The sequence below is a fragment of the Xiphophorus hellerii genome, chromosome 19 (assembly GCF_003331165.1).
Source record: "Xiphophorus hellerii strain 12219 chromosome 19, Xiphophorus_hellerii-4.1, whole genome shotgun sequence".
In the NCBI taxonomy this organism is placed as follows: Eukaryota; Metazoa; Chordata; class Actinopteri; order Cyprinodontiformes; family Poeciliidae; genus Xiphophorus; species Xiphophorus hellerii.
The window spans coordinates 1561215-1669909 of NC_045690.1; the positions used below are offsets into that span (position 1 = coordinate 1561215).

At 42.2% G+C, this 108695-nt stretch overlaps 1 protein-coding gene across 2 annotated transcripts; it reads right to left on the reverse strand.

Annotated features, from left to right (window-relative positions):
* Nucleotides 1-13168: 13168 nt before the first annotated feature.
* On the reverse strand, nucleotides 13169-97787 carry LOC116709303 (leucine-rich repeat and fibronectin type-III domain-containing protein 5-like). Of its 2 annotated transcripts, XM_032547739.1 has the most exons (10): nucleotides 96991-97787; nucleotides 56043-56139; nucleotides 34980-35203; nucleotides 33871-33999; nucleotides 33607-33787; nucleotides 33200-33355; nucleotides 32711-32970; nucleotides 31804-32271; nucleotides 15999-16272; nucleotides 13169-14987 (listed from the first exon to the last, which is right to left on the reverse strand). In XM_032547739.1, exons 3-10 carry the CDS (start codon nucleotides 35183-35185, stop codon nucleotides 14112-14114), a joined length of 2550 nt encoding a protein of 849 aa, XP_032403630.1. In that variant the 5' UTR covers nucleotides 35186-35203; nucleotides 56043-56139; nucleotides 96991-97787; the 3' UTR covers nucleotides 13169-14111. The 2 variants fall into 2 exon arrangements, with proteins under 2 accessions (XP_032403630.1, XP_032403631.1); XM_032547740.1 differs by lacking the exon at nucleotides 56043-56139.
* Nucleotides 97788-108695: the final 10908 nt, after the last annotated feature.

Below are 108695 nucleotides of genomic sequence, written 5' to 3' on the forward strand. Positions count from 1 at the left end.
CAGCTTCCAGCTACACCTTCAGCTCACAGCTACACCTTCAGCTTCCAGCTACACCTTCAGCTCACAGCTACACCTTTAGCTCACAGCTACACCTTCAGCTTCCAGCTACACCTTCAGCTCCCAGCTACACCTTCAGCTCAGAGCTACACCCTGAGCTTCATCCATCATCCTCAGCTGCTTTCTTCTGTCCCACAGTGGCTTAACTCTCATCCTGCTGCAACTAATTTCACATCTGCTCCAAAAGGTTGATTTGCTGCCAATGAGGTTATGAGACAGCAAGAACACACAAACAATCATTACTTTAAACATAATGAGAAGTTATTGTTGTTGGGAAAATGTAAATTAGCTGCATTTCCTGAGACACAGCAGCTGTGTGGGTTAGCAAGGCGCTGAAATCATGTAAGCAGAATTTAGTCAGCACAAATGAATAGAGCGCCGTAAAACACAGACATGCTGACTGCTTTAACGGGCCTTCGTCTTGTTTGAACATCACTGTCACCACGGATTATTTTGATGAGATGGAGTCATGGAAGAAATAAATGTTCAGCCAGTAATGCAGACGCTGCAGGGCTCAGTTAGCATGTAGGATGTTAAAGTTTATGAAGCACATAGAAATGATCTTTATGAAAGATGCAGACTTCTTACTGAACCACTTTCTGAGTTCAGTGTCTTGATTCTGAGCCAATCTTTGACCCAGAAAGGTCCAACCAGCTCCTCTTTAACCTCACCAGTCCATACCGGTCCATACCGGTCCATACTGGTCCATACTGGTCCATACTGGTCCATACCGGTCCATACCTCCACCTTGCTGACTGAAGTGGAGCTCTGTGTCTGTTACTGACTCACCCGTCATCCTCACTGTTAAGAGTCATTCTCATTTCATCCATTAAACTTCTGGAAATTCTGTTTTCAGATATTTCCTGGTCCGGTCTTGTTCAGATTTCTCCGAGTTCTGAACATCTGGTTCTTCTAGTAACCCCAGTTTGGTTGCAGAACTGGAAGACAATAGATTCCCTTAGCTTCACTCTTTACTCGTCTTAAATTCCTCTTCTCTTTTTTTCTCCGCATGTTTCTTTGCAGCAAAGCGTCTGCAGTGACAGAGCAGTGGAGGTCTTGTTTTCCTGACTCCTTGGATCCTGGGTCATGTGACTGTCCTCTGTTTACCAAGTACTTTAGAGCTAAATGTGAGGCATCTGATGCTGAAGCTTTACTCAAACTGGGCCATCAACAAGATGATGCCAAACAATCTGCAGCACAATGATTACAAGAACAAACAAGGAAATCTAGTTGCTCCAATGGCCTAGTCAAAGTCCAGACTAAGAATCTGATGTAAATGCTGTAAGCTGAAACTTTTGGGGGGACATATTTCTGCAATTGAGCCAAAAAGTCACTGAGTTGCTGTGTTCCAGGATGAATCCATGGTGTCAATATAACATGTTTTATTGTAAGAAGCTGGAGCTGCAGCTGCTGCTGCTGCTGCTGCTGCAGCTGGAGCTGCTGCTGCAGCTGCTGCTGCTGCAGCTGGAGCAGCTGCTGCTGCTGCTGCAGCTGGAGCTGCTGCTGCAGCGGCTGCTGCAGCTGGAGCTGCTGCTGCAGCGGCTGCTGCTGCTGCTGCTGCTGCTGCAGCTGCTGCTGCTGCTGCAGCTGGAGCTGCTGCTGCAGCTGCTGCTGCTGCAGCTGGAGCTGCTGCTGCTGCTGCTGCAGCTGGAACTGCTGCTGCTGCTGCTGCTGCTGCGGCTGCTGCAGCTGGAGCTGCTGCTGCAGCGGCGCTGAGTGCAGAGGCCATGAAGTCAAAGTCCTTGTTGCTGTTTTTCTGGGTTCAGTTCCTTTATCTTTACTCTTCATTAAAAGCTAACACTAACACTACAAACAGTAAATATATGAATGGCAAAATCTCACACTGGAATAATTTACTATAGAAATAAATAAAGTGTAAATAAATCTTTCTAGTTGGATGGAAGCTGAAGTTTGTCTTTTTCTTTCTGCCAGCTATCGATTGCTTTTCTTTCCGTCCCACTTGGGGAATCTTCTTCTGCGGTCCAGATAAAACCAGGCCGTGTATCGGCTCTGCTTTGAAAAGCAGCTTCCTCCATTTACCAGAATTAATCAGTTTTAGATCCACTGCATTCAAAAGTGTTATATATAAATGCTTCAGCATCTGAGGTGCAAGAGGAGAAACTGGGTGAGTTTTCATGTGGATTTTTCATCTTTGGTAATAAATACTAAAACTTTCCTGCTTCTGTTTTCTATATTCACCTGTAACTGCAGGGTTGCTGGTTGTCTGCCTCTACTTTTACTTATTGTTACATAAATATAAAAATACTTTTATTTCACATTTTAAATATGCTCTACATAACATAGCATGGATTTAGCTCCACCAGTACAAAACAAAATAGTCAAACTCAAAAACCTCAGTAGCAGAAAACCGTTCTGGTCTTCACATCCAGACCCGTTAAGGAATTGTTGAAACTTTGATCTCTTACTTAATGTCACTTTTTTTTAATCACACATTGATTTATTTTCTCCTGTAATGTTTCTTCTGCATAAACTAATTAATGAAACATAAGAATGGAAATCAAATGAAAAATGGTATCAGTGATGATATTAATGTTGATGTTACACTGAGTCACTAAAGTAGTTAATTACTTTGTTTTTTTGGATTAAGTTTATTTTTAAGCGTAAATGTAAAAAGTTTTTGATCCTTTAATGAACCGTTCTTATCTCCAAACGTTTCCACAGGATTCAGTCCCGGAGCAAACCTTCAAATCTGCACAGCGAGTCGTTACATGGACCTGCACTCTAATTCTCCAACCATTTACTTTGACTGGACGCTCAGCTCCAGGGAGGCGGGGCTCTTAGCGACAGCAGCGGTTTCTGAAATGTGAGCAGGTGGAAAGTTGCTTCATTTCATGGAAACTGTCGGAAAAGTCCTGCTGTGGAATTAGAGATGAAACAGTTTCTGTTTTTAAAAAGAGGCAAAACCACAAACACACACACACACACACACACACACACACACACACACTGGACCTCTGCATCATTTATGGTCTGTGTGTGAGTCGTCATCAACAGCCACCATACTTTGAAGCGATCAAACTAGTTATTACAAATCCTCCCAGTGTGGAATATGTAGGTTTGAGCTGAAAATCAGGGAACAGTCAAAGCCCACTGCTGTGGCAATCATGGGATATTTTTAGACGCAGCCGCTTTGCTCAGCATCAGCAGCTTTACCTGGTGAGCCAAAAAGCAGCAGGATTTAAAAATAATGAGCTCATAATGGGACATGAAATGAAGTGAACTGGTGGAGGAAACAGCTGATCGACTGCTGGCTCGTCCAGGAATCCAGAAAAATCATTTAAAAGTTCAAATTCTAGAAGAAACAGCCGAAGACGTTGCCAAGATGTAAACGGTTTGTGTGATTTGTGGATCTCCTGTCCTCATCAGAACATGACAGTCAGACCGAAGAGGAGCCAGCAGAGCGGACCGGGTCACCAGAACCATGAAACGTTGATCAGGCTGTTTCCAGTCAAAAGTTTTCACCCGAAGTGGTGAAGGTCCAAATGTGCCTCTGAAAACACACACGTCTCCTCTGAGGCTGATTTGTTATGGCTGCCTCTCCAGGGTCACTGCTCCCGTTTGATTGGTTGCCACACTGTAATTTAGAGGAAGTGCAATGTTGCTATGCCGACACCAGTCAAGGCCGAAGACGGAGAGGAGGAAGAAGAGAGTGATGTGTGGCAGATATTGATCCCCTTCCAGTAAGTTTGAGCCAGTCAGGGCTTTGGTGGAATTAAAAGGTGATAAACGGCAAACGAAACGCTTCGTTCCTCTGACCTTCACCAGACTCTGAGCTTCCTGCTGCAGCACCTGCACTAGACCACTCCTCTGACAACTGGTCCGGAGATGGTTCATCTCAAACTGTGCAAAAGAAACAAACCAGCTGGAGAAAACACATTCAGAGATTCCTGAAACTTTAAATAGGCCAATCAAGGTCAGATTTTTTACTAAACAAACTGTTGCAACTAAAATAGAAGAATTCAATCCACGAGCTCACGAAACTTAAATCTACGAAACTATAAAAGAAAACTTGACACCAAAAACTTTAGCTTTTTAAAAATAAAATGATTTAAGGCCATAAACAACTTGAGCTTTATTTTATTTTATTCACTTTGAACAGGATAGCAGTATAAAATAGAATGAAATTTATGTTTAATATTAAGAAGCATTAAATGGTAAGAAAAAGCAGGAAGAATTCATAAACCAGTTTTTCATCAATTCTTAGCATTTTGAACATATTTGGAAGTGAATTTATTTATTACAAAAACTCTTCAGGAAAAATGATCTGCTTTTCTAGGAACAGGAGAAACGATTTATTCCTAGAGATGGATTTGTTCTTGCTTTGACACAAAAAACATCATCTTTGCAAAATAAAGAAGGCATAAAAATGCATTCATGTATTATTTCTCTCCAGGCTGGAATATTGTTTGTCTTTATTATCAGAAAGCCTAAAAATCCAAACTCTGCATTCAGAGTTGTGATGAAAACTGAAAGACCGTCATGATCTGCTGAGGCGTAACATGAAATACTTCAGCAAAGAAAATCACAATTCTTCAGTATTTTCATCTAATTTCAATGTTTCTGTTTAATCCACTCAATAATCAACATTAGTGATATTTTGCTTTTACTCCTCCAGCTGCTCTCTCTCACGCTGCCTGAAACGCCGGAGCTCTGGGTTTACAGGACAAACATTTTATTCACACCTTCAGAACAAATGGAGGCCAACAGCGAGGCAATAAGAAATGTCAAACACTCTCACATGTGCAGGCGAGCGTGTGCACATCCTCACATCCACCCTGAGGTCCCTGAGGCTTTGCTAACAGAAATGACACAAACACAAAATATGAAGACATGAGCATGAATGAACTGGGAGTTGGCCCACTCAGATTCCTGCTCCGCTTTTCTGCCTTTCAGAAGGAAAAGTGAGATGTGTCATCGTCACACCGATAAGCTGTGGAAACGCCTCAAACCCCAGGAATCATCATGTGTGGGTTTCATGGATTTTAAGGAGTGATGGGACCAGTTCACAGCGTAGACAGGACAAACACACAGCTCTGTCTTCCTCCGTTTGTCTGTGATGCCTGAAAATGTCTTTGGACATTTAACCAAACTCAGGACTGAATCACAACCCGACCTGTAAAACTCGCTGATCCGTTTCTCCCAAAAGCCAGAGACTCTCCTCCTGCATGTTGGCGTCAGCTCTCTGCTCAGACTTTGACTAAGCCGTCCTGCTGGGACTCCAAGTGTTTCTTCAGATTTGATGTTGTGCTTTTGAAGCTAGATAGTTTGATAGATTGAAAGACTCGATGCAGTACTAAAAGACTCTGCAGCTTAAGTTGATTTTATACAAGACAGTAAAAAGGTTTGACAGTAAATATTAATTCATATTTCATTGACATAAGCCCCAAAATAATGTAAGTGTAGTCAGAAAATAGCTGAAAAGTTATTTTTCATGTTTTGATATTTGTCATTTCATTGAAGGAAATTGTGATTTGCACATCGCTATCAGCTAGTTAGTCTGTTCTGGGATCAACTGGTCATGGCTTCATTCTCCACTTCCTCTCGTTTTTCTGTCTCCTGTATTTTCTAGGATGTAACAGCAGCTCTGTGTCTCCAGCACTGCAGGAACAACAAATCTAGATATCGCCATCTTTAATCACATAAATGATAAATCATGAGAATATTTCCAGTTAGACAAACATATTGCTTTCCTCTGTTGGGTTATGAGACACCAATCCCCAGAGACGCAGAGCAAAGCAGCAATAAATCATTTTACTTAAAAAAATCACAAAAATAGTAATGCATGATGGATAAGAAACTTTATTCTGATTACTGGATTGAAAATCTTAATGAAAAATCTGTTACTGACATCACTGTTATTCTTTATCCATCTCACCACTTAGAGGACAAACTGGTCCAATTCACATCCAGTCAATAGAATCCAGTTCAAATTCAGATCTGTTCAATGAATTAAAAACAATATTTGTCATGAGTTGAAGGACTTTGTGTTCCTGTTAGAGGAGACAAAAGATCCGTCCAAGATCCAAGGAACACCGAGATGCTCAAAAACTGGCAGTAAGTTTTCCCAGAAAATAATTCACTGCAATACTGCACAAAACTCCACTGCTGAAGGAAAAGCTGTCTGAACATTTCTGTAGATTTGGACAAGCTGGCGATGCAGTCCGGTCAGATGAGTCAAAGCTGAACTCTCTGGGTGTCATTGAACACACCGTGTGGAGGTAGGCAGGTTCACCAGCTGGAGGTCAGGGAGCAAAGACAGAAACATCAACATATGAAGACAGTTGGTTTGGATCAAAATGAAACTCCATGTGAACAGACAAAGCAAACTGTAGAGGCTCCAATCAGAGAATAAAATACAGAATATATTGTTTGTCGTGTAAAATTCAAACTAATTTGACTTTTTGAGCGACACCATGTGGATCCTGTTGCTACTAAGTTAAAGTCATTTCCAGAGAGCTGATGTGCAGTGATGGTAGACTCATGCTGCATTTACCTCAGGAACATCATCTCAGGTTTATGGCGAAACCCTTCAGGTCCAGATTGTTCCTGTTGGTCAGCAGGGTTTTGAACCGACTACTCAGTCTGGCAGACTGCTGCTGACCGGCTCGCCCGCCACTCCGGTTCAGGTCAGGAAGTCCAGATCTGCTGTAAACATGTAAAGCACCGCTCTGTTCTGAAGCCAGGCAGCCGTTCCTCTGTCAGCCTGATTTGCAGGAGCTTCAATAATTAGAGTTCAGTCACATTTTTCTTTCTTTACCTAATTGACCCTGTTAAGAGATGCTTTAAGTCAAACAGCTTGTTGTAAAAGGACTACAGATTAATTCTGCAGTTCAATTTACTTATTCAAGGCACACAAACCAAACTGCCTCAGAAACAAACAGTCCTGCTTCCGTTCTCTGAATTTATGTGCTAAAACGCCTGGTTTTACTGTGCAGCTGGGTTCAGGTTATTCTGTGATCCTGAGCGGCTCTGTCGGTTTTCTCCTGCCTTAAATCTCTTAATTTTCCTCTTCTTGCCTCGTCACATTGCGTCCTCTCAGCAGGCTCCTTGTTTTTCTTCCATCAAACTGAAACTTGTTTGCATTTTTCCACCACAAGTCCTGGAGAAGTGATTCAGTTCTGGCCGAACTTCATCTCTACTGGGCTGAGAGTGAAATATCACCGTCTCCACATTTTGCTTGGATTGTTTCCTGTAACTGCAGCTTTGCTTTAAAGATACTTGTTTTTATAAATGATTGTTTTGTTAAAAAGTTTAAATCAAATCAGACCAAATGAAGAAAGTTCAGGAAATGCTGCCATGTTTAAAGTGACACAGCAATAATCTGAGCTATTTAGCCTTAACTAAACATTTAGTTTAGTCAAACATTTATTTCCCAGCTCTCTGTTTTTATCTCCATCTTTGGCCTTAAAGCATCAACAGCTTGTAGGAAATAAACAGTCTGTCATTTATACTTTGTAAAGTAAAAGAAAAAAGTATTTTTTTGAGTCATAAGGAGAACAGAGCAGAACATGTGAGTGTTTCTAAACCCTGGTTGTCTTTAGTTCTGAGTCAAACTGCAGCTCCTGGTTTAGTTCATCAAAAGCTGCACAGATTGTCCCAAACACTCGTATGTCTCCTCAGACACCACCAATGTTTTCACCCCACATTTATGTTTGGTGCTTTAGTTCTATCCAAAGTTTTGCTGCCTGTGTGAGAGCCAGGCAGATCTTCTCTTCTCAGCTTGAAGCCACTAGCAGGTGTTTGTTCTCTTACTCTGTTCGTTCTCAGCTCAGACTTCAGCTGTGTGACTAATTAGTTGGCAAGTCAAAAAATAGCAGAACAGAAATAAATCTTAAGTTTTTAGGGACAGAGCAGTTCAACGGGAACATAATCTGCCACCTGCTCCATTTCTTTTCCTCGCCGTCGTGTGTGAAGCTTTTAATAACATTTTAGTAGCAAAATAAATCACATGTAACAAAGTCGGCTGATCTGAACACGTTTACCCTGAAAAAGAATAAATCTGTTTGAATTTGTTCTAAATCCAACATGGACAGGGTAGGATTCAGTGTTTGACTTATATAACTATTAATAATTATGATTAATAATTCATTACTAATGTAATAATCAAGAGTAAAAGTTAAAAAAACATCCAGAGAATCTGGAATAATTAGCCAAACACACAAGACTCTGATCACCAACAAATTCAACGTCACTGGAACCAAAAGCTGCAAACATTCAGCAGATTAACCAAAACTCTGCAGAATACCAGGATTTATGATTTATAACCAAAACTCTGCAGAATACCAGGATTTATGATTTATAACCAAAACTCTGCAGAATACCAGGATTTATGATTTATAACCAAAACTCTGCAGAATACCAGGATTTATGATTTATAACCAAAACTCTGCAGAATACCAGGATTTATGATTTATAACCAAAACTCTGCAGAATACCAGGATTTATGATTTATAACCAAAACTCTGCAGAATACCAGGATTTATGATTTATAACCAAAACTCTGCAGAATACCAGGATTTATGATTTATAACCAAAACTCTGCAGAATACCAGGATTTATGATTTATTGAAGACATTAACCTTCCAGTCAGAAGATTCAGCCAATAACTGCCATCCCACAACTAATTATGCTTCTACAGATGATAGATAATCAAGAACAAATCAATCAACTAACTAACTAAAGTAAAGGAGATGAACTGCTGACATAAACGTAAAGATTAATTAATAACATAAATGTTCTGTAGTATAAACTTCAATAGTCAGAAGCTTTAAAAACATCATTTTGTGGACTTTCACAAATTATTCAGTCATTTGTATGTAAATTTCTGAATTTAAAAAGAAAATAATTCCTCTCATATAAAAAAGTCATTTAGCAAATGGAAATGATTTTGATAATCCTGATGATTTAAAACAGGGTGAGTTAAAAGATTTAATGATTTAATGTGAGAGATTTTATGCAGCCTGTGTAAATATCTAAAGCTTCACCTTTAGTTGTTGTCTTTGTGTTCTAGTTGTTGGATCCAGTTGATTGAAACGGTGGGTGTGGATCCTTGGTTCTGTCTCATGCTGTGTGTGTAAGACGCTGCTGGATCCGTCCGTTTTCTGCTGGAAGCTGCAGAAACTCAGCAGATGTTGTTTTTGTTTTCTTTGCCAAGAGAGCAACGGTCAATCTGAAACTTTAACTGGTTAGACGGAGAAACAGGTTCTGTTCAGGAAGAGTTCTGCCTCACATCCGTCTTCATTCCTCCCAGTCACTGGAACTGAATCTGGGACTGAACCGGGTTTTAAGAAGAAGCATTTAGTAACATTAATGTCTGTTTTGTCACAGCTTTTTACTGGAAATATGTCAAATCCAGTGTTGCATCAGACAAACTAAAAAACATTTTAATAGAAATATTTGTACTTGCTGAATATTGCGTCCAGTTTTTGCTCCATTGTTGCTCTTTGTGCATGAATTACTGCATCAATGCGGCGTAGCACGGAGCAGATTCCTGGATCAAAGGCGGCTCTGACTCCAGACTTTATAAAACCCAGTGGACCAGCACCACCAGATGGTGGCCGAGTTCCTCACATCGTCCCGTTTCTGCTCCTGGTCCAGATTCTGGGACTTTGGCTCAAACTAAATGAAACTTCCTGTCCAGTTTTTCCTCCTGAGCTCAGGCTGGAGGAACGGGTTCAACATGACGAATGTTCTGGATAAAACATTCTGTGTGTGGACGATGATGAAGCTCAGACTCCTGTTTACACTTATCTCTGTTGCTTTACACCTTTTTCTCTTACAATTCTTCCTTCCACTCGACTTTCTTATGTTTACAGAGTCAGCCATATTAATCACAAGACAAAAATGAATTTTGCTGCTATGTCGTCACTATATTTTTATAAATTCAAATGATAAAAATGTTTATTTTGCACATTATTTGCATGATTTTTAAACTGATCACATAAAATCCAAATGAATCTGAAAACCTGTTCAGTGTTTTTATCTTTTCATCATGAATGTTTCTGTGTGACGGCTTCACAGTGAAGCTGAACTCGTCCTCAGACGAGGCGAGAAGCTTTATGATGGAGATAAAGAAAATGTTCTGATTTAAAAACTCAAGGTTACACGATTCTTAGTTTCTCCAGTTCACATCTTAGCTCCGTCTTCATCCTGGTTTCTCTGGACAGTTATGGAAATATGAAGGTTTTTTGCTGTAGCCCTTCATGATAGATGATCTTGTGTTTTCCATGTAGACTCCGGGATGTTTGGTTTATTCATAACATGATGAAGTTGTCTCTCCTCTGTTTCTCAGAATGTTTCTGAAAGAATTTCAACCGGAGAAAAAGACGAGTTCGACACGCTGCTCCTGTTTATTAACACTCCATTAGAAAACGTCATTATTTCCTCGTTTGGTGATGTGACCTGTGACCTTTGCTCTCTGCCTGCAACCTGCTTTCCATCAAAGTTACACTTCATTAATCGCATGCCGGCTTTTTTCTTTTCTCTTTCCCTGGTCAGAAAATGCTGACGAGCTCGTTGTGTTTGTCGGAGCTCGAAGGTGAAAACGTGGCAGCATAAAAGCTGAGAGCTCAACGTGAACACAAATCATAACGAGTGCAGACGAGAACGTCGGCTGCTGTGATTGAAATGCTCGTCTACAAAACACCCAGTGGCCGAAGCAGTCGTCCAGGATCGGGAATGATTAAGCTGCTAATGAGGAAACCTCCTCATGATGCGCTGGAAGAAACGTTTGCCTCAAGGTCCGTTTACCTGAAGATCCGGTCCGTTTGGGACGGCTTGAACGGGTAATTGAACTTTGATGTGGACCAAAAAGTGAACTCTGGTTCGTCTACAAACTTCGGTTTGTGTATGGTTGAGATGAATTCTGGTTCAGTTTGACTGCAGATATGAACACCAACTGCTCCAAAAGCAGGAAGTGGACTACAGCGCAAGGCATTCTGGGTAAATTCAACCAAACCAAACGCATATCAGGCATTAGTTTGAGAAATGGCTCATGGTCAGAAAAATAAAACTTCATGTTTGTTTGCACAGATTAGAGCTGCAGAGATCAGGCAGTGAAAATGTGAAGCACATTAAAAACTCTGAAGTTCTTAATCTACTGAGTACAGAAATATGTAAATTAACGGTGGATTTCAGATGACTGCTGAAACTGTTTGATTATTCCCAGTTTGTCACCAGCAGCTGACATTTTTTCTTTACATTAAGACTCTTTTATAGAAGCGTTCATAATGAAAACCTGACAACCATTTGACTGTTTGTTCATAAGCAGCATCAGGACTTTTCATTCTGACTGAATGAATGATCCATTTTGAGCAAATCACTGCTTTTGCAGGTTATCAGCTGGGTTTTGTAGTTTGCAGACTGCTAAGTGAAATGCACCAGATGTTGTGAAAATGTTAATATTGATGTGAGAAGCAGCTGAGAATAACTGTGACCTTCAGTCACACCTCAGCTTCTGTTTCAGGCTTAAAAAAGAAACATTTTATAACGAATCGTGTTTCTTCCAGTCAGATTCTGATTTATTTCAACTCTGTTTTGTCAGGATGTTACTGTTAGTCTGTATTAACATAAATTCAGTGCAAATACACCAGATAATTATTTTTAAGCTGCTTTTATTGCTACAAAGTCTCTGTGTACTAAAGTTTCTAAATCCCCAATTGTGAAAGAAATTGAGAAATGCAGGGAGGCAGGAGGATGAAGAAAGGATGTAATGAGAGGAGAAACGAGGGAGGATGTGTGGAGGGATATTCTGCCATAAAGCTTCTTACTATGAAGCATTTACGGCTTAAGAAAGGCACTGGAAGGTCGGAGAGTAGCTGTCAGCGTGGCGGCGCAGCGAGGAGGGGCGCTGGCGGCAGTTTGCTGTCTCGCTGAGTCTGGAGCTTTTACACAAATTAAACAAGGAGCATTGTGGGAGGGTGTTGTGTTTCCACTCTAATCTTCTCGCATGCCGCTGCAGCGACTCAGGTTCCTGTTTTCACATTCACAGAACATCTGCTAGCATCATCGGCTAGTGAAACGGAAAACCCGGGTGTGACAGCGATTCTGGGTGTTGGTTCGGTTCTGACTCATTTTACTTTACACACAAACTAACCAAAGATACTTCACTGAAAATCAATAATTATTAGAAAAAATAAACTTTAATGTGCTCAGAAGTCAGTTATTGTCCACCTTCATTTCTGTCAACTTCATTTACTTCATTAGAAGTAAATGAAACTCTGGGCTGAGAATCAACGTGAGGGCGGCCATTTGCAATCGGCTGTCAGAAGAGTTTCATGTCAAACCATTTGCAAAGATTTAATTGCACACTGAATCCATTTTCTGTGCTGAAGTTAAATGATAGTGACTTCCCCCGGACCGGGCCGGGCCGGGCCGGGCCCAACCCCGCCTGCTAACAGAACCATCTGGACCAACATGACAGACGCTTCAGCATATGAGCTGCAGACTGGAAGATTCAGGATGAACTGATTCAGATTGTCTGTTTTAAATAATATGAAAAGAATTTTATTCCACTGAAATGATTCGAATTAGAAAAATAAATGTTAATATCAGCCAAAAATAAACTGAGAAATTAGAAAAAGCTGTTTTCTTTAATAAGGGAAAAATGTTACACAATCCACTGAAACAAGAACCTGAATCTTTTCTGTTTCTGTGGAGGAATTTGGTTGCTGCATAACTTCAGCTGAATGAATTTGGTTTCCTCTCCGTTCATTTCAGAGATAATTTTCACAGTTAAAGACACAGAAGGTTCCTCCTTTCAGGAAAGGAGGAATTTTGTTTGACAGTTGAATTGAGGACCAGTCGCCTGTTTGTACGATTCCATGACGACGAGCCGCTCAGGTTACATGACCACCAGTAATCAGAAAAACGATAAAGCTGCGTCATGGTAACGGCTCAAATCAGAGCATTTTACCATCAATCTTCACAGTAAGAAGCTTGATGGTAAAATGTTTTGTGTCTGTCTGCCCAGATTCTGCTGTCTTTGTTTCTTCCTGCTGAATGAGTTGTTCCTTTCCACTGCTGCCATGTGCTTGCTCTGTATTAGGGATTATAAAGTAAAAAAGCCAAATAACAGATGAAAAACCTTACATTTAGTTTTAACCGGTTTTATTTTACACAACATAACAACACGGTACATGTTGTCTTTTTCTGTACAGAAGCTTTCTGGGAGCTTGTGACCAACACAGGCTAAAGTATACCAATGTCAGTGAAAAGCTCACAAGATAATCATGTTTCTTTTTCTTCTCAAGTTTAAAAATAACAATTTCATAAGAGGTCCATTAAAATGTTCTTCTGTTTGTTACTTTTTGTCTTTATATGTCAAGAAAATGTGAGTACTCCCCATTAGGTAAGAAAGGCTGTGTGTGAAATCCGTCTCTTCCTTAGTTGGATCCGGTTCCTCCGGAGCTCTCGTTAGTGGAGCTGCGGTGAAGTCATAAATCCAGATCTAGTTACTGCCAGGGAGGGTCTGTTAGTGCAAAAGAAGGCACCGACTGCTGTTCTCTTGCCACAAAATGAGTGCATACTGTATGCAAGTGTGCAGCTCTTAAAAATGATGTGCTTTTCTTCTTGCTGCAGGGTTCTTCCTCCTCTTCTTTCCCTTTATTAATTTCCCTTTTGTGGTGCTTTCAGATACGGTGAATGTGAATTCAGAAATAACGTGGCAAGCTCATTGTCTTGTTTTTTTTTCTTTTTCTTTTGTGCTATAAAGTGGATCCAGTAAGACGACTCCAACGCTACGAGACAAGGCATGTTATCCATTTACCAAAGGATAATGTCAAGGTGGAGAACAAAACTGTAAACAGAATACAAAAAACAAGATGAAAAGAAAGAGGTAAAAAACTTTCATCCAGAAAACATGTCCAATCAAATCAAACACATAAAAACAAAATTCAAACATGAAAACAAATTGAGGATTGATTCCGAGGCTGACCGGCTCTTCAGGTGGAAAAACAAACCCAGACACACCGCAAACACACACACAGCTCAATGAGGGAACCAAAGTTCCTGTCCGGTCGCCGCCTGGCTTCACTTCAAACTGTGCTTTCTAAGATCCAGTCCGACTCGCTGCGCCCTTTCTCCGAGTCGCCGTCCTCTTCTTTAGACAGCAGCATCCCGCTCATGGACTGGCTCCGTTTGTTCCGCATCACGCGGCCCAGCTTCGCCCCTCCGGCCCTCTGATGGGGCGACTGAGTTTTTGCGCCTTCTTCGCTGAGCGAGTACCTCCTCCTCGCCCTGCTCCGGCCTCCCTCCTCCGTAGGGAGAGTCTGGTATTTTGCAGAGGAGGAGACGGCGCGAGGAGCCCGGCGCAGGACGGGCGTTTCTCTGAACCGCATGGAAGGAACCGGGCTGGGGGCCAACAGGGGCCCGGAGAACGGTGAGGGCACAAAGGGAGGCGGTGGGGTTTTGTTCAGACTGGTGGAGTTGTTGCGGTTGGTGTTGAGGTTCTCCAGCGGGGCGGAGGACGGGGTGGAAGAGGGCGGAGGGCGAGGAGAGGAGGGCGGCGGACGGTTCTCGGGCTGAACGGGAGCCGGCTTCCTCTTGGACTTGTGCAGGGACCCGGAGGCGGCGGTGGGCGACCCGACGCCAGTCAGAGGTCTCTGCTCGGCCACTTTGTCCCGGTCTTCACCGCCAGCCACCCAGCTCTGGCTCAGAACAGACGTGGCCGTGGAGCAGTCGGGCAGGGAGCATTCAGATGACTGAGTGAGCGTGTCCTTCTCCCCGGGTCCCGCCGCCGCAGCGCCGCTCTTTTTCTTTGAGCCGGCAGACAAGTCATCCAATCCAACTGATCCGTGTTTAGAGGAGCTGGGAGTGACGGTGCAGCCATGTGACTGCTGCCCGTTGGTCTGCGAGTGAACATTGGTCATCGACAGGGAGACGCCTTTGCCACCTTCACCAGGGTTACAAACCTGAGGGATAAAATGGAAGAAAAAAAGGTTTTATCCAACAAAAAGAAGAGCTTTGGTAACACTTTTATTAAATTAAGGTCAGTTAAAACAATCTGCACGTTATTTTTCATCGTAATATTTTGCCTTCCAACATCAGGATTAATCTGTTCTCAAAATGCGACCAAAGCAGCTGCAGCTGCAGAGCCTTTCTGGATACAAATGATTCATTTAGTGGATTTTATTTTCATCTAGGACTGAAACCATTAATGGGATTAATCCTCATGAATCAACCACTGAAATAATCTTCATCTAATTTACTTTATTAATCATTTAGTGGAGAAGACAAATTAAAAAGACCATTTGCTGAATGAACAACACTAATCTGTATAAAAGTGTGTAGATTTCAGATTTGAAGTAAAATCCCTTTTCATCTGTAAATATGTTCTACCCAGAACATTTTGTCTCCTGGTTGAAGACAATACAAGTAAACAAAACAAAACTTTTATTTGTGTTTATGAAGGGAGAATAAAAAATCTAAAATATGTTTTCCTCTTGAAAACTTTTGAAAACCGATTCTGAGGACCGATGAGATGAAGAGCTGCGGTCTTTGGAAGTTGTGCACCTCGTTACTTCTGCCCCAAAAGCAACAGTAAGGCATGGTGGTGGCAGTGTGGTGATCTGGGCCTGGAAGACTTGCTGTGATAAATGGAACCGTGAGTTCTGTTGTCGACCCAACCGGGCCTCAACAGCAGGTTCCCCTCTGGGTGGCCGAAGAAAACCAAGACTTAAGAGTGGCCTAGTCAAAGTCCATGCTGTGGCATGACCTTAAAAAGGCCGTTGCTGTTGGAAAACTCTCCATTGTGGCTGAAGTGGACCAACATTCCTCCACAGCTGGAAAAGATTCACTGCAAGTTTTCACAAACGCCTGATTGTGAAACAGCCAGTTTTTATTTTATGGAATAATCAGCTTTTCACAGCAAAACATTAATTCATCTCAGCTCATGTGAGACGAAGGTTTCCTGTCTCACCCACCTTGTAGCGTATCATCAGGATGATGATGAAGACGAGCACCGAGGCGACGATTATCCCTCCGATGATGATGATCATCGTCCCGCCGAGGAACTGGGACTGCATGAAGTGGCAGCGCATGTACTCGGACTCGGTGGTGAACTGAACGCAGCCCACCACTCGCGTGGCTGTCAGCGACGTGATGACATCATCATAGATGGCCAGGACACACAGGTCGTACTGAGTCCCGGCGGCCAGGTTGTTGACCAGGAAGTTCTCGCTCGATGGAGGAATCATCCTGGAGGAGAGACGAGAGGAAAACCGTTCAGTTCAACACAAAGGTTTCTGTGATTCATAAAACCAGTGAATCCAGTAAATCGCAGTGACTTTCACTGGGTGGGTCGTAGAACTTTAGTGGCTCAGTCACCAAAAACCATTTCTGATGCTGGTCGTCTGTTAAAGATCGATCCATTCAGCACAAATGGAAGAACTTTTATGAGAATCAACAAAGATTCATTTAATCATACAAGTTAAAATGAATACAGGAAGTTTAGTGTTGGGACTCGATTAATAAATTAATCCCAGTTTAATTAAACCTGATTTCAACCCAATTCAAAAACCAATTTCGATAAATTAATTAAACATACATTTGAGGTCAACAAGACATTTTATTTTCCTTTGTAATCTAATTAATGAATTTATGTTACATCAGTTTTGAAATTTAATTTCACTTTATAATTATTGTTTTTATATCAGCAAGCCCATTTATTATTCTCTCTTGTTTTCAATCAATATTTGAAATACATTTAGGCAAAAAACTGTTATTCACTACTAGCAAAATACTTTAAAAATGGATTCTTGTAAAAATATGAACTTTATCTTAATCATTTCAAGCAAAAATATGAAATTTTCTGATCATTTTAAAAATGTAGCTCTTAATTATTTGCACATAGCTTGTAGGAGAACTAAGAGCTTTGCTGAGTTTCTCTCTCAGTCTCAGTTGAGTCGGTTTCTCTTAGTGTCACATTGACTGCAGTTCTCACTCTGAACGTCTGAACTGGCCTGTCAGCTTTCTGGAACGTCCTCATGAAATTGCTAATCAAATTCCTCATTAAAAGCAGCAGGGCTGCAGGTTGGCGGCTGGTTGGCAGCAGGTTGGCGGCTGGTTGGCGGCTGGTTGGCGGCGCCGCGCGGCGTCGGGCGTCCGGAGAGGAGCGGCGCCGCCCACAGCCGGGTTAAAGCTTCTGGTTTACAGGCTGAGCAAAGTGAAGGTTAGGAGACATGTTAGGGTTTAATGGTCAGTATTAAGAGCTCCAGGATAAATGTAGCAGTAGGTCACCGTGCCCTCAGCTGAACAGCATAATCCTGTAAGGTGTGTGGGTGTGTGTGTGTGTGTGTGTGTGTGTGTGTGTGTTGGTGAAACCCCATGAATGCTAATAGGAGTATCTAAATGTTAGATGACTGCTGTCTTCCTGCTCGATGTTTTAATCACCATAACGAGGAACCTGAGCTAAACACGGATTTAACTCGACACATTTAAAGTGACATTGAAGCCTGCAGGTTAATGGCAGGAGCCAATGTCACTAAATCCTACAAGCTCACACACAAGTGGCCACATTTATATACAACACACACACACAGACAGAGATTAATCTGCCTAATATTGCTGTGGCTGCGGGCTTCATTTGGCTGTAATAATGAGCGCGCTTCTGTCACATTAGTCAGCATTAAGTAATGGGAAGCATTTTTCTCTCTGGTTTTTACCTCTGTAAGGCCAGCTCTCTGTTTACTGACTCATTAAAACTTTAAATCCCTGAATATGCATTAAAAAGTGTATCAACAAAACACTGTGAATATTATGTTGGTGGACATATTTACTTTATTAGGCACTGAGAAAAAAGTGCAGGGAAACAAGGAGCTGCAGGATCATGATGTGAAATCAAACCTGAAATGTTTTTTTCCTAACAGTTCATTTATTTTATCTATTTATTTCTCCCCTCCAGGGGTCTTTAGTGGCTCTAGTGTCCCTTACATGACAGTAGGCTGACAGGAAACGGGGGAAGACATGCAGTAAATGTTATCGGGTCCGGGAATCGAACCCCTGACGGCCGCGTTGAGGACTCAAGGCCTCCAAACGTGGGTCGCGCTGTCCGCTACGCCACCACGGCACGCCCTGCTTTTGTTTTATTTTGAGCTTCAACTCGTATTCAGCTTCGGTTCATGGAAAAACCCACAAACTGGACAGAACTGGTCCGGTTCTGAGCTTCACTGGGTTTTCCAGAAAAACTTTAGGGATGGGATTTAATTCTGGTTTCTGAATTATGGCTCTTTGCCCAGGGCTCCACTGTGTCAGGGGGCAACACAAGCTGGAAGAAAACCAAACACCCAATCTGAACACTTTTCTATTTTATGACACATTTTGTAAGAACATTGTGTCTTTACACCACAGCTGGTTAATTAGAATTAATATCTGATTCAAGCAAAGTACAGGAACTTTGTACTGTCTCTTTAAGACTCTGGACTGAATTTGATAATCTACGTGTCATAAGTGGAGTCTGAGTGAAACTCGACCTTTGACCTCAGCCTAGCTTCTCCATCTGAGTTTTGGGACGGCTGCTGTGGGTCATCCTGCAGATTTTCCCGTTCAGAACGCTGGAGCAGCTTTTGGACAAAAAGGTTGAAGGTTTTGTGGTTTTATTGTGATTCAAATAAAACTCAGAATCAGCCGTCGCCTCAGCCGCTCTGACCATCTGCTGACCCGAACTGACCCTGACTCATCAGCAGCGCTGTTGGCACATTTCACAATATCTGTCATAAAGCTTTCTGTTTGGAGTAATAATTCAGTCTGGCCACAGTTTTGGCTGTTTCATTGCAAAATTCAATGTTTGGAAATACAGAGAGAGAGAAAAGACTTTAAATTCGATTTTTGCATCAATCCGCGTTTTAATCTCTGGCTCCGTTTATCCCTCATTCATAACTTCTGATTGTTTCAATCACTGTTTGTGAAACTTATGCAGAAATGTAATTTTCTCCAAAATGAAAATAAGATTAATATTTAAATGTTTTGCATTCTCAGCAGCACAACAGAACAGGAGTCACCAGAACCGCCAACCAAGAGTTATGAGCTGGAGTTTCCATTTTATCCAGAATTAAACTTTGATTTCCAACTGCAGGCGAATGCATCATATAATCCAGTTAATCAGAGGATTAACATACGGTATATCTCAGGCTGGATTTAAAAAAGATAAATGAAAATTAAAATGAGAACCTGGTTCTGTTCAGCTGCTAAAGTATCATCATTTTGTAAAGTGAAGACTTAAGATATTGTAGCTGAAAAATGATACATGAAATGTATTTATTGTAGCAGTTAGCTGGAGATTATGGCAGCAGCCCAACAAACAGGTTCATCCCCTCTCAGAGCCACACAGATTAAAATCAACAGGAAGTGAAAGCAGGAGGAAACCAGAGTACCCAGAGAAAACCTCCACAGGCCGACGGAGACCAGGAACACCTTCATTCACTAAACTAGATCTGTTGCAGCTGCAGCACAACACATAAAAATGATTAATTGTTTCCCTGTTGTTTCTACAACCAACCTCAGTCACCATGGAAACCAGACGTTAAAGCACGTTTCCTGGTGCCGAATCCCCAACAGCCCAGTGACCATAGCAGCATGTTGCTTCATGAAAAAACAAAGGAGCTGCAGCCTGAAGCGGTGGCACTGAGGTTGCTACGGTTACGGACCCGCAGGCGGAGCTGGAAGTCTAATTACGCATAATGCTTCCTGGTTCGCTTGGCCTGTTTTTCCAATATATTCACATGAATGAAAACCGTTCTTTCAGAAACGTCTTCCTCCAACAAACCATTAGCTGCATGAGTCTGGCTGTCACACACAGACACTTTCCAGTCTGACCAGTCTGACCAGTAAAGCTGTTGGTAAAGGCTGTCAGCGTCGCTGTGTGACCTGAGCATCATCATCACAACCTTACAGGAAACCCACAAGAAATCTGCTTGATGATCTCACAAAATACTTTTTCACGTCAAAACATTTCATTTCCTCTGTGAGATTCTTTTCTGTCCTTCTCTCTCTTCTCTGCTTGATGTCAAAACATTTCTTTCTTTCTTTCCTTCCTTCTCTCTCTCTCTCTCTCTTCTCGTTGATGGTGTGAGCCCGGAGCTTTGTGATCTCATCCAAACTGACTCATTCATTGTTCCTAATTTCTTTGTGTCTGGACCGGATCTTGCTGCCAGTATTTCAAACCCTACAGTGGGCAGATGATTGCCTTGGCCGAGACTATTACACTAATCTATCTGCTGTGCTCTGCCAAGCCCTCAGCCCAGAGCAGTCGTGTGTGTGTGGGTGTGGGTGTGTGTGTGTGTGTGTGAGACACAACAGAGACGATGCCTGCCTGCATGTTGAGGTAAACACAACCAGTTCTGTTTTCCATCTGAAGCAGACGTTGTGTTAGTTTGCATCTAGATGTGGTTTAGAGCGACCAGCAGCTGTCATGGCCGCCGCGTCCTCCAACAGGCTGCGTCGGCGTTCTACCGGCGTTCATCACTGATGCTGCGCCACACGGTGATGAACTCAAGCCTTCACTCGTCCCTGGATGCCAGGCTTGCATCGGCGTCTTCCAGCATGCGGTAATCAAGTCCAGAGCCAGACTCTCTGTTAGTCGCTCAGCTGTTTGTCTCAAGACAAATGAAGGCCTCATTCAGTGAACAGTGAACTTCAATACAGGATTGTTCTATTTGGGGCCATTTCACTTGATTAAACATTGAGCAAAGCCTGAAGGAAACAAACACATTACTCCAGGAAAGGAATAAAAAAAAGCATCCAAGTCAGCGAATCGACAAAAAAACGTTTTCTGGTTGAACTGCAGTCATGTGATAAGGAGTCAGAGGTTCTAATAACTGAGCTGCTCTCTCACCCACAGCAGCAGAGCTGGGAGGAAACTCTGAGATTCCCCAGCAGATATTTCACTGGCTTCAGGGAGGCTGGAAATGGATTTATATATACAATATATATATATAAATATAGATATATCTTCCTTTGTCCTTTTAATGTATCATGTCACGCCCACTACTACACACACACACACACACACACACACACAGGTCAGGTTTACAGATACATTCCTTATTGTACTGAGGTCTAAAATACATCTTGTATTAATTAGTGTTGTGAACTTTTCAGTTTTGTCTTTACTGTTAGATAAACACACCAGAATATTGAGCAAGATCTGAATGACTTTGAAAAATAACAAAAATTGGCAACACTGCACCGGACAGAGTTTTCATAAGACTGACATTCATTCTTTATGAATGTCACTTTAATGCAAAGTTGTTCTAAAAGTTGGATTAAAAGTTCATTAAAAGTGATAGGTATTTTCCTTTCGAACCTAAATAAAAGAAAGAACCACAGACAACGTATATGAATTTTATGTAGAGCTTTTGCAAAAGGAGAACGCTCTATCAAACCTCTCCTCCGATCAGTTCTACAGAGCGTTCTGGGCTGCCCTCACAACGGCTCCTGTTTTTATTGTCAAAGAAGAACAGGCAAGGGGGCAGTCAGGAAAACAACAGAGGTCGTAAAGCTTCTAACCCAAACATCTAACAACCCAGGTCCAGATGTGATATCTGATCAAAGGTCTGAGCCCGGTTCAAATCTCGGTCAATACTGTCAAGAAAACAAAATACGACTGTTCACAGGTAGTTACTAAATTAGGAGGTGTTCTTGTAAAAGGATTTAAGGCCTGAGAAACTTAGTGTTATCTATTTCTCATATAGTTGAACCGACAGTAGTAACCTCCAGGTCATTTAAAGAAGAGAACACTTTAAACAGAAAATCACAAAGATCTATAGACTTAATGTGAACTAAAGTAAGAATAAAATGATAATACCAAAAAATCTCTAACAAAAAGTGCCAACTTGGCATTATTTTTATAAATAATGAGACTTTAATGCAGAGTTGGCACTTTTAATGGACTTTTAATCCAACTTTTAGAACAACTTTGCATTAAAGTGTCATTATTTACACTTCATGACAACAGTTATAGACATTCATAAAGACTCATTCATGTTTATGACAGTGTCATGTCAGTCTTATGCACAACCCGTCAAATAAAGTGTTACCCAATAATTACATATACAATTGTCTACAAATCTCAGAGTTTCTTAAAAAATGTTTTGTGTTTCCATCATTATTAACAAAATTGAACAAACATTAAAGAAAACATTAACAGATTAGTTCACGTTTGTTCATTTTCCATAAGCTACATGTGACTGCTCGGTGAAGCTAATGAAAAACAGTCAGCAGACTTTTAAACGGCCAACGCTCGCTGAAACGTTTTCCAACAAGGGTAGAAATGAAGCAAACCTTCTGACATCCAGAGGAGGAGAGTTCACCTCCAACAGGTCGGCTTGGCTTTTCTGTTCTACTGTTTAGTGGAATCTGTAACAAACTGGCCAGTTCAGATTAGCAACATAAGCACATTTTCATATTACATCAAATTGTATTGCTGTAATAACTGTAACTGTCTTTAAAACAAGCCCAGATCATCACACCTTCACCTCTTTGCTTTACAGTTAGGAGGAGGTGTTGGTTCTGGTACGCTGTGTTTGTGTTATGACCAAACATCTGTACTTTGTTTTCTGCTCTAAGGACTTTATTTAGGCCGTCTGTAAACATCAACAGGAAGATCAGACTCAGCAGGACTTTGGTCAACAGGTTGCTGGTTGTTGTGCAGTGGAGCAGCGATGGCAGCCAGACAGGAATGTATTTATGGAGCCATGCTGTGTGTTTCTTGGTGCTGATCCGATGTGTGATGCCCTCTGCCATCTTGGTTTTAGCTGTAGAAGAGTAGAATCCTTCCCAATAAACCCAACTGGTTGAAGCTTCCTGTCCATGTTGTGTTGCTCATAACTCAGTCAGTATATATACTGTATATAAAATATAATTTTAATTTTTAGGAATATTTCTGTTCTCTTCCTTTCTTGGCTTTGTCCACCTCCATGTGTCAGAGAAGAAAACTGATATTTTATTTGCCTAATTTCAGGTAAATAAAATGATTTCCTGTAAAATCCACAGGAAGTTGTATTAGTAGAATTAGACCACAAGCTTTTTTCAGAAGTCTAATTTTCTAATTGCAGCAGTTCCATCTTAGCATTACTGCTTATTCTCTACTTTTATGAACTGAGATAAAAAATGCAAATCATTCCCCAGTATTCCTCCACTGGAGGAGAAACCAAAATATGGGCCACAGATTTCTGAAAGTAGGTTGTCCAATTATTGGTGAAAAACTATTCAGTGCTTCTGGCGAGCGCTTCTGCTACGGAGCAAACTGCTCTAAATTAAACAGCCTCAAACATGAAGAAGCTTCCCCAGATAAATAACTTTAACAATCTGTTATTGGTTTTAAAAACTTGGCTTTGCGCTGTACCTCTTAGAGATGCTAACTTTACCTTCTGCCTTTCTAGTGAATTTTACTGCAGTAATCCCATAAATCATTTCCCTCAGCAGCTTTTGAATCTAATTTTCTTCTCTTTAATCTTTCTAAACATGTAAGTAATTAAACAATTACACATGACATTCAAGCTAGGAGCAAATCCAATCAGCCTGGTTGGGAATAGCTGATTTCCAAGCACAAAGTGAGGAGGATTAATGCTTCCTCATCGCTCGCCCCATTACTGCTGACCTCATAGCTAATGTGGCTAACCCGGCGCAGCGCCGCGCTACGGGCTAACCCGGCGCAGCGCCGCGCTACGGGCTCAGAGCCTCCAGACCGGCTGGAAACATCCAGCCGTCACTTTCAGGCCGAAAACTCAGAGTTTCTGTGTTTATTTTCTATATTAATATCTACTTCACAACACAGTTTAGGAGGGTTTTTAAAAATGTCTTTTCTTTAGATGGTTATGATATTATTTATGTCAAACATGTATAATTATGAAAATAAAAATCTTTGAATTTTAAACCCTAGAATGTAACTGTACTTTTTACTGTAACTGTAATGTTTATGTCCAACCAATGCAAACATCCTTCAAAACACAGATTTAAAACAAACTATTTTAATAGTTAAAGTCTGATGTGTTTTGATCACATGACTGTGGAGTGTAATGGCTGCTCTCTAAACCAGGTGTGGCGAAGCATAAATGAGTTATGGTTAATATGAATTCAGAAAAAGCAGCAGAGACCTTTTAATGTCTGGGCGTTTTAAATGAAGAGGGAGCGGCGTCTGAACTTGGGCTGGTCTCCTTAAAGCAGCAGCAGATGTCAGAGTTAAACCTGTGGCAGATATTAGCAGGTGTTTCAGCTGCAGGCCTCCATCTGCCCCTTACAGCTAACTCATCTCTGCTTCCATATATTATCTCTGAAAACTCTCGCACCTTTATTGCATCTACATTTTCTAACTTCTGCACATTCATCTTCTGCTGGAAATGATTCTGAAAACCATATAACAAAATATATTTCCTGTCTACTTATATATTGTCATGTTTTATCAAACTTTAACGAGGCATATGAATCTTTTTGTTCTCTCCATTCCTCACCCCTGTTTGGCTCCTAGTCTTCCTGGCTAGCAGTAAAAATAATGCTGGGTTTTCTGCATGTTTATTGTACTATAAAATCAGAATTGGAACATTGCAGCAGAATAAATGGGCCTGATTTTTCATGCTCTGAGCACAGCTGAGCTGAGTGTTGTCCCGGCCCCAGGGAGCGCTGCAGCATGAACTACGTCCTGCTAGTTAAAGGAAGGGAACGTGGGCCCTTCTCTTAAAGCTTGGCGCCATTCCTCAGGCCCCTGTTGAGCAGCATTATTTTAAAAAAATGGTCACACAATTCGCCTGATGTGTAACGTTTTTTTCCTGACTTAGGAAATGGCAACCGGCCCCTGTGGCTTGATGGATCTGCTGGAGCAGAAAACAGGCGCTGGAGGAAGATTTGGGAAAAAAGAGAGCCGACGACAATCAGAGCAGAATGAAAGAGGAAGGATCATTTCTGTCTGGACGTATTTGATTGTTCTGATTGTGGACCAGGGAAACATTCGATCCTTTTTCTTAATATTGTGTTTCTGCTCCTCGCTGAAATGGAAACGGCTTCGTTTGCAGCTGCAGTGATGCTGCCATGAAGGCCATGAAGCTGATCCATTATTCATACGAAGCCTTTAACATCCCGTCTGATTAACCCGTCTGTCACCTGAATGTAAAGAACGGCGGTGAAACTTCTGCCACTGATTCCCTGATGATGAATAAAAGTCAGCAGCTTCCAGCCTGTAAAGCTGGAAATGAGCTGGCAGGTGCTGAACCAAAACCTGGTTGAGATGGAAAACAGCCGTACGCCATCTTTAGTTTGTATCTTTGATTGGCACTAGCTTTTAGGTCAACACTCCTTGTTTGTTTGTGCGGTAAAGATTGACGTGTTCTGGACTGTTAACTGGAGCTTCTGTGTAGATTGGCTCTTTTTAAATGGAAGTTTAATGAGGCAAAGTTCTGCGTTTTACTTTTGTATTGACCTGCTTGCTGTTCTGTGTGACCGACTGGGCAGCCGGCCCAGCTCTGGGTTGAAACACAATCCTTAAGACGAGTGTTAAAACAGCGGCGCTGCATCCGTACCCTGCCGCCGCTCTCCCATGTGTCTGAGTCAAACCCAGCGTCCCGGTGAGCCGCTGCTCTGCAGCCGACCTCTGACCCTGCCGAGGAAGGAGGCCGCTCGGGTTTCTCATCAGGCTTCACTGCAAAGCCAACCATCACAACCAACACAGCTCAGCCGCGGCTCACAGGTCTGCATGACGGCTTCTCCGAAGGCTTTGAGCAAACGGATCAAATTCATAGTTAGTTGGAAACATATTGAACTCCTCCCACTCTCACAGAATAATGCTGAGGAGGGAGAGAATGTCAATGTGTGGCAGATCAATAAACTCTCACTGAACCTGAAAAATAAGTGTCTTGTTGGCAACAACAGGGCCAGATTTCCCCCGTCTATTAGTCTCCTTCCCTCCATGTTCCAGCACTTTGCCTCGCTGTCGTCCTGCTTATATTCCAGTTTACTGTTTTTCTCTCTGCTCCAGTTTTCCTGCTCTGTCCCTGCTCTCTGTTTGTGTAGTGATCTATAAGATGCTTCTTTGTGCTGACAGAGGAGTGGAATGGCAATCAATCTGCTATCTAAAGACAAGAGAAATGCAAAATACACACAAATGATTTCTTATTGAGGAAAAAGACGAGAAAGCTGCAGAGAGACGGAGCAGTGAGGGATTAACGCAGGGAGGAGAGAAATGCAGACGTTTCTCTGCACCACTGAGCAGCAGCTGGGAGATATTATAGAAATATTACAGGATATAGACAGATTATAGAAATATTATAGAAATATTACAGGATATAGACAGATTATAGATGTATTATAGAGATATTATAGAAATATACTAATACTTCAATCAAAACTTCGGTTTCACTCATTAAGTTGCTTATTTATAGCATCAGTAAATAAACTGTTAGCAATCCTGCTGATATTTGCCAGATTATTTAGCTAAAGCAGAGTTTCCCCTGCCTTTGGTTCTGGTCGGGTCGGGTTCTGGTCGGGGTCCTTCCGACCAGAACCAAAGGCATCTGATGAGATGTTAGGCTACATGTCATCAGATAGCTGTCAACAAATAGATTCTTTAGTTGTTTCCAACACAAATGATAAAATAACTAACTGACAAGTTTTCAGCAAGTAATTCATAGATTAGTAAATGTCAAACTAAATAGTCACGTAGCAAGCAAAACATTTAGCTTCAAGCTAAATAACACACTAAATATTTAGTTTGAAGCTAAATATTTAACCAACTAAAATGTCAGCTTCAAGCTAAATATGTAGTTAGTAATCTTTAGCTACTATATGCTAAGATTGGATCCCAAGACCCCGAGGAAGTGGATCAAGCAGATTTATCCCTGAAAAGAAATTCTTCAAGTGAGCTAAAATAAGTTCTAATATAAGTTCTTATATCAGCTTTATTAGCAACTAAAATGATATTTATAAATGAACTAATAACATGTTCAAATTGACTTTCAAATTAACCGTTTTTTTCTGACAGTAAATAAGTGAAATTATTGCTGTTAATTATTTTTGACTGTAATTTTACTCCATAAATTCCCTAAACATTCATTCACAAGGATTCCAGCTGAGTTTTCATCAAAATAATTTAGGAAAGCCATAAAAGGATTAGTTATTTTCCATAACCAAAAACAAAAATCCAAAACATTTGCTGAAAATTTTGAGGTTTGAGACGTCAGCAAGAGGAAGAAGAGGAAGAGGAGGAAAAAGAGGAAGAGGAGAGAGAGGAGGAAGAGGAAGAGGAGAGAGAAGAGGAAGAGGAGAGAGAGGAGGAAGAAGAGAAAGAGGAGGAAGAGGAAGAGGAGGAAAAAGAGGAAGAGGAAGAGGAGAGAGAGGAGGAAGAGGAGAGAGAGAGGAAAGAGAGGAGGAAGAGAAAGAGGAGGGAGAAGAGGAAGAGGAGAGAGAAGAGGAAGAGGAGAGAGAGGAGGAAGAGGGAGAGGAGGAAGAGGAGGAGGAAGAGGGAGAGGAGGAAGAGGAGAGAGAGGAGGAAGAGGGAGAGGAGGAAGAGGAGAGAGAGGAGGAAGAGGAAGAGGAGGCTCTCCTAATGTAAGAGACTGAATCTTTACAAGATGGAGGATAAATAATCCCTGTGTCGCCATCGTCTCCATGAAAGTTTCACTGAAAGTTGTGTCTGGTAAAAAGAAATCTCCATGGAGAAATGCACAAACAGTTAGATCTGCAAGACAACTCTGCCGTAGGGCAGAACGAAAATGGCGTAAAACTCAACTCCACGTTCATTGTGACATCTATAAAGAAAGACTACGTAACTATCATTTAACACTAAAACATGCAAGAGAGGCTTTCTTTGCAGATGTCATAAACAAAAACATTAACAATGCTCCAGCTTTATTTGCAACAGTTGACAGAATCACAAACCCTCCTGTGACGTTACGCCTGAATTCCAATGTATTGCCGCCTGCAACCAGTTTTCCAGCTTCTTTTCAGAGAAAATTAATAAAATCAGAGGATTAATCTGAACATCCACTATAAAGTCAGAACCAATGCTGAGCCCAAACAAAACAAATACAGGAAAAATGACCCAATTTCAACTACTTAATTATAAAACCTTAGAGGAAATTATAAGTCAACTAAGCTCCAGTTCCTGCTGTCTGGATGTCCTAGATCTATAACTCTAGAACATTTCTTTAAGAAAGTCCTGCCTGTTATTGCTGCTGATCTGATCCAGATAGTAAACTCATCGCTCTCATCAGGTGTTTTCCCCCAGGCTCTGAAAACAGCAGTAATCAAACCACTGATAAAAAAGAACAATCTGGACAAATCACTACTGCAGAATTACAGGCCGACCTCTGACCTCTGACCTCTGACCTCTGATTCATCAGCAAAGTTATTGAAAAAGCTGTTTAAACAATTAACTAGCTTCCTAACGATAACCAACCGCTTTGACTCCTTCCAGTCTGGTTTTCGTGCTCACCACAGCACAGAGACTGGCCTAGTCAAAGTGTTCAATGACATCCATATAAATACAGACTGTGGCAGAACCACAGTGCTGGTTCTGTTGGACCTCAGTGCAGCTTTTGACACTGTTGACCATGATATATTACTGAATCGACTGGAGAGTTGGGTCGGACTCTCCGGTCCAGTGCTTAACTGGTTTGAATCCTACATAAAGAACAGGGATTTCTTTGTTTCAATTGAAAACTTTTCATCAAAGAGGTCAAAGGTCACATGTGGGGTACCCCAAGGTTCAATCCTAGGACCCCTTTTATTCAATATTTATATGCTCCCACTAGCTCAGGTTATAACAGGAAATAATATTAGCTACCATAACTATGCAGATGACACACAGCTCTACATTACGATGTCACCAGGTGACCTTTGACCCCATCCAATCACTGAACAGAAGCTTGGAACAGATAAATGTGTGGATGTGCCAAAACTTTCTCCAGTTGAACAGAAACAAAACTGAAGTTATTATTTTTGGACCTAAAGAGGAACGATCTAGAGTTATAGATCTAGAGTTATAGATCTAGAGTCAATGCACAGCTTCAGTTATTACAACTGAAAACTAGCGATCAGGCCCGAAACCAGGGAGTAGTGATGGACTCTGACCTGAACCTCCAGAGCCACATAAAGACAGTTACAAAGTCGGCCTTCTATCACCTGAAGAACATTTCCAGGATTAAAGGACTAATGTCTCAGCCAGATCTAGAGAAACTCATCCATGCGTTCATCTTCAGTCGTATTGATTATTGCAACAGCGTCTTCACAGGTCTGTCCAACAAATCAATCAAACAGCTGCAGCTGATCCAGAATGCTGCTGCTGGCGTTCTGACTAAAACCAGGAAGATAGAGCACATAACACCAGTTTTAAAGTCCCTCCACTGGCTCCCTGTAGCTCAAAGAATAGACTTTAAAATCCTGTTGTTAGTTTATAAATCACTGAACAGCTTAGCACCACAATACATTAAAGATCTGCTGTTGTTGTATCAACCTTCCAGACCTCTCAGGTTCTGGTTCTGGTTCTGCTCTGCATCCCCAGAACCAGAACCAAACGAGGAGAAGCAGCTTTCAGCATCTATGCACCACAAATTTGGAACAAACTTCCAGAAAACTGTAAAACAGCTGAAACACTGACTTCTTTTAAATCTCAACTAAAAACCCACCTGTTTAGAATTGTATTTGAAATGTAATCAATTACAAATTTATTGATGGAACTTGACTTAATGATTGATTCTATATTGCATTGTGATTCTGTGTTTGTAATGATGTAAAGCACTTTGAAATGTCTTGCTGCTGAAATGTGCTATACAAATAAAATTTGATTGATTGATTGATTGATTGATTGAAAGGGTTAATAGCTGATGAATTATGAACACAGATTAAAAATAACATGCATGGCAGATAATCGCTGTGGATTCGTCTCTAAATGTTTCCTGCTCGTTAACTGGATGCTGCTCAGGATCTGCTGGTCTTTGGTTTGGATCTCTCGTTACGGCGACCCGGACGGTTCTTATGAAGACGCGTAGCGATAAGTCGTGTTGCTGCAGCCTTGATGGGAAGCAGATCATTTCTGGCGCTTTTCCCTGCAGAGGCTCTTTGTGTTTGTTAATCTCCTCATTTCACCTGAACAAATATTTAGCTGCAGCATCATTTTCCCTGCAGACGGATTTGATCTGCGTGATTCTGAGCGTATGGAAAGTGTCGAGTCCGTCCTGGTTGAGCCGTCCAGCTGGAGACCAAAGTTAAAATCAGAATTTTTATAATAGGCCTGATAATCAATAAGTCAATTAATTCCATGACAGATGAAAATGATCAACCTTATTTTAATTTATTGACTTTATGGTTTCTTCTGCCTTTTTCTCCTCCTATTGATGACTGGATGGAAAAAGGCTGAACTCGGGTTTAGTGAACTATTGCATCAGCTGGTCGGATGTGTTCATCTTTTTATCTAAATCTAATGATTATTGAAGATAATATAGCAGACAGACTCCATAATCTGTCCTCTTTTGGTTGAATGTAGTTTTTATTTCCACTTTGGTTTTATGTTGTTTAGTTTTTATTATGTGGATTTTTGTTAACGGACTGAGAGTCCATTTTCTTTTAGTTTTTGGTTGTTGTGTTTATTTTCCAGTGTTAAATGTCCTTTTGAAAATAAAGTGTATTTATTTTTGGCAGCATTATTATGTCATTACCATAACATCAGTTTAAAAAGGTCTTCAAACAATTTTATTGTTTATTGCAATAATTTGTGAGACAATTAATTGCTGAGCAACAGTTGTTATGGTGACAGATCTACTCATCAACTCACTTCTCAGCTGGATGCAGACTTTGCAAAGCATGTTCTTCCTTACTGCTTGTTTTTAAAATTTCAGATTTCTCATCTAAATATTTTTCTTCTCTTTTTCATTTTTTGGGCCTTTTATTTATTCAGTGTTTGTGTCTTTGAACTTCCACTCAGTGCTACCCTGCAGGAGCCATTTTTAAAAACGTGTCTTCATTTTTTTGTCCACATGTAGAGAGATATCTGGGGAACAAATATAATAATGTAATTTTTATGCGTTTCGTTCTGTCATCCACACAAAAACTCTGGATATTATCAAAAACAATTATTCATAAAAAAATGACCAAAGAGATTTGAGAAAACTCCATATTTGTGTTTGTGTGTACTTTGGAAAATGCAGATTTAATAAGAGATAATGCACCAATATTTCCACATACTGACTTTGATCATCATTGTCTTTTGTTTTAATAACTTTATATTTTAATACGCTGTTTTAAAATGTATCTGTCAAACCGCCTGGCTCCAACCTGACAGGTTGTTTTGAAGCACTCTGATTGGTTGACAGGTTTTAGCAGTGTGCACTACACTGCCCCCTAGGGGTTTGGCTGTTTAAAGCAACACACATTTCTGTAGTTGTACGTGTTCATGTGGATGGAAACTTTCCGAAAAGAGAAATATTTTGTAATTGCCGTGGCAGATATTTGTTTTTATGAATACCAGACCATGTGTGAGGTTCTCACGCCACTTTCTGTGTTTCTATGTTTATTATAGAAGGTCATTTGTTTTCAGTGGATCATTCCTTTGCTGTAACAATGCTTCTTGAAATTAAAAGTACGTCCAGGAAGCCTGATTATCTCAGTACATTTAAAATCCAACTTTCTTCATGTTTTCCAGTGATAACATTAAAGTTACATCCAATCTAGTGTAACCTGAGAGCCTCAGACTGGTTGGGTTTCCAGAGAGTAAAGCTTCCCGCCCTCCTGACGGCGCCGTCGTCTCACCTGTAAACCAGCGAGTCATCCTGGCTGCCGTTGTACTGGATCTGGAACATCCTGATGCCGGGAATGTTCCTCTGGAAGTTGAACTTGATGAGCGCGGTGGACGACCTGGCCTCGGCCGTCACCACCCGCTTGTCCACGCCGCCCTTCACGTCTCCCGTCACGTTGCTGCCGTTGGCGCCGCCTCGGGCCGATGTGGAAATGTCTGACGAACCCGGATCGGGTTCTTGGATGTTGTTGGTGTTGTTGGAGATGTGAGGCAGTTTGATTATGACCAGCTCCACGGTCTGGTGGGCTTCGCCGGCCGGGTTGGACGAGATGCAGGTGAAGGAGCCCGTGTCTTTCACAGTGCTGATGAGGATGTCCAGAGTCCCGTTGCTGTAAACCAAGGTTCTGGAGGAGTTGGACACCAGTTTGCCTTCAGGAGAGATCCAGTGAATGGCTGGTTCTGGATCGCCTCTTGCCTTACACCTTTAATGACACAGAACCAGAGCAAATGGGCTCATTAGAGAGGAAGCAGAATGAGGCTGAGGTGGATCAAACATGAGCAATAAAAGCAAAACGGTGTCGGATGAATCGCATTCCCTCTGGGACTTGATGGGACTGAACATCAAGAAAATGTTTTCTCCAACTTCTTGATGGAGAAAACAGGAAACGTCTTTCAATAATAATCTATAAATCATTTCTAGTTGCATGGAGATCATTTAGTAAATATTTCCCTTCAATTTGAACGTGAAAATTGCAAATAGACCAGTTTTAAAGGAACCAAATCTGGAGTCAGTACAGGCTACAATCCAAGCCAACATTTCTGACAGAAGATTGTTGAAACTGCAGTTTTTGGACAAAGTTTCTGATGTGCAATTCAGTCACTCTGACAGCAGGACCCTCTTCACGGGTCCAGAGCTGGTACCTGAGAGCGACTCTCTGTCCTTCCAGGACTCTCATCTCATGGGAGAATCTGGTGATGAGCGGCGGCTCACAGAGGAACTCTTCCTCAGAGATGGACCAGAAGTACCGGCCGGCCAGGTGCTCAGGTGTGGCGCAGGTCTCCAGGTCGTCCTCCCTCTTTAGTCTCCTCAGCCACAGTAACTCACAGTTACAGTGGAGAGGATTTCCTCCAAACGACAGCGCGAACGACGAGGGAGTCATCTCCCCTGATGTGGCTAGAACCTGGAAGATCAACGACCAGAAACATTTAAATGTCAGAAAACAAAACCAAAGAAATCTGTAAGAAGGAAATGTTTCTAAGAAACTGGAGACAATGTTCTGACAACGTTGAGCCTCTTCTGCTCCTGCAAATGTTAAACTGAACATTTTAAACAGATTCTGTTTTAGAAATCAACACAAACTGGTTTCTGGCTGCTGGTGATTTTGGGTAGAAGCTGTTTCTGTGACGTACCTGCGCCCGCTGAAACAGGGGGTCTGGTGGGAGCTTCTGCAGTTTATTGGAGGTGACGTCCAGCCGGTTGAGTTTCTGCAGAAGGGAAAAAGTTCCTTCTGGAATGTATTCCAGCATATTGTGGTCTAAGCTCAGCGTATGAAGGCTCGTCATTCTCTGCATAAAGAAGAGAAAAATACATATTTTTAAATTTCCTTAGCTTTCACTAGAGATGTTTCATTGTTGCTTAGCATGACAAGGTTAGCGATGGAGGGAGGTGGAGAAATGAAACCACATTTTTATACGTTATTCCCAATTTTCATAGTAAAAGTACCATCTTTTAAAAATAGAATATGAAAGATTAAAAAGGAGTGTTTCATTTCTCCATAATTGACTTTAATCTTTTAGCCTGATTGTTCAGCGCCGACCTGAATGGCCTCCCAGGGAATAGAGTCCAGGTTATTGTAGCTGAGGTCCAGCTCCTCCAGCGCCAGCAGGTCGTTGAACGCTCCCTGATGGATCAGAACCAGCTGGTTGTTGTTGAGGATCAGGTGGTGAAGCTTTGACATCCCGCTGAACGTGTCGTTGCCTATCCTCGTCAGACGGTTACTGCAACACAAACAATATGGACGGAATAATCCAAGCCTTTTCACCACCAGCGCACTCTCCACTGCTCGTTGTTGACGTCTTACCTGTTGAGGTGAAGCGCTCGGAGATTTTCTAAATCTGTAAAGGCATGAGGTGTGATGTATGAGATGGTGTTTCTGGATAATGTCAGGTCCACCAGCCGCGTCATGTTTGCAAAGTCTTTCCTTTTCACGCTGTTGACACAAACCAGTTGAGAGTCATTAAACATCAAACCTCATGCAGCGTTTTGGATAACATCAACCCAGCAGAGCTGTTGACCAAACTTCCCCATTAAACCATCTGTCTGCTGAATGTTTAACTCCTACAATGAGGTTCAAATGCACAGAAAACTTAAAGGAGGGAAGAGTGGAAACCTCTTTCATACAGAAGAGGTTTCACACGTGTTATCCTTCAGAAATCTGCAGGCACGACGTTTTCTCTGTCATTCTCTGCCATCTGGAGACGCTTTGAGCTGCTCCAGTGACTCTGAACCAACCATGAGTTCCTCCAGGGCCTGGAAGACCCTCTTCTACCCAAACGGGTTGGTTTGCATCCTGTGGACGCTGAGTTTGTTCCCACAATCAAGCCATCTCTGCCTTCTACTCCAAAATTGATTTATATTCACCAGAAGATTCTGGCGCCTCGTGATGCTGTAGATTAATGTCTCTGCACCCAGTTTTGTTTCTCTTCACACTAAAGGACTCAATTTATCTTCCACTTGTCTTACAGGGATTACTCATATTACTGCTGTTCACTGAATATATGATCAGAGGACAGAAAACTCTCTCTGGCCTGATTGGCAGACATGCAGTGGGCAAAGTGAATGAGCCACTTTCATATGTGGGATGAATAATGGACTGGTTTGGATCCATGTGTTAGAATGGTCCAGTCAAAGTCCAGACATAAAATCCAAGCCTTAAAAGCTGATATTCACAGACGGACTTCAGCCAGTCAGACTGTAGTTGTAAGAAGCAACATGGTGACGTGTGTGAGGGTTGAAGATGAAGGTTTCTGTCTTAGAAAACTTCCACCAGGAGAAGTTTTTGTGTTTCTGTCTGGTTGTTACAGTATCTCAGAGCAGTGCAGGTCCATGGTTCCTGACCGAAGTAACTGGACCGCCTGGCACCGCACAGACCTCGCGGACTGATCTTGCCGTCTCTCATGCAGTCATCACCTTGTGACGAAGTTGTCGGCCAGCCGCAGCTCCACCGTGTGCCTGTCGATGTTTGGCGGCACAAACAGCAGACCCTTCTTGGCGCAGAGCGTCGCCAGGTTCGGTGACAGGATCTGGCAGACGCAGCGCTTCGGACAGATCTGTGCCCGCACCGCCATGGAAACCGCCAGGATCACGCAGAGCAACAGCCTCTCCATGGTTAGCATCCTCACCTGGTCGGACACCTGGACAGGTAGACAGAACAGAAGACTTCACTGAAGTTGGTGTGATTTTGATTCTTTTGGTTAATTAATAGAATTTCACCAAAGTGAGCATCTTGCAGCCATTAACCATCTCTGACATCGGATTTAGGGTTAAAGTTTGTGCCACTCTCAACCTCACCAAGATCTGGGCTTTGACTAGGCCCAGGAATGATGAACCAGTGGAATGTTTTTAGCGTCTTGTGAAATCCTTCCAGCGTGATAAAACCAGACCTGGGCATGTTGGGAGTTGCTTCTCTGAATCCTGAGCTGCTGCAGGTTTGTTTCTGGTGACATCAGAGCTTTTCTGATCTCACTCAGCCAGACGATGTGCATCAGGGAACAAACTGCTGCTTTTATTTCCACATAAAGAACTTTTCTGAGCATTTCTAAGAACTAACGAGTTGACTTAGATCATAAATCCCACATCAGCATAAAGTCATTGAAATTCTTTGATTGGTGGAAATACTTGTAGCTAATTAGTGAACAGGGTTAGTGTATAAATAAAAACATTGAAGGACACGAGAAAATAAAGGCTGAATAAATCCAAGGTCCCACTGATGCAGTGAAGAACATCGAGAAACAAAATGAGAGCAGAACTCTGTCTGATTGAACTTTAGTCAAACCTCCTTTAAAAATGAGGCAGAATAATAAATATAGTGTGAAGCAAAAAGGCAAATTGAAAACACACAATAATGTCCCGGTAAAAGTTTTTTTTAGCATTGTGTTTAGAACCAAGAGGAGTTAATAACCTCTGAAAAACTGAATTTATTTACCGTAGAGCTGAAGATTAATGTTAAATATAAAACTTCCAGAAAATAGTTTGTTCCAAACTGGAGATTAAAAATGTGAGCCTGTAATAAAATGATCAGCATTAATTAGGCCTAACATTAGACGGAGAATAATCTCTCAGTTGATTCATCGCCGATGATCCAACCATCGGCCGGCTAGAGCTGATCGTTTTTATCTCTGCACCTGCTGCTGGTCACATTAATTATTTAATCAAGATGGAAGCAAATAAAAAGATGAACTGTTTAACTGAAGCTCTCATCACTGAGCTCCAGCTCCCCTATTAAACCTGAATTTGTGATTCTTCTTTTGTCTGAAAGATTTATAATATCTCATTATTAAATTAATACCTCTTACTGCACCATCTTTCTGTGCTTTTCCTTTCTTTATGTAATTACTGGACTAAAAGCGGCTGCCCTGTTGGAGGTCGTACCACTCCCGTTTCTCTGTGAGCAGAGACAGAATGAGTCATGGGGCCGTCCTCACAGTGACCCCTGCCTCTCCCAAGCAGATATCGGCTCATTAATTACTGACAAATGACTCTGATGTGCGTCAACGAGAGTGAGAAGAAACGGGAAGGAAATGAGAGAGAGAGTTATCAGAGAGCGAGAGAAAAGAGAGATCAGAGAGAGGCTAATTAAAATGAGTGCTGAGGTGTGAAAGGAAAACAGGGGTGGGAGGGGCGGGGTCGGGTTCGCTACTTCCTGTTTCACGCAAACCGTGAACGGATCCAGAACACAGGATGCTGGGAAAGTTAGCATCCTGGCAGAACCGAGCTCAGTGACAGTAACTCAGGTTACTCTGAGAGAGACTTGACTTTCTGCCCTGCTGGGATCAAATGCGACGGTGAATTAACCAAAGGGATTATGGGTAAGAAGACAAATTAAGCTCTGTTTGTAGTGGTGTGAAAAATGTGATTCTGTTTCACACGAGAGGAGCCGGATTTATACGTTTCTTTGAAAGCTGTCCACTGAGTTCCCCAGAAAGCCCAACCCTACACACACACCACACACCACACACACACACACACACACACACCACACACAGAAAGCTGTTTCACCCCTGGCTTGCACACTGATGAAGGACTCATGTCCCCGGACAGCTCTGATGGATTCGCCACACAGGCTGTATTGAAACTGATCTGAGCTGCGTTCAGGTCTCCGGGGAAACCGGCGGGACGAGTTGGTGGTTCAACGCTTGGAGCAAGTCGCTCTGTCACTCTTTTGAAGCTGCAGCCACCACTGAAGCACTTTGTTCACTTTTCCTGCTCCTGATGGCTCTTAACTAGACACAGGGCTTCCAGTGAGACGCTTTGTTTTTGGGATTTATTAAATGACTAAATGGAGGATTTTCCTGCTGCAGTCGTGGATTTTCCCCTCAAGGGTTTGAACTTTATGTTCAGATTTGAGTTTAATTTTGGATAAATAAGTTTTGTCCAATACAGTTAAGGAGTGATGGACTGAAGGGCATACAAATATTTTCTTTTTTGATTTTAGGTGCAGCTTCTCTGCAAAGGAGGAGTCAGTTTGAAATAACCAGGTGCTCTGCATTCTAATTGGCTGATGTTTGATGAGCAGCCAATCCTGGAGCAGCATTCATTTTCCTCAACAGATTAGATTAGTTATTAGATATGAGTTTCTAAAATGGTTTCCAGTGAGAATATCTTCTGTTTCAGATTTTCACACATGAGCCTTGGAGCATCTAATGCAGACTGGAGATGCTCTGATGCTCCGATGCTCTGATGCTCCGATGCTGCAGCTTCTCTCTGTCCATCGCAGAGAACCTCAAGCAACAGCTAATGGGTTCATCCACTCAAACAACAGGGGTCATCAGCTGCCTAAATACACCAGAATTAGTGCACTAATTAAATAAAGACTATGAGGCTGCTGCACTGAGCAACGCTAAACACACACACACACCAACCCCCCCCCACACACACCCACACACCCCAGTAAATGAAAGTCGATGAGAGTCTCCAGACTCATGGCTCTGCAGTCGAAACATCCAGACATTTAAAAATCAGTTTAACCAAATCAAAACATTTTAAATTTACATGACATCTACTGCCAACATCCTTCCATCTTAAAAATGTTTAGTTAATTTAAATCAAAATATGGATATTAAAGGAATGAGACATAATTAAGACATAAAACCATCAGAAGATCAAAGGTTACGGTTAGTTAACTGGCTGCTTGTTGGATCTTTGTCCAGGATTCCTGGGAAAAAGTCTTGGGGCAAAACTTGTCAGCTATTAATCTTCTATTTTACTCTGTCTTTGTATTTTGTTGTATTGTTTTTATGTAGAGAACTGCTAGCTTGAAGCTTCTCTTGCTTTAAATCTTTTCATGCTATAAATGTTTGTTTCCTGTCTGACAGTTTGCCAAGTTAAAGCCCAGCAGTTTGACTTTTCAAGCATTACGGCTTTTGCCTCAATGTGCAAACATAAACTAAACTTTAGCCCAAAACATGAACTAACTTTGTTAAATCTAACAGTAATCTAATGACTGATGCACATGAACACATTCAGTTAAATAAAACTTTGCCACATTAATGCTCATTCTCCCATCATGCTGATGTTCTCTAGCAGCTCATCTTCCATCATGACTCCTGCTGGATTTAACCAGATTGGACTGAATCCATTCGCAGCCACATGATTTACAGCAGAGCCTGACCTGCAGGAACCTGAGCTGACTATGAAGGTCGGCCCGATTGGAGCGGAGCGCTGATGCCCGTAAAGCCTCCTCCCACTCTGAGACGGCAGTTTGGTCCAAACTCATTAAGCATGCAGCATATGGAGACACATGTACACCACTCCAGTATCGATTTCAGACCAGGTTATGAATGCGCTCATCAGGATTATGAGTCTGACTGCAAAGGGAGGAGAAACAGAAACCGGAGAAGGCCGGGGGGTAAGTGCCTGATTCATGGTTCTGGTCCAGCATCACATCACAGCACCGTTCTCCAAAACACAACAGAGTGCATCCATCAGCGGCTATCAGGTTATAGAATCTTCAACAAACAATTTCTCTGCCGTAACGTTACTTTCAGAGTGTTTACATGAGAGACGCTGAAGATTCTTGACTGAAGTGGTTCCTCTGCTTGTTTTAAAAGCATCAAGGACATCTGAGGTGCAGCTGGAGAGCAGCTTCATTCAAAATGGAGCCAATTCACGAGATTTACGCTGTAAATGTAACCTGGAAGCTCACAGATGAGTTTTTAGACCGAATACGTTTCATGTTTCTCAGTATTTCCTCCTGGTTTATAAATCTGCATACAGCTACATTCACTCCTCCGTCTTCCTTCTGAAATAATAGTTTGATCTATCTATCGATCTATAGATCTGTAGAGATCTACTGGACATAGATCTCTACAGATCTCCATCACTTCCTGCTTGGTTTTTTTTAATGTAAGGAAACCATTTTATGACCATTTACTGGTGCATCATTTTCTTTTCATTTTTAATACAGAAATATTGGCTTAGGAAGCTTTTAGAATGTTATTTTCAAAAGCTACTTTTAATCTGAACTCATTGTAATTTACTGAATATTACAGTAAATATTACTGTAATCAGGATGTGACCTCATAAAAAACTAAGTTCCTTACAGACATCAAAGGATAAGAAATAAAATATTATTTTATGGTTGGTGTGAAGCCATTTTGATCCAACATGGTGGATCTCACTACATCACCAAAATAGGACAGAGTTCACATGTGCTTCATTAACCCAAACAGAAAAGCAGAACTTTTCATTTCAAGTCGTTTCCAAAGAGCCACAACCGCAGCCTGACGCTGACCCCGTGACCCCCAGAGATCCTCCTGCTGATCTGCAGATAAATCCAGACAGAAAGCAGCATGGCTGATCCTCACTCAGACCCTCGGTGGGTCAAAGGTCGCACTCTCCAAATGGTCCACAGGGGCAGAGGTCAAGATGCTTCTAGCCTCATGAGGCTTTGATGTCAAGTTCTGTACACTGAGTGTAGATGGAAATGAGTAAAGATTACAGTCAGTGAAAACATAAAGAGACAAACTTGGACGTGTTCAGATAAAAAACATATTTAGGAAACTGCCTGATTAATCTTTTAGTCTGTAATCAATCACATCGAAAACCGTGTAGCTAAAAAACATTTTCAGTTCAGGAACTCATTTAGTGGCTAAATTATAGAATAAATACTTTTATGAGCTGAACAACAAAGATATTTATATTATTAATCTGTTAATCTGAGCAAAGCTTCAGGAGCTTCGCTAGAAATCTGGACTGTAGAGGCTAACGTTAGCGTTAGCTGAAGCATAATGTGAGCTAGAAATTATTATTATTGATCAAACTGATGCAGAAAACAATGAAAACAAATGAGAGAATAAAATGACAGAAAATGTTGTGGTTGTTGTAATGAGCTCTCCTGGGTTTCACAGAGCTTTTAATTAAGCTCCACCAAGAGGCAATAATAATTTATTTAAACAACCTAACTGGGTCAGGCTCCTCCACTCAAACAGTCCTGGATGAAATACAACAGAAGTGGAAAGTTAAAGCAAGAAAAATGACAATAAAGAGAATAAATGAAGGTTTTTAGTCCCATGATGAGGAATTTATCTTTTCTTCTCCTTCACCATCAGAAGAGCAGCTGAGGGTCTCAGTTTTAAACGTTTTATTTGTCGCCATGTTTCAGCCACTGGGCAAATAGACAGAATATTATTTTTACTTTTTACTATAAATTTGTGCAGAAACTGCGGGACTCTTTACAAATCTGACAGCATGAAAAACAAAAAGTTCGCTTAACTTTTTATATACAATCTGTGAGAAACTTCATAAGTTAATGAGACAAACAAAAAGATGGAATAATCCGCCTTCAGTCACATCCACACCAGTTACAGATCATTTTTATTCTAGCAGCAAAAATTATGTTTAGAAAAATGAAGTTTAAGTTTCAGGATGGAAAAAAGCTGCATGTTAGAAAAACATGAAAAAATATGATGGCATATTCAGGTTCATCTAATAATGTTTTACATTATTATTGAAAATGAATGAAGTTGTGATTTATCATTTGAAGTGAAATCCACGTTTCAAAGCTGTCAAGAGGAAGCTAAAGAGCAACAACATGACATTTTGGTATTAAAAATGATTTCCAGGTTTCTGATGTCATTTTGTATTTTAGATTTTTCAGCTGTAAAACATAATGATTGAAATCATCAAATAAACATGTTTATTATATGTGAATAAATGAAAAAAAAACTTCTTTGTGAAGAAGCTGCATAAAGTGTAACAGAGTTGAACTGGTTTCATAACTAAAACAAGATTGCCAGTCTGTCCAGAACACACACACACACACACACACACACACACACACGCTCTAGTTCATCGATCCGCTCACTCACTCTCAGCTTTCCTCTGCTCTCCTGCATTGTTGTTATGCTTTTCCAATTCATAATTAATTAGCTCTCTGCGTGTCGGCAGCGTTCTGCCGCTGAAGTGCGTTTGATGTGGATGGATGAAGAAAGAGCAGAACGGTGGGAGGAAAGGCAGAAACGCGTTTCCATCACGCTGGAAGCCGGAGGAGGCAGGAAACGCTCACATGCTTCTAAACACAAAGACGCCGTTTTGGTTTGTTTATGTGCAGATCAGGGAAATGGGATTGGCCTACAGAGTGAAGCATTGTGGGAGGGCATGGCGAACACATTATGACATCAGCTTGTAATGACACATTGTTCGTCTGCTTGTGTGGGAAACGTGGAGGATCCTCATCGCATCCCACTCTACAAATGAGAGACAGCAGGAAGAGAGCCAGTCAGGAAATCTGGAGCTAAAATAACTCCAGAGTGGCACATTATTCTCTGAATAATAAATAAAAATCTGCTCCCTAGAAAATCCCATCCAGCCGAACGGAGGGAGGAGCAGGAGCGTTTTCTGCGGCTCTGCTGGGAGGTCACTTCCTGTACGTTCCTGCGCTGCTGCAGACAAAATCCCAGCAGCCACTGCAGCTCCTGCTTTATTTCTCTCTAACTGAACTCAGACTGAACTCTCATAAACAAGTCAATTAATTATGGAACTGAAAAGATATGAACTCGATGAGTTTATTCAAAGGTCATTAAAATGAAAAACGGTCTGGTTATTGCTGTGTACACACTTTATTATAAGCTGGTCTGAGTGTAATGTTGTTCATCAATCATTATGAAATATTGACAAGTGAAGAGAACGAATGTGAGGAGAGTCAGTCCTCCAGAGCTGGATTATCTAGAAGTTACAGGAGGGAGTTTGGCACTGCTGATCTAAAAACAAAGTCCAGCCCAGCAGCAGGACGAAGTTTCCATCTTATGTGATCATTTTGCAGCTTAATGTCTAAATGCAAATGTTTCCTATAGCTTTATGGCAGATATGCAGCGGTCAGCCATCACTGGGTTGGTATCGGCTGCCGTTTGTAAAGTGGAAACATAGCAACAATTTGGGTTGTTTACCTAGTCATGATTTTTACCATGTTATTAATTCATTTCTTAATGTGCCAGTCTATAAATATTTAGTCTCAAACTAAAGACAGATTCACATGGATTATTAATCCATGTGAATCCTTTCTGTGTCGGACCCTCGGTCCCGCCGGCGAACCAATCCCCAGCAAGACAACATTCTTCACTCCTCCACCGTTACATCACAGGATTCATGTCATCGATTTGAATCGTCCATAAAAAGATGCTGCTGTTTCAGCAGACAGGGAGCCTGAGACGTTTCCACTGGGAATAATGAATGCTTGTAGAAATGCAGAAGATGCAGGAGATTAAATGCATCTCAGCTCTGGATGATCCTGAACTCTGTGGTACTGTAACATGTTCTCTCTTTGATTTAAGATGACTGTTAGAGTTTCTGTTTCAAGATGCTCACAACCTGCTGGGAGGAAACATTCGGGGCTAAATTGAGCTAATACTGAATATCAGCAGCAAAAATGAGACTAACCCTCCATGGGAATGACTTCTATCTTTGTTCATCAATGTTACCTAATAAGGACGTTCAGTCGCCCTGTGAGTCCAGCTGAAGGACGCAACACATCATATCTGCAGGCCTGAAGGCCGACTGACTACTGATGCTTATCTCTGGAGGAAAACAAAAGTCGTCTTGACATCATCTTCATCTGAGGTTTTCAATAAGACATGAGACACAGAGACAGATGGACACTGAGACACAGGCAGGACTGTGGCGTGCAGACAATCTGACAGAGTGTGTGTGTGTGTGTGTGTGAGGCAGAGGAAAGGGTTGAATAATTTACATGCATCCAAACATGAGCACACTCTTTCATTATTTACACAGCAGCACATTCACCCAACATTCACATAAAAATGCCAGAAAGAAGCTATTCAAGTTCAGAGGAGGAACATTCAGGAGGAGAGTCTGATAATGGACCGAAGGAAGGAGGAAAGGTGAATCACAGCATGAGAGAGAGAGAGCCAGAGCACATTAAACATGCAGAAACCTTTCTCCAGTGTTTACTTTCCTTCTCCTGTCTTATCGTGTCTCAGCAATAAAAATAGTACAAGCCTTCCTCAAAGAGAACCGCCGCGGTGGAACCGAGCGCTGGGCTCCATCAGCGTTTGTCCCCTAAGCCGACAGAAACCATGTTAAAGTCTTTTAAACATCAACACTGCGTCCAAGGTGCCCTTGAGCAAAAACTGTGGCGCTGGCGCGTCTGCTCCAGTGGAGCTGCAGAACGCGGCTGAAGCAAACGGCTCCCAGGTGTTTCTGAGTGCTGAGCAGGAGGAACCGGTTCTGCTGGGCAGCTGAACTCCAGAGTCCAAGCTGAGGAAACGGACGTTCCTGAGAATCTGTTTGGGTCGGAAACACAGTCAGTAGTGAACTGACTGTGTTTCTTATTACTATAGAAAAACTGGAAATGTTTTAACTCCTCGTTCTGAACTGTAGTGAGGTTCTGCATATGATCATAAACCAGAAAATATTTAAAGGACAGAAATATGTGTAACAGTTGCTGTTAGTGTTACGATGCCATAAAGATTTCAACTACAATATGAGGCTCATTTGTCAAACTAATAGAAAATTACCTTTAAGCAGATGTTAGATATTAACATCTGCTTAAACATCAGCAGATGTAAAATTTCTGCATTCAAAATATTTTTTGTTCTAATATTAAATGTTGTATTTTCATCAACTGCAAGCGGAAAATCATCATTACCAGAAAAAGGCTTTCAAACATTAGTCTGTGTGAAACGAATCCATATGATGGAGTTTCTGAAATAAATGAACATTTCACTAATTTACTCATTTATTGATATAACTCATTATAAACATATTTACTGTCCTGTTATGTGCATGTGAGTCGCTTTGCAGACAACAGAGTTTCAGACCAAACATTCATAAGAACAAACAAAAGAATTAAATCTGATCAAATCTGAGCAAAATTATTCAACCTGCAAATTCCTAATGATGGATTATAACATCAGAGTGTTTCTTTGGCACAACTGAAACATTTTAGTAAAGTTGACTGAGTTGTGAATTTAGCAATTTAGACGTTTGGTTTAGATTTTAAACATAATTTGGTTAGAAAAAATCTCATTAGCTGATGTCTGTAATCTGCTTCTTTCCCTCCGTCTGCAGCTGCCTGGACATTTCTGTTCAAAATCAACTATTCCTGGATAAACGTGAGGAGTGATGCTGAACTGTTGATCCTCATTATGTCAGACGGATAAGAAGTGTGTGAGCATCTGATGACAACACGTCGTCATCAGAGTGAGTCTTATCAATATCTGCTGGCTAATCTCCAGAGAATCTGGGTTAAACACAGATCAGCTGCTCACCTCACGCATACACACACACACACACACACACACCCCCACACACCCACACGCATACACACACACCCACACCCGTACACACACACACCCGTATTTGGGTGGCTATCTTTGTGGGGACTTTCCATTACCTTCCATTCATTTCTACAGCCTAACCCTAAACCTTTATCCTAATCGTAACCAAAACTCAATTCACACCTTAGTCCTAAATCTGACCCCTGACCCAAACCCAGCGTTTCTCCCTGTGGGGCCCCGGCTTCGGTCCGGCTTCGGTCCGGCTTCGGTCCGGCTTCGGTCCCCACAGCGTAGTGTGTGTCGGGAAAATGGTCCCGAAAAGATATTAAAAACAAACACACACAGATGCAAATACAAACTAGACGTATAATGACCGGGCTCACACCAGTTCGTTTTGGTTTGGCTGCAAACATATTTAATGTTTGAGGTGATTAATAATTCCCAGTAACTGGAGGTCAGGAAGGTCAGGATGATCTGAAATCTTCTGCCTCAGTAACTCTTCATGTTTCAGGCTCTGAATAAGAAACTCCAAATAACTAAAATAAAATAAAATAAAATAAAAATAGATCGGTTCAGTCTGTTTACATGTTTGTCTCATGTTACGCTGAATTATTAATGGCTGTAAATGGATTTACCAGCTCAACAAAACACAATAAATATTAACGTTGACTCATAACCTACAGTGTGTCTGGAGGTGAAAGTAGGTTGGAGTATAAAAGCTTTTCCTGCTCGATGGAACTGAACTGTTAAAGATGTTAAAATAGTTTCAACTTATCAGTGAAACAAAATTAAATAAAACTTCCAAATATAACAAGGATCGCATTTAAACCCATCAGAGCAAAAACTCAGAGTTTGATCTGCATTGAATAAAATATTTGATGAGAAAGTTAAAATAGAACAGCAGTAAAAAATGTGAACTGTCCCTTTAAAATGCGATGGATCCAGAGCTGTCCATGGTGCTGAAGGTCCAGTCGGCACAGAGCTGAGGGGAAAGAACAGCTGTCACCTCTCTACAGGAAACACCTGCTGTTTAACCTGATAGTTATTTATAAGCAGGTGAATAAAGATCAACACTGATATGATTTAACTGGTTCAGTGTGAAGGAGAAAAACTGAGGTAAAGAGGAGAATGTGTTTTAAAACAGAGAAATGATTATTAAGGTTTAACTTCTGTAAAAACTTCATGGACCCAAAACGTTCTGATGAAGATGAAAACAGGAGATCAGAGCTTCATCGCCTCTCTGTCGAATCCAGAACAGGAATTAATATGCTTCTTCTCATAAATACTGTTTAATAATCAGCTTCATCATGCAGAGACCTGATTGGTCCAGATGGTCCCAACAGAACCTTTCGGTACCAGACTGCAGGTTCTCCAGGTGAGCCAGCTCCCAGTTTCCCTCTGAGGCAGAAACTCTTTTAAAATTAGGCTTAAACTTCCTCTTTGATGAATTTTTCTCTCTCTGACAAAACAGCTAAAGGAACTTCAGCTGGAATTCAGTTCAGTATCTACAGTCTGAGATTTCTCTAGGTGTTCCCCTCTGGATGCAGCTGCCCTGCGACAGACTGGCGACCTGCCCAGGCGACCTGCCCAGGCGACCTGCCCAGGCGACCTGCCCAGGCGACCTGCCCAGGCGACCTGCCCAGGCGACCTGCCCAGGCGACCTGCCCAGGCGACCTGTCCAGGCGACCTGCCCAGGCGACCTGCCCACGCGACCTGCCCAGGCGACCTGCCCAGGCGACCTGTCCAGGCGACCTGCCCAGGCGACCTGCCCAGGCGACCTGCCCAGGCGACCTGTCCAGGCGACCTGCCCAGGCGACCTGCCCAGGCGACCTGCCCAGGCGACCTGCCCAGGCGACCTGTCCAGGCGACCTGCCCAGGCGACCTGCCCAGGCGACCTGCCCACGTGACCTGCCCACGTGACCTGCCCAGGCGACCTGCCCAGGCGACCTGTCCAGGCGACCTGTCCAGGCGACCTGCCCAGGCGACCTGCCCAGGCGACCTGTCCAGGCGACCTGCCCAGGCGACCTGTCCAGGCGACCTGTCCAGGTGACCTGGGCAGGTGACCTGGGCAGGTGACCTGGGCAGGTGGCCCCGCCTCTCGCCAGGAATGTTAGCTGGAGAGGCAGCAGCTCCTCCTGACCCCACTGGGGTCAAGGGTGTTAGAAAATGGATGGATGGATGCAGCAGCTATTAGCTTCCCTTTGACTCAGTTCTCCTGTGTTTTCTCTCTCTAAGTTCTGCTGCTGATGCTGATGGATGTTTGGTTCATTCACCTGCATCATGAAAAACAAAAAGTGTTTTTCATTTTCAACACAAAGTAAAACTAGGAGCATTTCTCAAAGAGAAACACATTACCAGATATAAATCACTTCCATGTCTGTGAGTGAATTAACATGTTTAAAGAAACGGTTCTGATGTTGGAGCAGCGGTGACAGATCTCTGGTTCAGGACTTTGAGGTTTCTGGGTTTGAACCTCAGCTTGACTCTGATAGAAACTCTGAACTTCTCTGCTCTCTGTAATCTAACCTGCTGAGCCTCAGCTCTGTCCCAAACCCTCCAGTAGCATCAGTGCAGCAGCAGCAGGAGTTCAGGTCTGTGTCTGCTGAAGTGATTCCTTTTGTTTGGAAGATTCAGGTGAATCAGTTCCCTCCAGGCGGCGGTTGCTGCCTTCAGGTGGTTGTGGTCAGGAAGAGGAAGGAGGTCAAGTCAGGGAGAAGAGTCAGATCAGCTTCTGCAGGCTGGAAAACTCCAAATAAATGAGTTCAGCTGCAGGATGTAGCAGAAATGTTCCTATTATGATAAAAATATAAGCTGTGGTTCGGACACAGCCATATTTAATATCAGATCTAATTCAGTACTAAGACAGAAAGCACAACTCAAACACATTTTAAAGGGACTTTGCTGCTGGAGATTTTCTGTTTTCTTGTTTTTAAAGTGAGAAGAAACGAGGAGAGAGATTACAACCCAACAACGATCAGTTCACAAGAGCTAACACTCTGAACAGTAAAAAATCACTGCCTGCTTCCTGGAAAAACTGCAGCAGTAAGAACATGCCTACAGTTTCATGGAGCTAAAGCAGAAGCTTCAAATTAATGAAGACTAACTGAACTGAACTTCCAGAACCAAAGTTCTGTAGATTTAATCAGAACTGAATGAAATCCAAGAAAACATTTATTTCATTTTCACCTTGTGATTATCTAATAACCAGAGTTCATGACTCATCTATCTGAGTTATACTTAAGTCTATAGGCTTGCTGACACTGTGTAAACTAAAAGGTTCTTTCTACACACACACACACACACACACACACACACACACACCACACACACACACACGCACACACACACACACACACGCACACACACACGCACAGAACTCATTAAAAGGCGTAGGCAGTCCATTTCCTGTGGAGGGAGATGATACCATATTTCTCCAAAGACAACAGTCCATATATGGGCAACCACAGAGCACTTCCTCTAATGTTCCACATGCATCAGCAGTTAAGAAAAGCACCAGGGGACAGGAGGAGGAAACTACAGAGAGAGCCAACCAGAATCAGAACAAATTATAAATATAAAATTCTTTGTCTAATTTCTTTATGAATTGTTCTGTTATGAAAATGTTCCCTAGTTTTAATGTAATCAGTGTCTGATGGGTAAAACCCTGCTGGGTAAGCAGCATGTCTGCATCATCACTGTTGGCCCACAGGGGGCGCTCTGAGCAACAGAACAGATCAGGTTCATAATGGAGCTTCAAATGAAAAACTGATTTCAGTCTAATGAGAAAACCGTGTAGTGTGTTTCTGGGCCGGTCCCCTCAGTCCATTATGACCCGACCAAGATCAGAACTACATCCATCAAACCAGGACACCATGAGCCAGGACAGTCACAGTCCTCCCACCAGGCCTGCACACCATGCTTTTCATCTATATCTATATAAACACATACATAAAAATATACATGACACACATCAGGGTTGAGATTTTAACATGTACATTTTGATTACTTAATTATGTAGATTTTAATGGAATAAATCACTTTTTTTCATATAAAAAGGCTTCTGACTGGAACCTTTATATTTGCGTGTTTCTGGTACGCCGGTAAACCTGATGCACGCAACAAGCAGCACTGATGGACGAAGCCGCTCCTCTGGACCCACTGGGGTTCATTTCTGCTTCTAATGGATCTGATTGGACGCTAGAAGAGACTATTGATGTGTTAAAGTCGTGCTAAAAGGAGTTAGCCTATCAGCGAAGCTATGCTAGCCTAAAATACCATCTGCATGCTAAACAGGTAACAGCTAACGCTAATGTCAGCGTCCACATCCATTCTCTGTCATTCTGTTCCTGCCTGCTGTGACTCCAGAGTCAAGCTTCAAACTTAACATCAAAACTGCAAAAAAAACAAAAACAAAAAAACATTGTTTTTCTGTTATATGTTTAAATTTTTGCCTCAAGGAAATGATGCAAAATGTGAGGAAGAATCCAGAAGTTGGCAGGATGTCCTGCTAAAACACAAACTAAAGGAAGTGTTGGGGAACTTTGTTGTTTTTGCTCAGTTTTCTGTCACTTCTGGTTTCTGGGATGTTTCTAAGAACAGCAACTCTCTGCATCTGTGGCTTTATCTTATTTCAGGAGGAGCAGTGAGGCGTGGAGATGGCCTCTGGACTCAGGGATACAAATACAATGAGGCTTCGACCCAAAGTTCACAATTTAACAAATTTCAAAGAAGAATGTGAAAAGAGGAGCACAGAAGACGTTCTGGTGCAGAGACGTTTACCGCTGCAGAGAAAAAGAAGTGAGGGATTTTACAGAACACCAGAATCACAGATATTAGCAAAACAATCTCCAGAAACTGAATCTGATAGCCTGAATAAAAAGAAAATGAGAATAAAACTCTTAATGTTGAGTGAGGGCCGTAGAAAAAAAGAGGGATCAGATCCGCTCAGCAGGAGGAATCAGAGACTGAAGCTGCAGAGGAATCAGAGACTGAAGCTGCAGAGGAATCAAAGACTGAAGCTGCAGAGGAATCAGAGACTGAAGCTGCAGAGGAATCAAAGACTGAAGCTGCAGAGGAATCAAAGACTGAAGCTGCAGAGGAATCAGAGACTGAAGCTGCAGAGGAATCAGAGACTGAAGCTGCAGAGGAATCAGAGACTGAAGCTGCAGAGGCAGCCATGCTGGAAAAGCCACATGCAGCTCCAGGCGAGGCAGAGGAGCATCTGCAAGCTGTCTGACTGAGCACACTGGCTGGAGAGGAAAACAAGAGAGTCACAAATGGCTGCAAAGCGTTAATGAAGCAGCTGAATATTCTAAACATATCCAACAATCAGATCCATTGGTTTGTGCAGCTTGTTGTGCAAAAAGACCATGGCTGTTGCACATGGATTGCATCATCATATATATTATTAGAATTGAAGCAACATTAAAGCCTGCTGCTTATATAAAACATAAATAACATCAGGGTTGTAGTTTAGCTCTAGAAGTGGAGGGAGACGATCCTGATGCCAAATTCTGGATCATTCAGGCAGAAACTCATCATGAGGAAATCAGTTCAAACGTTTGTGTTCAACCCTGAAGTAGAGCTGGAGAATTAACATATATCCAATAGGTTTTCATAAATCAAAGAAATATTTTAATATTACCCTTTTGATTGTAACATTAACCTTTGGAGTGGCCCAGTCAAAGTCCCAGCTGTAATCTTGTAAAGAATCTGAACAGATCAGGGTGATGGCAAAGAGTCCTTCCAATCTCAAAACCTTCATCTCAATGAAAAAAGATCATTTCTAAAAATATGAGAGTAAATATGCATAAAGGTCATCAACAGCTACAGTTTAACAAAAAGGCTTCCAATGATCGAAAAGCACAGATTATTTTATCACCACTTTTTGTTTAAATATATATAAAAACAGGGAAATTAATATGATCTTCACTCATCTTACTGAATGTTTTATCAAACAAACTTCATCAAATAATAATCTAAAATCTCAGTTCAGGAGTTAGAATAATTTTACATTAGACTGAATATGTTAAGCTCTGTCTGTGAAAAGTGATAAATAAATATTGCAGGTTGTTTTTCTCTAACTTCCTGGTTACTTTGTGAAACTTTAAGCTCCTGAAAATAACAGAAAACGTTTCTAGAAATGATGATTCTTTTCCTGTTAAATTTTACGATTTTTATATTTATTTTCAGCTACTTTCACTTATAACAGTTATTTTGTTTTTTAGGTTATAAACTTGATATTTTCAGTATTTTTCTAATGTGAGTCACTTTTTGATTTTTATTTGAGTTTCATAAATTCCCTGCATTTGCTTCTCAAACTAAAATCAATGTATGAAACCAACTTGCAGATTATTTTACTTTAAGTTCTGAAACTTCACGGTTTCATTCTGCCTGTCTTTTCTGGAACTTAAAGCTCTATAAAAGTTGCTGTTGGTCTTTGGGTCATACCTTCTGAAACGTAGATGCAACTTTCCCCAAACTTTAGCTCTGCTTCTTTTATGTCTGTCTGAGAAGTTACAGATCATTTATTCTTGTATTTTCCCAGAAGTTGTTTGTTTCATCTAGAGCTGCAGTGTGAGGTAACCAGTACACCATTAGTGAGCTGCATGCGCTGAGCTGTCAACAGGGATATAGATATAGATTATTTCACATCAACAGACACCACAACAGATGGAAACAAAGTGCTGGATGTGGAGCAGTGGGGGGTTTATAAGAGTAAAGTCATAAATCAAGACAGGAGAGAGAAGTGATGGAGCGGAAGATGGAGCCAGCTCAGTCACTACATGATTTAAAAGATCTGAATTTATGTATTTAGATGAACAAATGTGAATAGGAGAAGTAATATATTGTTAACTAAATGTAATGTACGTCTGTAATCTGCATCTGCAGTTACACACTTTGCATAAAAGTACATGTAAAAGCATTCAGTTGCATCCATAGCTGCTCCGTCTTGGTCCAGCCAAGCTGTGGGCAGTAAGTATAAAATAAACAAGTATGGCTGCGCTCACATCCTGTTTCACACACTCCATTTCCTCCTCCTGCCTACTGGTGAGAAAGCAGCGCAGAGACGCAGAGGAACACCAAGAACTGCTGCGAGTGTCAGAGATGATGAGTGTGTGGAACGTGATGAGGCAGCGTTTAGACAGAAACGCACTTCGCTTACAGGAAGAGGCAGAGAAAACACGACGACAGCAAACGTTTCTACTGCCACGCCGACCTGAGCAGAAAACACACGTTTTACAGAAAACATTGTTTAGTTTCGGCAGGTCCTGCTCAGCTCACAAAACAGAATCCAGTCAGAAAACCGAACCAGAACCTGACAGTGACCCAAACATACCAGAAAATCCAGTCCCTGGTCCTAGTCAAAGCCCAGATCTCGATCTCATTGAGAGGCTGTAGAGTGACTTGAATAGAAGAAAGCTGCAAAACATCTCAGAGCTGAAATGTTTCCATGGAGGTTTTTATCCACGTTTTTATCGCTTCAGAAAAGATTCAAAATTCCAAACAACTTCCTCAGTTTAGAAACCAGATTCGATGCGCTGAAGCGGAGATGGAAAGAGGTTTACTGAAAAAGTTCCCATCCACTGGTGGGTCTGAGCCTTACCAGAGGCATGAAACTCAAAGTTCTCACTCCGAACTGCGACCTGGGAAGGGTCACGCTTTGAGTAGCCTGGTTGATTCGCTCCAAACCAGGAAGTGGAAACAGCAGAAAATGGCACTTTAGTTTTTACAACATGTTAAAAGTTTGATTAAATTTTACATGACAATCAGTCGGAAACATCGTGAGACTGATGTCAGATGTGGAAGGACCTCAATATCAGAGCAGACTTCGATCCAACAAGATGGCCGCCGCTGGCTGGGTAGGTTTTGGTTCTGCGACGCGTCTCCAACAAGCCATGATGAGCCCCACTTCTGTTTCATATTTAATTTTATATTTTAAAACAGATTTATTGGTGATAAGGACTGAAAAAATAATGATCTATACAGACGGAGATAAAGAAAGATTCTCAAGAGAAAAGTTAGCAGAAAACCTTGTTGAGGTTATCGGCCAGGTAACGTAAAGAATCACCTGATGTCAGAAAACATGAACAACATCAAACGTTCATTTGGCTGCAACTCTGCTAGAAACACATTTTATGTCTCCTATCAATCAGTCCAATAAGGTTGACCTTCATGGTTTGAGAGTAATTAAATCTCACAGATCAGAGGTCAAAGGTTAAACATTTAAATGTTGTCAGTAAAGAAGTGAAAGCTGAAGGTGGTTATCAGTGAATCGGTTTCACGCCGGGAATGAGTCCCTGTGTTTGTCTTGCTGCAGATGAAGGAGACGTTCAGAAAGCTGCACAGGAGAAGCAGAGAGGAGTTTGTAAGCATGAGTAAGTGAAGACCTCAGGGCTCCTGTCCTGTTTATTTTCATTTCCACTCATGAATGAATTATCCTCTCATCTGTTATCCAGTCAGACCAGAGCCCAGCAACGGGGGAATACTTTACACCGCTGACCCAGACCCGGGTGAGCTTCAGCTGCCAAAGCCTTCCTCAGGGACTCTGGTATCCCCCAGCTCACACACACACACACACGCCCCCCCACACACACACCATGCACACACACACACACGCACACACACACACACCCCCCCACACACACACCATGCACACGTGCAAAGTAGCAAGATTACTACACACCGAAAAGGACGAGGAGAGTGAAGGAGGGCAAAAGACAGATGAGATATGCTGAAGAAGAATAAGAATAAGAATTAATTACTAATTATAGACATGAAAAAGTTGATTGAAAATAAAATTATCCACCTTCTTATCACCTTCATCTATCAGCCCCATCAGATCTTCTAGTCTTTTAACACATTCATTTATCTTTCCTTCCTTCTCTCCGTCCAGCCATGCTGCTCTCCATCCATCACCTGAGCAGGTCACACAGACACTTGACTTTGACTCAGCAGCTGCACAAAACCTCACAAATATCATCGCAATATCAAATATTCAGTACATAATTATTACACAATTGTTTGGCTAATATATTTTGCAAGTGATAATTACATATCGCACCTGATATCGATACAATACTTACTAATATTATCGACATTGCAACATTTACCGGTCTCATTTTCATTGTAATATTTATTAATACTATCGCATTGTGATATTTTATAATATCACAATATTAAAAGGTCAAAGGTCACGTGTGTGTTGAGTCACACCTGAATATGACTCAGGAATCCGTTTGGGTCACTAGCTTAGCATTTGTGGTTGCGAGTTGAATTCTGCAGTGACTGTGTGAAGTGAGGAAGGAGTCACCAAACAAACGGCGGTTTGTGTTCGATGTCGGCATCGACTCGCCGCCCTGCAGCCATGACGTCATAAACTCTGCCTGCTGCCGCCACATACGCTGCTTCACATGAGACTCTGTCAGCTTCTCTTTAAAATTCATTTAAAGGATATTTTTATGACAGATTTCTTTGTTTGTTTGGAGTAAACGACCAAAAGTGAAATGTGCCTGAAAAACAGTGCGCAGACGTTTTGTGTCACTCTGCAGACGTTCAGCTGCAGTTTCTCTCCTCTTTCTCTCAGCTGAGCGCAGCAGGCAGCCGCGTCCCAGGGGAGCGCCGGCTGAGAGCTGCAGATTCAGGATCCAGCTGAAGGCAGGAAAAGGGAAAGTGGGCGAGAAAAACTGAGCTGGAGAGACAGGTCACAAAGACAGGATCACAGGTTCTGAAATTCCTGATCACATAAAGACTGAGTCCTAAAATCAGATCTACGACTGAAAACCAAACGGTCTGAATAAACTTTATCAATCCTTTATCAACAACTGTCCTCAGATCTCCAGCAGCAGAAGATTGTTGGTGAATATAAAACTGCATCATGCTAATGAACTATGTGTCTATCCACTCTCATTCACTTTGTTTAAATGTCAATATATTTAAGAAATCATGAGGTTACTAAAGAGCTGAAGAGAAATACAAAAGCCGCCAAGCAACAGCAAGAACCACATATACCCTAATATGCGTTAAACGCATCATGGAACCATCTTCCCACAGGAGTTGACCTCTGCTGGTTTCCTTATTTCCACTGTTGGGGTTTCAGCCAATCAGAGCCAAGGGAACTAAACGGTGCTCCGGGATTGGCTGCTTTACGATGCCAACCAGCATGTGAGGCGTCAAAATATTTCAGCTTCCCAAACTGAAATTCCTTAAGAATACTTTAGATATGTGTGAGTCTCCAAGATACCGATATGAGGCTGTATGAATAATTCTGAACCTGTGTGAGTTAGATAAGATGCTCATTAAACTCATATTTATGTAATTGTTCAATTATAATTCCAGCTTTAAACAGAACAACTCAAATAAACCGAAAAGTTTCTAAAATTCCTGTGTGATGAAGTGAACGTCTGAAGCAGCAGTTAGCACGCCGCGGTTAGCTTAGCTAGCCGAGACAGCGGCTAGCTTAGCCGGCAAAGACTGTGGTTAGCTTAACTAACAGAGACAGCGGTTAGCCTAGCTAGCAGAGACCGTGGTTAGCCTAGCTAGCAGAGACCGGTGTTAGCTCAGCTAGCAGAGACCATGGTTAGCCTAGCTAGCAGAGACCGGTGTTAGCTCAGCTAGCAGCGACAGTGGTTAGCCTAGCTAGCAGAGACCGTGGTTAGCCTAGCTAGCAGAGACCGGCGTTAGCTCAGCTAGCAGAGACCGGTGTTAGCTCAGCTAGCAGAGACCGTGGTTAGCTCGGCTAGCAGAGACCGTGGTTAGCTCGGCTAGCAGAGACCGGTGTTAGCTCAGCTAGCAGAGACCGTGGTTAGCCTAGCTAGCAGAGACCGTGGTTTAGCTCGGCTAGCAGAGACCGTGGTTAGCCTAGCTAGCAGAGACCGGTGTTAGCTCAGCTAGCAGAGACCGGTGTTAGCTCAGCTAGCAGAGACCGTGGTTAGCTCGGCTAGCAGAGACCGTGGTTAGCCTAGCTAGCAGAGACCGTGGTTAGCCTAGCTAGCAGAGACCGTGGTTAGCTCGGCTAGCAGAGACCGTGGTTAGCCTAGCTAGCAGAGACCGGTGTTCAGTTTGCCTCTGTATCTTCGGCTCCAGGCAGAAAATGCTACAGACTTATAAAATTCCTCTCTCTTCTCCAGCTGTGTTTTCAGAAATCATTTTGTGTTTGCTGAGTGAATTCCAGTCAGGATAAATAATTATTTATTAATAACCTCTCAAGACGCAGACAAACAGCGAGTCAATGTTTTACCTTCAGAGATGTAGAAGCATTCTGCACATGTTACAGGATTCACATGTGACAACAGGGACTCAGCATGGTGGATCAGACCGCCGGTCCACAATCCTCACTACAAAACAAACACAAAGTCATATTTAGTGTTTTTGCTTTATTAAAGTCATCATTTTATCAGCGGCGGAGAGCCGAGTTCTGCAGCATCGACTGAATACTGAAGAAACCCAATTATCAATTAACTGGCTGGTTTTAACTGAGTTGAGCCGCTTGGTGGACGATCCTCCCGCACAGGAAACCTGCTGCTGGTATCAATGACCCAAAAACCCAGAGTATCGACCCACAGACATCGCTCTTCCATCCATCCGCCTCATCTCTTTACATTTTGACCCACTTTCTCCCTTTTCCCACATTTCATCATTTCTTTACCCACACCCAGCCTCAGTTCTTCCCTCTGACTCGCTTTCCGCTCTCCTCCTTCAAAGGATAGAGGACACGGCTGAAACAAAGGCCGCTTCTATACCAGCTGAGCCAGCAGGACGGAGAGAGGGAGCGAGGGATCAAAACGAGGCAAGGAGGAAAAGAAAGAGGGCAAAGACTGAGGTGGATGGGAGGGCAGGGATCGGATGGAGCTGTGGAGGCCTGGAGTCAGAGAGCGAGGGATGAATCAGGAGCAGGATGGATGTGAGAGGATGAGAGGAGATTTCAGGGACTGCTCTCACGTTAATAGTGTGGCGGTTTCTGGTATCAGTCTGATTGAACGGCGAAATGCAAAGACTGAGTCCATTATGAAATATTTCCCAGAAAAACACTCACATTTCATCAGACAAAAACTCTTTTTGTAAATCTGTGGCGACTCGCCATCGCAGGTATGAACACGTCTTAACAGCCGTTATCCTTCTGATCTCAGATTATGGAAATTACTGGCAAAAATATTTCTGCTGGCTGAAAATACAGATTTTCTTTCATTAACAAATATCTTTAGAAGGAATTTAAAACCAGATGTTTGCATAATGAAAGGACTCCGTCAGCAAACCTGCCAAACGTGATGGACTGGAGTTAATACGCACCGGCGCCCCCTGTCCTCAGCACAAGGACATGGAAACTCTGCTGCTAAATCATGCAAATGACCAAGTGACTGATTTGGTGAATTAATCATTGTCTGTAGCTCCTCTCAGTATTTATTATTGATGAACTTTTACATTTCGTTCCATCCTGAAAATGTCCCTGGAAGAAAAACAACCGTGACGACGAAGCAGAAAAACTTAAAAAATAAAAAACTCTGAAGAGATTTGAACCCGGTCAGAACCGGGTCTATCAGCTGCCATCTGAACAGAGATGCCAGATGAGCGTGGCAGCGGCGGCTGGAGGGACGAGCGCCGCTGTGGGTCAGTTCATGGCTGTGAAGAGACTAATGAGCCGGCACCTCAGGGTCAGGAACGCTCACCCTGATTTCATCTGGAATCTGCAAGAACAGGCTGCATCCTTAATGAGTCTGGAGAAAAGAAGTGAAAATCCCAGCAGCATGGCCGCCGTCTCAAAGAAAACCCCGATTTGTAGGCACAGAAACAAAAGAACAAAGACGTTCTCTGTCTTTATTGGAGGCTAAATTTGCATATTTTATGCAGAAAAAATTCACAGGAGTGTTTTAAAAGTGATTCTGTCAAACATGGATGGAAAAATTTAGCCCTAAAACTTATAATTTATTTAAAGGAAACAGGATAAAATCAGTCGTTTGTCACGCGATGACATCATATTTATGCTGTTATGATGTCATCACATCATGTCAACATGATAAACGAACGAGAACTAGTTCATGTCGAAGCTGTGAACTTAATTCAGAATGTTTACCTAGTGAACTATGAACATGAACCTATTCATTCTAACCTGACTGAACTGAACTGAAGTGGTTCATGTTGAACGAAAACACAACTGATGATTTCACAGAGGCGTAACATGAACATGTCACATGATCTCCTGCTTTACCAGGTTGCTACGGCAACCAGACATTAAATTATCCAGCATTAAAACTTCCCATGTAGGTTTAACTTGTGCTGTGGACAAAAATATTGAAATGTTAAAAACATATGATCTGTTTATGTTTATTTTTGACACACATACACACACACACCCCACTGCCCCCCCCCCCCCCCCCACACACACACACATATATATATATATATATAAAATAACTGATTAATATTTACTTCCTAAAACTAAACTAAACTCCTCCATGTTTGACCCTTTCAAACCAAGACAAGAAATGAAAAAATATTTCAATATTTAAAAGAAGCTCCCAGTTCATTAGTGGTTCACCACCAGTTTCACTCCATTATGACATTTTGAACTTGAAGTAGATTTGCATCGATGCGTCAAAGTTGTTTCATCGTCACGGGAACACAGAGCCTGCAGAGAATCTGTGTGAATTACCTTATGGGTGTGTGTGTGTGTGTGGGGGGTGTGTGTGGGTGTGTGTGTGTGTGTGTGTGTGGGTGCGTGTGTGTGTGCGTGTGTGTGTGTGTGTGTGTGTGGGTGCGTGTGTGTGTGGGTGTGTGTGTGTGTGTGTTATGCAATGCTTGGCTGAGCTCATGGACTGAGCTCAATACCAGCCAGAGTCGCTTTTATCAATTATTGAAGCAGGTCAGTGAGCAGCAGGAGAATGAGCTGAGTATCTCTCTGCTTCACTGCTTAAACTTCCTGTTGTCCCAAAATATTACACTTTTATTTCAAACATCTCAAAAACTTTAGATGAGGTTGAAAATGCTCAACAAGAGAACATTTCTTTTATAAATGTGGCTTCAGGCCAGAATGAAAGAAAGGTGACTAATGTTGCACAAACTCTGCTGAGTTTCTGATCTGTGCTGTGATGCTTAATGTAGCAGAAACAGAAATCCACTGTTTGTGACTTTAAGGTCTTAAAAAACGTTGAGCTGAATAAAATTGGTTCCCCTCGGATTACTACATAAATTTACTGGTCAAAACAAAAAGGAGGCAGTGAGACGGAGCAGGGCAGGCCTTCCTACGATCAGCGTCTGTCTGAGGAAAATAAAAGCAGAAATGTGAAGCTCCCCAGCTGCAACAGCAAACAAACTCATTAAACCATAATTAGGACATCTGCTGCATATGAAATGCTATCAGAGATGCAAATGGAAAACGGATGTGAAACATTGGGGTCATTCTCCCTTACAGCCTGCGACACAGAGGGAGGCTGAAATACAAGCTAGGCAGAAAAAATCAGTCATCCAAACACCCTGATGCATGAGGACAGCAATCACATGGTGGACATGCTAACAGGTTAGCAGCAGGAGGTCAGAGGTCGTCAACCAGAGAAGTGTAGAGTGAAGACTTTTAATCTCTGCGTCATTTTCTTTCTTTTAGTTTTTATTAAGTGATCACAGCTGCACTAAATCGACTCCTGCTGCTTCCACATTTCTACTCTTAATGGTGAAACGATCAGCTGTAGGAAGCACCGGTTTTCCACTCCGATGCTAAACTGTTAGCTGCTCGTTTCTGAAAAGGAAAAACACATTTAAAGAAAAACCACAAAACTATTTATTGTTTACTAATGTTCTCTATTTCTAAATAATATCTTTCTGTAGTAAAAGTGTTTGGGTTGCTGTTGCTTTCTAACACTTCCCAAACCTGTTTGCAGCAACAGTTGGACATTTTGATGAAACAGGAAGTGAGTCTTTACTGGTAACACTTCCTGTTTACCAGTTTATGGAGTGAGTTTGTTCAGCAGCACCTGGATGACACTTTTTCTGTTAAATCTGTTAGAAAAAGATGTACTTAGTATTTCCTGTGACTGTACGATACATCAGAGGAATAGCATCTTCTAGCATCTGCTAGCATCTGTTAGCATCTGCTAGCACCATCAAGTAAAACCTGCTGAAAAGCCTGGAGGTCAGAAAACAATCCTCCTTCTAAGAGCAGACGAGGACATCTGTGAGGGATCAAAGTTGTTTCCGATTCCTCTCAGTCTCTTTTTGTCTGGATCACACGGTTCAGTGTGAAAGGTAAACACCAGATGACACCGCAGTGTGTGTGTGTGTGTGTGGTGTGTGTGTGTTTGGAGGGAGGAGTTCCTCCCAGATGGACCATCTTTCATCCCTCCATCTCTCCTACTCTCTCCAGGATCTCTCTGTCATTCTCACCACCCATCCATACATCCATCCATCTCTGCCCACACAACACCCTCACTCTACCCATCATCCTCCACTGCATCTGCTTCTCTCCACCCCCACGTCTGCGCTGCTGCTGGACATTTAAAGATGGATCAGATCATTTCTCTGGTGAGCATCAAGATTTAAAACCAACTGACAGAAAGACCTTGAAGGACTCGTTACAGCCGGCGCTCGACTTTACTGACGGTTTAAAGCATTTAAAGCTGGACAAAGATACTGGAGATTAAATAATAATAATTCAAATTAAGGTGCTATGATGTCTGGTAGAAACACTCCTGTTTAAAATTACAAGCATTCTGTGTAGATATATTATGCCATGATTCAGTTGATCAAATGTTTCTTATCATTACTCCTAAAAACATCCAAATCTTTGCATAAAAGTGTCAAATTGGAAATCATAGGTGAAAATTTGAAAGCTACATTTTTCAGATGATTAAGAGATGTTCTGGACAAAAATGCAAACTGATTTTTCATTTTACAAGAGATGATCTGACAGGATGTTCATAAAAAATAACCAACTGAGGCCAGATGACGTAACACTGAGCTTTCTGTCCTCCACTGGAAACATTTGGAGTTTAAGGAGAGCAAAAAGCTGCAAACGTAAAGGTGGAGTAAATTTTTATTTCTTTATGACACAATAACAATCTGAATGACTTCTAGTCGGTCACACTAGTTGTGTTTCCATCAACTTTCTTCTGCACATTTTGAAGCATCAAAACAAAAAAAAGGAAAAAATGGAAAAAAGTGTTTATGTTCTCTTGAGGAGGTTTTTGGCTTTTCCAGGAAATAGTTAATGCTCTATGGAAACATGTTTCAGTTCTGATGCAGCGATTGCTCCCATCCACTGGTGGGTCTGCGCCTTACCAGAGGCACCAAACTCAGAAGACATTGTCCGTCTGAACCTCCAGCTGGAAGGGAAGGACTCTCTGCTGCAGGCTAGTTAACAACCTCTACTTCCTGTTTTTTGCAGCCATGACGACCTTACACTCTTTTTGGCAACATTTTAATAATTTCCTCAAAACAACAAACATGGCTGATCCAAACTTCACCATTCCTTCCTCCAGAGCTGCATGTTCAGCCTCTTGCTGTAGTTTCCCTCGTTCTGAAGCTCTGCCCTGGGATCCTGCTGCTGCTGCTGACGTTTCTGCACCTGAGCTGCTTTCAACAGACGCAGGTAAAGAAACCAAATGATTCTGCAACAGGCCACTTTCCTCTGACTGCCAGAGAAAATAACTGATGACATTGTGCAACTTTCAATGTTCCAAAAGTTTATATTTTCACTCAACGTAAAAATAAACAGTTATTTTTAATTCAGCAATTTATCATCACAAATATAGACAACCTTTACAATACTTCCCCATTTCTATTACAATAATCATTGAGGTAAAGATAAGCAGCTCATTATATTTGCATCAGCCTTTAGAAAGTTACGACAAAACAATCTCACCAAAACTGAGAAAATATGAAAGCAACGCAAATCCACGTTTTATGTCTCATGATTCCAAACAAACACACTCTAAAAACACCACTGTTAATTTCATGCAGATAAAACAAAATAAAAATAATAATCCAGGTTGTTGTCACCAGTCTAATAAATCATAACCATTATGAGTATTTAATGCACCAACATGATTAAATTCTGTCTGAAAGAGAAGCAGAGAGTTCAAAGTTTAACCACAGAGGATAATAACACAACGTGGTGCTAAAGAAGTCCAGTCAGAATGAACAATGTCAGTAAAGTAAGTACACCCTGTGTTCCTTCAGAGGACTGAAGTATCAGCCTGGCGCTGCTGATAAAATGCATCGATCAATGCATCGATCAATGCATTGATTAGGTGATCAAAAGAAGCAGTTGGCTGCTGAGGAGCTTCCAGCTGTGCGCTAACATCCGGCTTAGATCAGCAACTGTTGCTGCCCATCAATCTGGGAGGTTATAAAGTCATTCTCTAACTCTTTGAAGTCATCATCCATTGAAGACTGGATTTCCTCAAGATCAGACCAGATAAAGCTCCAAGAAATTAGCAGAAGCCCGAGAGCTCAGTGTAAGTCTCTGCAGGTCTTAAATGTTAAAGATGATGACAAAACAAGTAGAAAAGGAAATCATTACCCGTTTGGAGGGAATGAAGGAGAAAACTGAGATCTGTCCAGTCAGTGAAACTTCACCGTCATCTGACATGTTTGTTCTCCTTCATGAACGTAGAAAGTTCTCCTGGTTCAGTTCTTCTGTTTCTGCTTGTGTCTCTGTTCTCTATTCAAACCTCCAGCCTGTGGCGGGACACAGCTGTTCGTACTGAGCCAGGTTCTGGTCCAGGTTCAGGTTCTGGTTCTGCTGGAAGTTTCTTCCTGTGAAAGGGGAGTTTTCTTACCACTGTCGCCCCCTGCTGGTCCAGGAGGACTGAATGCTACAAGTCAAAGGCTCAATACTCTGAACGGACCTTCATGCACTGATAACTAGGATCAACTGGATCAACTGGATCAACTGGATCAACTGGAATGTGTGACTGGAAGGAAAGTTCCTTGAAATGACATTTGTTATGAATTGGTGCTGTAGAAGTAAAGTGAATTAAATGGAAGTGCATTGTGGGTTCCTCAGTATCCATCAGAACGGTGGTGAATCATTGATTCGGTCATAAGCGGTCTGACCTCTGACCTCTGTGGTCAAACCCACCTGACCAGCTGCTGTAGCTCAGACTGGTGGTTCTGATGGAAAAGCATCAGAAAACAAACTGACTTCAGATAAACAGACACAGACCAGTCTGGGTGTCCATGGTAACCGCGTCCACTGGGTGGGAACGCTGCGCAGCTCCGAACTGATTCTAATGCTTCAGACTCTGCATCATCATCATCATCATCATCATCATCTGATTTACAAATCCATTATTAATATTTTTCCCTTTTACGTTTCAAAACAGCAAACAGCCGCCGTGTCAAAGGTCATCAGTTAGTCGCTAAGGTGACGGAGGTTCTGCTGAAGGAAGCAGGACCTGCTGGACCATGACTGGAGTCATGGGAAACTGTTTATGTGTTTAGATTTCATACAGCAGGTGGTCCAGGCATGTGTAAGTGTAATCCACCCAGAATAATACTGTTATCTGTTCCAGGTTGTTAAACCCACTGAGCTGCGTTTCAGACATGCATGCTGCCAGAGCAGATGGTTTACTCCCTGAAACCAAGGAGAGGAAAAGCTCAGGCATTTCTCACCATCCAAAGGTTTCTGCTGGGAGGAGCCTGATAGTCCGACTGTCTGAGGAAATAACTGCCTTCTTCTCCATGGCAGAGCTTGTAAAACAACACTCCTCTAAAGCTTCCCATGTTAGTATCTGCTGCAGGACGTCCACAAAGTGACAGAGTGGATCAGATTTCCATCTGGATGAAACTCTACTCTGTTGCATTATTGTGCAGAATGAGACGGTCATGCAGACGCCACAGATTTATGGTTACAATGATAAAACCCATAAACACAAATGCTGCTCTGAAATAAAAGCAGACACTTTGAAGCCCTGCTGGCGTTTTGTCATGAACAGATTCAGCAGCTGAAGGCTGGAGGAAATATTCAAACCTGCACATTCTCACAAAGCAAACCTTGGAAATGGCTTTCATCATATGCTTCTTATTTCTTTATGCTGTTATTCAACAAATGCAGTTCCTGAAATTATGAATCCTGAAGTTTGCTTGTATCAGAAAAGTTGAAAACATGTTACAAATCCAGGAGACCATGATGAAATAAGATGGCCGCTCTTATGGTTGTTAATCTTAGAAGAATGTTTTAAAGCTGCGGTGTGTAAGCTGCGTCCAGGGGCCCATTTCCAGCCCAGGGGCCGATTCCAGTGCAATTCAACAACCTGAAGCAGAATGAGGCTTTTTGTGTTTAATGAGGGCAAAATTATTGTCAACAAATTAAAATCTTATTACTGTTGAAAATATCAGGGACAAACATAAAGTGTCTTTTAATAAACGCGCTTTTATCATTTAACCTCATTTGACTAGAAAATAGGACTTTAACTTTGATGCATCCAAATCTACTTTTGAGTGATTTTTGTGTTCATTTTGATTAATTACATAGATTTTAACGTATATTTTTCTACCTACAAAGATTATGGCTGGAACCTTTTATTGATATATTTATTGATAAGCTACAGACGGTAAACAAAGCTGCACCTCTCGGCCCACTGAGGTTTATTTCTGCTTCTGAACCATCTGATTGGACGATGGAAAAGACAACTGCTGTGTTCAGTTATGCTAAAAGGAGTTAGCCTGTCAGCAAAGCTATTCAAGCCTAAAGTAGCATCTGAATGCTAAACATGTAGCAGCAGCCCAGATGCTAATGCTAATGTTAGCTTCCAAGCAGATATTGATGTTTGTTTCCATTGTTAACCTATGACCCCTGAACAGAGGAGCGGCTGATTGATTTAAACATGAGCTGTTTTATTCTGTCTCATGTTCTTTTATAAATCTTATTAAAATTAGTTTTCTTTGCTTTTGCTGGTTTCTCATTTATGGTTCTTTTGATGGGAATCTATGCTGACTTTAGGCAGAATATGAACGACAGTTTGATTACAATCAGAGGCAAATAAATTCAACAAGTGTGTCAGCCACGAAGTCTGGCTGATCAGATGTGACGGCTAAATGAGCGAGAGCCGAAGCAGTTTGATTAAAAAGGTTTCCTGTCTGCAACATTCAGAAAACTTTCACCAATTTACCCGTCAAAGCTCATCAACAGATTGGCTGCATTTTTAATATCTAATTTATTTCATCCATTTTGAACACCTTCATTTCAGGGAGGAGCCTCTTCCAGCACAAACCCTAAAAACTCATCCTGCTTGAATCATAAACTACATAACTTTCAAAAAACAATAAACATCCAGAGAAGGAACAGAGAAATCAGATTTCCACTGAGGCCTAAATGTCTTTGATCTGGAGCTCATGAAACCAGCCAGACCAGGCGTACACACACACACACACACACCCACACACGCACACACACACGCACACACAGCTGTGGGTCCATGCATAGCTGTGTGTGTGTTGTGAATAATTATTTCTTTCTACAAAATGTCAGTGGACTTCAAAGAACATCAGACAAGTATACACACACTGCATGACCCATTATTCAGAGAAATAAATTTGCCTGCTGTGTGTTTTTGTCGTGTATCTGCGTGTGTGTGTGATGGGGTGGGCGTGGGGGCGGGTGTGTGTGTGTGTGTGTGTGTGATGGGGTGGGCGTGGAGGCGGGTGTGTGTGTTGTGTGTGTGTGTGTGTGTGTGTGTGTGTGTGTGTGTGGGGGGGGGGGGGGGGTGGGGGGGGGGGGGGGGGGGGGGGGGGGATGCTTGTGCAGAGGAGACTGTATTATTTAGAGAGGCGCTGCATGGCTGCAGGTGTAGATGTTGGTTTCTAGCTAAAACCCAAATATTTAGAGATAAGTGAGGTTTTTCTGAGTGTCGCCATGGAAACGGGGTTCGATCGGGATGAAGGTCTAGTTTTCACTCAGCCCTTTAAATCTCATTAGAAACGTCTGAGTCTTTCTATACCAAAGTCAAATGAACAGACAGTGGATCGTATTCATTCATCAGAAAGATTCTGCATCTTTCACAAGTTATTTAAAATAACTGAACTAAACATTTAGAAGTTTTTCCTAAAGCTGTTAAAGTTTTCTACCACTCTTCTTCATCTTGTTTTAATTAGTCATGCTCACACATTTTAGTTAACTTAGTGAATGTGGCGATTTGGGCAGATTAGAACCTGCTAACATGCTGAACTTTCTGTTAATAGTCACTGTCAGCATTTCTCTTCTTTCATTTTTATTCTTTCATTAATATCTGTTTATCCAGTCATCACAGAATGAAGCATTCTGCTGATCATTTTCTGGTTTTACACACTCTTAGCATTATGTCACTTAAAAACGATCACCAGCAAAGTCCATGAAAATAAACTGTTTCTGTGATGTTAACAGATGTAGATTAATGATTGTAGATTTCCCACCATTTAAGCTCTATAATACAAAATTAGGATAAGAACCAGGGTAAAGTGTACAGTATAAAAATATCCCACATGGATTTAAATTCACTATTGAGTTGAAGTCAGTCTGAGATGGAAAAGGAGAAAATGTTTATTTTTATGTGATCAATTGTAATTTTGTCCAAATACAAAGTTGTTATTTGAAAAATACATCAGTAGTATTGTTCCTTAGGGGTTATCTGATGTCATAATATTTTTTTTACTTGCAAGAGTCGTCTACAGTAGAAGGAGGGACCGGGTCGGTTCTCATGCTTTTTTGTCTGTCGGCCATATTGTATTTAACAAAAATAATTTCTTGCATTTGCAGCTGATGGCCAGTAGTTGATGGTATATTTTATGATGCATTAGTGTCCACTTCAGTGGTCTGTGTGCATTTATAACATAAAAATCCACAGGAAGCAGAAGAAAATGGCTTTTAGATAGCTGTCCACTGTAGTGACCACTATGCATGAAAGGGATATTTTAGAGTGAATGAAGTTCGTCGTCTTTGCTCAGCATCCTCACATCAAATGGTCTGAAGCTCCTCAAGCAGAAACACGCCAAGAACTGGACCTCCTGCAGCAGCAATACTCAACAATACTCAACAATACTCTACTCAACAATACTCAACAATACTCAACAATACTCCATCAGCTCTTCCAAACAGGACGATTCAATAATCGTTTCACTTTGTGTGCATGTTCAGCACAGGCCACAAACAGCAACCGGAGCTTTACAGGGACATATTTCAAATGTTTTATTATTAAAAGAGTCAAAAACAGAATGAATCTAGCTAACCCGCGTCACATAACTAGTCATCAGAGCTAACCGTTTTAATGTTACTTCTCAGAAGCTGCACACAAACAACCAGCAGAAAAACCTCCTGGGATGAGGAGGACATGAATCAGAAAGATGAACCTTAAGAAGTTTGGAGCACTCTAACATCTGAGGATAATCTTAGAAACTGATGGTCCAAATATCAGAAATACTGCAAATCTCCTCTGAGGCCCATAAACTTATTATGATAGGATTCAGATCCTCCTGGTTTAATAGCAGCAGCTTCTAGAAAATGTTTCATTTTCCCGTCTACAGCATTGAAGTACTGAACAGTGAATGGTGAGAGCATCTCTGACTGATAGTATCTACATACGTTTCCTCACAGATGAACTGGTTCAGTAACAGCCTGACGGAACCAATTTCTCCACATAATGTGTTTTTAATCACTCATGTTATGCAGCTGCTTAGGAGCCCATATCCCTCTTATTGACTCATTTCTTCAATGTAAACTATGTTTAATAATCCAGAAGCAGTCAACTGGATCTTTGCTTTGGTGGGCATCTGCTAGAAAATGTACATCTACACAGAAATATGGAGAAATGGTTAACTGCAGGGCCAGACATCCATTTCAGCCAGTCTCATTAGCAGCTAAAGGGCCTCTGACTGATTTTTCACATGCATTTGCATCCTCCCTAATAAAGCACCATATTTTTTACTGTGAACATTTGTTTAATGGCATAATAAGTTTGTTTATGCTCACAAACTAAAGGAGCAGCTGGTGACGGCTGCGCTTTGAGGTGGGATTTCCTCATTTGTTCCTGATCCTGTATGATGGGAACGCAGCGGAGCGTTCAGCCTGAGCTGGGAGCTTCTGGACTGATTAGCATCCATATGTGACTCCAACAGGAATGGAGGCTTTCCATCAGTTTCCATCAGCAGAGGGTCAAGTTAGTCCTGAGCGATTACAACTCCAAAACAGCAACACAATCCACATAAAAACAACTCCTGGACCTGAACCAGTCTGAGCTCCTGCTCAGGTCACTTTAAATCATGCATTCAGATTCATTTAGTAATAAATAAATAGAATAGAATAGAAGTACTTTATTCATCCCAGCAGGGAAATTACTTCTTTTTTTTTTTTTTTTTTTTGCTCTCTTTCTTTCATTATTATGACTTTTATCAAATGGAAATCATTTAGGTAATTCTATCTGATTAATGCAAGAGACGTTTGCTCTGTGTATGTAAACTTCTGGTTTCCAGAACAGGCAGAATGCTGTAATATCTCATTACAGTAAAACATGAAGAGAGCAGGTTTATGGTATGTAAGTCAGTAAATGAATACATTTTACTCCAGAGAACAATCTTTAGGTTTTGTTTCAAGCCTAAAGATTGAAACAAAGGAAGGAGAAGTCACAAGAGCTCCCAGCTGAGGTGTAGAATTAAGTTGAAACCCAAGTTCTGAAGTTACACCAGAACTGGTCGTCCTGTGGAAGATGTGGTTAATTATATACTAGCTGTGTCTGCTCAGCTTACCACAGCTAATGAGTTTTAACATCCCACATGGAGGATGCTTTGGGCCCTAAAGCTGCTGTAACCAAACATGCCCTCAGTCCTGATCAGACACTGAGAAACTAGAATCGGGTTTCTAGAGTTCAGTAACTATGAAAACAGCTCATGGTTGTTTTAGCTCTGCAGGAGCATCTTAGCTAGATGTTAAAATCTTTGATCAGCAGATAATCTGACACTCAAAGAATTTCTTAAAGCAGCATTTTAGCTACAGGTATAAATCTGTGACGTTTAAAAGAGACATTTAATGATAAAAATGTGATTGATTGATCAGAAGGAACAGTTCAATCTTCTATAAACATCAATGGCTGCATATTTGGTGATGGATTGATGTTTGCATGTTTTGACTAATTTTGTCTGATATTAGAGTGAATATAATAAAAGCAAGACAATAAAAGCACAGATGCTAAAATTAAAATATTCAAAGCAATAAAATTAAAATAGAATAAAATCATTAAAATTCTCTCAAACTCTAAATAAACCAAATGGCAGAAAATCAAAGTAAAATGAACCTTTTCTGTGTAACATGACTCCAGATTATTCATGGAAAACTTGAAGGCCTTTTAGTAAAGAATATTTCTCCTAAACAAGGAGATTTAACTGAATTCAATTCACTCTTGAGTTAATGTCAGTCAGATAAATAATCTTTCCAATAATACTGCAGTCCAAAGCAAAAACCTTTATGCTATTTCTGTCTATAGATGAGGATCAATAACTCCCACTGTAGGCTGACATCTTTAAAGCGGATCCGGTCAGGATTACAACCCAGAACTTCATAACTCTGAAACCAAATGCTTCAAAGCCAGAGGCAGAACTTTAGTAAGAACATCCTGGGAGAAATGTCCTGAAGACGGATTATCTCAAACGCAGCAGCAGTGTTGAACATAAATATTTTCAAATATTACTCTGAAACGTCTGTCATCACTTGCTGTCTGATTAATTTGAATAATTATTGGTTCATTTAGCAGCACACAGAGCATTTAAATCCCAGATTGTCAGTTAATCTAATTAAAATAAACATAAAAACTAAATGTATGCAGTGATGATGCAACACTGGGAATTTCAACATCACTTTGTACAATTGGAGCAAATCAAAAGTGACTCCCAACCCTCAGAAACACAATCTGAATGTTTGCTTCATGTTGAGATTCATGTAATAAATGTCTTGATATGAAAGCCAGACAGGAACCAATGAGACGGCAGCGTTAAAACGTTTCCTCCACAAAATCCAAGTGAAAATTCCTGTCAGTCAAAATCTGCTTTAGAAAATTGATCAATAAAAATGGTTCAAACCAGCTTGATGTTTCCCTCCATGGACAGTTTTGTTGTTATTTAAATCTTGATTTAAAGCAGATAAATAAAGATGATTAAACCTGAATCATCTTAATGGACTCATTTCAACACCTCTGCTGTTTCCATCTTCTTTTATTCTAATATTTACCCTCAAATTAAGATTATCTGACTGTGTCTGACTTGGTTTAGCTGCATTATTAAAACTTCATACATATCCAACTCATTTCAGTCATTGGCGCTTTGGAGGATTCGTATTGAATTCAAGGGGAGCAGAAATGTGTGTATTAACACACACATTTCTGCTGTGGTTATGCATTTAGCTGCTGCTATTTTAACGCTCGTCTTCAGAGACGCGGCCTGTGGTGTCAACCAGAGCTGGAACATTCAGAGGAACGAACCACTGTGACGTTGACAGCAGTTGGTATTTTTGATCATCAGCACTTTGAAGTCCAAGTTGATGCTGTTATTGTTGCTCAGTATTTGCTTCTGGGATTTGCCATATTTGCCTTTGTTGAAGCCGCTGCTCTGCCGTTAGTAAGCTGGGGAAATAATACACAGGGGATAGAAGCATTTCTTTTTAAAATAGGTCATAATGTTGCTGTTTTTCTTAAAAGCTGCACAGCTCAAAGAACCTTCAGTTGTTTTTTATAGCTAGAAATTTTACACAGTTGAGTTTTTGGTCGGCTTTCCAGCATGTGTTCCTTCTCTGCCTAAAGGTTTTGTCTCACATACAAACCAATAAAACTCAATGGGACAAAATGTAGATTCCTGTAAACTTTAGTGTCTGTGTCGACTGATTCATCCAGTTTTCTCTCACAGAGACCCAAACATGCTGCTGAGATCAGATGAACTGCACTGAACTGGTTTAGATTTAATATTTCCTGACAGTTGGTGCAAATTCTGATTGGTCTTCATGCTCCAAACGTAGTTATGGAGAACTGCAGGGTTTGTGCCTCAACATGCTGCCAATCAGTGACATGTTTGGAATTAGATTTCCACTCTTATGCTGATAATATTCTACTATTTTAACCATAAAAGCTGATTGATTAAATAAACCAGCTAACTGACAGCAAACATCTTACAAAGACCTAAAAGCAAAAAGACGTTTTAATTTTCTGCTTTTAAATCCCGATAAGATGGAAGTTATGGATCAGAGCAGGTAGACGGATGATCCTTTATAATGTTATGATTTATTTGATCTAAAACAGGGAGAATATACAGAACACATTAACCACAAGAGGAGAAGCACAGCATCAGGTTATAATGTCCGACCCGGCTGATGTAATCTTTTAAAAGAAAAAATGCACAAAAACAGCTGAATTATATTCAATATGTATAAAACAATTAAAACACCATCAAATACACAACGCACGCACGCACGCACGCACGCACGCACGCACGCCGCACGCACGCAGCACGCACCCAGAACCACCACGCACGCACGCACGCACCCACCACGCACGCACGCACGCACAACGACGCACGCACGCACGCACGCACCCACGCACCCACGCACGCACGCACGCACGCACCCCACGCACCCACGCACGCACGCACGCACGAACGCACGCACCCACGCACGCACGCACGCAGCACCCAGCACGCACGCACGCACGCACGCACCACGCACGCACGCACGCACGCACGCACGCACGCACGCACTCACCCACGCACCCACGCACGCACCCACGCACGCACGCACCCACGCACCCACGCACGCACGCACGCACGCACGCACGCACCACGCACCACGCACCCACGCACCCACGCACGCACGCACCCACGCACCCACGCACCCACGCACGCACGCACCCACGCACCCACGCACCCACGCACGCAGCACGCACCCACGCACCCACGCACGCAGCACCCACGCACCACGCACGCACGCAGCACCCACGCACCCACGCACGCACGCACGCACGCACGCACGCACGCACGCACGCACGCACGCACGCACGCACCCACGCACGACGCACGCACGCACGCACCCACGCACCCACGCACGCACGCACCACGCGCCCACGCACGCACTCAGCACGCACGCACCCCGCACGCACGCACCCAGCACGCACGCACGCACGCAGCACCACGCACGCACGCACGCACGCACGCACGCACGCACCCACGCACGCACGCACGCACGCACGCACGCACGCACGCCACGCACGCACGCACGCACGCACCCAGGCACGCACGCACGCACGCACGCACCCCGCACGCACGCACACCCGCACGCACGCACGCACACGCACGCACGCACGCACCCACGCACCCACGCACCCACGCACGCACGCACGCAGCACGCACGCACGCACCCACGCACGCACGCACGCACGCACGCACCCACGCACGCACGCACGCACACCCGCACGCACGCACGCACCCCCACCACCAGCACCACGCACGCACGCAAGCACGCACGCACGCACGCACGCACCACGCTACGCACGCACGCACACCCGCACGCACGCACGCACCCACGCACCCACGCACCCACGCACGCACGCACGCACGCACGCACGCACGCACGCACGCACGCACCCACGCACGCACGCACGCACCACGCACGCAGCACGCACCCACGCACGCACGCACGCACGCACGCACGCACGCACGCACGCACGCACCCACGCACCACGCACGCACGCACGCACGCACGCACGCACGCACGCGCACGCACCACTCACTCACACGCACACCCGCACGCACGCACTCACCACTCACCCACCACACGCACTCACGCACTCACGCACCACACCTCACACCACTCACGCACGCACTCACTCACCATCACGCACCACGCACCCACTCCCACGCACGCACGCACGCACGCACCCACGCACTCACGCACGCACGCACCAGCACCACTCACTCACTCACTCACTCACTCACTCACTCACTCACTCACTCACTCACTCACTCACTCACTCACTCACTCACTCACTCACTCACTCACTCACTCACCCACTCACTCACTCACTCACTCACTCACTCACTCACTCACTCACTCACACTGGAGAAAAGAAAGAAGAAACGCATTAAAATGTACTGACATCATTCAATAATTAAAAACTAAATGTTCCTTTAGTGATCAAGTTTATAGTTGGTGAGGTTTACATTAAACTAAATTTGCTTTATTTCTCTAAAAGTTTACAACAATTTTCAGCTTTATGTTGTTTTGTGAGGAAATGAACAAACAGAATTATTTTTGCTTCTGTTTCTTAATGTTTCCACATGAAGTACCTCTGAGTAAGTGCCTCAAAACTGGTACCATATATTAATATTTTATTAACAGAATTTAAAATCAATAACCAGCGACGCGATATTTCTATAAAAATAGTTTAGGGCCGGATAAAGAGCAGAAAACAGAAGGTGTGTGTGATCCTCTCTGAAACCGGCTGTCCTGCCCCAAACCTCTCCAGCCTCCTTCCTCTGACTCACCATGCTTGAATTTAAATGTACGTTTTAAAGTTAACAATGTGCAATCAGCGAGACGTCGGCATGCTGACTGATTGCTGCAGGTCAGACGGAGAGCTGGCAGAGAGACGAAGGGAGAAATAATGAGAGGAGTGTGTTCTGCTCTCATGTCGCCCGCTGTGTCGTTAGCTGGTGATTACAACCGTAATGACCCTGTAACTCCAACACCTGTCAACTTTACATTCACTGCTTTTCATTATGCTGCTTTTTTCTCCTTCGGCTCGCCGCTGCAGACTTGAATCAGTGATGGACACTGAGGTCTCATTCCACTCAGGATGCTTTAGGAGGTCCTGCAGGTATTTAGTGATCCTTGAACCAAATGACATGGACTTTGATTTCTCAGCTGATCAACGCTGGTTAGAGAGGTCACCAGTTCAGCTCCTACTTTAATGACCTCACAGATCTGCAACTGGCTGGAATGAAGGGAAAAACTCACAAGCTGCCATCCTGTCAACCTGCTGATACCCAGCAGGTAAAAATGTGTAAAAATAAATCAATCTATTGAAGCAGCTCATGTGCATGTGGACAATTTTAGAAAAATCCATCCTTTATTTTGAGTACATTTTGTTAGTGTGGAGAAAAATCCCTGGTTAAAGAATGATTATCAAGTTTTCATTTGATTTTTCATTAAATTTGTCCTGAAGCAAGTAAAAGCCTTTAAACAACCCCAGAAGAAAAATACATACATAAATAAATATTACTGATGTATCGCTACGGTTTAAAGGTTTATTATTTTTACTGCAAAGAAAATAAAACACAACAAAAAGCTGAATCTTAACCCACAAAGTGATCAATTAAAGTCAAATTAACTTTAAAGTTTCTTTAACTCAAAACTCAACCTGCACCATCCAGATGAGGTTCAGGCTGCAGATCCTCAGTTTTTACCCAAGTTTCCTCAACTTGGGTAAAAACTCGACTCTGGAGGAAGAGGAGCGTCTGGAGATGTGAAAGTTTAAATATTCACACATTTCTTTAACTTTCCTATAAAACTCAGCAGTACAACATTTCTGCATATTTCCAATGAAGGCTGCACAATATTAGAAAATCATGCAAAGGTGATAATATGAATTAATATTACAGTGACAACATGAGTTGAAATATCCTTGTTCTCTTTCTCCTCAGCGTTTCAGTCACTCTGTGACCTTTAACCTTTTGGGTGATGTCATTAATGTCCGGTGAGACTCTGTCCAACTGGCTAAATGTCAGATTAGCATGAAAAATACAAGTTCATAACACTTGGAATATATTAGCAAACAATTATTGCTCTCCAAACAGTCCTTAGCTTTATTAATATTGCACACAGTAATAATCAGACACAAGCTGCATACACTCCCTGTGCATCATCAGCTGTTTCCGCCAACATCACTTTCCACATGTAGTTACAAAACTAAACTACATTTGTAGGATTGCAGCTACATATTTATTTTATTGATGAACATAGAAAATGTTTATTAAATGTCAATGAATGTAAAAAAAGAAAAGCTAAATTAAAGATTATAAAGCATATTGTTAATGTTGACCAACTGTTGCTTATTGATGCAGAGCAGTTAGAAAATGAATACAGGACAAAAAATTACAATATGTATCAAATGTTTATGTTCCAGAAATGATTTCTAGTTGGTTTTCTGTAAATAAATAATTCCAACACTATCAAGGAGAAACTGTACTAAGTTTATATGAGTTATATCAGAAATTTTGCAAAAGGTTTAATAGGAAAACCTTATAGAATCTGAGATCAATGTGTTAAACTTCAACAAAGACATGAGGAGCAAAACCAAATGTGTTTGAAAATCACCATTTGGTTGAAGTTCCTGATCCAGTGAGCGTCTCACAGGCCACTGAATGTTTATCGTCACTAAAAGCTTCTGGAAATTAAGCTCCCATCTTTTTATTGATGTCGGAGCTAATGCGGCTCCGTGTGTTTGGGTGAGCAGGACCACTGATTTGTGTGCTTGTTTTGAATTTGCATAGCCACACTAATTTTCTGTCTCATTTTAAAACATCTCAATTACGCCTCCAAACACCTGCGTCGCCCCCCCCCCTGCATGTTATGATGTTATGCAGGATCCATTATCCTGCTGGCGGCTCCAGGAACACAGAGGCAGGGCTTAGTGCCAACATGTCACAGCTATCTGTGCCACGTCTGAGTGTGAAGCTCAGTGGGAAAAACATTCAGACCTTCGAACAGAAATCATTTTAATGTAGTCACAATGTAATAAAATCACAACCGCAAACAAAACTTTTTGTTCTGAAGGGCAGCAGAGCTCCTTCACAAGCAGCCGACCTTCTGCAGAGGCGACACAAACACACCCTGACGTCATGACAAAGAGAGGAGGCGACTCGCAGGCAGAGTCACTTCACAGCAACGTTCCCATTAGCAAACAGGCATCCACACTGGAAACATTAAGGAAATTGGCTGCAAGGCTGTTCACAGCTGGCCCACTGCGATCTGAAATGAGTTCTACAAACAGCATTAAGAAAGTCAAGCCAATGCGTGTGTTCAGGAATGATTCTCCTGCCTTCGGTGTTTCTGAGTCCTCACCACGTCTCAGTGGAAAACGTCAAGACGGCCCAAACCGGGTTCTACAGGAAGTCGGACGGATCTGAGAACAGCCAGATAAATGATGGAAGGAGATACAGAGATTTTGGTTTTGCTTTTCGAGCCTCAATAAAAATAATTCCTTTCAAACTGTATGATAATTTTGCAGAGTTGGCCACATTGTGGAGAATTATCCGTCTCCATGCATGAAGAGAGTCAGTGAGTGGAGTTCATGAATTTGATTTATTAATACCAAAATACAGCTGGTAAATTTCTCATGCTACCTTTAGGAGCTAACAGACAAAATGACCTCAAACAAAAGTTTTCCATTGTCTTTGTTAGAGGGCGTTTCCTAACGTGTCATTTCCTTTAGCTTTAGCTTGGAGGGCGTTTCCTAACGTGTCATTTCCTTTAGCTTTAGCTTACTACCAGCTAAAAGAGACAGAAGGAAAACACAGAATATATTTATTCTCAACAGCATCTAAGTAAACAGTTGGCTATGCTAATACTAAGGAACGAACCATAAGCAGTCATTAAGCAGTCCAGCCATGGTTTGGAAATCACTGATATGTTTAAAAAAATATTTTTTTTTGGCATAAAACCTCAACTTGCATCAAGAAAATAAGTGACAAGAAAATGAGTAAATATAGTTAAAAAACATGCAGGAACTCTGATCTTCATTTGACGCCAGTCAGAAGTTTAATATGATTTTCTCTACTTTAGGTGTTTCCTCTATTAGTTTATTTATCTGCTGTTTTATTTTAGAATTGTTTTTGATTCAGTTCATTTTTATTAGTCATTCCTGCCTCCATTCAGTTTTATTTGGTCCTGGTTTCCTGGGTCCGGTACCGGGTCTGGTACCTGGTCCGGTACTGGGTCCGGTACCGGGTCCGGTCCCGGTCTGGTAAAGTTAAACTGATGATGCAAAATAATAAGTAAAAAAGAAAAACATCCAGTTTATCTGTGATTAATGCCAAACAGGAAACTACAGGAAGTGAGGCATTTAGGTTGGCAGTCACCAGATAATGAGTAACAAAGATATTTTATGTTTTCATATTTGCATATTAATCCAGTTATGAAAACACTCTGTGGTTCTGTTGAGCAGGATGATCTTCTTTAACGATGACAGAGTTCTGTCTCCTGGACCGTTGAGGTGATTCTGCAGATGAAGCTACTTCTGGTAAAGGACAGACATTTTTATCTCCTCCTCCTCTCCCTCCTTCCATCTCGTCTCTATTTGTCTTTTCCTCTGATGAACCGTTTCACTTCCCTGACCTGAGCTGTGAAACCATCCTCTTAAATCCTTCAATCTTTTCTCTGTTTTCTCTCTCACTTCATCCCTTCCTTCACCCTGCCGGATGACTTTGAGTTTGTCGTTACATCTCACACCTCCTCTCCTCCTCCTCTCCTCCTCTCCTCCTCTCCTCCTCTCCTCCTCTCCTCCTCTCCTCCTCTCCTCCTCTCCTCCCTCCTGGCCTAACAAGCACCTTGCTCCCTTCCTTTCACACCTCCTCTTCTCTCGTTTCCCCCGTTGTTCCCTCTGCCTTTGTTCATCCTCTCCCTCTTTCAATTAGCTGCTCTGCCCAGCGTCTGGCAGGCAGGCCGGCGGTGTGGACGGTCTGCGGCCGGACCAGGCGCTCTACCTGCTTCATTCTGAAAGGAACAGCTGCTAATGGGGACCAGGAAGATTCAGGGGACAAATGAGAAACAGAGTCTGAGTCAGTCAGAGCAGCAGGTGGGGGAGGGGGGTCACCCTGTCAGTCAGAAACATCACAGCTTTAGACGTATTGGCTGTTTAAGCATTGCTAAATATTAAGAGCTGAACTACAGCAGCAGAGGACCAAACCAGAGCCAATCAGCAGAGAACTGAGACTCATTAAAATGCGACAATAACAGATTCAAAATGAAAAAGCTCTGAGTCGGGTGCTTTCTCTTTTGGTACAATCAGTCTTCTTATTATTCCAATAGTTTTATTAACTCTGCAACGAAAAGAAATAATGAATTTTTACTAAACCTGTTTAAGTGAGAAACTGTCAGATTATTGGAGGGAAACCTTCAATAGTTCTTCATTCAGGGTTTAGACTCCAGAATTTATTAAAATAAACTATTCTGGTTTTTCTGATCACAAATGAAAAACTCATTTTGTGTTTTTTTCTCACCTCAGTTGTTCAGATTCAAGTTTTGTCCACATTTTGCAGGTTTGTTTTTTATTCCATTTGGGTCTCCGCTGATTCTAGAAACACTTAAAAACACACCCAGCTGTTTTCTGGCAGTGTTTTTTTGGTGTCTAGAAAATGAACCATTTCCAAAACCTCCTGATTGTTAAGTCACAGTCTACAGGCACTGCCCCGTTACCTAGCAACCCCGAGCCAAACCCGTCACCTAGCAACCCCATAGAAATCTTCTGCTGAAAGTGAATTCATAAAATCGGATTCATTCCGTCTGACTTTAAATCATTTGTAACTGGCTGCAGCGTCCCTCCGACAGAGACGTGGGGCCGGGCCCCTCCCAGCCCCCCATGCAGAGCCCCTGGCTGACAGACGAAGTGCATTTGGAAACCTGATAGAAACTCCTTCCAGCGCCTCCTGAAGCCTCCGGCTCAGTCTCACGTTTCCTCTCTGCGTTTCTCTCTGATTCTGCTGGACTATTGAATAAATGATGAAACCAGATATGACTCTGCATTCACTCCAGTATTTTGTTTCTCTTCCTCTTACAGCCGATGTTGCTGCCTTTCAGCTCTCATTCTGAATAAATGATGAGATTTCAGCGTTTCTCGTTCAACCGCCGCTTTTATCTCATTTGTTTCATCTTCTTTTCATCTGATAATTGATACAAGATCTTTGCACGAATACATGAGCACTAGTCAACCCACTTGGTTGAACAAATAGCAATAAATATCAAACTGTTCATAAGTTATATTCGTCTTGATCAGGGAACAGAAGTTATGGACGTACGCTTTGATTTTTGAAATGCAACATGGAGAGATCTTGACACTGATAAATATTTACACGTTGGCTCCGCCTCCAGACTTTCACAGCTAAAGCTGGAAAATTCATGCATCTGATAAACTCCCATATTTCATATAACTTATAAAGTCATAGCTGCAGTAAATTAAATGTTTGTTTCCAATATGTAAATTATGACATAATTCTCAGAAAAAAACATTTTAATAACTGGCAGGATTAAAAGAATTAGTCATTAACTTCCTTCATTGCCAAGAATAATTCACATAAGTCGCCTTACATCTGGAAAAATTAATAAATTTAAATCTTACATGGTTCACTTTTTATTGTTAACCTGCATCAAAATAATTTTGGCTTCAAAGCTGCGATTTCTTTATGAAGCAGAAGAGAAACTTTAAAATTAAACTTCTGGTGTGTGACCCGTCAGGCCAGGTTTAACCCGGCGGTGGGACCAGAACACGGTTTTCATGTTTCACATTCATCTCTAATCGCTCGACTCTCATGTTCATTCAGCAAATCACCGAAACTCACAGCAGCCAATCAGAGACGCCCAGACTTCCTCCTGGACAGAAACATGGAACCATCACAGCTCACAGCTGGGGGGCTCAGCCAGGGTCAGATGGGGGTCAGACAGGGGTCAGCCAGGGTCAGATGGGGGTCAGCCAGGGTCAGACAGGGATCAGCCAGGGTCAGATGGGGGTCAGACTGGGGTTAAAGGGCAACTCCAGAAGCAACTTGTTCTCTAAACACACCAGGCTTTCAGGAAACAGGTGTGTTTAGGTCTGGTATGGTCAGACACCTACCATGATTGGAAATGGAACCATTCCACTCCGGAAACAAAGGGGGCGCTGTTTCATGTTTTTGTTCTTTTGAAACTTTATTAGACCTGTCCAGGTGATCCCGCCTCTCGCACCAGCACCTCCCAACCCTGCGTTACTGTTTGAACCTATATTATATTATTTTATGTCACATTAAAATGTATTTCTAACAAAATATGGAGTTATTTCCTTTCACTGACATATTAACATTCACTCCTTTGTTGTATGATATATTAAAAGCATTTTCTTAGTTTACCAGCTGAACATACAAGTCACAGATCTGGAGATTCTTGACATCACCTGCAGGACTACAGAACGTTAACGTCCTGCCGGCCAAACCGCAGCGCTGCTCAGAGGAAAGTCCAGTTCTTATCGCAACTCAAGAATCAACCAGAGGGCGTTTTTTTAATCAAAGAAGAAGAATTTCTCTAAATATCTTCAATCAGTGAAGAACTTTCCAACCTCGTCCTCCACCCTGCTTCTTTAAGGTCTTTGTTACAGCGCCCCCTTCACTTCCAGAGTGCAATGGTTCCGTCTGACGGCTGACTCCACCTCTTCCTGTTTCCCAACATGAAACTGTGAAGAACTGACAATAGGTGGTCTGTCTGGGTCCGAATCAGGTCCAGAAGTCGTTTTGCAGCATGTTGAGTTTCAGACGTTATGAAGATGTAGGATTGGCTCTGAAAAGATGCTGGTGTCTCATAAATGTGATGCATTGACTGGGTGCAGCTGCGTCTCTGCTGCTCTGCTCTGGCCTTTCTTTTGTATTGCAGTTGACATAAATCATAAAACTACCTGAGCAATGCAGCAAACCGTCCCTGCAGACTGGCGGTTCTGGAGGCTGGCTCACAGGAAGTGGCTGTTCTGGTGGACAACATGGCAGCTAGTTAGCATGTGTCTGCTCCATCCTCCATGTTTCCTCCTGTCTGTTTCAGTGAACATGCAGGTTCTGCACCACCCAAATCACTCTCACTACAAAAGAACTGCCAACTGCAGAACAGATTACAGCAACTGTGTGTGGCTGAGAAAACGGCTGCACCGAGTAGCTACAAGTTTCATTGAGCTGCATGGAGCATCCGGATTGTCTGCTCCACTGCAGCTAATGCTGCGGCGCCGCATTAGTGGCCGGGTAGAACCGGGCCACGTTTGGACCTGATAAGGTGAATCTCGGTGGAAAGCTGCTGGGATCCTGCAGCTCAGCGAGGTTTGGGATTTTCTCTGGATAAAAGGTTTCAGTTCGGCTCCAGAGACAGAAACACGCTGATTTTAGAGGTGCATAGTTTATTTCTGATAACCGAAAACTCTGAACTCTGACACTAAGAATCTTAACTTTTTATTTTCACCTATGAAATGATTTTTTTTCCTCCTTGCAGATTTTTTAGAGGCGAGAACAGGGAGCTGTGAAACCTCTGGAGGACGTTCTCTCAGACTTTATCAGAGCTAATGCAGCACAAAGCCCACAGCCTTGTCTGCCCGTCTGTCTGACTCTCTTTCTTCACCTCCAGCTCCATTTCTCCCTCAGTCTCTCTTTCAGTTCCCTCTTTGTGTTCTTATCTGATGAAGTGAATAATTCATGTCTATTCTTCAAGGAGGCTCTCAGTTCTACCTCCTGGTGTTTTCTTTGAAGCGCTGCGGGTCCAGGTGTGTGAGCAGCGTTTGTGTGCTCAGAACGGGTCAAATTTCAGATTCCACACAAACACACAAAATAAAATAAAATAAAATAAACCATGGCGGAAAATACAGTCTCAAAATAATCCTGAAATAAGACAGCAGCTCTTTGTTCGTCTTACATCTTTAACTTCCACATCAGTTATACTGGGACCAGTAGAGCCAGTGTGACAGAAGAAAATACCTCCACCAAAACCATGTGAGGGTTTTGATCTCACTCAAATATTTCTGACAAATTAGTGGGCTAACAAACTACAGATGAGGATGTATGAGATTATGGGTTCAAAGTATAAAAAAACTGAAAAGAAAATCTAATTAACTGTTTTTATCAAAAACAGAAAAATCTTCTGCTCTTTAATGAACAGAAGTTGTTTTTTCTCGTCCTGCAGCCTACAGACACACCTGGTTTCTTTGCACCTGGTTTCTGTATTTCTTCACGACTCTTTGGCCACCAGCCCAAGATCAACTAATTCCTGATAAACTGTCTGGAAATAGTTTTTTTTCTGGAGTGAAATGATGAAACATTTGAACAGTTTTGAAACTGTAACTTTTCAGTACCTTGTTAGACATCAGCGCCGCCTCCTGCTGTGATGAACTGCATGTGAAAATCACTGAACTCCTGATCTTGGATGTTTGTGACTAGATTGTGTCCTAACTTCACTTCTCATTGTGAATCTTAAGCTGAAAAGTTGATTTTGAGTGAAAAGTAAAAGCAGCTCCCTCAAAGCAGAGTTTCTCACTCATTAAATAGAAACAGATAAGTTGGAAACTCTTCTTCTGGTTTTGGCTGTCAGCTGCAGAGAGGTACAAAGATTATCCATAAATCCTACATGCTCCTGGATGTGTGGGCGGGCTGCAGCGACTGTTCTCTTTCTGTTCTCTGCTCAGCGATGTGGGCGCATTCTGGAAGCATAAAGCATGTAAAAGTGGTGCAGCGTCGTTCTGTACAATGATCCGGTCTATCAAAAACTCAGAGATTCTCACCACAGAGCATGAGATAAGGATGGTCTATGAGCTGCTAAATGACTACATATAATAGATCATTTTAATGTGATGCGTTCCGACATCAGAACCCAAACCTGAATCCAGACGGGTTCAAAAAGCTTAACATGTATGAATGAGTTTCAGAGGAATCTGGTCTGGTTGGGTTTGTCTGCTGAGTGGAGGAAGAGAGGAGATTCACCGCGTCTCAAGAGTCTCTTCACTCCACGGTTCTGGTACTAAAAGCTGATAAAAATGATAATACACAGATTCATCTTCAACTTTTTCCATAAGTGATGAAAATCCAACAACATTCAGACAGTAATTCACATCTCTCTGCGGCTTAGTGTCCGTTTGGCTTTGTGCCGTGTGAACTCTCAAGCCGCCATGTTGGATTCCAGTTTGCTGCAGCATTGAGAAGCATACTTAGTGTTAATAGTTTTCTCTTGTAAAAATAAAACTGTGGAGCCACCAGATAGTTCTTCAAAATACGTTCTGCATCTAGGAGACAATGTTGGAAGTTACAACACATTCGTCTTTTAGAAGAAATTCATTTAAAACTCTTCACAGGGAATCAACAGTCTCTACATGCAGAATATCTATGGTTGCTCAGATTACATGAAATATTACATTTATAAGGAACTTAAGAGATTTGTCGCCTAAATGCATCCAATCAACTGATGTAACGATGATTCTGTTAACAAATGGAAACCAGAGAAACAAGCGAAGCCAGAAAGACTTCAACCTCTAGAACAGCAAATAAAATAGTTTCTGACCATTTTTACAGAATCTGTTACAAAGTGGAACAACAACAACACAACCAGCATCATCAGACAAAACACTGGCCAACGTGTGTCTTTTATGTATTTAAATTTTTTCCAACATTTCTGCTTTATGGATCCAGACCTCAAACTTTTTAACTACTAATCCAGCAACGCTTCTGTCAGCAAACACACCTCAGTACAACAATACCTGAATTTACTGACCTATATATGTGCTTTTTTCTCCCAAGAGAAAAAGAATCATATTTAAAGATAAGAAAACAATAATGGGCTTATCAAAGTAATAATTCGAACCTCAAGTCTTCACTTTTTACCATCGTCAGAACGTCACTGTCTCTGTGTTTTACTTAGCATCTTGCTGTGGTCTGTGTCAGATGTGAGTCCATCTGACTGGTCAAATGTTGTTGCCATCGAACAAATGGATGCCTGCATTAGAAAAGGAAATCCCATATATTGTGTCCAAACAGCCCTGTGCTGTGTTGATGTTACATAAACAGATCCTGGTATAATTATGATTTCATTTTCTGTCAAAATAAGATTCACAAGCAGCAGACAGAAAGGCCATAATTCCAAAAAAATATTATGACCAGAGAAACATTTATCCCCAAATCATGTATGGTAAAGAATAATTAGAGCTTATGATGATAATAAACCATACGAGTTGTGAGATGTCGGTCTGTTTCCTCCTGATGGTCAGGGTTAGGGTTAGGGACCCGGTTCTACTGGAACCAGAACTCCATCATCTGCTCCACCTCCAGCTGCTGTGGTTCTGAGTCAAACCAACCTGTTCCCCTCCTGGCCTGTGGGGGCGCTGCACCAAGAACCACTGAAGGAAACCGACACAAAAACCTCTGAAGACGCTGAGAGCAACTTCCTTCTTCACCAGATGGAAACAAGATGGAGGTGTCAGATTTTAGTGTTGGAGAATTTTTCATTTGTTTTAGTCTAAAAACCACGAGCCGTTTTTCCTGCTAGCGCTAGACTAGCATGTTTGTTTTGGTTCTATTTACCCAGAATGCCCTGCGCTGTAGTCCACTTCCTGCTTTTGGGTCAACCTGGAAAAGCTTTAGTTGTGTATCAATGTGAGGCCACAGAAACTTATCCTGCACCGACTGCTAACCAGATGTTTTTAGGATTTATGGATTTTAGTTTTGGTTGTTTGATAATTTAACAAATGTTATGACTGCGTTTTTATGCTTCGCTGCATCTTGTGACTAATTACCCCCACAGTTCCTCGCTCACTTCAAAAGAGTCGTTTCAGCATCCTTAAATGTTTCTGTCCCAAGACGAGGAGAGTTTGTTTCTGTTTCCATCTGCCTCTGTCTCGCAGGCACACTTTGGCAAATATAGTCACTGTGTGACTTAAGCAAATGTAATCATCTGCATACATATGGTGCATCACTAGGAATACTAAGAGGCCCACGGCGATCACATCCTGGTCCAGCGTGAAGGAGTGGCTGAGCTCTGCAGATCAGAATCTCAGCCTCTCCACTCCAGCTTCAGCCTCCAGTAGAGATGAATATTCATCCCAGCTCAGCCTCTGGTCATGAATATTTATAGGGTTAACACCAGATATGCAAATGAGCCAGTCAACCCAGATGGCTTCAGATCTCAACATAATGATCACACAGACCTGCACAAAGACGCTCAGGAAGAAGGAACACACACACTGTCAGGCTGCGGAGCTTTTCCTCCTGAAGGGACGAACGTCAGGAAAGCAGCAGAAATCAAACCAGAACAAAGTTTATCTGTTTCAGCAACATGTTATAATACAGCAATCTCACAGCAAACACATCTCTCTGATTCTAACACGCAGACATTCAGGAGGAAAATTCATCCAGGAGAGCCGAGAATCTGTACCTGACTATTCAGAATTATAGTGAGGCAGAAAACTCAGATTAATGGAGATTACAGGCACAATAACAGGCCCAGAGCCTGAACACAGGAGGAAAAGCTCCATGCTAGATCATCTTTCATGCTAAAGATGCAATAAGAGTCCTTCACAATAAAATATGAGTAAGATAAAATGATAAAAAGCAAAGATTCATGCAAGTGTCTATTATAATAAGCAAACAGTCCAAATCTTTAAAAAAGAGACACATGAATAAGAATATTCAATTACTTTCATTTAAAATTACAATCTGAGATACTAATCATTTCTGTCCAGTTTAAAATAACTAATATTAATTTAAACTCTACCTTCTTCCACTGTTATGAGACATTCATGTTGTAATAACTGAACACATGAAACTTACATAAACATTCATTGAATCAAAAAATGATTTGAATGAATTTATCTCAAATTAACAAGAGTTTGATCACAGCACATCCGAAACGTTCCTGACATGAAAACGATGAGATTCTCTGTGTGTGTCATATCTATCAGCTTTTATTAGTGAACATTTCTGTTTATTGCATCAAAAGTTACAATAAAAACTTCCACAGCGGGTTCAGACAGAATGACCTTAAAGAGACAGAGGAGGCAGACCTACGTCCAGACATTATACTTTATGTTCTGGTCAGGAAGGAGACCTTTCCAGGTTGTATCAGCAGCTGGAGGAGACAGAAAGCTGCAGACTCTCAGCTGAATGTTAAAAGATAAAACTGTGAAAATGTGATTTCTTACAACCTTCCAACCAAATCCAGCCTAAAGAAAAGGCTGATTCCAGGCTAAATGAGGATGATCCCCTTTAATAACATATCTAAGGTTCAAATGTTTCAAATGTCCACAACCAGAGGATTTTCCTGGTCCACAACTGGAGCGTCCAGAGAGACAAAGCCTCCCTAACCAGCTTATCATGCAGAGTGAGTGAGCGTGGTGCAGGTGATCCACATGACACATCCAGTGCCTCTGCACACATGCAGGAAGAGATTAAGGCCAACCAGCTTGTTGTCCGTAAGCTCGACATCACCTGAGATCAGCTACACACACACACACACACACACACACACACACCGGCCTGTGTCTGTATGTTGTCATAGAGTCTGAATCCTTCACTTTACGGGTAAAAGTCCAGTTTGGATCAAAGCAGATGTGGAATCTGGAGGTTAAATCCTTAAAAACTAATGATGTAGACTCATCATGTTTCGCTCTCCTCTGTAGGGGAGGAAAACCGGAAGCTTGAAACATTTTGCATCGATGAAAACAGCAGGAGGGACCCGGACCCACAGCTCAGGGCCGTTCAGTGAAATCAAACAGCCATGAAGTTCCCAGCCTTCGCCACATCATGCTGCAGCGGACGGAGACGGCTGCAGCAGAGGGAAACGGCTGCAGCAGGTGTCTGAGCTGTTTTATTGTGCGGTCAGAATGGCTGGCTGTGACTCAGAGGCAGAGAGACACCTGAACGCAGCATGACCCCCAGGTCACACATGATGACCCCCGGTCATACAGCATGACCCCCAGGTCATACATGCATGACCCCCAGGTCATACAGCATGACCCCCAGGTCATACAGCATGACCCCCAGGTCATACAGCATGACCCCCAGGTCATACAGGATGACCCCCAGGTCATACAGCATGACCCCCAGGTCATACAGCATGACCCCCAGGTCATACAGGATGACCCCTGCATCACACCAGGGGCCACATACTGTACCAGACCCAAGCCCGGTTATTCCTACATGGGTGGTTATTCCACTGAGGCGCAGCATCCTGGATCAGGTTTGTCCAAAATGTGGCGCGGGGGCCAGTTGTGGCCCTGAGCTGATTGTGTGATGACCCTCACTTCAATCCAAGAACGATACAAATTTACCATCTTTCTGTTTTTAATTAAGGCAAAATGATCAGAAAATAAAATTTATTGAGAAAATATTGTATTTAATAACCTGATATTCTTTTTATTCACTTCTAAGCTCCACATCAACCAAAAGTTGACTTTGTTGCACCCAAATCTGCTTTTAATTACTTTATTAACCTTTGTTAAATACAGCAAGCGCGTTCAAAGAAAGACTCAAAGAAATTCAGATTTTATAGATTAGAATTATGTTCTAATTTTTACTTAGAAAATTTCTTTTAATGAGTCAAACCTTCAAAAATACTTTAAAGATTGATAAAAATGGAATTGAACTTTATTTGAATGAATCTTTTCTACATGAAGGATTATTGAGAATTGTTATCATTGAGGTGACTTACTGTGCCTTATGAAATGCAGCAAAAATTTATTACGTCTGTTTTTGAAGATTCTATTGATGACGGGCCGCCGCTGTGCCGCTGTACCGTCGGGCCGCCGCCGGGCCACCGTACCGTCGGGCCGCCGCTGGCCTCGTAGACGTTGAACCAGCATCTCTGAGGAGTTGCGTTAAGACGCTGCTGCTAAGCTACAACATGAACCAACAAAGATCCTCTGAGTGTTTTTAGCTTCAGTTCGTTGTGCCGCTGCTGATCTTTTATCTTACTGAACTGTGCCGTGTTCAGTCTGTCTGGATGTCCATATGTGTGTCCAGCTGTGACAAACACATGGTCCTGGATGTGCTGAGTCATGGTGAGGGGCTGGTAAACGGCTGAGTCATATCTTTGCTGTCCGGTCCTGCAGGGCCGCTGCAGCAACGTGGCAACCTGCTAACCAACCGACTTCCTGCTACATGTGGAGATCCAGCAGAGAAACTCATCTCTTCTTAACTCTCTGCTGATGAGGCCAGATTTAGTAGATTAACAGTCATGATGAGTAACATTGATGTTATCAGAGTTAAAAGTGTGGTTGTTACGGTAACAAGCTGCTGTACAAATCTTGATTAATTTTGATTTTCTTGATGTCGTTCAAACTGAAGTTTTTCTGCTGACGTCAGAATAATTTACCTCTTAAAGCTGTTGAAGCACAAAAACCACAAAATGCACATCAGGCAAATCGTTCAACACATCTATAAAGACAGATCTATGTTCTCTGTGTGTAATTTTCTACCATTGTTTCCTTTAAGGACCAAAACATGAAGCTGAGACAGAAGACTGAAAAACATCTCTGCTCATTGTTTGCTGCCAATTGTATTTGATTGTCGCTGCATTGTAATCACAGTTTGTGCCTCAGTGGGAGGCAGAAACATGGAAACATCCTGACTGACAAAATGACAGCTTATTATCAGCACCAAGCACATCCCCAGGGTTTAACACACCACTGGTACATTAGCTCATCAACCGAGTACAGCAGGACTGGCTGGGAAATATTCTGGGTAACATTTATGAAAAACTAACTTTCAAAGCATCAATAAAACCGCCACAGTAACTGGACTGTTAATTGAAAAAGATCAAGTGTTTTGCGTTGCATCTTCTAAGAGTCCATATCAGTTCCTCTGCCATATGCAGAAAGACATTTGCTGCAGGCTAGCAGCTTGCAGAGTTCAGGTTAATGTCAAATGGAAAGGCTTAAAAAAATAAAATTAGCAAAAGAATACAGGAATATTCAGCCAATAGCTGCAATTAACTGGCTGCTATTTATAGTGTTTGCTATAAAACTGGCGAAGAGGCAGCAGATATTTGAAAGTCTTTACTGTTTACAGAGCAGATGGAGGAAAGCAAATCAAACAATCAAAGTATTAAATGATTTAAATGTTTAAAACATTCATAGTGTCTTTCAAAAGCCAGAGAGAAAATTAAAGAACAAAAAGCATCATGAAGGAAGTCAGCAACAGGTGAGGGAGGGGCATGAGGAGAAGCTTAAACACTAACACAACTCAGATCAGCTCAGTGTTAAAAGAAAGACATAAAATCTCATTTACAGGTTATAAAAAGTTCTGCTGCTCTGTTCAGATGAGACCAGAACTTTACTGAACTGGTCACAAAAATAATAAAGACACAAAAGATTATTTAAGATAAATACATAAATGAATAAAAATCTAGTAAAACCCACCAGAACTCCGTTAACCTCTGAAACTAAACTCAGGATTTACTTTTCCAGCTTTCATCTCAAGCTCTGTGATCATTTATAACTTTAACAGTCCAGCTGTGAAACACGGTGGTGTCAGCATCATACTGCGGGGATGTTTCTGAAAATGGGCGGAGCTAAATCAGAATGACCCCCGAGGAAAACCAGTTAGAGGCTGCAGGAGACTGGGGTCAAAGGTCAGCTCCCATCAGAGAACCAGTCTGATATGATATGGTTTCAGATCAAAGAAGATCCATGGGGTAGAACGGCCTAGTCAAAGTCCCGGCCTAAATCCAGCTCAGAAAGTGTGGCAAATCCTGAAATGTCCTGTTCTTGTTGGGTTGATATGTTCCATAAAAATATCTTCAGGTTTTGTGTTTGTAATTTACAAAATGTAAAAACGTTTTCAAGGCGTTATGGTAAACATGTGGATCATAACTGAGACTAAAGGAATCAGGAATAAAAAGCTTCAATCCTCTAAAACTTCTGTTAACCTTCAAAAAGCCAAATGAAATGTTTGTGATCGGTGTGAAGGAATTTAGCAGAAAGTGTGTGAACGTCCCCAGCATGTAGGTGTTCTGCTGCAAGCTGCTAATCTGAGTGTGAACAGATGGGATGCGCTAACCAGCTAGGCTAAATGCAGCTATTGTTGGCATGGACCTAGTTTGATCTGCGGCTTCCTGATCCCAGGCTGCATAATTAAATGCAACATTTAATCCACTCAGAGTCGCTGCCCCAAAGCACAAAAAACCAACACTGTGCTCCTTCTTCCTGCTCCTGCAACCCAACGCTGCTCTGCTAACATCACAGCTAAAATCCTGCCATGTTAATTATCTCCTTCACTCAGTCACCAGTTATGATCTGCATTCAAATAAAAGTAACAGCTTCAGACTGAGGGAACCAGGATTGCTTTTATTTCTGATATCTGAATTATCGGTGAGTTCCAGCTGCGATGGCCTCGGTTGTCTGCAGCGTCTGCAGCGTTTGAGCGTCTGCAGCTTCTGAGCGTCTGCAGCGTCTGAAGCGTCTGCAGCGTCTGAAGCGTCTGCAGCGTCTGAGCGTCTGCAGCGTCTGAGCGTCTGCAGCGTCTGCAGCGTCTGAGCGTCTGCAGCGTCTGAAGCGTCTGCAGCGTCTGCAGCGTTTGAGCGTCTGCAGCGTCTGCAGCGTCTGAAGCGTCTGAGCGTCTGCAGCGTCTGAAGCGTCTGCAGCGTCTGAGCGTCTGCAGCGTCTGAGCGTCTGCAGCGTCTGCAGCGTCTGAGCGTCTGCAGCGTCTGAGCGTCTGCAGCGTCTGCAGCGTCTGCAGCGTCTGCAGCGTCTGCAGCGTCTGAGCGTCTGCAGCGTCTGAGCGTCTGAGCGTCTGCAGCGTCTGCAGCGTCTGAGCGTCTGCAGCGTCTGCAGCGTTTGCAGCGTCTGCAGCGTTTGAGCAGCGTCTGAGCGTCTGCAGCGTCTGCAGCGTCTGAGCGTCTGCAGCGTCTGCAGCGTCTGCAGCGTTTGCAGCGTCTGCAGCGTCTGAGCAGCGTCTGAGCGTCTGCAGCGTCCAGCCAGCCTCATGCCTGCTGCATGTTTCAGCCTCAGAAAGCAGCCGATGGTCAGGAAACGATCATCAAGCTGAACGGCCGGCTGACAGGTTCTGTTTCACATCCAGATCATCTGGCAGAAACCAAAGCATCTAAAGGGAATTAGGAGACATTTTATTGGCTGCATATTTCAGCCCATCAGTATTCAGAGTGTAGTGTGACCCTGACCACAGTTATAAACCCAAACTAAAGCCCAGATTAAGCTCTGAGGTTTCAGAGGTTTCTCTAAATATACATGGAAATAGAAAACACATAAAAGTTTAAAGTCTTATTTTGTGACAGCTGCTCCGTCCCAGCAGGAAAAAGGCTTGTTCGCCATGGTAACGGCTTCAGCGTATGAGCTCAGTTATTAAAGTGACCTCAGCAAAGACGCTGCTGATTCTAAACCTCAACATGAGGAAGAGGATGATTGCTGCTGGCAGTCATCTTCAGAAAAAGTTTCCTCTCTGAATCAATAACTTTTAAGATTCCTCCTTTACTCTAAGTAAGTAACTGTATATATGTTATGTTTGTTAAAAGTACCTTTGAATTTGAATTATATCTACTGTAACCTGAGAAGTAAATGGTAGTTATTAATATAAATCTCTCTTAGGGAAGAATCGATCAGAGCAGTAAAAAGAACCAGTCAGAGTGGACGGGTTCATGGATTTGATCCCAACAGTCATGAGGACTGGAAGTGTCGGCCAGCTGGTCCTAGTCAAATCCTCCATTAACTGATTGTCATCAGTGAGACCAGCTCTAATGTTGGTCTAGTCAAAGCTCGGCCGGCTGAGAAGAGGTGAAGGAGAACGTCTCGTTTATTCAAAAAGCTGCATTATTTTTGGGACTGTTGGGGGAGCAGCTGGTGGTTCTGCTGCCCTGCAGCAAGCAGGTTGTGGGTTTGAATCCGGGTCTGGTTTCTCTCCAGGTACAAAGATTTCAGACAAAAACTTCAGGGTCTCTTTTATCCAACAACAAATATTTGTGTTGTTTGTTCTTCCTCTTGCTAGTTTCTGTTTATCAGAAATGTTTCAGTTTCAGGTGAGTTTTTTCAGAATAATCTGCTGACGTGTTATAAATCAAAACGATCTGAGTGTCTGGTTCTGATCTCTGGACTGGACTGAAGAAATGTGACACATTTCTGGGACGTGTCGGTGTTTCAGGACTCGAAGCTGACACGCCTACCATGCATCCCGCAGCAGGAAACATGGAAACATGATGTCAGGATGCTTCACGTTGCTGCTGCAGTTACACAAACTCAGCAGATCTGTCAGCTTCTCTCTGCAGGAGGACGATGGCCACCAGGGAGTCCTGAACCACATGCATGGATTCATCCAGAATGTTACATTCAGTCTCGATCTCAACAGAACAATGAAGTCATATTCTGTTAACTTCCTAAATACAACAAAACCTTTGACCTTTGTCTAAACAGAATCCACTGCTGAGAAAAACGTTTCAGCATTTAGAACTAGGACCTGTCTGACAACATGAAGTAGGCAAAAAAAAAAGTTCAAAAAGCAGCACAGCAAGTTTCCACAGGATGAGATTCAAGAACTTCAGCCTGGAAGCTGTAGAGTCATCGCTAAGGCTTTGGGACTCCAGAGAACCTCAGTGAGAACGTTCATCCACAAAAACACGGAGGAGTGGAGAACCTTCCCAGGAGCCCGACAGAAACACTCCAACAGAACATCAACAACCATCAAACCATTCCTGCAGGTGAAGCTGCAGCCATCAGGTGACAACCTGCAAGTCAAGTCCAGTTGGACCCGGTACCAGAACCAGACCGGAGCATCAAGAACCAGGATTAGAAACAGCAACAGACAGAAGTTGTTTTCGGCACGAAGCCAAATGTCTGTCTGCATTGTGTCACATTCACACATATCTTATCTGCAGAGCACAGCTCATTATCACCCAACATGTCTTACATCTGTCATGTCACCCCCCCTGCCCGCGCAGCACCGTGCACGCTCACACACACACACACACACCCCACACACACACACACACCATCAGAGCATCCTCCCCCAAGCAGGGTTGTGAGTAGAGAAGGGAGGAAAGCTTTCAGCTCCAATTAAAGCGAACCTGCGTGGCATTTCTGAGACGATTCTGCAGCAACAGAAGGAAATCTGTTGGCTTTAATTACAGATTCAGTCATGATCCCAACTAGTTCAGTCAGCCAGCGACTAATCCTGCCTTAGCCACAGTAAGCTACTTATTTAGAGTAACTTGATGGCACCAACACAATGTGGGTACACTAGTTCAGGGTGTTGGCATGGCAACAGCCAACACCCAGAATAATAACAACATTCATCTGTCACTGAATCTTTGTGAGGCGTTTCCAATTTACCTTACTGGGAAGGTCCATTGTTTGAGAAGGAGGAGAGATGTTTGTTTTATTTTTTGTTTGGTTCCAGTTTATTTTTGTTTTTGTTAAATTGTTAGTTGTAATTCTGTGAATATTTGTTTAGGAATATTGTTTAGCACAAATGTTTGTTCTTTCGTTTACCTGGAAATGTAATAGTTGTCTCCGCCCCTTAATCAGTCCTGGCCATGCTTTAAAAGCCAGGTGGTTTGAATCAGAGGTGCGGCTCCCTCTTGTTTGGAATGTTTGTCAGTTTGAAAATGGTCGTGTAATAGTGCAAAGAACTGATAAAGAAAAGATGTAGAGCTCTATAATGGCTGGACTTTGTCTGATTTTGGATCGAAACCAACAATCTTATTTATTTTTAAGACTTGATTATGTAGCTGTGTGTTTCCGATAATATGCCTTTAAAACTTTAAGTGGATTAATTAATAAGTCATAAAAAAGAAAACATCGTAATCTGTGGCTTTTATTTAAAATAATAACTGATGAAAATTTAGCAATAATGTCCATATGTTTCTATTATTGTAATATTCCATTTTAGCATTTCATATGCCAGATCACTTTTCATAATGTTCTTTCATTTGATTAAAATAATTGTTTTATGTTTATCTTTTAATAGCAGAGCAGCTCAGGTGATTTTCTAAGAACCAAAATCAGATTAATGGACCAGAGGAGACAGTAAGACCTTCTGCATGATTTTAGAGCATTTATTTTTAAAAACTTTAGTTTGCATTTCTAAGAAACAAATTAAACAAATTCTGCTTCTATGTTACTTCTTCTCTACAGGCTCTAATTATAAAAATGGATACAAAGATGAAATTACTGTAGCCTTTCTCTGACAGTATTATGTCACTGAAATACTATCACAATGACATAAAGTCATTATTACAATGACATAAAGTCATTGTAATAGTATTTCAGTGTCAGTGCTGTCAGATTGTTACATTTTAAGTTAGAAGTTATAAAGTTATAAAGTTTCTCTCGTGAATCAGGAGAAGTGACTCAAACTGACATCGCAGAAAAACATTTTACCATATTTCCAACATAACTAACAAGCAGGAAGCAATAAAAATAACTTTTGTGGATAACTCCCATACATGTCAGGTTTTTCCCCAAAATCTGATTTTTCATAGGGAGAAGTGTAAAAACTGTCTTGACATTTTTATTCCTGTTGAAATTCTTAAAAATGTGAGAAATCTGTTCATTTCTATTTGTGTTGTGTTGAGAAGAAAAGCTGTGTGGATTTTAGCAGCTCTGCTGTCATGGCGGCGTCCTGAGGAAACGCTGCTGCTCTCCACACTGACCCACACCTTCACACTCATGCATCTGATTTCAGTCAGCTGCATGAGGACGGCTTCCTGCAGCCAGAGGAAAACTCTCCCATCATCTGCCGTCTCCTCTGCTCTCTCTGTCTGAATAAATAGAAGTAGAAGTCCAGCATGTCCTCTGCAGGACGCTGTGGTTCGCTGTCAGACGGGTGAAAACCTGGACAGGTAAATTTAATGTGTTTTATTTGGGAGTTCATGTGAAAGTGTCTGTTTGGTGCCTGGTAGTTTCGGTCCTTAGATGGACTCCTGCGTTAATCTTTGCTCTCTACACATCCAGTCACATCCACTGTGTGTTGCATCATGTGACCTGAGCCCCTCCTACTCAGCATGTTGCCCTTCAGCCTGTTTCCCTCCTGATGGTCCAGTCGACCCGGTTCTACTTGGACCAGAGCTTCACCAGCTGCTCCACCTCCAACTGCTGTGGTTCTGACCCAAACCAACCTGTTCCCCTCCTGGCCTGTGGGGGCGCTGCAACAAGAACCACTGAAGGAAACGACACAAAAACCTCTGAAGACACTGAGAGCAACTTCCTTCTTCACCAGATGGAAACAAGATGGAGGCGTCAGGTTTTAGCAGTTGTTGGATTTCTCCTGCTAAGCTAGGCTAGTGTGTTTGTTTTGGTTGTGAGCTTATGAGCTACTTTGTCTGGCTCGTTCTGAAATCTTCCAAAAATACACTGATGTTCACTGTTAAAAAGAAACCAAAAGCTCAGGCCAGATTTTGAAATGTGATGGAAACGAACAGAACCAGGTCAGAACCGGGTTGAAAGCTACAGTTAGTGCTCCACTAAAGGCCGTTGTTGCTAGCTCTTAGCTTTTTCTCAGCGTCCTTCGTCTGCTGACCGTCTGCTGACCATGTGGTCACTCTGACCAACTTTAAATTCCATTCAGAGACGCCGGCGGCCATATTTACAGCTGTAAAAAGATCGGTGCGACGGCCATCTTTTCTGCACTGCGGCTACATTCTTCTTCTGCGGGTCACTTTGGAACCGTAAACCGTTCATACAGAAGATTGATTGCAGTCGCATTTAATTCGTCGCCTGAACGACCACAAAGAAAAAAAACAAACTATTTCAGTGAAGAAATCTGAAGTGAGCATGAAGACCTGCTGCTAGAGCCTGTTAGCTCCAACATCCTGAGGTCTGAAGCTGGAATTGACTCACATTCATTCCTAACCTAATGACACAGCAACGCCGCCTGGCAGCCTTAAATATGAGACGATGAACACAACTAACATCACCGGCTTCTCATTTAGCCTTTTCTAGAGCACAGGATGTATTTGCATAATGCCACCATATTCACAGGCCATTAGCACCAGCATCAGGGACTCGTGTGCACAAATTTATTGCCTTGATCAATCAGTGCAAACTACCGTTCCGGTGAAAACGGTGAAATTCCAACACAGCAGTGATGGACAAACAGGAAAAGACTTTCCAGATGTCTGCAGATGTTCCAGTTAAAGACTTTTCAGAGGTTGGAGCAAATGATTCTGTTTTTATTGATGATCTGCGCATTAAAATGAAACAATGAAATAAATCCTCTGTGGGATCATTTCCTCACCATGGCCAGTTCCCACAGTTCAGGTTTCCACAGTAAACCCTGCTAAAGCAAATCTACAAACTCTTCCATTAGCAGTGCAGTTCTATTATAGATGGTTCTGGTTCTATGGCTTTGAGGCCTTCTAAGGAAAAAAAGAACAGAATAAACTATCTGAGCTTCTTCCAACCAAAATAAAGAAACAACTTCTGTCTCTGAGCTGAAGGGAAAATGTGTAGAATTAGACAAACATGAACTGATGGATCTTCAAACAGACAATCAGCTGCAGCTGCAGGTGAAGCTCATGACTTCTGCAGCTTTCCACCCCATGAGCCCTGAACGCATCATCATAACGTTTCTGCTCCAACAGGGAGACTTACAGCAACCAAGTTTCTGCTGAACAAATTCTGAAAAATATGAGGATGAAAAACCAAAGACAGGAACCATTTAGTGCTTCTTTGGTTTTACTGCGTTTCATCATCTAATGATGCAGGAGTATCTGCCCGCGAGCCCAGCTGAATGTGGACCAAGCCGTCTCACACACACACACACACACCCCCACCCACCCACACACACCCACGCACACACACACACCACACACACACACTATTCATCTACAAGAGCTACATGACGTCGACAACACCAGCACAGACGACCGTGCTGGTCTCTGTGCTGGTTTGCGCAGCCAGAAAGGTTTGCGGCTTTCTGTCCCGCCAACAGCCGCAGCCTGCAGGTGCAAACAGAGGCGCAGCGGAGGGGGGAGGAGGGGGGTGTAGTTATTGCGGGTGTGCACTTTGACAAACCGCAGCGCAGCCTGGCAGCTGGAACCGCAGCGCGCATCCCAACCACGACGCGCGCACATGCACGCGCACAATGAAGCTCACATTGAGCTGAGCGCGAGGAGCCGGAAGCACCAGACAGTCCTGACCTTGCTAAGATATATATATATATATATATATATATATATATATATATATATATATATATATATATATATATATATATATATATACGCGGGGGGGATCCTGCTGGACCCCCCCCCCCCTCCCCCCGCGTCTGCATCCAAACCCAATGGAGAATCAATGAAATTTGGAGACTTGGACACTATAGATAGAAAGATAGATGGATAGATGGATAGATAGATAGATAGATAGATAGATAGATAGATAGATAGATAGATAGATAGATAGATAGATAGATAGATAGATAGATAGATAGATAGATAGATAGATAGATAGATAGATAGATAGATAGATAGATAGATAGATAGATAGATAGTCTACCTCTCTTCCTTCCTGTCTCAGCTCTCAGTTATTCCTCTTAATCCCATCCTGCTGTAACTCCAGAGGCTCCAGAGAAATAAAATCCTTCAGGTAGTAAATTCCGCTCGGGTTCACAGTTCCTCCACAGGGCGCGTCCAGCGCCTACATCCTTCTCCGCTTCTGCCTCCTCTCTCTTTCTCGCTCTTCCCCGTCCTTTTCTCTCCCGGCTTCATCCCTCCATCCCCGCAGAGAGAGAAATACCATCCGGCACCAGAAGTGAAGTGATTCTCCGAACCTGAACCCACCGCTCGTCCCTCTTCTCTCTCTTTTTTAATTTCTTCTTTTCCTCCAACGTTCTTCTTCTCCACTTCTTCCTCACTCAGCCTCGTCCAGGTGAAAGTGGAAGATTTCCACCAGAAGACATGATTCCGGGTTAATGGTGATAAATCACATTATTCCACTGGACCGGACAGAATTAGCTGCTTATTAATAAGTCACGGAAATCCATGAGTGATTCTCCTGTTTTTATTCTCTTTGGATTCAGGTGAATCTGTTCAGAGACGCGGATCTGGATCTTCTCTCCTCCTCTGATCCTGTCAGCACCTCTGGTTCTCTGCGCCTTTCCTCCACTTCCAGTAGAATAGAAAACCAGATGGAACCCAGATGACGTCCCAGTGAAGCTGTCCTCCTGTCCTCCTGTCCTCCTGTCCTCCTGTCCTCAGCGGTCCGGTCCGGTCCGGTCCCGGTCCTCGGTCCTTGCAGGGCGCTTCTCCCGCACGGTAATCCTCACCGCTCCGCGGGTCTGACCGGAGTGAAGCTGCAGCCAACTACAGCGACCTACTTCCTGCTGCAGATTTCAAACTAAAAGCCCTCAAATAGTCGATTTCACTCATTTCAGTTTTCATCTTAATAGTTCAATATGAACTCAGTAAATAAATCAAAAGATTTTTATAAATATGAATCAACTTTATATTTCTATTAATATATTAAAGTTTTGATCTTCTGACATTTTGTCAGCTTTAAAAGCAAAGCAGGGACTTTTATAATATAAGCACTATATATATTACATATTCATAAATAATGTTAATAATAATGTTGCTCCTGCTGCTCTCCACTTCAGGCCTTCATATTAAAACCAACTTCCTGCTCCGGTTGGTCCAGTCCACCAGGTTCTGACCCGGTTCTGTTGAGTAGTCTTTAGCTCCGCCCCCTTTGCACCCTTGTCCACACTTTGGCTAAGCCTCCACTTTGGTGAAGTCTATTACCCACAATTCATTGCTGCATGTGACGTTTTGAGTTAATGGTCACCAAACAAAAAACAATTGTATTGAAATCATTTTTTCACTCTACTGTGAATGTGTGAATATTCTCAGCTTGTTCTGGATTCAGCCAGTCATAACGAAACTCTTCTGAACAGCCAGATCTCCTTCTTTCCTAAAACTGATCAGTTATTATAGATTTATTGTTATTTTCACAAAGGCCATAACAGTGACCTGGTCCGCCATCTTGAATGTCGTCCTCATGATGTAACCAGTTCTGCCCCAGTTCTCCCATTTCTGCACACTTGGACCCTTATGTTCACTGAGTTCACATGGCTTCAGAATCTGCTGCTGTGACAGAAGCAGCACCAAGAACCCGTCCAGATCCCGCACCACACAGCAGATTGAACGATTTCCTGTGAACACAGCACAAAAGCTTTTATTTTGAAAGGCACCCGTCTCATTTCCTGTCTGCCTTCGGATTTGTTGCAGATCTTGACACCACCTGAGCTCCTGCTTGGAAGTTGTTCTTGTAGAAAATGAGTTTCTGGCATGCAGAACATTCCTGAACGATCTGGAGCCAAATTCAGTTTTTATCTGTTGGAATCGTTTCTTCAGATGTCAGAGGAGAAATTCTGCACATTCTGCACATCAGGCATCCAGTGCTTCTCTTCTCCTGAACACCTGAACCCAGTGGGTGGATGTTACCTCCAGCCTCTGTGGAGCTGAACGCTGGAGAGAGTTCAGCCATTTGGAGCACAGATGGAGGTTCTGTTTGGTTCCCTGGAGAAAATAAAACCGTTTGGGATCCAAAGGATCCAAAGAGGTTTGAATGTTGAGATGATCTGAACCTTGAAGAGGGTAAATGTTTCCTACAGTTGATACTTTGAACCAACATTAACGTTCCTGTGATCAGTTATAAATTGATGAATTATTGGCATGATAAGAGAAACACACCGACACACACACCAACACACACACAGACACACACACCGACACACACACCAACACACACACCGACACACACACAGGATCTGCTCTGATCTGAAACATCCAACATGTTAAAAAATCGAATGATAATAATGTTAAACTTTATTTGACCTGAGCATTGACTGATTATCAGAAAACAGAAGAAATCACTAAGGTGAACTCTTCTTCACAGCACTGGAGGATGTTTTGTTTTAAGTCTCATGTTGCAGTTTGTCTCTGTGAGCTGAACTGGTTGAAGTGGAACCACAAACAGAAGCTGGTCCGTTTCCAGCTGAGGTTCATCCAGAGTCCTGATGCTGGAGCTGGAGACCAGCCGACTGAACCTTAAATCTGCTGCATTATATGATGTGGAGAAGAAACATCTTCAGAGAGAGCAAGTGATTTTCTCCTCATCTCTGGAGAGTTTTCTTATCGGCAGCAGAGTGAATGAACTCGAACGCAGCGACTCGAGATGCTCTCAGACTTCCAGAAGTCGAATGGCAGCAGAAGGCATCAGGGTCTCTGCTGAGGACTCGAAGTGAGCCGAGTCTTTAGTCGAGTCTTTTCTGTGTACGCGTCATGTTGGAGGTGACGTTCCTGCTCTGGGAATTTGACAGAATCCATTTTCCTGACCTCAGTTACACAACAGCTCAGTCTGTGCTGCTTGCTGACCTTCTGTCCTTTAGATCCTCTCTATCTGAACCTGAATCTGACTGCTGATGTGAGTGAAGGTTTGGGTTACCTGTAAAACACTGGAACTGGGAACTGGACAGGACCAAACTGGAGGCGAGATCCTGCTGTTTCTGAGGGCATGTTATCTTCACACTGCAGAAATCTTCTTCAGTGTGAAGATCAGGATGTTTTCATGATCTTCCCTCCCTCCCTATACTCTGCACATCAGCAGTGTTAGTATAATAGTATGCTATTATACTAACATACTATTAGTGTTAGTATAATACGACTGCATGCGGTATTCTGTCAGATCAGAGACCAAAGCGCCAACTCATTCAGACTTTGTCTTCCTGAGATTTAATGAAAACATTTCATTAAACCTCGTAGTGTTTACCTCAGCTTCAGCCAACTGCCTTCTCACTATGCCTGCCAAGTCGGGTACAAATTAGCATGTGCCACTTGGCAAAATGTGGGGACATTTTTGAAATGACAGGTAAATTAAATGAACTGAAAATCCACATTGGCACGTTAAATGTGAACAGAGGAGCTAACCTGTAAGGAGCAGCGAAGCAGCTGAGCTGCTGCAAGAGCCGATATCAGAAGAAGACCTGAAGAGTGACGAGATGCTGCTTTACTGGGACGTCTGCAAAAAACAGCAAACTTTCAGTGACAACCTGAAGTTTAATGGGACCAGAAAGATCCTGATGGCAACATAACAGTGAGCTCTACAGGAGGCCATTTGTAAAGTTACAGTCAAAAATTACCAATAATTTGGTTTATTCTGTCATAAAAGAAATAAATGGGCGTTCATGTTTCAAACTTATATTTACACCAGGTCATTCAGTCATTTATAAATGTCACAGTTTCAAACTAAATATTTAGTTTACAAAATAAATATTTAGGTAATATGCAAATTTACTGTTGGACTACCAAAATAAAAGCTGGATCTTACAAACCTTAAAAAACTGCTGCTGGTGTGACTGACTGGTTTCAGCTGTTGCTCCTGTCAGCTCTTCATCCTTGTTCCTTTCTCTCTTCACATGGACGACATTTCAGCTTAAAACAAAGGATGAGACGTTTTGTTGGAAACAGATCTGGGTCTGGAGTTACAAAGACGATGTGATGATGTAAAATATGTCAGAAATAATATGCAGTTAAAATTATAGCTGATTTTCACATTTTTGCTAATAGAATTATCAGAAATAAAGACAGGAGAAGTAAACATACAGAAATATGAAAAGGTTTGTCTACAGGTATGACTTGGATGTGTGTGTATTTGATATCATCGTTCCTCTGTTGGTTCCTCTGTTGGTTCCTCTGTTGGTTCCTCTGTTGGTTCTTCTGTTGGTTCCTCTGTTGGTTCCTATGTTGGTTCCTCTGTTGGTTCCTCTGTTGGTTCTTCTGTTGGTTCCTCTGTTGGTTCCTATGTTGGTTCCTCTGTTGGTTCTTCTGTTGGTTCCTCTGTTGGTTCCTATGTTGGTTCCTCTGTTGGTGCCTCTGTTGGTTCCTCTGTTGGTTCCTCTGTTGGTTCCTATGTTGGTTCCTCTGTTGGTTCCTCTGTTGGTGCCTCTGTTGGTTCCTCTGTTGGTTCCTCTGTTGGTTCCTCTGTTGGTTCCTATGTTGGTGCCTCTGTTGGTTCCTATGTTGGTTCCTATGTTGGTTCCTCTGTTGGTTCCTCTGTTGGTGCCTCTGTTGGTTCCTCTGTTGGTTCCTCTGTTGGTTCCTCTGTTGGTTCCTATGTTGGTGCCTCTGTTGGTTCCTATGTTGGTTCCTATGTTGGTTCCTCTGTTGGTTCCTCTGTTGGTGCCTCTGTTGGTTCCTCTGTTGGTTCCTCTGTTGGTTCCTCTGTTGGTTCCTATGTTGGTTCCTCTGTTGGTTCCTCTGTTGGTTCCTATGTTGGTGCCTCTGTTGGTTCCTATGTTGGTTCCTATGTTGGTTCCTCTGTTGGTTCCTCTGTTGGTGCCTCTGTTGGTTCCTCTGTTGGTGCCTCTGTTGGTTCCTCTGTTGGTTCCTCTGTTGGTTCCTCTGTTGGTGCCGGCTCTCCCAGTGACATGGTTTTGGTGTCTCCTCCCTGTGTGGGTAAGATGTACACTGGTCAGATTTTATGCAGTTCTTTGTTGAAACTTTGACTGTCCCAGATTTCTCCATTTAGACAGATCACTTACCCATTGCATAAAAAATTTACCATTGTGAACATTAAATATTCTAAACTACAAAGTAAATCTTAGAAATATTCTCTCACATGCCTGTAATAAATGTGAACGTTGTCTTCAGCAGCAGAATGGATCTTGGTCAGACTTTCTGGAGTTTTTATTGATGTTCTTAACAAGCTCAATGACTGAAACTCTTGAGCCTGTAAGCTACCAAAAGTGGAGGCTTGCAGTGGTTCTGATCATTGCATTGATTGTCTGATCATCTGGGGAGCATGTTGGAACCGGTGGTAAGTCTGAAATAATTGGATGGTGAGATGAAATCGGCTCAGTGGGAGCAGGATCAGCGATCACAGCGGAGGGCGTTCCAGCGCCGCTGGTCCAAACGGTTTACTCATATTCTTATCTTCACCAGCCGTTTAAAAGTGGGTCTTGTTAGAGATTATCTGAACATAATTAAAATATTGCTCTGCCAACTGTAACTGTCAGGTTTTGTATTTTTTGAAAGCTAATACTTTTTATCTTCCCACTTAGAACCATCAGACAAGTTTTGCTTTTACTGAAGTCAGAAAATCTCCAACCATTGAAGTCTTTCCACCAGCCTCTGTCCACTGAAGCTAATAGTGGAATAAATCCCAGTGGGGGTGTCAGAACCACCATGAGCCGATGAAACGTCCCCACTCTGCCACTACGGCTCTCTCTATTGATTAACTGTTATGCCCATTGCAGAAAATCACAGGTCATATCGGCTGAAATCCTTTCACACACAAATGAGAGTCCAGGAAGGAACACAGTCAGCATCGACTTACAGTCGGAAAAGAAGAGTTTCTCTGCATCACTAACAGATTTATTCTCTTTTAGGGAAGGAAACGGCTCCATGTTTCAACATTCAGATCTTCATTTCCAGTCGTGTTACAACATGATGTTGTCATGACTCTGAAGTTTTCTTTTTAAAGATGGTCCCACAATGCAAATTATATTTATTAAATAAAATTTCTCTTCACACCAAAACCTAACAGCTGCCAGATATTTGAACATTGAAAAGCAGGAGGCATCATCTCCACAGTAAAAACACGAGTCACCAGCTGTTCCTGTGGAAATGTTTCACACCTCGGCAGGATAAATGAAGGCAGTCAATAGCTTCCAGTCTGTTAGCGTTTGTGATCTGTTAGCTGTGGAAATCAGAACCAACTTGGATTAGTTTACTTGTTTTGCAGGCAGTCATTTCTCCTCTCTTCGGATCACGCCTGCAGTCCAACAGCTGCGTTTATGTGGTTCATTAAAAGCAAATATCATATTAGAACGTCATTTTCTGGAATCACAACATGGTTTCATCATGTTCAACAAGAAAACAGGAAATCAAATATTTAGAGAACAAGAACACTGCATGTGGTCTGGTTACATCAAAGAGTCTGAATCATTATTCAGAAAAATAAAAATTAAAAACAATGATAAGGTTACAATAACCTCAACAATGAGCAGTTTTTCTGTTTTTATTTTTATTTTTTATTATGGTTTTAAAAATCTAAATGTATGAATAAATAACAATCCAAAGCAGGAAAACATGCAGTGTTTGGGCCTTAATTGGATCTTATGAAATCAATTTAAACTAAAGCTGAACATTAAATATGTTTACTATTGATAAAGGTGGTTGGGCAGCAAACATTCACTTTGCAGATTATTTTAGATGTTTTATTTGCATTTTAAAAACATGGAAAATAATCACCACCTAATTTTCTTTAACAGCTTTCAGGTTTTCTATCAACTATGATGCCTATTGTGTTGATACCTATTAATTTTAGCGCACTAGCATCAAACTAATATTTAGTTATGGCTTTAAGGTTAGCGCAGCTAATGTTTTTAGTTAGCGGTGCCCACCGCTGGTCAACACTGTGGTTTTGTGTCAGACATTGTTGAAATGAATTTATGAATTCAGCTGAAGCATCTGACTATAGAAAGCTCAGAAAATCTACATTCGAACCAACATCTGGGCCAACAGAGAGGAAAGATGAACAAGAACAGGAAAGTCTTCATCAGACTGGAAAGCTGTGAGAAGAAGAAGAAAAGATTCACAGCTGAAGCACTTAAACAGAAGTTGGCCTTTTGTGCAGTTGAGTCATCTTCAGAGCATGAAGCATTTAGAGATGCAGCGTGAAGTTCATTAGCAGCTAAAGTTTTGACAGCTCTGACACACTCTGCTTTGTTCTGGAATAATAAGGCTGAGAAACACACACACACACACACACACACACCCACACACCGACACAGACACACGCCCCCACACGCCCACACACACACACTCTGCACCAACACAACGCAGCTACAAGCTAACATCATCTGAACTCAGGACCAAAATGCACCTCTGTTCAAGATGAAGTGAAATTAGCTGCACTAAAGAAGATAAATTCTTATAATGATGTGACTGTCTTTGGCTTCATTGTTGTATAAATTTCTCATTTCCTTTGACACTAAGGATCAAGACCCTAATCTGAATAACAATCGTTAGCTCATCCTTCTGAAGTCAACACTTCCTCTATCCTGTAATTTATGGTCAGGATGAAACTGTGAGCACATGCACCAGGTTGGATTTACTGTGACAGAACATCACCGGTTTTACACCAAGAAACAAAATCCTTTCTGTTTCTGCTTGGACAGTTTAGGGTGAGGGTCAACTCGGCTCCTACTCACAGCACCTTTAATGAGTTTGGCTCCGTCTCCACCGCCGCCTTGGGCCAAGAGTCACTCCTCTGAGTCATGACTTTTCATAATGTGCTGTGCTCCCCAAGGCGCTCCGAAGTCCTTTCATGGCAGGAGCAGAGATCCAGATGAGCAGGCTGGAGAGGTTCAGCTGCTGCAGCAGACTGCTTACTGTCTTCATTTGCAACACAGATGGGATCAGAAGGAGCTACTGGTTTTCAGGGACCTACAAGTTACCGACTTTTATAATCCTTGAATTGTGTTTTTTATCTGGTCTTTGGTTGTTTTCCTCCTGATGGTCGGGTCGACCCGGTTGTACTGGAACCAGGACTCCATCATCTGCTCCACCTGCAGCTGCTGTAGTTCTGAGTCAAACCAACCTGTTCCCCTCCTGGCCTGTGGGGGCGCTGCACCAAGAACCACTGAAGGAAACGACACAAAAACCTCTGAAGACACTGAGAGCAACTTCCTTCTTCACCAGATGGAAACAAGATGGAGGCGTCAGATTTTAGCGGTTGGAGGATTTCTCCTGCTAGCGCTAGGCTAACATGTCTAGTTTGGTTGTATTTACCCAGAATGCCCTGGGCTGCAGTCCACTTGGCATGGGCTCAAACTCTGACAAAGAGAGTCATTCATAAACTAACTCCAAAGCTAACAGGTTAAGTTGTTGTTTGATGACGACTCTCCAGTTTTTTGCCATAACTGCTACTAGAGGAAACACTCTGCTGAAGTCAAGGTTGACTCGTTTAATCAGTTATTGGTAATAACATATTCTGGCCCACCAGCTGGATGCAATATTAAACACATTATTAAGCTATTTATTTTTATATTTATTGCCAATTTTGTCAGGATCTGTCCTCCATACAGAGCAGCTCGTTTCTTTAGCAGAGACTGAAGGAGCTGCTAAAGTTTCAGGGAGGTTTGCAGTGACTGGTCTTCTTTATGCCTTCATAATGCCATAACTGAACATTTCTATAATAAAAGCCCTTATTTGTCACGAATAATCACATTTTCTGAGAAAGTGAAATAAAGGTTTCCAGTAGCTGTAAGTCATAAAGCATAAAGAGAAATAAATGTTTTATCAGTGTGTGTAGTGATCTACCTCAGTTAAAGTTGAACTTGTCAGTGATTTTCCCGTTGACTCAGATTGTCTGTAATCTGAGGCTCCAGCTGCTTTTCTTTGTCATATTTCTGTAGGAAAACAATGCAGAAAGAAAATATGTGAATTTTTGTTTTGCATGTTTGGAGCAGAATAAGATATCGACTTTTAAAGCCGCTGCAGAGTTTGTGTGAGCTGTGAAACTCAGTAGTTCTGATTGATGCTGGGGGGACACGGACATCCAATCCACGGTCCTGGACTCCAAACTGCCCTGGACTCCAAACTGCCCTGGACTCCAAACTGCCCTGGACTCCAAACTGCCCTGGACTCCAAACTGCCCTGGACTCCAAACTGCCCTGGACTCCAAACTGCCCTGGACTCCAAACTACCCTGGACTCCAAACTGCCCTGGACTCCCAGCAGCTGTAAAACGGCTCCTCATAACTTTTATTTATGGCCTGGCAGCAGCTTGGCTTCAGCTTTAGTACCTCAACAAAGGCCAATAACCTGATCAATAAAAGCACACGCTCAGGATTTGTTGTTTACTTTGATAGAATCTGAAGAACCTTTCTAAGAAAACTTTGATGGAACATCGTTGTGACTTTATCAGTTTACACCTGGAAGTGACATTACGGCGAAACACGCAGCCTGTTCCGTCAGAGTAAAGTTCAGTGACACATCCATAACCTGCTGCTGCTGCTGCATTGCAGGTTTGAACAGATAAAAAAAGAAATCTGCTCCTATCAGGATTACTCATTCACTTTCTCTACACTCTGTTCAGCTGTGCAGGATTTGCATTAAGCTCCAAATACAAACATGATGGCATCATGAAAACATGATAATAAGACTCCAGTGCAATCTTGGCACAGGCTTGCTGCGTCTCCGCTGCACTTCAGAGAAGAAGAAAGTTGGAGTTGCAGAGTGGAGGCAGTGTGTGGGAGACGGAGAACAGCATGCAGTGAGTCAGCTGAGGATTGTTCTGTTGTAACAGAGCCAAGACACACTGAACCAAAAGATCAAACCTGCTTCTGAACTGCCTTCTCACATCCATGGGTTTTATTTCACTAAACATAAAAACACAATTCCTGTTTTTATATTTAATCTGCTTGGCCTTAATCAAAGCTGGTTATCATTCTCTATTCAGTTACAGATTCATGTTCAAAGGCACAAAAATCCCTTTTAGAAGGGATGTCTTTCATTATTAAGAAAGATGAAAAATGAGAAGCTGCAGTATTTATAATCATTATTATTACACTGCATTGCATCCAACATTATAGGCTGTTAGGATTTAATCAGCTCTCAAACCTTCTTACCCCACAGTGATCCAGTAACTGACCTGAAGTCAGAATCTGTTTGGTTACTGCAGCAGAAACTCATCTTAGATCTCCTCCAAAAAATCTGATAACTGCCTGTTTCAATAGTTGAAATAGTAAATATACTTTAATATGAATTAATACACACAGTGGAACCATCTAAATGTTTCACAGAAGATAATGTTTTCTTTGTTTCTGTTCTTTGTTTCAGCCAATCAGTGCAGAGGAAAATGGATGCTCTACTGGATTATGATTATGATTATTTATGCTGTTATGTAGAAACACATTTTGGTTGTGATGCAGAATAATGATCTGAAACATACCAGCAGGTCCACCTCTGAATGCCTCAAAAAGAAAGTTGGCTTTTTAATGGCCTAGTCAAAGTCCTGTGGTGGAAGAAGCAGCTTTCAGGTTTAGCGTGTCATTATTTCTCCAGGTTGGTTTGGATGGAAACAGAAATCCTCCCGTCACTGAAGAAGGAAGTTGCTCTCAGTGTCTTCAGAGGTTTTTGTGTGGTTTCCTTCAGTGGTTCTTGGTGCAGCGCCCCCACAGGCCAGGAGGGGAACAGGTTGGTTTGACTCAGAACCACAGCAGCTGGAGGTGGAGCAGATGATGGAGTTTTTGTCAGATGTGAAAACAGCCTCATTTATTAATTAACTTCTGCAATTTCAGATATTTATTTTTCTTTCTTTTGCTTGTGCAAGAAGAAAGTTAAGATCAGCAAACTCAGTCAGGTTTGGCTGTAGGAAGACTAACTCTTTCTCTTCAACTTGGTCGTTTCTTCTTTCAGTTAATTTTAAACTGCATCCTGCAGATCGCTGGTCTCTCTTCCTGATCCCAGATCCTGTCAGACCAAACTGCTCCTGCTTCCTCTCTCAGTCACTTCCTTCTCCACCTCAAATGGTTTCAGTTCAGCAGCAGCTGCTACCAGTAACGTCTGCAGCAACACATTCTATATGTGTCAATAAAATGCTTTTAAGAGCATTTTCTCCCACCCACTTTCTCCTTTTACTTGTCATCTTCTCCATCTCTGAACCACATCTTACAAACGTAACGTTTCCTCTCAGAGCGCCGGCCTGAGACGAACCAACCAAAGGGATATTTTCCACAATCAGCTCTACAGTCACTTTATTCTTGACTTATCACACTGGCAGCTGAAGCTTTTCTTACAATCAATAAAAATAACTTTCTTTATTAGAACAAAAGAGGAAAAGAAATGTTGACACACAAATCTCCCTTTTTGTGGCAAATCGTACAGAGAGAAACATTCCTGAATATTTCAGCTGACACCTGAATTAAAGGATTGTGGAGAAATATTTACACTGAATTCATACTGGAAACATTTTCAATGTGTATCAAAATGACATTCTGAAGATTATTTCCAATGTAAAGTCATGGGTATGAAAGCGTTCAGTTTCTGTCCTACAGAATCTCCTGAGTCAGATTTCTTTGATCAGATTCTGTTGTCTGTACTCGGTTCTGCTCCGGGTTACGGTGCAGAACCAATCAGAACCCTCTGGTCCAAAACATCACAGTTTGTTTCACCAACATTTATGCAGAATTTAAAT

Excerpts from the sequence above, each read along its gene's own strand:
- LOC116709303 (XM_032547740.1), bottom strand. The coding sequence starts at position 35,185 with ATGCTAACCATGGAGAGGCTGTTGCTCTGCGTGATCCTGGCGGTTTCC. Across the intron at positions 33,356-33,606 it reads TTCCCTGGGAGGCCATTCAG|AGAATGACGAGCCTTCATAC; the intron begins GTCGGCGCTGAA and ends TTCTTTATGCAG. Across the intron at positions 16,273-31,803 it reads GATGACTCGCTGGTTTACAG|GATGATTCCTCCATCGAGCG; the intron begins GTGAGACGACGG and ends TCTCTCCTCCAG.